This window comes from Chlamydotis macqueenii, chromosome 9 (genome assembly GCF_036417535.1).
Source record: "Chlamydotis macqueenii isolate bChlMac1 chromosome 9, bChlMac1.mat, whole genome shotgun sequence".
Lineage (NCBI taxonomy): Eukaryota > Metazoa > Chordata > Aves > Otidiformes > Otididae > Chlamydotis > Chlamydotis macqueenii.
In genome coordinates, this window is record NC_141564.1 from 19,544,479 (window position 1) to 19,664,044 (window position 119,566).

General features: G+C 37.5%; 1 protein-coding gene across 3 annotated transcripts; it reads left to right on the plus strand.

Annotated features, from left to right (window-relative positions):
* Positions 1-2,892: 2,892 nt before the first annotated feature.
* PEX5L (peroxisomal biogenesis factor 5 like) lies at positions 2,893-113,326 on the plus strand. 3 transcript variants are annotated; one of them, XM_086754318.1, is made up of 14 exons: positions 2,893-3,084; positions 73,902-74,006; positions 88,906-89,017; positions 90,885-91,094; positions 92,186-92,312; positions 93,408-93,504; positions 99,631-99,726; positions 105,381-105,497; positions 106,434-106,577; positions 107,436-107,506; positions 108,702-108,899; positions 110,647-110,812; positions 111,182-111,339; positions 112,064-113,326. In XM_086754318.1, exons 1-14 carry the CDS (start codon positions 3,064-3,066, stop codon positions 112,266-112,268), a joined length of 1,827 nt encoding a protein of 608 aa, XP_086610444.1. In that variant the 5' UTR covers positions 2,893-3,063; the 3' UTR covers positions 112,269-113,326. The 3 variants fall into 3 exon arrangements, with proteins under 3 accessions (XP_086610444.1, XP_086610446.1, XP_086610445.1); XM_086754319.1 differs by lacking the exon at positions 2,893-3,084 and adding an exon at positions 73,678-73,709; XM_086754320.1 differs by lacking the exon at positions 73,902-74,006.
* Positions 113,327-119,566: the final 6,240 nt, after the last annotated feature.

The window sequence follows — 119,566 nt, forward strand, 5'->3', positions numbered from 1 at the left end:
TGCTATAACTGAGCAATAAGTATCGTGCATTGATTCCAGGTTAGAACTAGACAGAGAAGCAATCTGGCTGAAGCTTCTTCTAGTGAAGAGCTAGAGGAAAGGCAGAGTTTACACTTGTGGAAGCACAGCACTGCGTGTGGCTTGCACTGAAAGATATTTAAAGAACAGCTCCTTAAGAAGAAATCACCTCCACCCATCTATCTATGCAAACAACTCCCTCTGTCTCTCCACTGCAATGACTGTGTTTTGCCAGCCTTCTTACTGACGGGTGCCAAGTGATTTAGCCCCCTGCTAAGGAAAAAGGTAAAAGCTGTATCTACCTGGCTTTACTGGATCTGCAGATCCTGGCCAAATACAGCATCAGTAAGCCATTTCATCAACAAACTGTGGAATGAATGCACCTACTTCTGATACAGTAAGAAAAATGCCTATTCCGACAAACACTATATTATAAAATCTCAAACCTAGCATTTGGATCTTGCCAAATTCTACCAACACTTGTCCCTCACCCACAAATAAAATGGCATTAATAATCGTTCCTGAATTAACAATTCTGCTATTATAAGCATACATTTTCCTACCTTGTAGGAAAAATTTAAATCATGATAGATATACTTAGATTTGAAAAAAATAGATATTGCTACATACCGGCATTGACAAATTTACCCCAGCTTCCCCCCAATAAAAACAAAAGAGCCCCATACTTAAAACAACAACAAAGAAACATTCACATGACTTAAAAACATTCAGCTACTGTAAAAAATGTGCACACTAACGAAAGAAAGGATCATCTGGATCTAGTGTAGCCAGAATAAAAAAGTGCAATCTATGAATCAAGATTACTCAAATCTTAAGTCTAATACATCTCTGTTCAACAAACAGCGATACCAAGGCTCAGAGTTTAAGTAAGACTTGCTTTTCATCATCTAGACCTAAACTTTCTGCTAAACTGAGCACAAATGCAGCCAGATATTTATATCTGAAAAATCCACACTCCATAATTTAAAGTGAAACCACAGTAATTCAAATCTGATATTTTTATCTACGCAAGTGCAGTCACCTTTTGTATTACACAGAGAAGCTTTACAGTAAGATGTGTCTAACATGTATGGACAATCCCAAAGAAGTATTTGAAGCTCATCAGCTCTTAAATTGAGGTTTTCAAAGCAGCTTAAGGGATTTAGACAAGAAATATTCATTCCTTATTTCCTTTTATCACCAATGCATGGCTAAACTCCTAGGCTGTTCTGAAAATCTCAGCAAGTTGGATGCATATTCATTGGATGTAAGAGAACTGTCACTTTTGTTATCTGTCTAAAAGACAAAACTCTCAAGCTTAAGTAAAAAAAAAAAATAATTAGCTAGATTTTGCTTGTGCTATCACTGACGACTTTACGAACTCATGTTCTGCAAAACCCCATTTTTTTAGCTGAATAGGAACACTTCAGAGAGGCGTATTTAGTCAGCTGAAGTGAGAGCTGTGATGATACAAATGTGCTGGTTTCAGGAATGAGAAATCTATTTTGCTTTACTCTACTACGGGAACGCGCTTAAGGTTGGATTGCTCTGGTTAATCAAAAGCATCATAAAGTTTTGTGTAGTTTAACAGAAAGACTTGAGAACTCAGAGGCAAGAAATTATCCAGTCTAACAAATTCCAGGCACTAGATGTTTTCTGTGCCACTGAATATACATGCACTGGGTGGGACAGAAATTTGCAACGAAATCGAAGCGGCTGCTCTTTTGAGCAGATTAGAAGTTTAAGGTTTGAGGTGGGAGAGAAGAGAAAAAAGCTGGATCCAAGATGATGCAGATGTCGCTTGCAGGATTTAGCAGGCCCATTGTGCTAGTTTTCAGGGTCAGAATTTTGCATGTACAGGCTATTACTTGATTTTTTTTCTACATGATGATATCTTTGGTAAGTGCTAGAAAACATCACCAATCAACACCACCAAGGCAGAACAAGAGTCTCCCGATATTTTCCATGAATCACGACGGAACACGTTTGCTCTTCACACACAGAGGACAAGGCAGGGCCTGCCCCAAGCACGCTACTACGATTCAGTTCCATTACGCCCGCAGCCTGTGTATTCCCGCAACGCCAAACTTTCCCGGTGCCGCAGGCAGGCAGCAGCCAGCAGCCCGCTTCCAGCTGCAGCCTCGGCGGGGAAGGGCTGCGAGCGGGGCGCAGCCGGCCCCAGATTTGGGGGCAGCCGGTCCGCGGGATGCGCCCGCGCTCGGGCCCGTGTCCCTGCGCACCCCCTCCCCTTCCACGCGAGGAGGCAAAACTCGCGGCCATCCGGGCGGCTCCATGTGCCAGATCCAGGTTTGCCGCGTTCTGGCTCTGGGACACTCCGATTTTTTTTGTTATTGTGCTTACAATTTTTTTTTTTTTTCCCTATTGCTGCAGGGCCCCGGTGGGGCGGCGGGACCGCGCTTTCCCCGGGACCCCTGCGGGGCTCCGCCCGGTGGCCGCGGGGCTCCGCGCGTTCCCCGGATGCCGCGCGCTCCCTCTGCGGACAGAGGGAGGGAAAGAGGGAGGAGAGAAGGAAGGAGGGAGGAGGGAAGGCGGGGGGGGGCATGCCTCCGGGAGGCGGGGGAGGGCCGCCGGGACCAGGGCGGGCAGGCCGGGCCGGCTGGCAGCGGGACGAAGCGCGGTGCGGTGCGGCGGGCAGGGCCCGGCAGCGGGCGGCCCCGCTCCGCCCCGCGGCGCTCCCCGCCCGGCGGCCCCGCAGCCGCCGCCGCCTGGGTCCGGCCCGCCCCCCCCAGCACCCCGCGAGGAACAGCTCCCGTGCAGTTGGCGGCACCGCATTAAAAAGGGGGAGGGAGGCAGAGGGAGGCAGAAAGGAAAAGAGAGGAGGGCAGAAAGCAGCCCACATCACTGGCTTACTGAAAGCAGTTCAGCAGCTTCTAGGACAAACTGAGTCTTTTGCAAAAAATAGCTCTTTCAGGGTTAGGCTTTTTTTTTTTTTTTCTTTTCTTTTAGTCGAGTGCACAGGAGAAGTGCCCCCACCCCAGCGTACACCCCAGCTCTCGGCCTGAGGGGCACCTGAACCAAAGCAGAATGTACCAGGGACACATGCAGGTAAGAAGCTGCAAGCAGGCTGGAAAGGAGAAGCCCTTTGAAGGGGCTCCACCAAAACGCGATTCTGTGAAGTTTGTGTGGGTTGAGTGGAGGGGAGATGGCACCTTGGCACTGTGCAACAAGTGAACTGGTGCAATATGATCGTGGCACTCCAGCTCAGGGCTGAAGGGAAGAGCTTGCCTGGGCTCGCTCAGCTCAAGGGGGAGGACGGAAAAGGGGTGCTATCAACTTTATAACTAGGTGAAGTTTTCTGTATATGTGTTCGTTTATTATGCCTGCTTGTTGAAACAGATTCAGGGGAGCATTCCAGAGCAAATGTTGTTATGGCATGCTTTAAGTGACACATGTCTCCTGCCATCCTCTTGATGCATCTCTTCCTGTATGTCAAGTGAAGGACAAACAATAAGGGAAAAGACAGAGCTCTCGCTTTGCAAAATCTGCAAAGATTTCATGCCACACTAGAGCTGTCGATTTGCAGAATGTGTTGTGTTTAAAGGTGATGGATTTCTATTCTTCCCTCCCAGCACGGGATGGGGATTGATTTTGCTAAGCCCCAGAATGACTTTGTAGAATGAATTCAAACACGTCTAAGTGACTTAAACATTTTAGGCAGAAACCTTGTCTCATGATCCTATTGATCCACATCTCTGTAACAGAAATGCCTCCCCCTGATAAAAACATCCTGGTGCCTTGGACGTGATGACTTTAACCTTGACTCCCGCCCTCCTTCACGTGGCTCTTCCTTGGAAAGCCAAGTCTATTTTGAAGGAGGAGGAAATGCCAAAAGTGGAGTAAAGGTTTACACTGATCTCCCAAATTAATTTCTTTGCTTTTGGACCCAGTCTGGCTTTGTGTTCATTGCCAGGAATGATCAAATGCTTTTATCACGTACAGTGGCACCAGCCTTGCCTGTAGTGTTGTTAGTACTAAGGCTGTTCACAGAGAAACTGCAGCCTTAGTGCAAGTGTAAGCTGAACACTTCTGTTTGGTATGATTCTGCACAGCATCTAAAAAAAAAATCCGCTGAATGGTCATCAGGGACATTAAACTTAAGTCAATGTCAAGCACAGGGTTGTGTACGATATATGTGAGTTAAGTGAGGACTCTGATTCAGCACTGTCTGCTTTCCAGAACTGAATGATACCAGGTATTCTGTCATGTTTGTGTTATCTGATCTCAACAATGATAAATAACATGTCATAATATTGCTTGTGACAGGAGAGCAAACAGGTTTTAACAAGAAATGTGATCAATGGAAAGAGTATACGTATTACTATTTGTTTCTGATAATAAGGTTGAAGTACGCATCGTTCTATGGTAACACAAAAATAATCTTACAACTAATGATACTGAATTGGAAATTGCCAAACAGGTATTTATACCCTTAAGAAAACAGAAGTTCTTTGCTATGAGTAACATATTGCAAGGTTTCAACAAACGGACAACACTTTTTAAAAGGAAATGTAATGGAATATTGAGGTGTCTGGCAGCATTGTAAATTTTCTGAGTTATTAAAAGGTTGAAATCAAATTTGCAATAGAAAAATCAGGTCAAAACATACAAATATGTTGTGACTGATGTCCTTTAAATCTTTAATTTCAAAATATTTTTATTTTTCTAGCCCACATGTAATAAAATTCTAACCAAATTATCTTTAAAAGTTTGCTGAATTGAAAATACTATTCATATTAAGTATCCTTGTCATTGTTAAAAATAAAAACCCACCTGAGTTCCTCAACCAAACTTTTAAATATATTTCTGTCCTAACAGAAAGCATTGATGTTCTTCAGTTAACACCTAAAAAAGCCTAAAGCATTACGGGAAATTTTCATGTTTATCCTTAATAAGAGCCTTTAAGTGAGTCAGACAAAGACAATAAAGAGCTAATTTCTTTGCAATGCACTGATCTGCTGTAATATTTATTAAACCATGTTGGAACACAAACTCTCAAAATTACCATACCAAGTACAGTATCAAACCACATGCTAACAGCAATGTAGGCACATCCTAAGCATTACAGGTCCTTTCTTAATATCTCCAAGACTTCTTTGGGATAAGACTTTTACTAATTTAAGGAAAACTATTTGCAATTACCTGCCAATCTAAAATAAAATGAATCATAAAACCCTACAAACTTGGGTGGTTTAAGTCAGGCACCTAAGTCGGTACTTGGACTTCTAAACAGAAACAATCTTGTTTTTAAAGACTCTAAGCATTCACAGAGCTTCCATGTCTTGACGTGAAACTGGAGTGTTTAGCTGGACCATACCTAGATACTTCAGCATCTAACTTTATACAGCCAAATACAAAATGATGCGCCAATACGTAAACCCTGATCCTACATTCTTTAAGGCAAAAGCTCTTCTGAAGTTTTTGTGATCAAATGTAGGATCTGATTTAGAATGACAGTTGTAATTTCCCTTTTTCCTAGTGTTTTGTTCTCAGATGTAAGAGTAAAATCTGCATAAATAATTCCTTAGTCTAATTACTTTAAAAGATGTTTAGAGAGTCAATGTTTTACTAATAACTTGCTGTAACTCAGCTAATTCTTGGAAGACTTCTGAAAGGTGAGAACGTTAACAACTGTAACAAAGTAATAGGCATAATTATAGAGATTGAGAATTTACCTCTCTTGAGTAGGCATCAAACATTATCAGCTTCAGTGGGAAATTTCTAACTAAGGTCGGTAAATTCTGCAAGTGTAGATGAAATATACTTTGTATTTAAGCACTGCTGAAGTCCAGCAAGCATCTAAAGTACTTTACTACATCAGGTCATAATATGCATATCTCTTCTTAATTTTAAGTTTATACGACAGATTGGTTAGCTTTTTTTTTTTTCTGAATCCCAGAAAATAATTTAGTTTATTCCAAAGATCTAGGTTTAGATTTCCCTCTTACTGTTTCATATGTGAATCCTCACAACACAGAAATACTAGAGAGGTACTAAGCTAAAATTCCAAACACAGTAAAAAAAAAAAAAGAAAAAAAATCTAAAAAGAATGTATGTTACTTGTTCAACCACTGTCTCTACATTTCCCAGTACCTTTCTATAGAGCTAGCTTTTGTGTTACTCATGCACCACACTCTTTCACATAACATACTAGGAGAAAGGTGAAGTGGCCTTCCACAGGGCCAGCACCACAAACAGAAACTGGATGCAGAGAAGTACAGTGCCACGGGAGCTCCTTCACAGCTATTTCACTATCACAATAAGCGTAAGCATTTCATTTCGCCATATTTACCAGCCTGTTTGGTTTACACAGTAACTGCCTAAAACATAACACGGACTGGCACAGGTTCTAGGGCACATAGCTACCTCCTGAAGCCTGAGCCTTTAAGGTGGGGCTTCTGCATGACACAGAACTTCAGATAAGATGCACAGACTATTTGTCTACAAACAAACTTCAGTTATGTAAGAAATCATGTTTAATTCAGTAAACATAGGGCCGATGGGATAAAAACTGATGGTTACAGGAGCACACCCTGGGATTACACAGATATGGCACAAGAACTGAGTCCAAATGCTCAACTGTACAGGTGTAAGAGCATTTCCCTCTTAAGACAACGTGTGCAACCCAATGTGTGCTGTTTTCCATCTTCTTCAAGGAAACAGTAGCAGGCCAGATGGAAGCAGAACATAAGCTGAGTTCATCCCACAGTCAGTGTTCTAAAATGTCTATCATTTTAACAACCAACAAGAAGATGTTTCAAGTTTTTACAGTATATAATCTACCTGGTACCAGTCCCTCCCCTTGGCCTTTATGAGAGTTCTATAAATGGATGGAGAGTAAATTACAATCATAGAATGGGATTTTCGGCAGCGTTTGGCTTCCCAGGCAATTCAAAATAAATGTGTTCAAAACTGTTTGCCTTGATGCTGTATATAGTCAGCTTTCTCCAGCACAAATGCTTGAACAGAACTAGTGCTTTGCCAAATGTTGGCATGGGATTTTATGTATGTCAGTGTTATGTTTCGAGATGGCTTAATTTAGACAAAGCAGAAATCTTGACCACACGTGGCTATCAGAGTTCCTCTGGCACTTTGTCGCAAGAACAGGCTTATTAGTCACGATGCCTTGGCCAAGTTCCAGATCAGATAGTCTCCTAAACTTTTAATTGCATGGGCAATCAACTTCATGCCCTGAATTGTTGTGTTCTGTAATATTAACGATATTTAACATTCTGCCACTGGCATTTCATACTTACATGAAATGATCCACATTAATCATTCAAATTTTAGTAAGATTTCAGTCGTCAAACACATACCTATATGATCATAGTGGATCTACAGAAAAAGAAATATATACGTATGAAAATTCTTGCAAGATGAAACCTCAAGGGCTATAAATGTTTTACTGGGCCTGAAAAGTGTTTCTAAATATTTTAGAAGGTATAAAAACATTTTTTAACGGATTTCGCAACACTTAAGACACAGCTAATTCATTGGGAGCAGTGAAGCAGAACTGTCTTAAGATTAGCTGCAGATGCAAGTCCCATCTTTACTTATTTGATAACCTATTAAAAATACTGTAATAGCATTGGTTACACTGCCACCTAAAATAAATAAAACCCAAGCTATTAATCAATTATGAATGAAAAAAATGTAACCTCTCAGCTAGGCATCTTGTACATGAATAAAACAGCCCACAAAGAATATGCTCAAAATAAAATGGAATTCAATGCTTAATTGATTTTTTTTTTCAGCTGCTAAGATCAACATAAACTAAATAACTTTAACCTACAAAATTCTAAAAACCCGGGCACATAGCTGGAATGCTAACTGATCTCCAGAGATGTCGATGAATCGTAACTCCTAGCCTAGCTGAAATTCCATTATGATAAACTGATAATTGTTCATTATTACAAGCCTTTTCTAAAAATACTTACAATACTAGGGCAGCGTTTATGGCGGTATGTTTTCCATTTTGTATTTATATTTCCCAGTTATTCACTAGCAGCTTTTAAAGTTTTGAACAGGAGATTATGAACTGCTTATAAATGAAACAAGCTAAAAATAATGAGCTCACTTTCATTGAAAGAAGTTCATTCAAAGAAAGTAGGTGATATACTGCTTTTGGCTAAGACTCATACTGAAACCATACAAATTGTGAGTATTTGTAATGCTGGTAGAGAGAAGCGTTCCTTGAAGCTGTTAGGCAGTCTTACAAGAACCTAGCACAAAATTTTGCAAAGGCTCAAACTCTTGGCACATAGTGTATTTTTGCTGGATGCAAATTAAGAGGAACTCTTACAAACTAAATAAGGATTCATCCCTCTATTCTGGAATTAAATTCATTCAAAATATAGAAAAACAACAGTCCCTACCATTGCCATTTATTTATTTAAATATGTTGTTCTAATTCCAGTATATGTTTCACAGAAGAGGCACTTTACTCAAGAAATCATGCTGTGTATTTTAAAATTCTGCCATTACTGTCACAATTTGTGACAGCATGATACAGTTGCTAGTTGTTTAAACTACACATCTAGAAACCTGGATTTTACCTCTAGCTTCATCATATAGCTTCAGCAAGCCCAGTCACCATTCCACGCATCCATCTTACCCTACCTACGTTGTCTACTCTGATTACTTAGCATGTATGCTAAGCTTGAATAGCAGTTGCTTTTTTTTCAATCATGTTTTCAAATATCCTAAAATGCACCTGCACGACTACTAAAACCAAGGATTAATGATCAATAGCAAAACACTCAGCTGCATGAAGACCTACAGAGAGAAAGTCAGTCTATTTTGATTACTTAGCTTATACTTATTTGAAAGTTTAGGCTTACACATGCTCGAAAACTAATTAGTTTAATGGGACAGACTGTTAATGTATCAGAGAGAGAGGAAGGCAGGCCAGTAGTCTCAGAGTGGAAGAATGGGGATGAAACTGCTATGCAAAGAAGGAAGAAAAAAGTTGAAAAAAGTCCACAAGATGGATATTTCATCCTGATCTAAGTAGGATAATGTGCATGGAAGGATAGGAAAGGTAAGATAACCACATACAGAAATTTAGAGTTCCCTTTAGGAAATGCAGTCTCATAAACATTCACCTGTAGAAAATAATACCTAATTTATAATAATCTTGGTTCTAAGTAAGCTGATTCTCCAGAAAGTCTTTAAAAGGGGGTTTGATGTTTAAACCAAGTCTGTTTAAAACCATCTATCTAGTTTAATTTGGTACCATTTTTGCAATAGTTAGAAATGAAATAGCAAAATCATTGGAATATTACTTCGAATGAATCTGACCAGCTTGTTTTTCTTACATAGCCAGCACAGAAATTATCTACTAGTTGTTTGTATCACTGCATGTGAGTTTGCACAGTCTATTTCAGACATAGCTGATACTGCAAAACCGAGAGAAGTCATTTTCTTCCAAATCAGGTGTCACGACATATAAACTAGGAGGTGACTTTCTGTAGCTATGCGTTTTCATCATTGTCCAGTAACATTACTAACAAAATGCCTAAGGATCACAAAGGCCATATTCAGCAAATTCTTCTGCCAGGTTACAATTATTATGAACAGTATGATATTTCATTGCTTTCTTTCTCAGGGTTTTGAAATTCTGAGTCATCAGTATATAAGTTTAACTTCCAATGGTTTATTTGCATATAAATAAATTAAGGAAAACTCTAAAATATCAAGTTATTGAAACATATTATACTGAATGGAAAAAAACATGTCTCACCAGATTACATATCCCCATGAACAGAAAACACAAATCAAAGTTTGCAAGATTAGTCACGTCTCAGTATTACTGCAGTTCTCCCAACCATTTTTCATTAAACTTCTATCGGATTGGCATAACAGATGTAAACCCCAGGTTTCCTTCCTCCACGGCCTACCAAGACACTCAGATTTGCCAGTGTTTCTTCTCTCACTTTGTCCTGTTCATTTTCTCCTCCTTGTCAGAGTTCAAAGGCTTTCTCGAAATGTTTTGCCTCCTACCATATTTGCACTGCGGTTTCATTTCTGCAGCCAAGCTCACCCATGCCATGACTGCATGCTGCCTGCAGTGGGTTCTGGGTCACCTCTCAGCAGCACTTGGTCACAAGGCAAAAATGTTCCACAGTGAAATTCACTGCCACGAGTAGAAAGAAGTAAACTGATGGCTGAGGATTTTCCTGCCCACAGATCTCACCGCTCACAAACTAAATGTAGATTACAAGACTATAGGGGACCACCAACAGAAGGAAAGTAGCCGGCTTTAGAAGAGCAACCTAACTTTTTGCCTACAGCCACTACAACACATTTGTAGGGTAAATCAATGTCCATGAACTCTCTTTTCTCACACGCTTATCTATTTTGGCAATCCCTAGAGAAAAATAATCACACTACAGTCTTTGTAACTTTCTCTGTAAAATGTGGGAACACTCTACTGCCTCATGTTCACTTGTCTTAGAGCAGTCTAATATCTTCTGGTAACTTGACACTGTTAATTTCCTATCAATCCCTCAAAACACCTCTTGTCCTAATATGGATGTTGGATATAATTCAAGTTACATGAATACAGACGTCTTTGGACAGTATTTTTCAACAAAATAGCAGCTATGCATTTAAAATCTGTCAGTATAATAAAAAAGCATATGTGATAAGGCAAGTACTGTGCAGTGAATTCAGACAAACAATCTTTCTTTATTACATTAAGACTTTGTTTTCTGTTATGAAATACATAAAAGAAATTAAAATACTCTTATTCACTGACATTTAGAAATGGCAACTTCAGAATGATTTTGACATGCATTTATTTTACGACCAGTCAAATTTTTCTTTTTTTTTTTTTTCCTTTCTTAGATCAATCATTTGGCTTTATAGAGTAGTTTTCAAAAGCTGAAGAAACAAATTTTCAAATTTGCCATACCAACGTTCAAGTCAGCTGTATCTATACATAAATTAATGTAAGTGGAAATTATACTGATGTAAATAAGAAAGCAATTGGCTTCCAATTCATTTTCACGTTAATCTATGTCTTCCTAATGTCACCACTTGGGTTCCAAAGGTACAGTGTCAAGTAGAGACTAGAGCATGCTGAATAGCTGCAGAAAAGCTGTTACGAATTGTATTTTCTAATTTAGCATTTTCTAACTGGTCCTTGTATCACCAAAAAAGGTTCAGAAACTCACTGTTCATTAAAAGTCAATTGAGAGGTAATACTTTCCTGTTTAAGCCTGCCGTGGAATACAGAGATGTGTTTCTCAGTAAGTAACACTAAATATTAGAGTTTGAGTTCACAGAGTTTACTAAGGTCAAGTTTGCTAATATTAATGTGAGAATAAGCAAAGACTATAATAAATAGAAGCTTTGAGTATTTTTTGAGTATTATGTAAAACTGAGAGAAAACATCACATTTTGATGCAATGGTAATCTGTCAGAGCTTTTTAAAATCCAAAGGAGTATCCCCTAATAGGAAGATCTGAAGAAAAAAAAAAAAAAAAAACCAACAACAAAAATCAGTATCTGGTATTTTACACAGAATAACAGATTAATATTATTTATGTAAAGTAGAAGGATGGCTTTAGTCTTCACTAAGGCCTTGGATGCTATTGTTACAGAAAATAATGATAGAAATGTCATAGAATAGATTAATGAAATAATAGCAACTGTAGCTCGACACGTGTCTTATCAAAGTGACAAGTTATTTCTGCTGTCATTCACTGAAGTTTAACAAGGAAGATAGTTTTCCAGTTACAGGCTTCAGATGTAGATGAGGTCTTTAATCTTTTGCTATTTGTCATCTAACACTCCTTTCAAGAATCAGAACAATTTTAAGAAGGTTTTGAAAAAGGAGTACAAGTAAAAATGACCAGCAGTAGTAAGTAATGAAAAAAAAAAAAAAGACCCACAACAAAAAAAAACACCCAACCAACCAACCAAGAACCCCACAACATAAAAAAACTTTGCAAAATAAGAATGATGAGAAGTTTTGATGAGAATTGTATTATCTCTAGTTTGTTGGAGAAAAGAAAGCAGGAAAATGATGATGCACAACAGAAAAAAATAAGGCAAAAGAATGGAAACTAGGAAGGAAGGAGGTGCTGTTATTGTTCTGAACAGTAGAAAACATTGTTAATATTACTGCTGTACTTAACCCAGGTAATGCATGCCATGTGGCAAGGTATGTAAAAATGGAAAGGATGCATAAGTTTGCCTGAACCTGTGCAACAAGACAAAGGAATCTGAATTATTAGCAAACAGCTGAACACTACATGGAAACAGTCAAAGAACCCTTATCCCTGGGGTGCTCACAATAAAAGATTATGGGCTGTTCAGGAAAGACAGAAAACCAAAGGTGTTGGTCACATTAGAAACCCCTATCCAAGAAAGTGGGGGAAAATTTTTTAAGGAGCTTCAGGACTAATATTTTCATTTGTTAAAGTGTTAAGACTTAACCAAGAACACACAAGGAATGGAGATAAAGTGCTCCTCAAAGGCCGAAGGAAAAAGTAGAAATTGCCTAAAGTAAAGCTTACTTAGACCTTGAAAGTACATTAAAACAACTGTTGAAAGTTTTTCACTTATGTGATTAAGGAGAAGGGAGAGTAAAACACACAAAAAAAAGAAAAAGTGACATTCATATTATGGATAACCTAATTTATGGTGCATACGGGGGTATGAATCCTGCATTATTACAAATGTGTGAAGCTAAAGCTCATGCAGAGGTACACAATATGATCTCTGTCTAAAACTGCTGATGGAACTGGTATATGAAATGGAAGATTTGGTAGCAAATATTTAGCAGTCTAGTTACGAATCCAGACGTAGTGTCATATGACAGAACAACAGAAAAATATGTCAAGATTTAAGATAAGAGAAAAATGGTAAGACAACTAACAGCCCAGATTCCCACATGGCTATCTGTAATCTGCAAGGTTTTAGGGGACAGACTTTAAGGAAAATTAAACAAATAAACATGCACAGAAAAATGGAAAAAAAATGCTATTTGAATTTATCAAGAGAAGATAATGCCAGGCTAACTTGACAACATTTTCTGTCATCTGCACTGAATTTTTAGGCAAGGGAGATGTAACTGACTTGATCTATATGCCTTTGGTAAGCATTTGTTATGGTGCCACAAAATAAATTATTAGTGAAACTAGAGAAAATAAGGAAAAGTAGAAAATCTGTAAAGAGGGCAAGAAACTCATTAATGGGGAAATGAAAAATACAACATTAAAAGAAGGACTGTCAGGCTTAGGAAAGTTTAATAAGGAAGGTCTTTGTGGATGGAGTGTTGGAACTGATGTCTGATGTTTCATCCATAAACCTGCTAGAAACTGGAAGATGTTGACTGCATTTGTTGATTACTCAATTGCTGGGAAACATCATCAGTATTGGGAAACACCATCAGTACTGATGAGTTCCAGATCATTACACAGAGTGAACTGTGTGAACTTCAACAATACAAATACAATTAAATTTAAAAGCACAATATGCTGTTGAATATCAATAACAAAAATTGCCTAGCCTAAGCTGTAAACTGTCATTTAGAAATGATTAAGAAAGACTTGCACATACAAGATGACTATAAACAATTAATATGATATATCCATTAAAAAGACAGTTACAGTTCTAGTTTTAGAAAGAGGGTTTTTTTCCAGAATAGTCAGAAAAATATCAATGCCAATTTACAATGCCACTAGTAAATTTACACTTGAGAATCTTGTACAGATCTGGTCAAGAAGAGAGACATGGAAGCAGGTCCAAAGAAGGATGATCAAGGAGAAGAGAAAGTCTATCTTATGAGAAGAGACCAAAAGATTTTGGCTTATTTTGTTGAGCAAAATGACGTCTCAGCAGGAACATAATCACAGCATGTAAATGCATCAGGGAGATAAACACCAGATACGGAAAAACCTAAATTAGCTAAGGACAAAACTGGCATGGGAACAAATGGATATTAATCAGCTGTGAATAAATTTAGGTTGGAAATTAGAAGGAGGTTTCTGATCATTAGAGCAATCAAGATTTCCAATAGCCTTCCAACTGGAATAATGGAGACAAAAAAACCTAATTACTTTAAAGATGAAACACAATCAATTTATGAAAGACCTTGTATGACATACTGACTATGAAAGCAGAAGACTGAACCTCAATAACCAAGCAAATCCTTCTTGTCCTCTGAAATTTCTCTGACTTCAGCAGAAACAAACCCTGACTTTTGTTCAGTAAGACCAAAATCCTCAATGTCAAGAACTCAGAAGTCTTCCTATTATGGCTGTGGAGGGCTTGATTGTCTTCACAGCTTCAGTAACGTCCTGCTGGTAGAGCCATACAGGAACTGACAAATTAGTCTTACCTCTCCTCCCGCTGCCTAGTCCAAAACATCCTTTCGACTAGTTGCAGAGCTGAGCTCTACGGTTGGAATACTCTCTGCCAGCTTCCTTACTGAGTCCCCCACTCAGCTGAACTGATAGTTTTGCTACATATAAATTCTTAATAATCAGAGGAAACTTATTTCCCCCATACAGCTAAATTCAATGGTTCATGCTAGAAACACTGATGCCTTTCCCCATCTTATATTCATGTTCCCACAAGCAGTGACTGAGAGTTTGAAATTGCCAGCTGTGTTAACACTGTGTAACAGTAAGCCTAAATTTATTTTAATAACAGCCAAAGTGTGTGTGCATGAGGATCTAAACTAGAACCCCTAAGAACCAGTAGGGATATTTTCCCAGACCTCAGCAGAGCTAGGACAAAGCTTTTTCTCCATACTATCACCACTTTTCTCTCCTGAGCTCCAAAACCAAATGTGATGGTCATTATTTAGAGCATATGCTAATAAATAAGAGAACTCAGTGCTCTGTTTTGTAGTCTTAGTCAGGAAAAACTACTGAAATCACTCTGGTCTGTTCTCCTTGAAGGGATCATAAAACCACGTCTTATAGTCAGTCCCATGTCCCTTCTGAGTCAGAAAATTATTTCTCGGTTAATTCAGGCTCATAAAACTACTTCAGGATCTCATTGTTTGGGTTCCTATCCCATTGCAGGTCATGTTGGCTATCATTTGCATTCCTCAACATATCAGACAGACGTTCATGAACACTTCATCACAACTTGATAACATCATTACAGCCTTGCAGCTCTTGGTTGCTAGCAGCTGCTGCGCTGCAGTTTACTGAGCATCACTCTGCTACTCCCATTTCAAAATTTCAGGAGTCATGCCAGCAAAGAGTTTCCAAGTAGGTGAGATCACTGGATAATGGCTAGTCAAAGATACGCAAAAGCATATTGCTAAATTTACTGAGCAAGGAAATAGGATGGTTATTTGATAAGAAATTTTTCCTGCCAGTAAACAAAAAATGAACACTTACTTCCAAAGTGTTTTATAGTTGTCAAAGAGTAACAGAATTTCACTGCCCTTTTCTCAAGTAGTCACTGACAAATATCAGAAATGTTTCAAACAAAATTCAATGTAATTAACTTAGACTCATTAATCATCACAGAAAAAAAATTGTACATTCAGTTTGTTGCATATATATTTAGTATTTGATAAGCAGCAAGCAAAGTAATTTTACGCGAATTTACAAGTCCTTCTTGCTCTCCTGTTTACTACTCCTTACACACAAACTTGCTGAAGTTCCAGCCTGTATAAGCATCATCTGCAGAATTAGGCAGCAGAAGGATTACGTTACTGAAGTGGCCAACCAAACAAGATAGATACAGATGAGAAAGACTTCACATATCAAGACAAAGTTTGTCAGATGGCTAAAACCTATGTACATGGTGTACCCACTGAACAATTTGAACTGGCTGAAGAATTGCAAATAGAAAATATAGAGATAATACAATTTTTACTGACTTTTGCACAGCTCTTCACAAGGAAATGGAGTGCTTGGCTGACACTAATACACAATAAGCAATCAACATTTTTTTTTTCAACTGTGATAAGTGGAATGCCTGCATGGTGCTTTCGATATATCACTGCTAACAGGTGTTCTTTGATTTCTAGTCTTTCTTACTAAATCACCAGTTCTAAATATTAAAATCCTATCTAACATTTCAGCAGACAAGAAAGTAGTTGCTTCAACTGCATTCTCTTTTGAACAGGGGTTAAAGGAGTGGAAAAGAAATACATATACAGTTGTCTGCAAGTGGAAACTTAGCACTCTTTATAACATTCTGGTTTATGTTTTCTTTCTAAACCCCCGAGATGATGACTGGACTATCGTTCCCACTTCAACTGACAATTAAATACATATCTATCAAGGATCTGCTAATACTTTACAGAATACTCTTGAGTTTACTAGCCAGAGACAACTATGAGTCCGTATTTTTCACTTTTTAAAAATTCTTTATAATTGACACTTCTTGAAAAGCAATAGAATCACTAATTAAGAGTTAATCTACACTCGTCATTTATTTCTCCTCAAATAATTAAATCATTTTCAAAAAGGAACAAATAAATATATTACAGGCATTAAACAAATTTTGCTTGACTTATATTTACAGATTCTCACTAAATAACAGGAGAAACAGTTATTTAGTGTATCTGGTTACCACTTGTTGCCCTCCAGTTTTAGTTTGGGGAAGTCCATCAGACTTTGTGTTTATGGCCAGTAAATTAATTTCTGAAATATGAGAAGCATAATTTCAGAACAGGAAATTCATCACAGATTTCTGTCTTATATAATCTTCTTATTAATACTTATTACTGGCAGAGGATCATGGCATCATGTACTGCAAGATTGATTTTAAAAGATGCTACTTTTCCCCATCCAGTGAAATCCTGGTTCCAGTAAAATCAATGACAAAGATACCATTCATTTCAGTGCAATCAGGATTTTGTTTAGAATCTTTCACAGTAGGAAGCATCGTTCCTTGCCTCAAAGTAGTCTTAAAAGGGATATCTTCATTCTGTGAACACAGAGAAATAATTAGTATAGAAGCAGGCTAAATTCTACTTTGTACCTGTTTACACTCCATTTGTATGTGGTACATTATCTACTTTCTGCAGAAATACCTGAAGGATTAAAATACCTATTGTGCAATTTGAAGGGTTTTAAGTATCATCTACTCTGTCTCTAAGAAAGGCAGATTCCATTATTTTTAGATAATTTCTTCCAATAGATTAGATGAGAAGAGCACTCCACCTACTTTGCAATTTTTGTGAAACTGTTGTTTACTGACTGGATTTGAAAAAGGCAACACTTGGCTCAGATCTGGGGAGACAGAGAGAAGTTTGAAGACCTAGCATAATCAGCTGTGCGTGGGAACAAAGGGCCTTCCTTACCTGACAGTTCAGTATGTGGGAATGGTACTGGTCGGATAGTTACAGCAACTGAAGTCTGTTTCCTCAAAAATTAAATTCCTCAGACAGTAAATTATCCCAAGCGTGCATGCGCCAGGTCTTAAGTTCTTCACTGGAGCTGCACAGGATTTTATCTGCTGGCTACAAATCATTTACACTGGGACCAACCCCAAATGGACTGTATTTTTATTTAAATGCAAGTTCTGTGCAATAATTTTCTGGATCCACCTGCATAATGAAGTAACCTCCAATGGTTATGGCAGGACTATAGGGGGTTAAGTTCTGGCTTTGTCATTGCCACAGATTTTTCTATATGAACTTGGACAAGGTGCTTATTGTTTATGTGCCTCTGTTCTCCATCCATAAGACAGAAATAAAAGCACTTCCATCCTCACAGGGTGTTATCCAGATGTATTAAAACATATAGAAGCACACGTTCATACAGTTATGGAGACCACTTTTGTTTCTAATTCCTAAGCTGATTTTTTAATTTTGATAAAAATTAAAAGTAATCTTAAAAATAACCTTTAGATTTGAGTCCAAGCTTTTTGCCAGATTTCACACATAAATTATAGCGCAACAGCATGCTACAGGATTCAGTGCTCTCCATATAACTGAATTGGTAGGGGAGCTGGAAGATTTATACAGATAATGGAGGGCTCTCTTCAAAACATGGAAACCTGGCCAAGTAAATTTAACTCTTCCTTCTGGGATACTGCTAATAAGACATGGATATAACAGTGATTCATGTAAGAGAAGAAAAGCAGATAAGTGTGACGATAACAGAGAATCATAAATGGATAAGAAAAACTAAAAATAACAAAAGAACTCTGAAGCAAAGTCCCATCAGGAGCACCCTGCCCAGTAACAGCACGCAGCACTGGGCATACCAGTCACACCATGAAGCGGGGGCAGGATGGCAGGGTCGAACCCCCAGTCACAGGGGGTGAGGAGGAGGAAGATCTCATTCTGAACCAGGCTCAGTACCTGAGCAAGGGGTTAGAGTTTTAAGAGTGGAGCTGGTTGAACATGTGTTTAGCAGATAGTGCAGGAACTCCCTGGGATTTTATCAGTTGCATCTATAAAACTAGAACAGATTTTTTTTTTTGCACCACAGTGTCCCAGTCTAATCCCAGCTACATCCAGCTAATAAACTGTAATGCAATTCATTCAATGTATTACTTCATAGCTGTTGTATCCTCAAAATCTCTAATAAAAGGTAATAAAAGTAATACAACAAATGGAATAACACTGTGAGCCCAGTCTTGATTTCCATAAGCCAGTTTGCTGCACAGCAGCACACTATCAAATCACATGATCTTCAGTAGCAAGCCAACATTACTTGCTTTGGTTAGACAGCCTTGTTTACCTGTCACTTACAGTGAAAGATCATTCTGTTTTTTCCATTTTTCACATATAATGCAGAAAAATAACAATGTAGTGCACCTAGTATTTTTCTAAAACAAGATGATTTGGTTTCAGAGTGGCTTTCTAAGGCTAATAACACATACTAGGATAGTTATAAGAGGACAAGGAACAGATTGGTGCTGAACAATGGGATGCCAAAAAAAAAAAAAAAAAAAACACAACTACTGGACTGATACATTTTCAAAGTGGCTTTTCAGAGCTGTGAAAAGATATGAAGTGAAAGTGAAGTGAAAGAGTTTAGTCAAAGCAGTAGAAGTTTGAATAATTCTGAGAAAAGGGCCATAGAGTGGGTGTACTGTTAGAAACAACAGAGCACACCACTTGAAGCATGAAAGGGTTCCTAACACAGTAATTAGCACACACACCAAGCTGAAATTTTGAAGAACATCATGAGCTAATGTCTCAAAGACTGTATGATACCTGACAAAAGAGTTAAAGGCATCAGAAAGAAACCCCTTTTCTAGACAATTAAGATGTTTTAGTCTCCATAACTAAGTTGAGATGAAATATTTTAGAGAACACTGGAATTTAACACCTTTAAATTACCTGGAGCGCATCCTTGGCCACGTCAATCTTAGTTTGTTACAGTGTCAACAAGCAGCTGTGAGAGCGGGCCAGTCAGTTAAGAGACACACAGCCCCAGTCATTCGAGCACTTCTACGGGAGAAGGAAAATGCCAAATGTCCTAAATATCACTGTAGTCAGCAGCTGCTTTAAAGTTCTGTCTCTATGGAAAGAGACTGCAACTTAGTAACTAGTATACACCTCAGCCTGCCCCATCCGTAGGGGAGGATATGCACATTCCCTTCCACCCCCATTTCATAAGCTATGCTAGGAAAGACAGTTTCAACAAAACCTACTGTTAAGGGCTGTAGCTTTTGCTTTAAGTCATTCTCAGTTTTGAAAGCACTTCTGTCGTTAGACTATGTGCGCTGTAGGCTACTGCTTGTAGAATCCCAGACCAGCTCTCCAGGGAAGATCACCAACCTCTCAAAAACGTTAATACGGAAAGATAAGATAATTGGATCTCAATTCCCTAGGGATTCTTGTTTAGAAGGAGGAAGATGTCCTGAGTCCTTTTCCTTCTATACACCGCACTGCCTTTAGAGCTATTACTACTAATGATCATACCAAAAATTATCTGTAGAGGATCTTAGAGATTGAAAATAGAGTACAATCAGACAGATCTTGAGTTGAATGGAACAGATGACTGCAAGTTGCTGAGCTGTACCCCACCTCTGACATCTGCAGAGACCCTTAAAGTTCAAGGGATGATACAGATGTAATTAGAAGATAACCTGATGCAAGATATTAGAAAAATAACAGCTAAATAACATAATGTCATGGATTAACATCGGGAAGCTACTTAGCAATAAAAGAAAAATTTATTTTTCACCAAATGCTGAAATACAGAAACCATTAAATGAAATCATTTTAAAAGAAAGCTACATAGTTTTTTTAGAAAAAAAGAGAACAAACAGAGGGCACTGCCGCTGGCTAGGTATTTGTTAATTTTTCATGTGAATTTATTGCATATGTAAGTGATTGAATTAGTAGCACTGACAGGAACCCAGGCACAGTAAAAGCTTCCTGATACTGACACAGCACTGCTCAGGCTGTATAGTCCTGACCATTAGCAATACCGCTGTTGAAGCCCTGAGCCTTTCTCTCAAGCAGAGTCTGCAGAGCACGCTGGAACTGGACTGAGCAAGGTATTGTTTCTGTGATGTGAATTTGCAGACATCCATAACAAAGACTAGGATGAGACCACTACACTTTTTTAGATTAATGACCTCATTTGGACTCTGATGCCAGGCTCCAGGGAAGAAAGTCCAGTGCAAGCTAATATCATGCTACCAAAATACTACAAGGTAAGTTGGGGGGGAAATATGTTAAGAGGATTTTGTATTTTGTGGTAAAGAGACTGAATGCAAAAGGGAGGTGGAAAAAGCAAGCTTGCAGAAGAGACTGTAAGGTACAGATATCAGAATGATTTCCCACCTTTGAGAAAAGAGGGTCATTTCCAGACACTGAGAGGCTGAGCAGTGAAATTTGGATCTTCTATCACAGAGCGACAGATCGCTTCAGAACAGTGAGGCTTTGAGAGCAAACTAGAGGGATGTAAATTGCATATCTACTAATTTAAGCGTGCAAGTCTGTTGCCAAATATTACCATCTAAAAGGAATATAGGTATCACGGCTGCTATGAAGTCCTTCGGGAGGCTTATAACCTTTTGAAAACCCTTTCCTCCTTCCCTGCATCATAATAACCTTTTGACCACGTCACTTCTTGGATTTGTGTAAAGAAGTTGTACACACAGACAGTAATAGTTGGGGAGCAGCAGAAACAAAACTGTGCAAAACATCAGGGACGCAGGATGTTGTGTGAATTTTGTATGAAAACCTCATATCCAAGAATAGATACAGATTTAAAAAAAAAAAAAAGTATTTTAGATGCATTATGAATGTGCAGATGAGCAGCCACTGGGAAAATTTCATTGCTGTCTTATAAACTGTATTTGTGTAGTGTCAGATTGTGTCAACTTATAAGAATGTAATATGAGCTTTTTCTAAGAGTAACTGCTGGATTTAATGGTACTACTAATGGAGTAACATTTTTCTTGGAGTAAGGGTGCCATAAGCCCGCCCTCAGTTACCGCTTCCTGTTTACTTCTTGTGGTTTATCCTTTAGAGCAATCGTCTATTTCTCTCACTTGAAACACCTGCTTGTTACCAAAAAAAAATCATTGCTTAATATTTTCCTTTTCACAGTATTCATCCTCATGGAAGGGATTTCTTTTTAAGTGAATCATTTTCCATGTAGAAGAGCAAAAGTATTACTGTTCTCTGATTAGCAGAGTGGTAGAGCATCGCTTAACGCATTATTGTTCCATAGGTCTAGACAGTCTCTTCTAAAATTTCATTTAGATATCATTTGTAATTAATTTGAACAATTTTAGTCACTTAGTAAAGTTACTTCAAATATTTTCATTTTTATTGAAAGGTATTGCACTGCTACAAGCAAGGTATTTTGTTTGATCAATTTCCAGACGGTTGATCCCAAAGGAGAGAGGACAAAACACAAGAGACCTCCAAATTAAATTCTAATCCAATTTCAATTTAACAATAGCTGTAAGGGAAATGAGGAAACATTAGTTACTCTAGAACCTCAGTCTGATGGTAACATTGACAATGAAGGTGATCATGCAGAATTTTTAACTAGTTTAAGTTTTCATCTATGCCACCTGTATATTCAAATGTTCTGTGAGCAACTGCAGACAAAACCAGGCAGAAGCTCCAATTGAATGATGACGTTGCACCAATGACAGGATTCATGAGCTAGGATTGAGGTATACGTTATAAACCAACATACATTGAGGTGTACAACTAATAGTAAAACTAGCAAATGTTTTTAACATTTGGACCACACTTGAAATTGCAAAAATATCTAATACATTGACAGACTTTGAGGCTAGAAGGATCCATTTATTGTAATCTCCTATGAACTGTAACATCATACAGGCTGATGAACTTTACCACTAATTTGATCTTAAGAGCACAGTTTGAATGAGAATAGCATACACTCTCAAAAAGCACCTCATTTGCATTTACAGACTTAATGCAATGGGAAACCTACTATCACTTGCTCAAGATATTCCAGTAAAGATTCTCCACATTGTTCTAAGTATTCCTAGTGACTATTAGCAATATATTATAACATTTCTTTCATACACATACAGAATGCATTAGAAACTATCTTACAATAATGTAATAAAACAGAAAATAGTTCTAGAATTCTCAGGGAAGCTGAATGATAATGAGAAGGTTTGAAGTTATATTTATAGACATGGAGACTGTACCTAACTCAGTCAGGACCTGTGTAAATAAGGACATTGAGGAATCAGTTAAAAGTCTCTATCTTCTTGTTCCCAACCCAGCATTTCAGTTCACTTACAGTGGACTGAAGTGGCAGTTGGAGGAGTTAGAGGGATAACGCTCAAGGCAGCAGCAGCCTCTTGCTATATATGGCATAAAATGATTTTACAGTATAAAACTTTCCATTGCCTTTGGAGGAACCAGGATTTCGCCTCTAGTCTTGTGGGAGGGAATTGTGATGAACTTGTAGAAAATGGCTGAGTCAAGAAATGGGAAGGCTGCTTTGCAGACTGAACTTTAAATCTATTCATGTGTATATGTCAGGAGTGTGTATTGCTGTGTATTATAGTAAGAAAAATGTAGTCTACCTACTCTGAGGTAGTTTAATCGTACATCTATTTTAGAATTTTCTCAGAAAGTTCCTGGCAACGAGAGTTTTTACAGTCCAGTTAACAGAATAGGGAGTGACAGTCTCTAAGCCTGAAAAAATTCCCCCTAACAATAATCTAGACAAGGCTACAGATAAAGAACAACTGCCTTCTTTATACATGAAAGGAAACAAGATTATTCAACCTCTTGCAAAAAGTGGAAAAAGCATTTTTACCCACACTCAGAATGAAAACAAAAGAGAAAGGTGTTTGAACTTGTCAATAATAGCAATAGGCTAGTGTATGTCCTGATTTGGGAAGCAGAATAACAAATATTTAAAGACGCTAAACAGACTATAGTTGGAGATGTTCCTCTCATCAAGAGAATGCTAGAAGCCAAGAAGACACCAGACAAAAGCTGAAAGAGGAAATGGCATTGTGCTGGTAAATCAAAGTAACAATAAACACAGGTCAGAATAGAAAATGTGTTGACTCTACTGCTAACCTCTTGTTTCTCTGTTCGGTGGAAAGGAGAAATATTACAGGCAATACTGCTCACCCCCACTCCTTATTTATGATAACCAAGCCAATACCACCAGCACTTACACAACTAACCATTCTATGCTTTCCAGTTACAGCCGTTGGATTCATTTCTGTCCTGTTAACTCCATGAAGACACTAATTTTTTGTATTACTTCCCTTCTCCACTTCTGTTAATGTAAACAGTAGTCATGTCTATGCAACCAATACCAAAATGAAGTGCACTGATGTAGAAATATACTGTGAAACAGAAATGAAGTGACTTTTCCTGCAAAATACATTACTAATTGTTTGAACATTTACCTGAACTAGTCAGGAAATACTAAATTCTAGAAGCTTGACAGTATGATATTCAATTTCTTTCACAGAAATTATTCAGTATCATTAATTCAAACCAAAATAAATCTACCATATATTTTTTAATGCTGGATTAGGAATGAAGGGATGTTTTCACTATTCCCTTATGACAACACAAAGGGGAAAAAATCCCTCTGCAGGGACTTGGTAGTTGAACCAACTTGTTTATGAAGCAAAGCCTACTTGTTTTATATAGAACAGTCTCAGCAGACCCCAGGTAGTGCAATGAATCTCTACCTGGATGCTGTCAGCCTTAGCTAAAGCAGCTCCTTACCTTGAATTTCTAACATTTTGGCCAATTATTTGTTCTCTCTCCAAAGTACTTTAATTGTATTTATCCAGCAGCAAAAGTTGATTCTTAATAACTCAGTGACAAGATTATATGTCTGTACCTTTCCCTTGCAGCTGTATTTACTCAAAACAAAGCTATTCAAATAAGCCTTAATCAAGACACATCATTTTACCACACTGTGCTTGCACAAATCTACTTGGATCCCTTTAGCTGGGAACACCAGCAGAGGAGGCCCAGACTAGCAGAGCAACTGGCAGGCAAACCAGGTTTATTGTGATGGAGCATCAGTGTCACATTTGGCTGATTTAAGTGTCACCTGTGTTCCCTAAGTACTCAGGAAAAGATGCATTATTCCTTCGGTGCCTGTCGAGTCATTGCTTGGAAGCTAATGGAGGAACTCCTGACAGCCCTGGTCTCCATGTTCCTTCTCACACAGCATTTCCCGCCTTTTTTTTAAGATGGCTCTTTAGCAGCGCCACAGACCCCTCTGATTGGTCCAGAGGGGCCAGAAACGTCCCTGATTGGCTCAGCTGTTGGCAGGGCTACTGGGGAACCAGCCGGAACTGGCTGTGACTGCCATGGGGCAGCCCCTGGCCTCCTCCCACAGCGGCCAGAGCCTGGCCAGTTACACCCAACCTGTGGAGATGGACACTTGACCATTTATTTTGGCAGTACAGCTCTCCCTACTCTAATGTGCTGCTGAACAAACGATGCAGGTGTCAGTCTTTGTCCTGCACTGTGAGCGTTTAGGGCTGGTGACCGTGACTGCAGGTCATGGTGAGCGGTTCCCTGGCAGGAGTGCCGTATAGAGAACAGTCTTAAGTTGTCAGCTGGAAATTCACAGGGAAAGAGATTTCTTTTCTTTTTTAAAGCTTACTTTGTTACAATTAGGGGTTAAATTACAGTTAAAACTATTGGAAATAGAATTACTAAAAGATAAAATAATTAAAAGCTTTATCAATAGCTGCAGAGTGCTATGAGTCTTGCTTAACTGAGACTTATCTCCTGAATACCACCTATCAGTATTATTTAAATAACATTTTGACAATCCAACATATGAAGTTATACTTAAGAGTTTTCACAGAAACGGAATGTGATACGTTAATAACAGACAGCAGCTAAGGTACTTGTGATTCCCCTGTATTTGCTGGATTCTGCCGCACTACCCCACGTAACCCAATTAAAGCTAACTTCATACAGGTGCGTTAACAAGCTGCAGCCATATTTTGGAAAAAGGAGATCACTTTACTAAGTAATGGCACATGTTCTTTTAATTACTTTTACTCTCCTTTCACTCCATCACCTCCCACAAAAAAAAATAGCATTTATTTTAAGTGCTTTCTGCCTGAAGAGTGACTATGAGCTGAAGTTAATTCAGTGCCTAAGACTTACCAATACATCAGAGTGGCAGCACAGGGGAAGGAAACAACAAACTTCCAATGGCTCCAAGAAAATAGATTGAACATCCTACCATGAGACAGGATCTTTTATCTTTTGACTTGCAATTGCAGATCTTGTATAATTTGTGCTCTAAGCACTGAAAAAAAAAATTTAAAAAAAACCCCCATTTTTTAAAACATGTAGACACTTAACAGTAAACTCTCTTTGCCGATACGCAGTTGTAGTAACTCTGGTAGTCATCATCCATCTGCACATCCGAGGCTGTGACAATGAGCGGGCAAGGCAGCAACTGCTGCAGTTCATGCTGCAGAGGCTGCACTGTTCTGTACCTTCTTAAAATAAAGCTCTGTGTATTTTTTTTTCAGTACAATCTTAAGTTCAAGCATCTGGAACAATTTCTCGCTTTATCTAAAATGTGAAATGTATTTAAAAATAAAGTTTTCCTGTAAAACTAGCATTTATGGTCCAATTACTGCAGAAGATAATGGGAGCCTTGTGGCAAATAAAGCTATTTGTGTAAGATTATGAGGAACTTTTTCCAAACAGTACACTTTTGAACATATCCAGCTCTATAACCATATTTACTTGGAAAAGCTGGTTTTAACTATGTGACTACTACTCACAAATGGCACATTTAAGAAAGAACTATGCAAAGCAATCAAAATCTGATTCCACCTGAGTTTTAGATCATTTGTATATACAAGAAATACAGAATTGAACTTTTCTAAATAAGCAACTTGTATAACTAGTGCCTCAGGCAGAGAAACACAGGATTAAATAGAATCTTTTGGAAGGTCACAGAAAGAGACTACAAAAAATTTTCCAGTCTGACTTTCTACCAGACTTATAATGAACCAATATTTCGTGATATTGTGAAAATGGGTAGAACTGTAACCTCTACATAAGAGCACTCTTGTCCCCAGAAAAATCAATAGCTGTGTCTTCATTAGATCTAATCACTAAGGCTAAAATTCTAAATGCATTTTGGCAAAACAAGATTTTATTTATATATGTATTTCTATATAGATAACCAGAAAAATAAAATTAAAGAGACCTATGACATTAATGCAAAGCTGCCAGTAAACACCAGAGTATCATCTGCAAAGGAATTCTAACAATTCTTGCTCTGTGTGTATGGACTTTACTATTTTCTTATTAGCCCCTCTGTCTTGAATATGAACCTTAGTGCCATGCTGTAAATAGAATAGGATAGACAATTTCTCTTGGAAGGGACCTACAACAATCATCTTGTCCAGCTGCCTGACCAGTTCAGGGCTGACCAAAAGTTAAAAGCATTATCCAAATGCCTCTTAAAAACTGACAGGCTTGGGGCATGAATTACCAGGTCAGTGTAGAATCATACTCAGAATACTGTTCAGACCTGCCATCACACATTTTTTCCATCATTGTCCTATTGTGATTATGTAATCCTTTTCGCATTGCATTTAAATACCATGGGATTTTAACGTACAGTGAAGTTTACTACTGCTTCATACCAGGTTTTTGTTTGATATAATCTGGATCTTGAAATAGTGGGAATTATTAACTATTATAATATAGCAAGTTATTTATTTTTTGAGGCATAGGACAAGAAATACTAAATCCTGCACCATGGAAAATTATTCTGTACTTACATAGTTTAAGCCCAAGCAGAACATATATACATACAGTAAGGAAAATCTATTGTTTCAGCACATCCACAGAGTTGTGTGGGAAAACAGCTCAACCTGTTAAGAAGCAGCTCACATCAGCACTTTCTGCAGTATGACCTAGCTACTTCATCTTATTGAGCTTCAGTGTGTTTTGCTGGCTGGCAGCAGTGAGCCAAGAGATACTGAGAGAGAAAAACAAAATGAAAGTTGGGGTGAGACATTAGCTTGAGAAAGCTGCAAAGGGAATCTCTTTATCTAACTCGCTATTTCTCCCAGACTTGCAGGCACCCACCAGTGAACTGCACAAGCCTGCTCATTTTCCACACATATACACAAGAAAAATTAAGTTGCATAAGATTTAGTGTCTTTTTTTAAAAAAAAAAAAAACAAAACTTATTGGAAGTCTCAATCTAGATTCTAACTAATATGAAAATTATTGCAAAACTTCACCATAGCTGATAAGATTTATAGACAGGCAACCTGGATACACTAACGTGGTCTCTCCAAATTTTTTTTTGGGACTCAGGCCCTTCAATAATAAGAAAGTCCTTGCTGGCTGTTCTGTCTGTATGTTATAAATATGAATTTTCAGTGCCTTTAATCCTTCTGTTTTTACCAGTATCCTCATAATGACTTAGAAAAAGTGTGACAAACACACACCAAATACACATACCATCTCATTCATATACAGGCAGAGGAGTGCAGGTGAAACCGTGGACAAAGAGCTCTGCCTTAAAAGACTCATTGAAGTAAGGGGTGAATGGCAGAAGTGTGAGCCCAGCTCTGGTTAGAGGCTGGTATGCAATCACCCAACTACACTGAGGTTGCAGCAGAGAAGTGTTGTACCTACTGTCTTTCTTACATATGTAGTGGCTTTATCAGTATCTTAAACAATTCCCACTTACCTCCAGAATGTCATTGAAAATTGGGGCAGTAGTTTTATCTCCATATTGTAAACAGTAAAATGTAAACAAAAAAAGTAACTTTTCAGTGGTCTGTGGCAGACTGGAAGTTACAACAAAGCAGAATTTGTGTACCTAAATTAGCTCCCTAGGCGCCTTTGAAATTGGCAGGCTCCCCTGGGGAGCAATGCAGGCTGTCCCCTGTACTGAATCAGTGACAAATCCCTAAAGCTGTTTTTTTGCTAATAATGTTATATGAATAGCCATCCACTGACTCCAGAATCCCACTCAATAATGCCACCTTTTTTCTTCATTCAGTTCCTTCCCTCTTCCAAGAGTCAGTGCCTGAAGGAAACTGCATTTGAAATTCCAGTAAGCCGATGCCATGTGTCTATGAGGCTGATCTACAGAAAGCTCCTCCTTCTGCAGTCCCCAATGAAGCAACAACAATTTGTCTGACACAAATTCATGCTTTTAGAGCACAACTAAAACACAAACAAATTTGCAGTCAGCAATTTTAATCAGAAGAACAGGTTACATTTTTCTATTGTAAATGTTAACATTGACACCGCTTCATTCTGATGCTCCATTAGAATATAGTTGTACCAGAAATCTTAGAATCATAGAATGGTTAGGGTTGGAAGGGACCTTCAAAGGTCATCCAGTCCAACCGCCCTGCAAGGAGCAGGGACATCCCCCACCAGATCAGGTTGCTCAGAGCCTCACCCAGCCTGGCCTTGAATGTTTCCAGGGATGGGGCCTCCACCACCTCTCTGGGCAACCTGTGCCAGTGTTCTATAACTTGCATTGTAAAATATTTTTTCCTAATTTCCAATCTAAATCTACCCCCCACTATTTTAAAACCATTACTCCTTGAAACACAATCTTTATGAAACATGTGGTCTATCTACTTGAAAATTGGTTCACACACACACGAAAGAGTCGTGGAGAATAATCCTGAGCTCTGAGCAGAGAAAGTAAGATAACATGCAGCTTTTTCCACCTCTCTCATGTAGGAAGCAGTAATCAGTAGCCTGAAAGAGCTTTCAAGTTTCATTTTTCAAAGTGTAGCTTGTTTTTAAAATAACTCATATATTGCTAACAGCATACAGGCAGCTATCCCAAGCACAGAGTCTGAGAAGTTAAGCTAAATGCTGTTACCCTAGAGATTACATTTATGCTAGTAGATGATCAGGGAAAGTTCCTGGGCACTGGACTGCAATCGTCTACTGTTAGACTGCCATAGCTGTCCCTGACTTGCTTTTGGCCCATGTTAACTTGCAGTCTTCCAAACATTTCCCAGGTGTGATTCAGGAGGTGTCAGAGCACACTGATCACTTCTGGTTGCGGTGTACCTTCATGGGAGGGTAAGAGTTTGGTAGTATGGAGGTCAGTTTTTCTATGCCAAGTGCATAGAACAGTGCATTTAACTTCTTAGTATAGACATAGCCAGAGGAACTAAGGAACCCTCAATTTCTTCCTCTGCAGAGTAAGTCCAAACAACACGTACTCCATGAGAGAAATAACTTTTGGCTACAATTACTCACAACTCCCTCCCACTTCAAACGGCTCTTCTGCTCTCAGCAGAAACACAGGCTTCACATGCAGGGTTTGTATGGGCTGATTCCAGCAATGTGGCACATACAGCTTTTAACTGTGAAAGAGAGCACTGTGATCACCTAGTCTGATCTCTAGTAGTGCAAACCAAACAATATGACTCTGATTCCTCAGTCGAGCCCAAGAGACTAGGTTCAGAATACATCTTTTAGAAAGCCAAGTAATCTTGACAGAAAGACAAGCAACAGACAAGCTACTGCATTCCTCGGTGCATTCACAGTTAAACAGAATGCAGCAGTTCTCTTCAAATGCACACAGCTGGTGTATTTTCAGCTCTGTTACCTGCTTTGTCTAATTAGTATTTCCTAATTGTATATCCCAGCACTACCTGCATGGTCATAATGACTTAGGGAAAAGCTTGTGAGAGCCAAGAGAGAAGGTATTTTGCTGTAAAAATCTCCAAGTTGCATTAACAGAAATTATAGCATGCCCAGTATGCAAAAAAAAAAAAAAAAAAAAAAAAAAAAAAAAAAAGGAGAATTATCTGAAAATGAGCAGTCAGCAAAGGGCTGATGTCTCTGGATGATATGCACATTTTGCTGTCTTAGCCATTCTCAGTTTCTTTTGTCAAAAAAAAATAAATGATGCTTTCTGAAAAAAATCATAGGCAATCTAATGCTTGCTGCAGATTTGCAACTACGAATTTGTTTGACACACACTTTTTCTTCAGGCCAGGATACACTGAGGGTTTATTCCCTACATAATTCTCATCTGGAAAGCACTGATATTACGCGAAGATTGGAGAGTTAAGACAATGAATGTTGACAAAAAGTCTATCTGTAATAGACTATGTTTATTAAGAGTGATTGTATGTCTCTAAATACCTGCATAGATCATATCAGGCAGCTAAAGCCACTTCTTATTCTTTCTAGTCAGCGTTAGCTTATCCTTTCTGTGCCTAAGTCCTGTTCTAAAGGCTTATGACAGACAAACACTTTCACATTACTTCCTTGCAAGACTAAATCTCACTCTTGACTAATATATAATCCTAACATCAACCCAGTCTTCTAAAAACAAACAGACAAACAACAAAACAAACAGCTGTCCAAGGGGTCCAATCTAATTTAACGTTGTAGGGAACATCACTATTCCCAAAGCTATTCTTGCCAAACTATCTTCCCTGCTGATAGAAGCGTTTGGGTTCTTTCTGTGCCAGCATCATGAAATAATACAACTACTCTAGCGTGGAGCATGACATCAGATCTGTCATTGCAAGCCGCAAAATCCATCAAATTGAAACTTTGTTCCCTCAAACAGCCATTTACTACAGATCATTGAGCTGCTTATTTAATACTTATGCAAACTCTTCATGGTATTGTACTGGGCCATGTATAAGAGAGAATCTGTGCAAAGATAACTTATCTTCTGAGTCCTAAATTCATAAAGGAACACTTGTACGTACTTTGGTCATAAGAACAACTTCAGTATACAGTGCTTTTGAGAGCCCCACGAATGATATTTTTGAAAGCCTGCACGAACCCAAGGGGCTACCACTCTTGTTACTGTCTAGACTAGAATATAGTGCTCCAGACCTTAGGATTCAGAATCAGTGATCTGCCTGAGGTCCTGAGGAGTGAGAGTCCAATACTAGGACACCAGCAGTTGTGTAGTCCTAAAACTAGAGCCATCTTTGCACACCAAGAGGGAATTTGCATGGTTCATTACAGGGAGCGCTGCCGTGCAGCAAAGGTATGAGCACATACAAAGTGTTTGAAATAGGTGGGTGCCATAAGCTAAGCTCAGGATTTTTCCATTGATCAAAAGTATGTATGAACAGTATGTTCAGACATACTTACAGAGGACAAGAAAAAACAAAGGGCAGTGCTTTCCCTTTGCGTTCTCCCGAGTCCCCTTAAGGAAGGTTGTCTAGATCTATCCAAACACAGGTATATCACCTAACTGCAGTTTCTCAATTATTGTTTCCTCTCCAGCACAATTTACTAGCAGATTTCTAAATTGGAAGTCCAGTACAAACCCAATTGCCTTCCAAATTGGTCAGTTTGGCACAGCAATTAAAAAAAAAAAAAAATTAAAAAAAAAAATCTCAGATGCCACATTGTTAATCAACCTAGGCTTTACACAGATATTTCCACTGTGAGCTCCGCTCTTATGTAAAAGTCACAAAGGCCATAATTAGTATCAGCTCGTGCCATAGGTATGGATCAAAATTTGTGTTATTTGATCATTTGTTTTTGATCAGAACTCACTTTTAGGAAAGCAAAAAAAAAAAGAAAGATAAAAAAGAAAATTCACTTTGATCAGAACTTATTTTGCATAATGTTGATTACAGGACTTCATCGGTATTTGCAAACTGTAGCAGTGGTACCTGACTTACACTTCACCATCCTAAGTAATTCATAAAATAAAATAAGTACAGAATTAAACTGCCCTTAACTCTTGAAATTGTGAAAGTACTTGTGATATAGATAGTGCTTAACTAACATTTTCTCCCTTGGAGTCATTATATTGATTTTATTATTCCTGTCATGTTCTCTGTTTAATTGGATAATAACTGCAGTCATATCATTGCCTTGTAAGTATGTACAAGCACCTAACAGTGTTTATGCAAAGAACTCCTTATGCTTCACTAGTTAAATGGGAATATTCTATTTTGAATGTGCAGCAAAGGGTGGAGAGTTGCTTCAGGAGCGCTAATCACAGAGGAATGAGCAGAACAGAAGGTGAATCAATGAGAACTTTGATATCTGACCATTGAGTCATTGCTGCTAATAACACAAGCAAAGACTAATGTTTTAGTAGCACGAGGTTTCCTCCTGACTTCCCGTACAGTTGCTACCCATGCTCCGTCTTTTTCTGTCTTTCCTTCTTCTCATTGGATTAAAATAATAGGGAAAGGAGAGGAATGAGTTATTCTAGTATAAGCATCAATAGTTGGATTTCCTCTCCACACACTGTGCCTATATCTATTTCACAACACAACAGGTCTCCACATCACAAGCCAGGGAAGAAAAGGCAAACACAGCTTTTTGCTTCCTAATCTGGCAGAATTCACATAAAATAGGGCAGTAAAGTACAGCAACCTCAGACTTCAGTCCAGCTGTTTATTATAGGCCAGATTCAAATCTGAAATCGGTCAAAATTCTCTACTACTCCATTGATTTATGTAGCTTATTATTAACATCAAGAATAGATTATAAACATTTATTTATTGCCACATCCTAGACTCTGAAGACACCCGCGCAACCCAGGACAGCACTTTATTTACCATCAGTTATAATGAAGTTAAGCACAATCTGAGAGCAGTATCACTGAAAGCTCTCACAAAGGAGTTATCAGATGCTCATGTTGTATAACTCAGTATAAGCTTGATTTGCATCAATTTAATATTTGATTGTGGAAGAACCCTTTCCAGAGGGTTCCAAATTGTGCTTTCCAGAGAAACCAGGAGAGCTAGAAATTTCATTACAATATCCAAGTAAATACTCTTTTTCTCTTTTACATAGATATATTTAGGGAAAAGTTTCTCCTCCTACTGTACACCTAGGTAGATTTAAAAGAAGAAAAGGTGCAGTTGACACTATCTCGACTTATATTTTCCCCCAGTGAGCTCATTCTACTTCACAGAAGCGTTGAGCCCTGTCAGAGAAAACTGAAAACGTAGAGGATCAGTCTTCAAGCTCTAATGTAAATGACTGGGTCTGACACTAGTAAAGACATGTTGTTTTCCCTCCAGGTTGTCTGCTTTTCACATAGGCAAGCAAGATTAAAGACATAAGACTACTCTTCACATGAGGGGGTGATAACCTGCCTTCTCAGAGTGGTTTTATTGTCTCAGAACATGTGTACAGAAAAAAAAATGCACAAGCAACTTCCTGAAGCAGGTTGTTTCCTAAGAGCTTTTTGTCTTTTAGTTGGAATATTGTTCAGGGAAACAGTGTTTCAGTATATTTAAGAATAAAAGAAGGTATTTTAAGAATAAAAGAAGGTATATCTTTAAATTTATACCAATCAAGTGACTTCAATGGTCACCACAAAATTAAAATCAGAAGTCTTAATAATATCGTAATATTATAGGAGAGATGCTAAAAAAAAAAAATATCTTTCAACAGATATTTTGACAAATATCTGGCAGTGTCATTAGATGGGCGTCTCTCTCACTTCACAAAGCAATGTATTACTCCAAAGAAATGTCAGGTCTCAGTTCTATGAAGTACTTCACAGTTTCTGGGGATTAGGAATTATGGTAGTATTAGGATTATGGTACCCCAGTACCATACTGGTCTCATGTTTACTATGGTACCATAGAAGTACTTTGATTTCAAATAATGGAAACTAAATCAGCAGTGGGAGACAAAGCATTTCAATGACTGATATCACTTCTGACATTCCCTTCGAAGGTTCCACTTAAGAAGCTGAAGAGGAAAAAAAAAAAAAAAAAAATTAAAAAAATAAAAAAAGAGTGTGAACTCATGATTTCTTTTCCATATGAGCAATTAGAATCAGCAGTAATAGGTTAGTTTGCTGCAAGGAAGTCTTGCATTTGTAAGATTCTAACCACGTCTCAGAATCCTTAATCTGTTCGTGAAGTGTTAGATAAATATGAATATCTTCTTTACATTACATAAACAAATGGTCCCCTTACTAACTGCAGGAATACAGTTTAGTCAACACATCATTACGAGATATTTGCTTGAAACTCTCCAGCATATACTGAGGAAATGCACTTCTTATCTCTTTACCTGCTATGTATTTCATTTATTTACAGCAATAACAAAGTGTCCAGTTCAGATCAAGCACATAAGAAGGAAATATATCTGCACTATCAGGTGGTGTATGAAATTGTGCTGTTCTAAGCAGTTACGCTCTTAGGAGAGGAACCACTGAGAAGTAAACAATGTACCATGCCACTTTGCATGGCTGTAGAATGTAATGTCTGTACACAAGTCTTTTATGCAAAATTAGAAAAGTTACATTCTAAAAAACAATTTCTCGTCCTCTTAATTTTCATTCTAACAATTATCTCCCAGGAGAAATACTGCTGAGCAGATATATAGCCAGATTCTTATGGAGTTTTGCATGGTATGCTTGGAACCTTCCACAAAACCAGCCCACTTTATTTTTAGGTTCCCTTAACTTTATTTATTGATTTAAGAGGATATGAGGAATGGGTATAAGTGAAGAGAGCTTTTTTAAAAAATGGTATCTTTTATTAGATTAGCTGATACAGCTTGAAAAAGTAAGCATGCTTTTGGGCACAGGGCGCCTTCTTCAGCAAAATCTAACTCAATACAGGCAATTTCAGTTTAATCTTATTATATTGATGACAATGCCATTATGAAATAGCTATGGAACTGAGTAAGAAGAGGGGTATGTTTAAGGTTTATTTAATTTGAAATTTCAAACTTCCACATGAAGCCAAATGAAATGTCTTGGTGAAGATAATGGGGAAAAAGAAGCACAGGATTTCTTCTAGCCCCATCTTCCTTCCCTTCCCGTGCTCATCACGGCTCAGAAACCTGGCTCTGACTGTTGCTGCTAACCTTACCTCTTCCAAAAGCAATAGTTTTTCCTAAAACTTCCATACAACAGTAAAGATAATAGTATCAGTAACGTTCCTCACTTACTAAACACATAAAAGAAACGCTGAAATATCATTGTTTTTACACTGTCTTGGTCCTCTTCCAGTTCCTGTTAGGAAAAGACTATGAAAATAGAATGTGGGAGATACCCAACTATGGATTGCTAGTGTGACTGACTGAGCAACAAAGGGCAGTGAGTAAAAGGCCGTCACGTAGCTTCACTATTTAAAGGTCTAACAGTAACAGAGAACCTGCGCTAAAAACAAAGAGAGGGAGCCAAACATGACTGGGGGAAACTGCTGAGGCCAGTAGGGAAATGGTCAGGAGAGAAAAACAGGCAGACTGCCTGAATGCCAAAATGTGCAAGAAAGACTTATAAATTGATGAGAGTAGAGAAAATACCAGACAGCAATCCCATTAATAGGTGGAGACCAGCCTCCGCAGTGGTTCCACGCGATGCCACTGATAGCTTACAATTAGATTTTTCCACAGCAAAACCTAACTGCACAACTAAGCAAAAATATAGGATTTTTTTTATAAGTGGCAGAAAAACAAGTCAGCAGTGTCAGTCAAAATTATCCTAATTAATTTACAGCTAATTAAATGTGAAAGTTTTGAAGAACCAGGCATTTATTAGGCAAACTACAGCAAACAAGTCGAGTGCAGCAGTGGTTATTGCACCAGCACAATGTTTTCACTCTTAGCTTTCTTTTAATTCTTTCTGACTCTTGCTAGAAAATGCCTTCCTGAGAGCAGGACCATGAAAGCAGCATTCAGACAAAGGAGGGCTAGAGGCTTTGCAACCTATCTCAGAAAGATCACCCTACGCACACAAAGCTGCAAAAAAGAAAATTATGCAGTTGGAAGAAGAAATGGTCCAATGAGGCATCAAAGCTGAAACCTGTAGAACTACAGGAAGGATGTGGGGAGCATCACTGTGTACAGAGGATAACACTGTTCTCTTTTTCTTTCCATCCTGTCCAGGCTTCAGCTTCCATCAATGTTCATTAATAGAAAAAATTTATATTCAGTATTCATTAAGCAGAAGTTGAATAGGGAGAAGAGTTCTGGCTGGTTTTATTCTTATATCTGTATTAGTGAGCTGCAGAAACAGCAGGCAGGTTATTTATCACCTTGTAATAAGACACTGCCTAAAACACTGAGGTAGAAGGCAGTGTACTTCAACTGCCTCTGCCTAGACACTACTAAGGAAAAAAGAACAACACTGCCTGTAGATTGGAATATAGAGAGAGGTTCCCTCGGCCCCGACAGAACCAGACATATCTGGGATTACTATAAAACAGTATCGGAATGGATATAGCCACACTTCCCAGCTCTTCTCTGCCCTCATTGTCATACACGTACTGAGATTAATAGTATGGGGATTAAAGTTTGCCTGTGAGCTAAAAGAAGTAAAGTATATTTCTGTATCTCCTCTGCTTTTGTATTTTTACTTCTCTTTGCTTTGAATTATCCCATCTGTAATACAGGACCAAAATAGTTCTTTACTATACCTGCAAGTGATACTGTGGCTCTGCAGCTCAAGTACTGGAGAAGGTCATGTGAAGAGCTACTTAACAAGGCAGACAGAAGTCACCGCTCTTCATTCATTGCCTTTCATCCTACAGTACTGTGCTTTGCTAACATAGCTGGCATCATCTTCTTTAGTAAGCTGTTTCATTTGCGTTTTGACAGATGCTTTTCAAATTGCATCATTAAAAACACAGCTTGTCTTTTCCATATACTACTAGTAGTAAATTTTATCATTTGAGCAACCATTTTATTATTGCGAATATTTTGAAAATCCTTGTGGATTAAAAAAAATACTTTAAGCTGAAATAGAGAGAATCTTTGCAAAACACTTGCTTATTAGGATATGTATCCTTCCACCAAGGAAAGATGGGGCAACAGAAGTACAGAGGCACCATGGTGCCAAACAGGGCATCATCTAACTCAGGAATATTGCACTGTCTCCTGAAATCTGTAGCTCAAGCTGGGCCCCAGGCACCTGAGGGGACTGCGTGTCTAAAATCAGCATTCACAGTTGTTAGCAGCTGGAGCAGAAGCTGCTTAAGAAATCCAATACTCAGAAAAGGCTGATTCGGCTTATTTCTGGGCTACAGAAGCCCCTTCAATTAGACACCTTACCAGGAATCCGATACCCAGTGCTTTGCTGTTAAGAAACCAAGATGGCTTAAGGCTCCCCTCCCAAAATACAAAAAATGGAGGAGCAGCAGTGCCCTCTCCAGCACACAGCACTTACTCAGGCTCCAGAGACAGGTATCCCATTCCAGAATATGTCTGAGGAATCCAAAACAACATCTGCCATCTTCAAGGTGTCCCCAAACCAACAGATGTAGGACAATCTGCTATATTAATGGCATTTTCATTCCTTCCTGCTGAATTTGCTCCGCTGTGCATGGAATTGATTAAATATTCATAGCAACAGTCAGAAAAGGGATAAAAGCAAACTTGGATATAGCCCAGCAGCCAAAGTAGTTATTCTGGAAAGAAAAAAAAAAAAAAGTCTGAGCTTTAGGCTTTCTTTTGCTGATCACTTGAAAATAAATAATGAAATGTTCACTAGAGCAAGAGTCTGAAACTCTGGGTATTCCCCCTCAGTTCTCCCCACCTCTAGGCTTTCTCTGTATTGAGAAACATAGGCTTTCTCCAGCCAGCTGAAAAATATTTATTCCACACAAATTAGAGTTTCTTTTTTATTGAAGCAACAAGAATGGCTTCCAGCTACCCCAGGATATCCTACAGTTTTGGCATGTGAATACTCTGATGGGGTAAGAAACCTTAAAAAATTTGGGAAACAAGGACACAGGATGATTATTCTAACCATGGCATTACTGGGTGAAAGCAGAGAAGGACGCTGTGGTTGCGTGGACTTGGCATGCTCTGGGAAGGCCTGCCAGATTAAGCTGATCAGCCAGAATAGACATGAGAACACTTATTAGATGCAGGATGAGACAGTTCAGTACTATCAAGATGGAGATGTCCAGAGGCAAAACTTTAGGTAGCTGAGAAACTGCAAGATAATTCATTTTGATGTAAGGATCCCTTTTCCTTGACTAAAAATCCCACCAAACACACAGAGCTTCTACCTCATTTGGAAACACTTTGGGCAAGACAGCATTTGATTAGGCAAATTAAATTTAGGTCTTATGTGCCTAAAGTAGAAATTTTGTGTCTAAAATTTGCCTACCTAAAGGAAATCCTCACACCAAGAGAAAGGCAATGGATAGAAGAGGACATGTAATTAATATTTAACAAATTTGAAAAATAACCCATCCATTGACTCAATGTTTGAGACTATGTAAAGTGGTAAGGAATATGGACCACAAAGCCATGTAACAGGGGAGATGATCTCACAAGCACCTCAGAGTTCTCCTGTGCCTATTCCTCGCTTCTCAAGAATGGGAGTTTTTTTACTTTCAATTAACAATAAAATAATTCTGGAGCTTTCTAGCACAAACAGCATATGTCACACACACATGACACGTAGAATACTTATGGGCAAGCACAGAAACAACAAAAACATGGTAACATATCTATTCTTGGAGTCTAGGCTGAAATGGTAAGAGGTGGGTGCTAATGCCCAAGACTAATTGTGAAATACAGCTGTAGCAGGGAAGAGGAAATAACCTCCCCTCAGTGCTACGTGCTATGTGTTGTACACTCTGAACTTTACTACAGGATTAATTGCCCTCATTTGTCAGTGTTAACATACGAAGTGCAGAATAAAATCAGTCAGGCAATTCAGTCCAAGTAATTAGCTATTTTACATCCTTTCTATTGTAAAATAATCTGGTTTCTCATTTTATGACTTGGAAAACCATTCACTATCAATTTAGTGATAATATATTAATAGTTGTGCACCGTTCCAAACAGTTTCAATAGATGATGTCATGTCCACAGAAGAGAACAGATCTGTCAAGAGAACAGATCTAAGATGCAAATCAGTGAGAATTTAATTATGTTAAAGTAGACAGATGCTCTGCCATTCACTGAGCTCTCTATTGACAACAGTCAATAAAGCATAAATTGAACGCAAGTTGTTACACACAACCATCACTTCCTCAGTCATGTAATCTGCATAAGTTGTCCCTTCCCTGTACACACTCTCTTGGCTTAACAAACAAAATAATCACATGCAATGAATTCCAGTTAACATCAACCCAAGCAACTACGTACCAAAAAGAGGAGCTCCCTTCCATACATTTCTTTCTTACGGGTATTGCATCATTTTCCATTTTCACCAATTTGCTTTTCAGCCTCACTCCGATCTTTTTTACACAGCTAGCCCCTAGAGTTACACAATTACAGCTAAAGCTTTTTATTTCTGAAAAATGTTTCTTGATTTTATGGCTGTTGAGAGAAACTTTAAAACGTAAAGAAAGCCAGAAAGCAAATAAAAGAATCGCCAATTTTGGTTTTACTATCTCATTATTTTTAATGGATTGGCTCATATTTCCTAAAGGAATTCGGAATTTCTTGCTTTTCAGAGCCATATTAGGACAACACTGAATCTGAGACATAAATTTTCTCCTCAGAGGGCAAATTTTGAAAAGGCACGGACAAGTAGGACAAGTTCAAGAATTTGAGAGTATAAAATTCCACAGGTTGAAAATACTTGTGTATACAAAGTGAACTGTACACATACCCCTAGAATGCTCAAGTATAAAGAGGCTTTTTTTTATTTAAAAAAAAAAAAAAGTTCAGTCATTTTTAAGCTGATTTGACTTGACTGCACTTGGAACTACAGATAATATATTGAAAAAACAGAACATATTTTCTTTTAAAAACAAAAGGTACAAATATCTTTAAATTTGATGACTGACGAGTTCCTAAAGCAACCAAGTATTTTGATCATGAGAATATTTGTTAAAACCTGGCTGCTGCCATGTAAACTAAGTAAAAGAAGCTGAAAAAATCTCTTCTGATCTTTTTCACTTTAAGACGGCCTTTTCCCACATCCACATTTCTCTCAGTTGAAAATTGCCTCCATATAGGTCAATACAGTTACAGCAACCTGTTTTATTCTTGCCATGACACCGCAGGAAAGATTTATCAGGTTGCTTCTTCCCTCCCCAGAATTGCCCGGGTTCATTTTTTTCCTCTAATCTCTCTTAACCCCCAATTCCAACACTGAAAAGCATCTTGAAGTAAGCAGACCTTCTGTACTTAACTCAAAAGTAGTTGGATGTGAATCACTATTCTAGGCTTTTCTGCAGCTGCTCCAAGAGTATTTGGCTTTGAAAGATGTCTCAATATACATTAAGCTAGGGAAATGTCTAGGGGTTGATTATTATTAGCGCACTGTAGATGTTTTTTCCTATTCATACTGTTTAGTTGATCTTCATAACCTGAAAGACTGAGTAAAAGATTAGAGACACAAACTAATTAGCCATTACCGAATCTGCATTCTAAAGAGGGATCTGCTTCTTATTGAAAGCTGTAAGAAGCAGGTGACTTCTGGTTTCCTTGAGCATGATCATTTACACTGGGCTTTAATCTGGAAAATTCTTTTACATTCTCATCTCTTTCTTGTGATTGGTACATAAAGCAAAGCGCCCCTCGTGCAAGGGACAGGAACGCCAATAAACACGAATTACCATGCTGTGGAAAGCTATATCAGACTTATTGTAATACAGGAAGCATGGATGTTCAGATTTGTGTTTAAGATGTGGAACAACTTTGTCTCCATAACTTCACACCCAGTGTTTCTATTAGTATAAGCTTAGCACAGATAAGTTAGTACGGCTTTTAGATATTTCTCTTTACATATTTTTCAGCCTTTAAAGTGTCTTCTCATAATCACCTACTGACTTTCAGCTTCAATCTATGCTTTCCTGACCCTGCTGCTGCAACCAGAACCCAAAGCTTCCAGCCCCGACCCTGCTGAAGTCCTAACGAGCTGCAAACATGCACACACACAGCAGAAATCTCCTTTAGGAGGCCTTTTTTGTTCTGCTCTAGTATTTTCTGAAATCAATAGCCAGTCTTAACTTGAACGGAAAAGACAACATCTCAGTCAAGCTCATCTGCATCAATTTGAGGTCAACAGACAGCTTTAATTAGGATTGAAAAGACACACATTTTCTCTTTTGTCACCAAACTATTCTCTTAGATTCAGTGGAATAAATCCAGGAACTTAAGTCCTCATGGACAATCCTGTATGATAAAAGTTTGCTCTGTATGCATTAAGAGAATCCACATAATGACCAGTTAGCTGAAAATTAATGTAAATTAGAAAGGTTGGTGTTTTTTTGTTTTTTTTTTTTTTTTTTAGCAGAATGAATATATTTCAGTATGTAGACTTTAGTTGGCTTCGGAGAATAAATGCCACAACTATGGAAAATATGTATTCCTGCTATGCTTTCTCCAGTGTAATAATGTGGCGTCTGAGGAATTTCTTGTCCTCTTTGGGAAAAACTGCTCAGACTCAGTGTATTGTCATCTACTGTGAATTCAGTATCTGTTGATATTCTCAACAGGAAAAGTTGTTTCTTTTCATCATCTGCAGATGCAATTATAACAGCAAGGCCTGCAAAATGTTCAGATATGAGGTGTTTCAGACTAGGAAAAAAAAAAAACCCTAGAATGAAATGTTACTTTTGTCATAAAAAAAAAGATCCCCTGGGTTCTTCTGTTCAGAACCCTTTAGCTGGAGCTTAAATATCATGTAACTGTAATACTTGCACCTCTGTTTCACCTTCCATCTGAGCCTCTCGATTCACTTTGCAAACATAACTGGATTAAGCATTCCAACAGAGAGAAGCATTCTGCAAAATGCAGAAGCAAAAGACCCCAGAGGTCACACTTCCACATCGAGCTCTGCATGTCCACCAGTGTATACACACAAATATGCTAGCACTCTATATACAAAATAGAAATTTAAACATTTGAATGCTAACATGCACATTTTTAAAATAAGCATGAGAATATATTAAGATTTTTACCTGCTAATCACAATAAGACCTGAGAGTTTGAGGGGAACTTTCAGTGCACAGTTCAGGGAGGGGTGGGAGCCATATTCCCCAGGGAAGGGAGGGAAGAAGTCCCATGCTCAAAGACTCCAGCGAAATTTCTCAAAAGTACCTATGTAATTAAGGACACTATGGGTTTAAATACATGAAATTGTCACAAGTTAACCACCAGATGGTAAGGATTCATTCTCCTAGCCTGCACCAAATGCAAACCAGCTGAAGTTACTTTAGCCGTTCTTCATCAATTTCACAGAATCACATAATTGTTGATATTGGCAGGAACCTCTAGAGATCAAGTCCAACCCTTTGCTCAGAGAATAGTTATCTAAAGCAAGGACCATGTCCATTGGGATTTTGAATGTCTCCAAGGGTGGAGAGTCCACCACCTCTCTAGGCAATCTGTTCCAGTGTTCAATCACCCTTTTAGTAAAAGTATCCTTTCTTACGTTTAAATGGAATTTCCTGTATTTCAGTTTGTCTGACTGCCTCTTGTCCCTTCACTAAGAACAACTGAGAAGAGTCTGGCTTAGTCGTCTTTACTTCCTCTACCAAGGAACATTGACAAAATCCCAGGCTAAACAATCCCGGCTCTCTCAGACTGCCCCTCATATTTAAGATGCTTTAGTCTTATCATCATCTTCGTTGCCCTTCGCTGGACTGGCTCCAGTGCACTGATGTCTCTCTTGTACCAGATCACCCAGACCTGGATGCAGCTCTCCAGATGTGCTGCCACCAGGGCCGAGTAGAGGCAAAGTACCACCTTCTTCAGTCTGCCGGATGTGGTTTTCCTAATGCAGCACAGGAAGCTTTTGGACTTCTTTGGCATAAGTGCACATTGCTGGTTCATGTTCAATTTGGTGTCCACCAGGACCCCCAGGTGTCTGATGGCCCCCAGCCTGTACCAGTGCACAAATTCAGTCCTCCCCCCGTACACAACTTTGCAGTTCCCTCTGCTGAACTCATGAGATGCACATCAGTCCATTTTTCTAGCCTCTTAAGTCTCTCTGAATGGCAGCACAACCATTTGGCGAACCAGTCATTCCTTCCAATTTTGTGTCTGCAATCTTGCTGTGAGCACTGTGGCTCATCAACCAGGTCATTAATGGAGGTGTTTAACAGTACTGGGTCCAGTATAGATCCCTGGGTTGGACAAGTAGATACACAGTATTTTCCTACAGCTGAAGTAATTTATTTCTGTCTGATCCTTGGTGCCACTTCACTAAGTCCCTAAAGATGACACTTTGCAGGATTTACAGAACCACCTAACAGACGAGGTCCCCTACTTCCATTAGTATGAGCAATGTAATCTTTGTAGATACTTTGAAAATACCACTGGACCCCTATCTGCATTTTTGGCAACCAAAAACTTGACAAAAATTTAACAGGAATCATGTTTTAAATTAAACTCCAGCTCCTAAAAAAATTTGGCACATTTTAAATTTTTATTCTTACTTTGTAAAAGGGCAATTAGTCATCACTGTCCTCTTAGAGATGACAAATTGAAACAATAAAAATCTGAGAAAAGTTTCACAAAAAAATTTGTAGCTAAGCCAGGAGCTGAACCTGATCACATTGATTTCAGCATCATTCCTTCCAGAATTAAGTGGTGGTAGAATGGCTGAAGGTGTATGAAAGTTATGCAGAGGAGCATATGTATGTTGTATGTTCTCATCTCAGATAAAGGACAAGTTGGTTTTGACTGAAATAATGTTTGTGCTCTATCTTAGGACTCCTCCTTGCTGCTAATTTCCTCCAACTCTTCCCTTCTATCTTATGTTTCTCATACCAACATTTATGTCTGTTCACCAGTCTGCTAGAAGCCAGCAGCAGACTGACAGAGGGAGCAATCAGAAGAAGGTGGGCAGCAAAGCAGGAGACATTTGCTTTGTTTTTCACTTTTTTGGCCACAAGTTGATTTGGTTCCAGCTAGGAAGTCCAGACCAAGACATCTGAAACAGAGGGCAAGTAACTGCGGCCAGACTTTAAAGCAGTGAATTGGTGGAAATTCTTGTGTGCAAGACAGGCAAATGTTGCACACCTCCAGCTTACATAATCTGAGCAGATGCTAAGATAGATTTTTCTATCACTAATTAAACCTGCCCAAAATTCTACTGCCAGTTTTCAGTGGGATGATTTTGCAAAGATGAATAAGTGTGAAGTTACAGGAAGCAGTGTGGTTTCAGATCAGGTGGCAGCTCGTTACTCTCAAAGACAGAGTTACTGGAGGATACTTCATCTCATTTCTTGCCATACAGTAGTGGTCAAATTTAGATAACAAACTGCATAAAGGGATTGAATTTTACTGTAAGGGTAGTAAAGGCTAGGGCTTGGGTAACCATTTATTGCAAAGGAACAAATGAGTCGGCGTCAAAATCTGATGCAGAATTTCCAGCTGACTACAGAGTCACCCAGCCAGCAGCAGTGAAATACAAACCAGAGACAAAAATACCACCATTACAACTTTTTTTTTTTCTCTCCTGTCTGCTGCATTTGCATATTGTTGCTTTATACAATAACTCTTATCCCACACTAATGGTTTCCCACCTGTGGCCCACAGACAGGGAAAGTTAAAAATTAAGGAAAATTCATGGATAATATCTAGGGAGACTAGCAATGCAATTAATAAAAGCAGTGTCACAGTTGTTAGGCCTGATTCCCTCTGCGGAGGTTCATACCTCCACTGGAAACGTACAAGGGTCTACAAGTGAAAAAGATTCAAGAATAGTACTCAGGCTTCCCACCCAGGAGACAAAGAACAATTCATTAATTAGAAAGCAAGTTTATGAACTGGAGAAAAAGATTCAAATCCCTGCTCTGCCATGCACTTATGTGATCCTCAGCAAATCAGTCACTCTGTTCCTGAGTCTCTACCTACAAAACAGGGCATGCACATCCTTATCTCTTCAGAAAACAGCATTAAAGATGTGCACTTAAATGGATTACTGTCAATAGGTGTCACTAGATGGAGGAATAGCTGCCAATTGAATTATTTCAGAAATATTTGTAAAATAAGTTTGTCATTATCCATGGATTAACTGGCTTTACTGCACTGTGGAAGAAGAAATATTAGAAAAGCAGTCAGTCGACTGTGTAGTCATTTATGAGACAGTATAAATGTATATGTATAAATGAAATATTTTTGTGAAAAAAATATAAAACACAAAAGCCAAAAGTATCCTTCAGCTGTCATATATGAGATTAATTACAGGATAAAATCAGTCACTCTGCATTCCACTGCGGAAACTGTTCTATTAAACCAAAGAAAGTAAGAGAAAAATCAATCAGTAGCCTAAAATGATTTGGGATATGCTCAGTCACACCATAAAAGTGATTTCATTTTGCACTTGCAAATAAGAAAGTACTTATATAGGAATTTGTTGTTTCACTGATTCTAGATAGTGAAGAATGACATTAAAATGCCTCCAGTAACTATTTGTAAGTTCCAAGCCAGTCAAAGCTTCCAGTATTTAAACAATACTCCACGGTTGTTTCTGGGATACTATATATTTCCTCCTGCAGGAGAAATGCTGATTCACAAAGTATTAAAAGATCTATCTGCTTTGTGAATTTACTTGTCAGTATGGAAATACAGGCTCAAAAGGGGCATAAATTGCAAGATGTTGCCAGGGGAGTTATTACAGCTAGTAGCAACTAAGGATTTTGTCCTTCAAGTCCAAGATTAAACATACATCTACCAAGTGCACAATAATAACAACAAAAAAAAAAAATTAAAAAAAAATCAAGCCTGTAGAAGTAATGCTGAGTATTCTGAGGGCTTTGGTTGTTACGGATGCTTCAAAAAAGCACCTATTCATTGAGTCATTCTAGACTTACATATTTGTCTTAATCTTTTTATGCAAGATCTTCTTGACTCTTGGCTATACTGTGAAGTCAGAAATTCATGTCTGAACAGGCCACTCCAGATGCCAGAGAAGGCGTTACATAATACAGCCTAGACCATTAAAAAAAAGGCAAGTTTCATGATTCACAGTGCACAGGCAGGATGACTTCTAGTACCAGCTGAAACTGGCAGCGTTATTGCTGTCTCTGTCAGGGTTATGACAGATCTGGTAAGGTGCATGAAGATAAATATTTCTGAAGCATTCAGATACTGCATTGATAACTGTGAATAACAGAAAGGTGATGATAAAAGTAACCCAACTCCTAAAACATCTTCAGAAGCAATAAAAATCTCACTAGGGATTATCTTGATTTACTCAAAAATATGTTAGTGATATTACATAAAACATGCAAAATTTAAAAAAATTGTTGAAATCTGTAAAATAAAGGACTGCATTAGATCATCTTTAGTAAGCATCTTTTCTCTAAAGCCTTCTGTAACAATCTTATTTGGTCATTTGCTTGGTGGCCACATTTCTGAAGTGGAGTCACATGGCTCTTCGGGAGTTAAGGTTTTCTGAGGTTTGTCTTTGAAAACAGTATGCCCTGTCACTGATAAATTTCTCAGTAAATGGTCTCTTCATCTTGGGCAAAACTGTTAGTTTCCAGTTCCATTTCAAATCCCTTAATATATGCTATCTTCAGTAAGATGACAAGTCTTGGAATAACATAATTTTCTCAGTAGGAAAACAGGAAGAATAGAAAACATCTTTCAGCAGAAGGTAATAAAGAACTTCAAATGAAGCATCTGCAAATGCCCAAGGCTATTACAGACAATTTTGTTATTTTTGAAGGGAATGGTGCAACATTTTATCATTTAGGTTAGATAGCTGTCATTTTGCCTGGCAAAGTATGACTGCTTTTAACGTTACATATGCAAATGAAAACACACACCTAAAAGCTGCATATGTGGTCAATCAACACTCATATTCAAACCAACAGAAACATATGCCCATACATTTTCTAAAAACTTTAATGTATATGGAAATTTAAACATTTATTAGTTGCTTATAAGTTTATTGAAAATGTGTCTATATCTGATTTCCAAGACAAATGTTTTTAGCAGAATTCTGCTCAGTCTGGCTGTGGGCACAATAATAATCCTGAAAGTCTTCAAGGAAATAGGTGATCAATGCCCAAAATGTACAACTCCACCAAAATTTCAGTCTCCTACACCTTGGACAATGACAAATACTCAGTAACATTCTAAGCAGGTGGAAAAAAAAAAAAAAAAAAGACCCTTAGAAATTGAAAAAGGCGTGTTTTTTTTTAATTAAAAGAGCCCACGTGTTCACAGGCAAACAGTTTTCCGAGACCCACTTACCTTTTAAATACAGCTATCCTCAGCACCAATATAGGGAAGGAAAAAAAAAATGAAAGCTCAGTAGAAATTTGCATTAAGCAAATTAGTAAGCAAATTGTTTCAAAAAGTTATTAGGTAGATAAATTGAAGGAGAGAGTAGTAGTATACAAATCAGAGAATTAGTTTCTGAGAGTAAATTATATATTCCATCAAGTACATGCTAGCACATGCCTTTTTCTTAACCTTAGCCAAGTTCATCAGCTACATCTTATCCCTTTAACTATCTTTTCCCTTTTCCCTGTATTTTATCCCAAGACAAAATAAGGTAACATCCATACCCAAAGTGTTTGGGCAGAGACAGCACTAGAACAACGGCAATATCTCTGACACAATATGTGATGTATATCCATGGAGTTAAATTTATTTGCTTGGCAATGTCTTTCCTCGTTCATGGAGCTCCTTTAGCTTATAAAATTTGATGATGGTTAACAGAGCGCTGCAGAGACTAATGCTTAATGGATTTAACGGAAGGGCTTTAAGAAATGTCCACAATGCCTGAGGCTTATGTCCTGACACAGAAATGCATGCGCATACATATGCTTTAAGTTTCATCATATCAAATATTATACAGGATATTTTCTCCTTGTAACAACGCCTCTAGCAAGGTTCAGCTCAAGAAACCCAGAATAGAATATGTAAAGATCCCTTACTCAGCCAGTCTTCCTCTATCAGCTTTTAAAAAGTGTTTTTAGCCCTGATTATATTTCTAAAGCCTTTGCTAGAGCTACAGTCATCCAACCAAGAAACAGAGAGCGCCACATCCTGAAAGTAACAAATCACACAGAAGCTGAGTATTGAAAATACATCTGTAATCCTTCAGCAGACTGAAATATGTTCACAGTAGAATCCATTCAATAATTCTGAATAAAAAGCCTGCAACTGAGAATGAAGGACTGTTCACATGTGATTTCTTAACAAGAAGAAAGGATTGAATTCTCAACCCATCTCTAGAGCCATTTATAAAGTAGTATATGATCCATTATTTACATCAAATACTCACTGAAGAAAAAGCTGTTAACCTTTTAGACATGCTTGCTTTCTTTTGAAGATTTATTTTAGCTCAATGGTTACGTGGGTGACACACTATTGAGGGAAAAGATTATCCAAAATTTGCAGCCAAACACTGAAAACTGGTTGGTTTTACATCACGCTTACGGATTTGAAGTGAGAATGTAAACAGCGGCCAGTGCCTATATCACAGTTAATATGACTGGAAAGAACCTAATGTTCAGGAGAAGACAGAGCCTGTCTGCTTCAGGTACACAGGAACGGATTCGTTTCATACAATAGCAGGAAAAAATCAGTGAGTGTGGATCTGTCAAAGTATTTGTGTGATGACTTACACTGAATTATGTGCATCAACACTAAGAATTTCTGGTCTAAATCAACTACAACACAGGAAGAGATGAAAATAAAGAAGTGGAAGCATGGGGCCGTTTTTCTTGTTAGAATGTTACATGTGAAAAATCAAGTCGATGTAAACATCAGTACTCAAAGGGCTACTTGAAAACAGTGAGTCGAGACATTTTTGCTCTCATATCTGTAATAGAAATTAATTTCTTAGTTCAGTGATTCTGTAAGTACCAAGAATTTTCTAGAGGCATGAAAATGATGATGATCATTATCTCCTAGGAGACAATAATCTTCAGTAGCATCATCTTCCTGAACATACTTAGCCACTCTGTGGGGTTCAGTTGTTTTACAGGAAGAACTCAGAGTTCACCTGTACTTTTAAATGTTTCTGAAGGGTGAATAGCAATTGAAGCTTTTATATAGCTTTTCAAAGGCCAGTAAAGTTAAATTATTGGAGAGGGACCAATACCATTTACAATTATTTCTTGTTTATAGTCTCCTGACATAGCGTAGTAGCAATATGTATTTCTTCAGAAGCCACCTTATTTCCACAGCCAGATTTCATGCTTCAGTCTTTAGAGCCAGACTGTCCCATCAACTCCATTACAAAGCATGCAAGAATTTTTCTTTTCAAGACAAAGGTACACACTCAAAATTCCCAAAAGAAATCTAAAGGTCAAGCATTTACATTTTCACCAGTTAGTACCTCTCCAGCAAAAACGCCCCATATGTCTATTCAGCACATTCCTCATTATTCTAACATTTTTACCCTTTATAGAGCAGAGGGTGATATATCCTCTTTTAATAGGAATGTTGGTGGAAATCAGTTATTAAACAAAGTAATTTTCTCCTAATATTGAAACATATAATTTATATATGTTTCAGTTTATAATTTTAAAAATTATTGCCTTGCATAATAAACACAGAATGGAACATTTCCTTCCACCGGAAATGCCCTGATGAGCCACTGTCTTCTCTGCACAAGAGGACTGCTCATATATATCAACCTCGAAATGTGTCAGAGACTTCCGTTTCTTTGACCCAAGCTAATCTTAGATCATCAGCCTTGACTCTGGAGAACATCTTTACAAAAATTAATCAAAGTGATAGACACAGAAAAAAAGAGCAGATCAAACAGCAAAGTTACCATCAGCAATTAGAGAGCATTCTCTAAGGCCGCTGCCTGTTACTGGGGTACATGCTTTGTATGGTGTGCTGGAGATTAAATACTCCCACCATTTGTAAGAAAGTCTTTTGCCAGATGGCATCTACAGCACAGGAACCTTGGACAACTTCATAAACACTGTCCCTCAGTTCTTACCTGTGTACCGAATGATTCACAGGCAGAAGTGCACTGCGGTGGCTCTGTGTTCCCTCACCTTGGGTCTGCTATTAAAAATTTGAAACTTTTTTTCTTAAAAGGGAGTAAAGATTAAAATCAGGATAAGAGAATAGAATCACATAATAATTTAGCTTAGGGTAGGCCTTTGGAGATCATCTGGTGCAAACCCCTTTGGCCCACCAAAGTAGGGATAGTGATGTAACACAAAAAGAATCTATAAATCTGCAGAAGATAGTCTTATACAGAGTCCCAAACTATAATATCCTTCACAGGACATAGAAATTGATTGAATTTATAACAAGTGCAAACAGAATTGACAACCTTTGTTCTTCTGATACCCAGTGACTGACCTCATCACAGGCTTAACTGGGAAATGCATTCAGGCTCCCGTGATGAGCATTAACAACAGTCTTCCCAAATACAAGTGGTTTCCTGCCACACACGTGGTCCGAGTTCCAAATACCCCACAGACAGAAGGAATGAACAGTTACAGTAAAAGAACAAGTTTTTACTTGCTCTTCCTTCTTCCAGAAGGCAAAGAGGAAGCATAATTCAGTGCCACCATAGCACAGCTAAAGTAACCAAGAAGCTGTGTCATCCCACTTTTCCACACACAGCAGCAGCCAAGTGCAAAAAACATGTAATTAAAACTCTCAAGTTAGTTCTTTAAGTTTGGAGTGCTTCCACTGAAATAAATTCTTTCACAAGAAAACAAAATTATAATCAGTCAGTATTGTGAGACCCACTGACAATAGGAGCAACGGGCTTTCTGATGTGGCCTGCAGATTTTATTAGTAGTCTATAAAAATGTACTATTTAAAAATAATTTTAATGATAGTAATACAGCAAAGTCAAAATACAAAGCGATGAAGAAGCTGGTTTTGAAAAACCCGTAACTCCATCATCTACTGAGATAATTTTACTATAGCTAAGAAGATAGCCTGCCACATTTGTAATTATATGCAGTGAACCCAATAAGCATAATATAAAGATCAAATGTCAGATACAGTCCAGATAATCCATTCTTTCTATAGTGCAAACAAATCAAACAAGATTCAAAACAGAGACTAGGATCAGATTATTGCACTTGAGTTAACTGCAAATATTTTTTTTTGTCTTTTGTGCCCACAAACCATAGCTATTACACCACCAGCAATTCACAAAATTGGTTATAAATCATTTCAGAGGGAACCCTGTGGAAAGCTGCACCCTGGCTCAGGCTGTCCAGGTCACCTCTTCAGCTGCATTTGCTGCGGATACATGCCAAGTACAACATTTTAAAAAAGATGAAACTCTTTAGATGCATCCAGGGACCAAAGCTCTCTCTATGGCAAAGCAGATTTAATAACTCCTTTGATGAAAGCTCTTGAGGACGTTAGAGAAGCCACTAGTGTCTTATAAGTAGCACTTCCAGGGACTCAATTCCAGCACCGTGCTGTGATGCCCTTTACTTCCTCCATTTAACGCAAAGCCCGAGTCACAGTATTAGCAGGCAGATAATAGCTACATCAGGTGGGCTTAGACAGGAGGACAGTAAGAAGAAACAGATTATGCTTTGCATCAGTACCTGGAGCGTTCCTAACTCAGCTCCTCCAGGAAGAGCATACAGAAGACAAGGCTACTGTTGTACCCAAAATCCATACTGGGCAGCTGGTACCAGAGCGATGAGATGGCCTGGTGACAGCACAGAGCCATCTTTCAGCCTGACTCATGAACACAGGGGCTGCACACAGCTATAAGCAACTCCGACTTCGACCTTTCTATCAACAATTAGGCCCCAGTCCTGCTTCTGAATGAACGTAGAAGTCCACCTAGGTTTGCCAAAAGGAGAATATAGGCTCATACATACTTTGAACTGGTTTAAAAGATATTGCAGCAAAAATAAAACTGCATTTTCCTAGCAAAGGTATATCAGAAACCTGGGAACTACTACCTCAAAGAAGGGTGCATTAAAAATGACCAAGATAGAATTAGGGGGAACCTGGCCTTCCAGATCTAGCAGATTCCCAGGAGACAACCCTTCATACCCGAGTCTTTTAGAAGGAGCGTGTTGAATTTATAACATATTTGAGGCTAAAGAGCCACACAATATGATGTGCCTCAATTAGTTTAGGTACAATTAGGCACTCAGTTTCAGAAGGTGCATAGATATAAATGGGGGGGGGGGGGGGGGGCGGGGCGGGGAGAAAAATAGATACACTCTTTACACTTTAATATTTTTTTTTCCTCCAAAATTAACTTTAATCTTTGTCAATGAATTGTCCTCTAAGGGTGAGGTGTGGAAAGTTTCTAGAGTAGATTTTAAAACTTCAGATTTCTGGCATTCTCCTTCAGGTATTTTTCAGCTGCTAGGTACCATCATAAACAGCTGCTCCCAGTCACAGTACGTTTATCACTGCTAGAATGCAAACTGGGAGCTGGAAATCTACTATAAGAAGAGGATTGTGTAGAGTAGAACTCCACAGGCTACTTTTAAGGCTGATTTAGTACTCTAGAGCTTAATAATTTAATTCTAGTTTTTACTGGAATTTTACTGGAAGCTTTAAATCTATGTTAGATTGTGCGATAGACCATTAGTCTCAAAAAGAAAGGTTGCATGCTCTATACAACTTGTCAGTGTTTGGTATTTTACATACACAATGGGTAAAATAACATGGTAGAATGAATGCTACAAAATTTTGCAAGTAATGGGACTTTGCAGTTGAAAGTTTCATACTTATTTACACCCTTGTGTACATTTAGGAAAGCATGATGGATAATGTGATTAATTGCAAATGAGGGCGTGTTGAAAAATGAGCATCCATTGTTAGAAGCTTTAAAATTTCTATGCTCATGTTTCTGCAGTTGCTGAATCTTCTTCCTAACTGGTCTTTTAAAAAGACTTCACTCTAGAAAAATTAAATGTCTCACTTCACTGAATCTTTTCACTAACATAAGCAGTAAAAGAATTTCATTATACAAGGTCGATTGCACATGTTTAAAAGCTTAATGCTCTAGATTATGACTTTTAGTGTGATATATATAAATTCAGTTAACTTATCCCTGCAGAAAAGTGTTATGCCTCAGAATACAAAGCCTTTTGCAAGCAGCAGCTGGAGACAGCATTTTCTAACCATGTGCAGAAGTCCAGGTTCATTTGTAGCCCAGAAACTGCTGAAGACTGGACACAAGATGGTTTTGAGCTTTAGTAAATCACAGCAAAGCTCCTATTGAAAATGAGCTGATATGAGAACTTGCAAAGACACCTTTAACCATTACAATATCCGTGTGGTCCTGAACAGACGCCATCCTTCCTCCCTTGTGAAAAGCTCAAGAGAACTTGGTCCTGATGTGGCATGACTTCATATAGTTGCATCTGTCTCATAAGACTGTCAAACATAAGAGATCTACTTCTCTGAAGACTTAACAACACAACTAGAAAAAAATGTAAGAATGACTACAAAAGATAACACAAAGACTTGGAGATAAAATATAAATTGCACTAGCATATTTCAATCACCTGCCCACTTTAATAGAATTATTACTTATTAAAAATACATTATTACAAAACAAGTCATACCAGGGAAACAGAAGCAGTGTGCCAGCTACACATCTAATATCTCCAAAGCCAGCTGGCTCTATTTCACCTTCCCTCAAAGTAAGGACACAGGACAAGTTATGAGTGTAAGATGGTACAGTTAGAGCAACATGCTGTGTTGATATTCTGATTTCACAACTGCCATGAGACTGCTCTAGCTTGAGTGGAAATCTTCCAAAGTCCACAAATATTAACCATTACCTATAAACGCAAATAATAGTGGAAGTGCACTGCGATGATGAATTAATTATAACACAGACACAGTTCCCAAGCTTCACTTGCTGTAGCTCTCCATTGCTCCCATGCATTTCACACTCTGTGCTACAAGTTCTGTGGCAGACTTTCTGGAAAGATTAGGCTGTCAAAGTCCAAAGGAGAACTGTTTTTCGGTTGTTTTTTTTCCCTCTGAGCTTTTAATTGCAAACACACTCTTTAAAAAACAAGCGAACAAACAAAAAAAAAATCACTGCTACAGATATGAGTGTGAAAGTAGAGAAACTTTTAATGTATGGAGTATGCTTATAATCTCACTTCATCATGTCTAACACCTTTGCCTCTTATAAACCCTTGGCTGAGCTCATGCCATGGCATACTTCATGAGGGCTGATTATCTCATCAGTCTTTTCCTTCTCTTTACTTCTGACATTTTTCATTATCTTTTTTCTCTCTTCTCCTGTCTGACCTCAGCACTTTTCACCTCCACAGCTATCTCTATTCTCCTGAAATCAGTACTTCTCTATAAGGCTACTTAATCCTTGATGGTATTTGGAACAGAGAGAAGTAGTGAAACTAAAAATAGGATTGTGAATTTTGTCAACAACTTTTTTTTTTTTTTTTAATCTGTGCAAAGAATAACCGATAAGGAGTATTTACCATCCAGGAGTTGTGTATCTTGCCTGCAGTTGCGCACACTGACTGGGGCTATCTCCAGGCTCTCCCATTTCTAAATATTCAAGATGTTTCGTGATCATAATTCCCTATCATTCATACAATACAATTATCAGCTTCATCAGAAATTTCAAATCAGACATGGTTTTGTGCTGACTGAATATAAACTTTAGGCTGATTTTCAATATTTTTAATGGATTCTGAATGCTTCCACTAATTCAGGAACTCAACTGATTGCAGCAAGAGAAAGAGGACTTATTTTGCTAAATGTAATTCCTGCTTATGGGATTTACTGAGTACCCCTTATAGCTGGAGAAGGCAATGGGATTGTGAGCATTTAACATCTTACAGGGTCAGGCCGTAACCGCTGTCTAAATTCCCCCAGGTTAATGCTCTAAGGGCAGATAACAAAAGCTAGCCCGTGTCACATCCCTAACTACAGATAGGGCATTATATTTAGTATTTCAATGTGTGAGATTTAGTCTTTATACATGTTAAAACAGATTGTTATATTTGGATCCTAGACAAGCTTTTATCTTAATACAAGTGTCACACGTAGCTACAACTAGAATCCAGGATATAGTTGATGTTTTTATAACTGCACTACTCAGACCTTACTAAAAGTGGAGGGGACATGCAAAACTGCCCATTCCTGCTGTGAGCTACCAAAAGTCCGGCTTTAGGAAATATTTATAGAACACACTGTATTCATGTTCTCACGGGCTCATAATACAGCAATACCAGCATGGATGGGCAGCAGTATAAAACCTTACCGTAGGAGTATTTGTAACCATTTAAACTGGCTGCTAGCCATTTTGATAATTGCTAGGTTTACAGTACAAAAGCTAATAACTGTTCTGGATTTCTCTGAGCAAAACCAGTATTCTTTTTCAATAGCTTATTTTACAGCATAAATTCCCAGCAACCTAGATGGGACAAAGCACATGTATGATTACTGTTGCTCTTCATTCTTATTTCAATAGTTTCATATATGAAAGTAGTAGAAGACTACAGACATTACTGCGAGAAGTTTAAGTAGTCTTATCTTTGATTTCACATTAATAACTGAAACTAGTTTAGAAAACTCTACTATGGAAAAATATTTTCTCTTTAAAGCGCCGAGGGATAGCTGTGCTTATTCATTACCCTTTGTGCCATGTTCCCTTACTTTTTTCGATTTTCTTTCACACTGGTATCCTCTTAGCCAGTATGCTGCTATATGGCCTCTAGCCTTGGTTCATGATTCTGAACAATTTTTAAGAAGTTAATACTCCTTTATAGAAGTGTTTTCTCACATCCATCCACCCACCAGGACCCCAGGGAGAAAAACATCAAACTCTCAGAAGCTGTTCTGTTCTACTGTAGAGATGACAACCACATTGCAAAGATTTCCTGTTGAGCACTGAGCCTTGCCATAAAATTCATAAATTCCTTTACATCCCTTTAGTCCTGCTGATTTTATTCTACTTGCTGCTAACATTAGGTGGTTCTTACAAAACGAACAACTGAGAAAGGAGATATGAAATTATGAATTTTTTTTTCCCTTTGAAATTAATCCATGGAAATAGCAAGATCAACAAAGAAAAAAAAAAGATACGTCTAATGCATTAAGCTCTGGAGTAGCATTGTTACAAAAAAAAAAAAAAAATCAGTTGAACATATATAAGATGGTTTTAAATGTCCACATTTATTTTGACTGAGGGGGATTGACCGATATGACTGAGAGTTGCATGCAATTTTTATAAACATCCAAGGAACACAGATTTTTCACGAAAAATACAGCAGATATAGACTGGCTGGCTGTATCTGCAATACAGCAAATGCATGTGCACCAAAGGTAAAAGTTTGGATAGGGTGAAACCATCTTGTTTTCAGAGACCCCTATTCTGAATTCAGGTATACCTCAGCACCAAAGGCTGAGTTTCATAACTTGCATAGCTGAATCACAGGCTCGGGCATGAGGAATAATATAACATTTGCTTTCTGAATAAAAAAAAAAATCCCTCTCAAAGAGACTAGTGTAGCTTAGTTACTCCTGTGTCCAGGTTTTATAAAAAGGAGAGATAGTATTAGAGATGTCAGCACTGCATTTGAGGAATAGGTTGTCTCTCAGGGTGCACCTACCTGCTCTGATGAGCTTCACCGAGACACAAATACAATCACCTTTGACAGCTGTTGTATTAATTTGTCAAAAAAAGTTTTGTCACGATTAGTATGTGCCATAAAGCAAATGTCTGTATTTGTTTTAATATCAAAACTATGTCATGGAAATATTTAGAAGATGAAGCAGTAAGAGTCTTTTTATAGACTACTAAATGTATGAAGTCTGCTGGTTTTGCAACAGGCAAGTATCCTGCTGAGAGAGAATGAAACCAGAGAACTAAAATGGCACAGAATTTCTTAGCCAATATGTCATTCATTGGGGAAAAAAAAAAAAAAAAAAAAAAGAAGAGTCAATAAGGTATATTTACCCAACAAATAAGAAATCAGCTTCTTAGTTTGAAAATCTTTTGAGAATTTTGGATCCTCATTTTGAAATGGCATTTGTTCAAAACTGGCAGGCATTCACATCAAAAATAAAGCTAGAAACCCAAGAACATGGATTCACGTGAATGTCCAATCCCTTAGAATAATAGGTTGCTGTCCTTTCTGTATGCACAGATCCATTTAATTTTTTTTTCTCATTACTTCTTTTAGACAGCTTCAGAAACTTCATTTCCAGCCTAAATATAGTCACTATCCATCTTTTATTCTGCTAAAAAGGCAACTTTAAAATTTCTATTTTTTTTTTAATAAAAGCTTTCATCTCCCCAGTTGGCCCGTTTGTGCATCTTTTAGTGTCAATCAACCCTTCTCAAATGTGACTATGGTATTTAGATGAGAACCTAGAAGTATTTGTACAACAGAAACATTTCCTGTCTTGAACTGAAATACATGTGATCAGTTCACAGCTGCATAATGTTATTAGTTTGCAGTAGGCCTGTGACTGACTGGTGGTTTTTCTTACTGGTTATTTCCAAATGACAGTCTCCCAGATAACAGCAGAAGTTCCTTATTATTAGGAGGACCTTTCATCTTGGTTCTATTATTCTGATAAGCCTCTCTATTAATGATGCCTTCAAGTCTTGTATCATCCATACGTTTATTAGCATCCCCAGCTATTTCGTGAAAAATATTTGGAGATATCAGCCCCAGATATTCAGCTAGTGATTTCCTTCTGACCTATATTTTTTCTGTCACCTCAGTAACTATATAGAAGGCTTGGACTTAAAACATTCCATTTGATGCAAAGTTAAATATTTTCATAATTTTGCATTCTATTTAAACAACAAGAATTTTTAAATAGTGATTTTTCCAGTCAGCCAATGAACTGAAGACACATCAGAAGCAGCAGATGCAATCTGGATACGAACAGAACATTTACAAGGGTATCCCCGTAGCACGGGCACTGCTGCTGGTGCTAACTGAGCAGAGGTCCCAGCAGTTTTCCTGCTAAATCTAGGTTTGGACATGGCTTTATTCAGATCGTTTTGTAAGCTGCTCAGTATTCCAGACCATTCACACATCTTTTTTTCTAAATAATGATATTAAATCTGTATATAAACAAGTTAGGAGAAATGTCAACATTGTGCAATAGCTATTGCAATAAGATGTGTTCTTAAGAAGCCCCGGCTGCTTTATTGGTCCTCAGTGTCATTCTAACTTGGCAGTTTCACTAGACAATATTTCACATCCTGCTTTATGAACACTTCCTATTGTTTCTAGGTATGATATTCAGTATAACAAACAATAGTGGGCAACGTACACCAGGACAAACCTCCTGCTAGTCAAAAAGTGAAAGAGGAGTATCTAATTTTAGTTCTGTAACAGTATTTCTGACTCACTGAACATGTAATTCTCAGAGGATGACTTTCAAGTGCTGACGTATTTATTGTGAAGTAAAGTTAAGGGTCAAAAACTAGCCTACATTACTATTTTCTAAATTATTTTCTAGGAGGCTTTGTAGAAATCTTGAGACAGACAGCAAGTGATTATCCAAAATTCAACCATTACATACAATAGAATACTACTGTGATAGCAGGCGCTCTGCTAACTTTTGGGCTGTACTATAAGGAGTACGCAAGTAGCAGCAAAAAAAAAAAAAAAAAGAGGAAGGCCAGCAGAGAATCCTAAGGGCACAGAAGGGAGATGCAGAACAGAACTGAAAATTCATTAAATCCTCTTTGCACAACATCACACCTGACCTGAAGTGTGGACCCAGGAGAAGAAAGGAAGCATCTTTCCAAAATAAAGCATTCCCCTCCAGATCAAGTAATGCCACTTGAACAGGCTGCCGAAGTCACTGCCTGTGGGAGTGCTCTGTGCAGCTGCTCCCGCTGGAGAAGCGAGGCACTGACACGATGAAGCAAATAGCAGAATTGTTTTTGCGGATGCATCTCATGAGGCCGAAGTAGAGAGCAAGTCAGTCTCTCAGTCTGAGCTTGCTTTTTCTATGACCAGGGAGGTTGTACTTTAGAGCGGCACTAGAGAGCTTCACAAGTAGAATATTAAAAATTCCATTAATTTAGTTTTTTCATTATAAAAATATCTATTTTTAAGGATATTCCTTGTGAGAGACAGTGATATTCAAAACAAAAACATTTTGTGATATCAGTTATATATGAGGTCAATTAAGGTGAGTGCATGGAATATTATAACCCTAAGAGCTATGAATTACTAGGAATTACTACAACACATGGTCTCACACAGCCCAGGAATTTAAAGTTACTTTCTTGAAAGTAAAAAAACATCTTACTGCAAAACCTTGCAAAGAAAGTCCTCCCTTTCTTAGCTCCTGTAGTATTTGTAACAACTGAAAGTCATCTATAATTTGCTGATCTGGTGGTATCTGTAATACCTCTCATTAGACTTAAGTAGCTAACTTGAAATACTCACAAATAAGTCATGCTTAGTAATAGGAGATCTAAGTTAGGCAGCTACAAGACAAACAAAAGCCTGTATTTTGTTCTTGTGACGCCAATAGTGCACATAGCCTTTGATTCACAAATTAACAAGGAAACTTCAGACTCAAATTTCAAAATGCAGCACAAAATACAAGCACTTGCTTGTATTCACTGCATGTGTCTCTGATCTACACTTACTCTCAAAAATCCCACTTTTGCACAGAAGACAATGTCTCATTTTTACTAATGATTTCCAGCTACCTGTATGTATGGAAACTAACATGCGTATTTTTACATTTGCAAGCAGATCTTAGAGAGTTTCTAAAAACTGACGCGCAGACTCTGATATTATCAGATGGCAAGCATAAATAAAAATTAAAAAGCCTGTATGCAGAAATAATACACAGTTAATAAAATTGTTGAGTTCTCACTCTGGAAGGCTAAAATTTAAACTATATTTTCACAGAAAAGGTGAGCACTTGACAGAAAATGCCAACACCTAAAAAAAAAAACCTTTGGAGAAAATAGCAACAGCCTCAGCAGGCAGCCAAGGAGTTATTCCTCTGCTTGTGAGAGCACATGGGCATGAAAGAAATGCTGGGTTATTTTTCAACACTTTAAGGATAACAGTAACATTTGAAAGGAGATGGTCTTTCATGTACTAGGAAATAGGAACAAGTTCTCCATCAACCTTAGCCAAACTGTCTTCAATCATTGTCACTGTTACTGACCAAGGAACTTCTTAATAATGAGACAAAATGTGTGAAAAACTCAAGTGTAGTTGATGAGGGGATAGTACAATTTAGAAATGAGTGTGTGAAAATAGCTCCAGCTATCCTTTCCACTTCATTGGCCATGAATCAGTTGCTTGAATTTTTTTATTGGCTGCTAATGAATCTAAGGGCACTTTATGCTAAGGTGCATACAGGAGTGGAGAAAAGAAAATCCTGGCCATGCTGTGCACACCCTTAACTCAGCCTTCATAAATCAGCTGTAGCTTGGCAGGGTTTCAAACAAGGCAGCTTGTATGCGGCCCAGGTAACACCATTCTTTAGAGGCAAACACCAGTATTTTCCCATTCTACCAGGCATTTCACAGAATCATAGGTGATTCTTCCTTACTTGGACCATGCAGTAGCTACACTATGCCAACACCGCAGGCTGCCTCGCTCCTGGAAATCCTCATTCCCTCATCTCTGCCGGATGCTCTCTGGCACTGATCCCTTGGGACCAACACACACGTTTCTCAGTTCACTTTTCTACCCATCAACATCTCTCCATAGGAAGGAATGATTCGATTCACTCTCTTCACAAATATGCAAGTTTAATTAGTTACTAAGCGTGTTTCTTAGAGCCTGAGATTTTGGCAGTTGCTCTGATGTGTTATCCTACCTCAGTAACTCCTGTGTAGCAAACTTTGGGTTGAAGCCCATGTCTCTGGGCCTCTCACTGCTATCACCATCTGTGACAACTTCTTTTTTTCCTCAATTATGCTCATCCTACCTGGGCTGAAATAAATCTTCCAGTCCTTGCCAGTCTAAGCATATGCCTATGTATTTATTCAGGTAATTTTTATCGATCTATGTTGACAATGCCATCTTTCACATTATTTCACTGGTTTTTCATTAACATGAAGTGTTTGAAGCTTAGTGGGAAAGAGTCAAGTTTGGATCAAGACTTCCTTATTTACAAGTTTTTTCAGAGTGAAGTGGCACAGCAGTGTGTTTTGGTGAATACAAAATTCACAGTGTTCCCTGATAGACTGATTTCAGACAGTCGGAGCATTGTCACTAGAAGAGCTCTCTAAGGCCACTCTCCTCTCTTCCTAAACCCACCAGGAGACAATAGAGTGAATTCCTGCTGGACTACACCAACAGCAAACTAGTATTTCATTTCCTGTGGTGGTTTGGTTGTTCTCAGTGGATAGAAAAAGTCAAGATACATATAGATATATAGATTTGAAATTCCACTGCTTACTGTCTACAGTCAAGCCTAATACCTATTAGCATTCCATGCTGGAGTGCCAGAAATATCTGTACCGCCCTCCACGTGTTTGTCAGCTACATCCCTGGCTATTACTCAGTACAAACGGGAAACACGAGCAAGCTGCTGCACCCCTTTCCCTCAGATACCAGCTTGTTAATTCTCTGATAATAAGCATATTTATTGAGGCTGCCTGCAAACACTCCAGAAAGTGGTTAACTCATCCCTGCTTTTTTACTTGATCAAGATTTATTTTGATGTTCAAGAACAGTCCCTGCTAAATGAATGCGTTCTTGTGGATGGGGACACAAGCAGCTCATAGCGCTGGACTAAAAGACTAACACAGACTATTTTTTAATAGAACCTCTGAGGAAAAATATTTCTGACAATAGCTGTCATGCTATTGTCGGGCAACTTAACCTCCATAGCGTTAGATTACTGTGCCTTGAACTACGGGGAAGATTTAGTTTAGCTTTAACTGCATAGGACAGACTGATGCTAGATTTGATATCCCACCTGAAGAGGCAGAATCTATTAATTAGTGCGACAGTACATCCAAGGGATTTCCTATATACCAGAAGCCAATTTTGAAATACAAGCAGTATCATTTACATCCCAATAAAGTAAGTGCCAAAGAAGCTGCAAAGCAAGTATAATTGATGATTTAACAACTCTTTCCATATAAATTTATAATTAAGATGTTTTGAGAATCAAGAACCTCTCTGTAAGAGGCATTTACCATTACCAGCTGCTTTTTACTACATGGTCACAGATATCACACTGTAGATACCCACAGAGTTTTTATTAAACAAAATTACTGCCCTACCAGCCAAAGTAAGTTGGTTTAAATAGTTGCTATAAAAAGTGTAGGCTCACCACCATCCTCAAACTGATAGGAAGTAACTGAATTTTGAAATACTGTTAAATTACAGAAAAAAAAAACCAAACAGATCTTACTTCTCTAATGAGGAACCTGACAACATAAGCACATCTGGACTTCAAAACATAGTGTGCTTTATAAACATTCTTATGTAATGTTAAAGCATACATTTTAAAGCATGTGTAGAGCAAATAAGTACTTTTTTTTTCTTTTTTTTTTTCTTTAATAGATGCTTGTTACTTTATAAGTATGCAAAAATAAGTAAGGAGGTAAAGAAAATTATGAAAAGTAGTGCTTTTGATTGCATTACAGTAATTTGACATAGAAGAGGGTGAATGCCTGTTTAAACAGAACAATACAAAGCATATCTGGTATCAGTGATGTGCTGGCTATAAGAAATAGAGATATTGCTTTCAGCTCCTTGTAGAAAAGGCCAAATGCTAATCACTGTCACTGCTGTAAGATGAAATTAAATCCATGGCAGCCAAAAATAATACAGAATACTTGCAAACATATAAAAAAGGGACATCTGTAACTGATGTGGTCCATCATTCTAAAAAATTATCCTAAATAATAAAGATAGAAGAATGAATTTTTAATTGTTCAAGACAGCTGAACTTCTGATTAGGTCTCGAATTATCTACTAGTGCACCTTTTTCATTTTTGTAATTACAATATTTTTACAGTACTACAGTAGAAAAGTCCATTCTCCACACTAATAGTACATACCAAAGAATTAAGAGCATCTTTTAAGAGTACACTCATAATACCTCAATTTTAAGAACTTCCTTCCTGAAGGTTTCCAAACTGTGTGGATAAGCAAGGGGCTAAATGAAGGGACAGTAGCATAATCCTCTGTAAATGGGCTTATACGATGCCGTTAATGCTGCTTTTGCAGCATTAACATACTTCAGTACTTCGGATGAGATCATTCCAAAGCTGAAACTGTGAGCAGAGACCACCTCCAGGTCAGGGACATTAAGTTATTTTGCAGTCACACTCTTATTCGACTGCCTCATCTACTGTTGTTATTGTCTGATAAACAGCAACCGGCTATTTTTAAGGAATAAAAATAAGGGGGTAAACATATTCTACTATACTGTGTTAAAAATAGAGTTTTATTCTAGCAAGTACATACGCTAAAATTCAGAAACCTTTGTTACCCAGAACATACAGCACAAGAGAGACAGCATAAATTTTGGGTCAAGGATAGAGCATAAAGCCCCTTTATTAACAAAGGGCTATAACTGTTCTACTTTCGTCTCCATTCACTGTAGAAAGGACTCAAATCTTAAGGTTGTAGCAGAAAAATGACATAATAAATTCAAGGGTAGCAAATGTTTATATTATGGTGGGAATCAAATTATTTTGTTACAGAAATTGCTAAATCTATCCTGGCAGCATTCACAATGGTGGCTGCAGAGAACTCAAATAGGTCAAGAAAATAAGTCCTAAAATTATTTTTTAATAATAAACTATCCTGACCTGTTGTTTTCAAAGCTGCCATCTAGCATGACATGTTTTCATTATTTAACATGTACAGGTCTGATCACAGGCCTGATGAGAAAGAATCTATATGAAAGAATTAAACTGAAGGCATGGATTTTGATCACATAATGTTTACCGCAGATTTACAGAACTCAAATCCTGAGATTTTCATCCTAATCTTCAATAAGAGTTAATACTGATGAGAATTCATTACAAACTGTCTTCTGTGTCCGAGCTGTCGTCCTTTGTAAGCAAAATCAGAAAAACCAAAATAAGTCATTTTAGAAGTAATACAAGTTTTAAACGGTTCTGAAATTAGGCACTGAACAAGACACATATACCAGTTAATTTATTTGAATGCATTTCTTATTATTCAAAAGAGCATGCAGAATTTTATCTAACTCTGAAGTAACAGGGCATCCGAACAGTTGCCCTTATTCAACGTAATTCCACCTTTCCTAAATAATGCCACCTTCCTTAAGGGCTTTCCAAACAAAAGTAAAACAATCCCTACAGTGGCAATAAGCAACAGAGACTCTTTTATTCTCCTAATGTAAAAGCCAGAGAAATCAACAGACAACAGCTATGTGCATCCAGCATTTTTGATAAAAATTTCTGTAACAATCTCTACAGGTGTGCCAGTTCTTTTCTGCACAGAAAACCACAGTTAGAGGATTTAAATTATCTTAAGACTTTCATAGAATTCTAACTATAGAATATGATCAGATTAGCACGCATGCAGAGCCTTCTTTTAGCTCTGTAAGATTTTTTTTTGTGCTTTTAAATTATGTTTGTTTCCTTGCCTCTCTTTTTCTCAATGTCCGATGAGTCTCTGCCCAATCTAGAGAAAGTACCCACAAAAAAAGAAGGTAGGGCTAATGGGACTTAATTCCTTTTTTTTGGCTACACAGGTGTACAACTGTAAAGTGAATGGTTTTATGATTATATCTGGAACAAGAAAAACAAAGGACTTAAGCTTACAAACACTGGAAAAAAAGCCACACTACTGCTATGTTCCAGGGAGGAAGGGCACAGATGACACCATTTTAACATCAAAACCTGCATCACTTTCTTTTTTAAAAGAACTTGCCTCATATTCCAGGCACAGTTATACTTCTAGTTTTCTTTTATGCATGCTTGAAAGTATTGTCATATGCTTTTCAGAGGCTCATTGGTCCCAAGTGAAGAAGTACTAAAAGACAGAACAACCCACAGACTGATCTCTCTCCAGAGATCATCCACCTTTTTCTCTGCAAAATCTGGAGTCTGAGACTGAAGACAGACTGCTACTAGGTACCTGGAGATCACCTTTCACGTGAGGCCAAAATACTTCTGCGTTACCATTTCTAAGTGCATTTTTTAATTGAGAAACATTAATGATATTAAGATATAATAGCTAAGGCATGCCAGTTTCTGGGAACAGCTGGATCTGTCCTTATATTAAGAAAAAAAACAAACACACACTCCAGCAATATTTAAGCTATGCCATGACTCACTCCACATTTTGCTCTAGTCAACGCTGCCTTTGCTATATTAATAAATTAATGTTTTGACTCTCAGTACTCCACACCTTAGAGTACCGGAATCTCTCTCTAACAGCAACAGAGTTAAAGGCGGAGATAATGCAAAAGTAGATCCAAGCAAAACCATCAAAATCAAGATTCCCAACATATATAAACATTTGTGACAAGCATGTAAAAAGTTAAATGCTTGTCTCAAGCTGTGTAGCTCAAGCCATTGCCTGAGGTTAAATAAGAACAGTTATTAATTTCACTCAGAGTTACCCCGTCACTACACCTGCAAAACATTTTATATGACAGGCTCAGAAACAAGACAACCATCAATTTGCTCAGAACAATGTTCTGTATTCTGAATTTCCTATGAAGACTATTCTGTATTCCTACTCTTTGGTAAGCCTCCAATTTTTCCACATAAAAAATACAACCTCTTAGTTTGTTTTCATTGTTTTTCCTAAGCAATTATTTTTTAAAAGAACAAGTTATGTATATTTTTTTTAACTGTCTTGTTTACTCAACTTCGCACAAATTCCGTATTTAGTCTAGCTGTGGCATTACATCTTGAACAGTATTAGCATTAATAAAAAAATTCTTCATGTCCACAGATTACTTATAATCCAACTTGATTTCAGCTGTATTAAATGGTTTACTCATCATTTTGGATTAACACACTCTGTGTCTTGGAAGAGTGTAAAAGAATTTAAATATAATTTCAACTCTTACCCCCCAAAATAACAAATTACAGATTTTTTAAAGAGAAAACATTTAATAACATTTAATAAATAATTCTTAGATTTAAAATTAAATGCTGAAATCTTTACTGTCTGATTTAAATCAAAATTCTTAACAATTCTCCCTGACGATCAAACTTAAAGCCCTCAAATCACTCAGGAAATGAACTAAACTTTCCTAAAGCAGGGGGGCAAAGGACTGAGGTCAACGATTCCTGTCTACATACATCTGTAACTAATTCTTAAAACTAATATATTAAGAACAGCATGTAGAAGAAGGCATACTTCTGTATGCTGATTAGAAATCTTGTGGATTTATCAAATTCTTCCATTCAGTATTTATGGTCCATTGACCAACTTGTGTCAGCTGAAACATCTGGGTCTGGGAGCCAGCAGAGCACTATAAAGAAAATTTGCTGGAGCATGTCTCTTGGTTCTGTGGGATTCAGGAGGAGACAAGGACATGGAAGATTATTCAAAATTATCTTCTGCTCTGTTTTTTTATATGCTACAACATTGATGGTTATTAAACAGAATGCATGTGTACCAAATGTTTTAAGGCACAGATTGCACTGCTTTCTCACTGGTATGAATTTTTGACAATCTACCAGAGTTCCAGCCCAAGTACGTAACTCAGGCAGTATTGTTTCTTTATTAGGAAGTGGAATTTAAATTATCATTTAAAAAAACCAGATAAAGTGTAATGCCCAACTGTTCATATATGTGAATAAATGTGATTGGAATTAAATTATCTTCACTGCTGTGCCATGAAAGCAAGATCTACATTACACACACACATACATCATGGCAGATCCTGACTGCCAGGCAGCTGTTCCAGGAGCGCTCAGTGCTTCTGACTTTATCATTAGCGTTTGCCACTGCTGTAGCCCTTTGTTCAACATTAACTGCATCATGCTCCATTAACAATAACTGATGTGAAAAAGTGCACAAAACTGGCAGTCGTATCAGGAGAACTTGTTTCATCAGCAATACGTGTATCAAAGTAGCAAGTCAGATTTCCTGTATAGTCTTTAATCTTACTACATTTGCCATAGACTGTTTCTCTGAGTTCTCTGAACATTTTGTGAAACAAATCCATTAAAAATTGTGTGGCAGCTTTCAGAGGTGAGGGACCCCTAACACTTTAGAGAACAATACATTATGTGCTGGGAGAAAGTGAGTGAGTAAAATACATAGTTTATACATCGTGTGTGCAGTAAACACATTTAAACAATGGACAGAACATTAGCCACCAATCTGTTTATTTTGAGCTCCTTGAACTAGTACTAGAAGAATACTGTATTCTAATTCAGTACATGCATTACCATAGTAATAAATTCATTCTGTTGTTATTATGTGTATGTTATGATTGGGGTTCATGATACTGAAGTCAACATAAAATGAACCCCCACTGAGAGAGAGAGAGAGAGAATATTTTAGTATTAGTTCTCTGCTGAAGACTACCAAACAAATTTGAAATTGTCAGTTGCTAAATCCAATGATATCACAATGTTCCTTGATACAGACTAGGCAGAGATGAAATAAATTCCACAGCTATTCCCTGAAATTTTTTGAAGTCAAATACCGTTATGCAGTCAAAGATTCACCCCTTTGATAATGCAGTTCCAAATTATCAAGAAGTCAATCAAATAAGTGCTAAAAAATAGTTTCGACATATTTGCAATGGTCTTATTAAAAGATGATGCTTGCATAGAAAGAAAGGGCTGCAAAACATCTCACCCAAGCCTGCTATCACAAGCAGCTACATTATATAACTTGTTCATAAAAGGACCAGAACCTTAAACAACCTTTTAGTAGTTAGTTCTGTCCCAGACTTCGCTCTTCTTGCCAATCTTGCTGTATGTTCCAGGCTGACAGTTAGGTCAACATTATTGTTCCAACATTAGAAAGTGTTACCTTGCTCAAAAGACAAATTCCCTATATATATTCCAAATAATTTTTTTTTACTTAAGAGGGGAAAAAAAAAGTTTCACTGCATCTTCCTCCTATTAGCCTGCAGGAATCATACTACCTTTATAGAGAATGAGTTAGATTTGACAGAATTGTTTATTAATTTCTAGTCATAAGATGTGTTCAGATGCATTAAGTACAATAACTTTGCATAAGTTCTTGACAGCAAAATGGGTCTTGCAGAGCTTTCACCGGAGATACTTTGGAAACAATCCCACTTGTATTTCAGAATTAATCAATAGGCAGCAGAATGAGAACTTCTGAAGGAAGCACATGAAATACAACAGTTACTGGTGGTCAATAAACAGAAAGCCTAACAATGCTATTTCATGCAAATGCTTCTCAAACTGGAATGCAATTTAACCAGAGTTTTGACATTTAGATAGACGTAAGACACAACCCAATGAAAGTAAAAGGTAATCAGCACAAACCTTCACATTCATCAGCTATTATCTCTTTCTTTGCCAATTTTCTTGTATGCAGTAAAGGAAAAGTCTTCCCATATTAATATTGAAAGATGGGATTCCATCAACATAAAAATGAAAAAGGAAAGAAATTAAAGATGAGTAGTACACTCTGAACTCAGCCAACATGGATTTAGCTGCTTCACTGTCAATTACTTCTTAGGCAAGCCTTCCTCTACCCAATTCCTTCTCTGTAGCCAACATTATCTGTATTTCATCATAATCTCATAAGAATTTACTACTACAGGTCATGTCAAGAGAGGCTGGAGCATTACTAACAGAAAGCTTGATAAGAGGTTCTAAAGGATGCAAGTACAATATGGGAATACTAGCTCAGGTCCTGAAAGCTGGTCCTCATTGACAATACTGCTTCCAGTTCACAGCATAGAGCTTGTTCAGATGTTTCCACAGAGCACTGCCTAGAGCAATTGTGTTCCCATTTACCTTAGATATATACCTCACTTTGTTAAACTCATAAGAAAAAACTCCCAAGAGCTTTGCTGAAACAGAATTTTCTGGATTTACAATCCGTCTTGTATTGGTTCATAAAGCTGCCTCACCATATGGTTTCTCATTGGTTTTAATGGTACCCAGGATACAAGATATAACACTAGTAGAAAGGCATAGATAATGGAAGAAAGACAGAGAGAACACATGAACAGAAAAGCCTGAGAAGGGCAAAATACAAAGTAATAAACACAGATCTTAGGTGAAATCAACAGCTCAGAGTTGTTTTGTGGGCACTAGCAGTGTCACGGTACTATTGCATAGCTGTGCATGCTCATTTTTAGAGGTAAAAATATTAGCACTGCATAATTTTGAACAGTAAAGCCAAGTTTGTCCCTTCATTTTTATTTTTAAATTGCACAAAGCAAAAAAAGATTTGTGGTGCAGCAATCCATTTTGAATAGGCTGCTTAATTGATACCGTAAGTCCAATACATCAGCTGCCTGGGGATCCGGAGAGCAGCCAGGTGTCCCGAGTTCAACACCTACAGAAGCTCTGTCTGTTCATTCTCCTGACATAGGAAGACTACAGCTACTCTAACTTTAAGTTACCACTAATGCATCTTTCATAAAGTTTGCAGCAAGTTGTTATTCTGTTTCTCCTCAACTAGAAAGGAGGGATGCCATATGAAATCAGTAATCATATCACACATGTACTAGCACTGTCAGCATATCACTTTTTTTCTATCAAATTTCTTTATGAGGGAAGTTGTGTTAAAACTTCTATTTTACAAAAGCTTAAATTTAAACATGCCTGTGTTGAGATTTCCAGCGAAGAGCGATGCACTGTAGCGTGTCAAGTAAAGCTGAAACAGCTTGGTAGGTTCTTTGGAAAATAAATGCAACAGTACAGGTTGATATAAAGGCAAAATTTCTCTCTCTGTGTAAAAGTATTTAAAAGAAAAAGAAAAAAAAAAAAAAAAGGAATGTGATCATTCAATTTATCTGTTAACTTCCTCACAAGAACAACTGGCATAAATATTCTCAAAAGGTGAATTTGGGACTCAAGCACCTTAAATATTAGTCAAAAGCAAACTTCTAATTATGTTATGGTTTTAGATAAAATCCATTTTATTGCATAGAAGATGACAAAGAATGTCTGTCATTAATCATTATAGTTTAAATACTGTTGTCAAAATATTAAACATTTAAAAGGCATTGGCCATTGGCTTTTGATATACAAGAACAAATTTGCAAACAACTGTAATGAAGAATTACAGAATTATGTAGTATTTCACCAAACAGTAATGTTTCAGGTATGACCATGTATTCATGCTAACTGATTTGCCCATCGTGACTCGAAGGTTGTCCATTGGTCCCATGTATTAAAAGAAGAAAAGCTTTCTTGTACGTGAGCAAGGTTACAAAGCTATATGCATCACTGATTTAAAAAACCAAAACTGTATGCTGCACTAGAAATTTACATTAATATGCTCTTACAATAGCTTAATTAAATACTCACTACTAAGTACCACATGTAAATAGTGTGACTTGTACAAAACTTAATTTGGAACTATTCAGAAACACCAGCTGCAAAAACCAGGGTATTTCCTTACAAAATCCTGCCAAATCAGCATATTTCTTTGGAAATGTCTATTACTATCCATTATGTGATCCCAAAGGATAAACCTAGAGAAACCATTATTAAGTTTTGAACTCAATTCTATTATTAATATTTAGCCTCATGGGAACACTAAGGGCAAAATAAGGAGTAGGGCTCAGGAGACATACTCTAAAGGAACTGTTCTAAGTGTATCAAATGATGAAATACTGGCATGTTTCTTAGTTGTTCCTGAGCAGTATGGTCTGTGAAAACAAATAATATATTTTTCCTTCATCAATTTGTGTTTGTCATGATTTGTACATAGTTCATCATGCTCTGCATCACAATTGTTTCCATCTATATACTGCAGGCAAACATGGAATGATGAAATTAATTTACTAAATTATTAAACCGTTGTTTACATGAGAAAATAACTTACCTTGCAAACCTGCGCCATCAACAAACTATTCATTTTAAAGACCTGGCAAGTGTAAAATTAAGTGTTACAGAATTACAGAGTTGGAGCAGTAAGCAGATAAATACACACAGCAAGCCAAAACGCTAGGAAACAGTATTTCATATTGAAGGAGGCCAAGTAAATAGCAACTTTTTTTTTTTTTTAAAGAACTATCTTTCAGTAGTTATTGTAATAAATGTGCTAGACATTATCATTCCAGCTGCAGTTCACAACAGTAACAAGGCTGTCCTGGTCATAAACTGTTTTCTCCAGTTCTTCTGCCTAATCACTTCAGGGGCAAGGCCTGAATATTATAGTATTCACTACAGCGAATACAGGGATCAAATTTTTCAAGCTTGCATACCTTACATTAGACAACAAAATGCATTGTTAGTCATCAGAATAAAGCCTGGATTTTCCAATGACTTGGTCACCTGCATATCTCTCCACCAGAATCAGAGAATTTAAACTATTTCTTGGAGCGTTGCTCTTTGGTATCCAGGAAATTGCCTACTAACTTCTAGTTTCAGAATGATTTTTTTCATACCATAGGGTGAGTAGCCAGAAATATATCAACCTGACTTACACGCAGTCATTTAAGAAAGCTAAAAGAAAGACCTAATTAAAAAAGTAGTATTAAACCACTTGCTTTGACAAGCAAATACACAAATCTGCTCATAAAAAATAGCACAGAGGTATTCATCAGGTTACTGTTCTAAATTGTACTGCAGTCACTTTAAACTGATGATATAGATTATATATGGTGTCAACCACTCCCTGGGTTTTGCAGAGTTATGTTTATGAAAGGCTAACAGCAGGCACTAACACAAGTATCGTGACTCTTTTCAGGCAGTAGGTGAAACCTTGAAGAAAAAGTGGCTCTGCCTTCAAAAAAGTGACCTGACCTTTGCTTTGGTGGGTTTTTATTCTGCAAGAAATAAAAAGCACTGCATGCTTCCCAATGCATCCTTTCTAGCTGATAAACTATTTTGCTGTAGCACTCAGCACCAAAGGACTACATTTTATAAAGATCAAATAGCATGTTACTAGTGCTAGCTAACGATAGCTCCACGCATCATACTAGAAACAAGCTTCATAGACCTGGAATATGTCATATGAGTGGTGAACAGAGTAAATACGTAATTGGCCAAGAACCTTTGATATGCTTAACAATTAGAAGTAATTCTCATGGAATTAAATATATTTAATTCTACAATGACATTGCAGTTCTTTGGATATCAAAGGCATCACAAATCCAGCATGCTTATCATTTATGACACTTCTGCTCTGAGAATTTCTTGCAGCATGCAAAGAACTCTCTGTAGGGTAACTGTGATGTGTTGCACAAGCAATCTAACCTAACATTGACCTGATGATTAATAAAATTTGTTAAAAAAAACCCCTGCAATAGTTTGTAATGTTTTTATCTGCAATTGATGAAATGTTTTTGAAACTACCTGTAGTTCAGTATAAGCAATAGGTTGTTGGTTTTTTTTTATTGGATGCAAAATATAGTGCTAGTGAAAGTAATTCTAGAATATGATGTGGTAGTAACGAACCCCTCTTCTTAATAGACTTTTACGTATTTGCATATATTTAAGTCTAGTGTAAAATGCTGCTTTTATTGAGCCAGATTCTGCGGTCCTTGCACAGCTGAAACTTCCACAGAAATCAAAGGGAGCTTTATAAGTGTAACACTAAGGATGTGACCAGGGTCACTAGTGTAACACAGTTCTGCTGCCATGCTTTTTGTGCACGCTCCGATTTTCTGTCACTTGCAAGAGTAAGAGATAAAAAGACAGAAATCCATGTGAATTCAAGAAAATAAATACCCTTTAAAAATAAAGAGCATGGCTTCAAAGACAGTATGACACATGATGTTAGTGCATTTTTTGTTTGGCTAAAGTATTAAGTATTGTTAAAATATTTTAATGTTTTCTTGAATATTTACAAGACATTAAGTGACTTTTAAGAAAAGTGAAGTTTAAAAAAAAATAATCCTTACAGTAAATTCAACAGCAATGACTTTTTTTTTGGGAGAACTGTAGCAATGTCTATGACAGCAGAATTTGGCTCTATATATTCTGTTAGCAAAAACCACTTTATAGGATGTAGATTGTTTAAAAAAAAAAAAAAAAAAAAAAGTGTCTAGAGCTATAAACACTGCGGGCCCAGCCCTACAGGTTATACTTTCAAACTTCAGGCAGAGTTTGCCTCAGTAAACTACAAGGATCTCTTCTTTCTTTGCAGAATCAGCTTGATGCTATTTTTAAGTGAAAAAAACCCAAGTATTTCAGTTATAAACTTTCGGGTAATCGGCTGATCCTGCAGATCTTACACCCACGGAGATCCTATCCTGCAGAAGGTCCAAATCCTTCAGTTTGCACTGGAGTATTTCCAGCCAGCCTTGCCCCAGCAAGGCAGTGCCGTATTCCTGTTGACTTCAATGGGGCAACTCTAACGAGTCACGAGACTACGGCTAGACCTCAACCGCGCTGGTAACTCATGGGTTCACAAATTATTTCTTATTATTTTTAAACAGTGTTTGTGTATTCTACTTTCAACCAAGCTTTGCTTCCAGCTGTAAAAGCCGTCAGTTTAATGACTGGATGGTTCTGGGGTGTGTTTTTGGGAAGTGGTTGTTGTGCGGCTCGCTGCTGACTGCGCCATTGTTGCTTTCGCTGTTGTAGGGGAAAGGCTCTAGGGCGGCAGATAAGGCTGTTGCCATGGTGATGAAGGAGATTCCGAGGGAGGAGTCTGCAGAAGAAAAGCCCCTCCTTACTATGACATCACAGGTGGGCGGAGCGCGGGGCTTTGAGGAGGCCGTGGACATAGCGGGAGTCAACAGCCATGGCTGGGAGTTACCAGGCCCACGGGAGATGCAAAAGCCCCACCCAAAATGCGGCACATGCAGACTGAGGGGAACCTCACCCGCTCCTTAGCTTCCCCTTGGGGCAATTTCAGCTTTAGTGGTGCTGGTTGAACTCATCTGCTAGAGGATGTCACACCAGTGTCATCACATTTCCACACTGACACAGGAAAAAATAGCGTTGGGTAAATAATATAATCGCTTGGGGGTTTAGATGTTTTGACATGAAAGTTTTAAAAAAAAAAAAAAAAAAAAACACACACAAAAAACCCACAAAAAACTATTTTTCCCCAAAATAAAAGGATTTGTAGAAAGTACGGTATATGTCAGTTACCAGAAAGTTATTTAAAACTTCAGTTATAATTCATGCCATCAATATTCACGCCACAAATATTTATTTGCAATGCATATATAAAATACTTAATGCCTATATAAAATAGGATACAACCACTTTATAGTAGTATCACTTCCAATATCTCAGATCTTGTCCCTAAGCTCTCACTGGAATTGTATTCCTGGTCCAAGTCAGAATGTGTTATTTTGCACATCCCATTACTTCCATTTCTACAATTTCAGTCAAAGGAAAGATGTAATGTCATCATACTAAACCTTACACCTTGGAGTACCCATTGAACCTCAGGTGGTTTCATTAGTGTATTGAAGACAGTGACTGAACACTACTATTAGACACAACACTTCTATCTTGCTACAAGAGTGGATTTTACTCCCTCTTGTTGCTCACACACATTAATTTGTTCCCCACACAAGTGTATTTAGTTTACTGATAATATTCAGCACACACAAGTTACTCCTGCTCAACCGAAGGTTTAATGGAAGTAATCGTACTACATAGTCGTTCTTATGTGAGAGCCTTCAACAAAATCCACAATCCTGTTTTATTCCTTTCACATTTTAGGCTAACAGCTACTGTACTTTTTGAAACTATTCAGGATATACATGAGGCCAGCATATACTTCTCTTAGAGTGCATCACAGATGCACCGCACTAATATATACATGTTGTAGAAATATCATCATCTACTTTGGAAACCAGGTCTGGCAATCTCCTCCTGAGCCCCTGTTGAAAGCCATATTTTGCCTGTGGTGAACTCTGACGTCTGTGAAGTAACTACACAAAGGAAAAGGATGCTCTCCTTAAGGCATCATTTCTAATTTTCTACTAAATGATTAACAAACAGTAAGAAGCCAGTATAAAATGCTGACCTCTTCCCATGCCCTCAGCCCTCCCAATAAAGTGCAAAAGTTCCACTGGCTTCAACAGGGCCAGGAGTTCAGCCTGGGTTCATTAAATGTTTAATGCACCATTTGTAGTGGTTGTCTGTCAGTCTACTCAGCAATAGTCTATGATAAATCTATGAGTAAAATGCTTGTGTCTGTTAGTTAGTGTAATTTCTTCCACTAAACACAAATACCTACTTCCCTGCTATGCACCAAAGGGGTGCAGAAACCAAAAGGAAGCAGAATCAAGTGAAAAAGTGAGTATTTTCCATAGCCATCTCTGCATCATGTATGTGTGATGTGCAGTTATACAACCATATTGCATACATCATTTGTATCCTAATTGTCTGGCTGTAATGTTGTTTTGAGATGCTTCCTCCGTAGCGTGTCTGTGTAAACCTCTCATTCAGACCATTTCATTCAGAGTAACGCACTGCTATATTGTGATACCCATTTAGCCATCACCATCAAAGTGTTGGTCTCTGCTCTTTACATGATGAAATAGATGGATGTGGTTGCTGCTCACAGGGTGAAACACACAAGTTCCAAATTGGCTGCAAACAAGTTTCCCAGGCCAGATTAAATCAGGTCGTGAGAATAAGGCCTGGTCCTTCCAATGTTATCAGCACCACTGAAGGCAGCATGGGCACGTATGTGTCTTAGGAAGCAATTACATACATCAGGTATCTATGTTGCTCCATCCCTACCACTAACTGAGCAAGAAACCAGCAAGTAAAAGGCAAGGATCAAGCCCAGACAGAGGAGTACTGGCTTTTCTAAAAGTAAAGAGTAAAAGTAAAGAGAAAAGTAAAAGTAAAGAGAAATCTCCCATTTTTAAAATCTTTGATGAATGGAGGATTAACCACGTCTGACTGTGGAAGCACACTCCACAGGAAGCACAAGTACAATCTGACACACAAAGAAGAGACTCTAAATCCTTGTTTTGAAATTAGTTAGTGACGTATGGAGGCCCCTGAATGTACATTTTAAGAGATGCCTCTTTGCTCTCTTCCTCTGGAAAATGTTAAAAACATGTCCAACACAGAACACATCACATAAATATTCCCAGTGTATTGTTATGCTCCTAGCAAAGCTCTGCTTGTAAAATATAACACTTGTTGACATAAATATTGTGAATTAAATTGTGATGAAGCTTCCAGTTCACAGATTATTTTATATCATCAGGTATTATTTCATGTTATCCAAACTGGAGGCAAGTCTTCAAATAACATGAACCAAAAAAGTATGGCAGACTCCAGGGGGGCTATGCCAATATATGGCAACTGGGAATCTTTACTATCATTCCAGCAGTAGTGAGTACACTACTATAAGCAGAGAGGTATCCTTGGTAATCAAGCAGGCCATTCAGTATCTATTTTCTGTGATTCTATCTCAATTATTTTCAATGAAAGTCACTTTACTGGTATGAGAAAGCATTCAGTGGTTGCCAAATTTAATACTTCAAGCTTCAACAGAGAGTGAGCTTCCAGTACTAATGGGATTTTGTAAAATGTAACTCGATGCTATGCTTCTGTCTCCTTTTCTCTTTTTAAAGATTATTCAGAAGAGACAGGAACAAATGAAAAAAGGTATTTTTTTATATGAACAGAATCTAGAAGAAGTGAAAGTTTGCTGAAGTTTCAAAGATTAACTGGAAGATAAGCTATGAGCAAATACACTGCTAACTGAGGCAGAGAAATAAATGAGAAAAACGTGCATACAGCTTCTTCACATTTGTCAAGAGAAAAAAAGCTCAGTTCAGAATTACTTCCTAATGAGAAATTTAAACCTAAATATCCCCTGGAGTCAAAGTTTAAGTGTATAGTCAGCTATGAAATTCCGAGTTTACTACAGGTCAGTGAACTTCAAAGGATCCAATTCAATAAACTACTTTGATCCACACTCATACTTAAAAATATTATTAAGTGCTTTATTGAGCAGTAAAAAAAAGTGCATGCTTAAATACCTTGCCAACCTGACTTTAAACAAACCAACCTCACAGTGTCACAAGAGTTATCTGTCCCACATACATCACACCTAACTTAGATTCTTCATTAGAGTATAGAAACTGGAAACCTAGTGATGGTAGGATCCCTACAAGACAGTAGAAAGAAATAAGACCTGCAGGAGGTGTTTCATGTCCAAGATGATCCTGTGGCAAATATACTCTGGTATTATATGGAACAGAAATGGAAGTCCATGAAAAATACACCAGTAAGAAAAAGAAATGCAAAGTATATATTGAAAGCTATCCCACGTCTGTCTGTAACTGAAAAATACGGTAGCTGCCTACTTATACAAACTACACAGACATTGCTCAGAGTATAATTTTAATATTAACTGCTTATAATTTAAAAAGTTAACCTACAGAGTACTCAGGTTTTAGAATTTGAGCTGGAAATAAGTTTAAAAAGTTGAAATTATAATATAAGAAACATGCTGAAATTCATCCTGTCCCACAAAAAATGCAGGCTGCAACACACAAGAAGAAAAAAAAACAAAAAACAAAAAAAAAACCCAACCAAAAAAACCCACCACAACCAACAACAAAAAAAACCCCAAAAAACCCTGTTTCATGACTACACCCCACTTAATTCCACCAGATGCTTAAGACCTATTAATAGTGTCTCTATGACGTATTAGCTAATATTCAGGGTAGGATAAAAAAAAAAAAAATTTTTTTTTTTAAGTGAACTTAATTTGCATGCCATTAATTGATCAAAGCATATTTATATTTGCTCAAGGACAAATTTCAGCATTTCCACTGCCAAAATTCCACTGGTTTTGTTTTTTGGTTGGTTGGTTGGGATTTGGTGTTTTGTGGGGTATTTTTTTTGATTTTTTTTTTGCTTGGTTGGTTGGGCTTTTTGTTTTGTTCTGAGGTTTTGGTTGGTTAGGTTTTTTAAACTCTAGTAGAAGATCTTTCAAATACTTCCATTCAATTTTATAAAGAAAACAGAGAAGAGAGAGCTAATATTCTCAGCTTCCAATGTTGTTAGTAGATTTTCTTATGTGTGTATCAAGGACACGCTACATCTGATTGCATAATCACAGTTTTCCATATAAAAGTTAACAGTCCCATTCCAATCAATCACGTTCATTCTAAGCTGCTTAGCCTCGTGTTGTCTTACAGCCCACTCTGTGAATATTTACTAAATAACATTATAACAGAATGGTGGAACGTTAAAGAGAATGTTATTAGCTTGTGTTCTCTTTTACACCAATCTAAATCAGAATTAACTCCATTTTAACCAATTGATGTGCATTAATGTAAAAAGGCAAAAATCATGCCAGTTTTAGATAATAAGAGTAATTAAGTTTGGACTACAATCATTCACTGTGCAGTCCAATCTGCCCTCTGAGAACAGTAGCAATTTCCTCACTGATCTTAGGAGGACTGGACCTGAGATCATATTTTTATATTATTTTTAGAAGATTCATGATAAATTAATTAGCAGTATTTTCCATACATCTCAAATGTGTCTCATTTGATTTATTATAAACGTTTTGAGTAATTTAGTGAGGGACACTTCTTAAGTCCTATTGATAATTCTTTTTCATCTATTATTAAAACAGGGTAAATAGAAGAAGAGTAAAAGATAAAATACAAAATGCATAAATGCATGCTTAGCAGTACAAATATTAATTGGTTCTTTACCTCTAAGTTAAATACTGCTCAACACTATTATTGCTGTTAGGGCAGTATGCATAATTTCAGCAGAAATATTCCCATGAGTGTAATAAAGTTGTCTTGACAATATGCTTAAAAGTCATAAATTGGCTGCTTGCCTAAAGTTATACAGATTTCTCTGTCACATAAATTAAACACATTTTTCCATGAAAAAAACAGTTTTAATTTAAAATTACCATGGGAATTGATAATGGAATTTTTTTCATAAGAGAAAAAATTAACTATACTGTTTCATTCATTTTAAAATTCCTTGCCATTCCACAAGTGCAGAAAGATTTGGACAAACATTTTTTGTAAATAATATATTATGCCAGTTTAACCCTAGTTTTTAAATATTAATTATTTATGAATAGAAATTAATTTTCAGAAATTTGTTGGTTCTTCATTCGTGACTACTATAAGTAAAAATGTACTATCCTGTTAAAGAATTGCAAGTCATGTACTACAGATGTTCTAGATTCAATGAACTTGCTGTTTATACACTATAACTATTTTACTGAACCGCAAGTCCAAGAAATTCACAAACAACTTTCGAGTTTCAAGCTTTTTAATCTGCAAAAAGCATTTCAAAGCAAACACATGCACCATGACAGATTCCCTACAGAGAAAAACTATAACTTCACAATAAATTATTACTTGTTTCCTATGACTGCCCTCAATAATGCATCCAAAACCACAGCCTTAGTCTAGATATGCCACAGTGCTCTGTTTTAAATGAAAAATCCCCAGAAAGGACAAGAAAAATGTGTGATTTCAAAGTAATTACAGCTTATATGCAAAGATAGAGCAAGAGTATAGTAAAAGATTAACTTTTTTTCCATTGGAAATTAACAAAGGGCATTTTCAACACAGATGAAGTTCAGTAGAATCAGCTTTACAAAAATTAAATTCTATAATAAGCCACAATATATTTGATATTGTTAATTCTCTCATCTTCATCTTTACAGTCTTTATGCTGCTATAGCATGAAGATTAGGTCTTAAAAAAAGCAGTAGTTGTGCATCTTTCATCTAAATTGACATTTGATTACGTACCACACTCAGAATAGTGCATGAGGCTGTATACAGTCCAGTGCTACGAACTTCTCTATGGATCACTGATGATTCACGAAGAATTTGTACATGCAGCTCAGTTCCATATACTGTCAGTCATCTTTACTTTCAGCTAATGAAAAACATTAAATAATTTTCTAATATTTTGTAAGCAATCATCATAGTCACCCCCAAAGGTGCTGCAAGAGTACAAATGTAATACCCGCGCTGTAAGTGAAACAGGACTCTTCTAGTTTCTGTCCTCTGCACCTTATTGAAAACATTTGAGAACTGCAGTTCTCAAATTCAGACTCTCTCTTCAGCTGGAGTTGTCACAAAAAAAAAAAAAGTCACTTCAAAACCCCAGAATGTAGCATCACGAGTTATCATCTGTTCCCTGTAGATACTGTCATGACACTTGTGCCTCCTCCCACAGTACAGGTTTCTTGAGGGCTTTCTCAACAGGTAACTGGATTCTGTAGCCTTCCTGTTCTACAAGACTTTCCCAAGCTGCATTTACTCAGCTTACATGTCAAATTTGTTAATCTCTCAATTAACTAGCAGGCCATTTTAGGAGTACAGACTAGTTATTTCCATAAACTAACATCACAGAAATAATTTCTTTAAAGGAACATTTTGTAATTTCTTAGTGATTATGTTACTTCAAGGATCTCTAAGCATCTATGATGATGAGTTAATTTTGTCTTTGATCCCTGTTCTAGATTAGGTCTCCAGTTCAGATAGTGATATGAGGAAGGGGAGAGGCTAAAACACAAATCGCAGGGTAAAACCACAAAGCCAACGCATAGCCAAGTGATGGGAAAATAAATAAATAAAGTCATCTACCTTGCAGGAAAGAGAGGCATTTCATTTTACCAAACAGCTTCCTTTACTTAAAAGGTGCATAGAGCATGCAGATATTAATACAACAGACAGATTTACAGTAAGTCTCCTTTTTATGATTAGTAAATGCCAAATTGTCAGTCACAGTCAGAATATGACAAGAGCAACTTTCCTCCTGTTCCCCATGGCTCTGATCCAGCAAGAGACTGTTAAGTGCACGCTTAACCTTGAGTTTTGCAGGACACGCTCAAGTGCTTTGCTGGAGCAAGGCCAAAATGCAGGAGCCAGGTACAACTACAATTCCTGTGTTTAGTTTCCTTTAGCCTGACCAAGAGGAACAGAGAGAAGGGAACAGTGAACTGCAAGATATTTAGCCCTACCTTTCAACAATACGCTGTAACTTGTATAGGTCAGCATTTACAGATAGGATGCTGCTGTGACACAGCTATCACAGCAAGAGTTCTCACCAAGTAATGCAACTGCTGCTTGTGAAGACACAACATAAGCATGTTACCATTTAGCGATTCGGACACCAAGCATAGGTTTTAAACAATGCAGCTGGCATGTGAATTTAAATATCATATGGCATCTACAGTAATCCTCCCACAGCTTCTCTGACTTCACACAAGCCTCTGTCAGTTGTTCGCATTAAGCCCCAGGGAGTTACGTGGCTTGTGCCATTTCAGGTAAGATATTGTCACCCCTGATTCACAGGTCACTCCACACACTTCCTGCTACTTAGCAACAGAGTACTGGCGACCACCGCCAAGACTAGTCTTCAGAGAGGCAGCAACACCAAACCGCTCTTTGCAGGAGAGTGAAATGAGTTTGTCTCAGTTTTAGAGGTTCCTGCAATTCACCTTAGGTGGAAGTCAGTTATACTGTGTGCCTTGTGGATTGATTCTTTGTTCTTATGAAAACCAAGTATTTGGCTGGCATGTCAGTTTTGCTGGGACATAAATTCACGCTATAGTGACACAAGGATGATGCAAGAATTCAAATAGTGAGCACACTTACTACACAACAGTAAATAAAGCGTGTGAGGTGGTGATTTTGATTACAAAATATTTATAAACATGCTAGAAAAGTAGGTGAAGAAAAACATAATGCAAGCAATTTGAACTTTTAGTATGAGACTAATGATGATCTCAGGAGCTCTGCTTCCAAACCTCCCTCAGCAAGCAGAAGAGGAGGTCTTCCAGTTTTTATCCTACCAAGATAATGATCAGCAGACACAATTGTCAGGCCAGTACTTCTGGCCTGCTCTCCTGCTCTGGAGAACAATAACTTCAATTTCTACTTGTGATTCCTGTTTATCAAGTTTTTGGAAATAACTAGTTAGTGAAAATTAATTCATTTGTTTCCTCTTATCCTAGTGAGTGCCACCAAAGATCACGATGTGCCAGATATGTGCAGAGAACCTATCTATCAAGAAACCATTTCTATGTATCATACAAACAATTAGTGATTGAAGTTAGTTGATGCCTTAGTAGATGTTTCTGTTTAAGGTAAAAGAATAGTGAAATACTCACAACTACTCAAATTAATCTAACTCATTCACCTATTTGTCCAGTCTCTCCCAAGCAGAAAGAAGTTTCTCAGAGTAAAGTTCAAAAATACAATTTCTCCAACAGAAAAATCTGAGTTCAAAGGGTCCTGCTTTCTCCCATACTCATTACCATTACTTCCCATACCCTGAGCTTTCTAGGTCAGACCATTTCACTGATGCAGCCAGCAGCCCAACCGCATCTCACCAGCACACTGAGCAGGTAGGACAGCAAAAGGTATAAGTGCCCAGAAGCAGCTTTTCTGCTGAAGCGTACAGGGGATTACCCACCAGTAGTTTGGGGCTTCCTAAATTAGTGCCTTGAGTAATTCAGTCAGCCTCAAGAGACAAAATGCGTAGAATCCAATCCAACTAAATTGGGTAGCTAATTACATCTAAATTTTAGGGGTCTGTTGAACCAGTCCTTCTAAAATACATTCCATATATAGGCAGTGGGAAAGCTAGGTGCCTTTGAGAGCCTCCTGAAGGACAGCCTAAATTAGGCAAGCAAGATCTCCCTCCAGAGTTGTTTTTCTAGGCATTTATCTCTTCCTATCAAACATGGAGGGAATTTAGGCACTTAATTTAAGAGAACTAGTTCACTATGTGCTCAAAACATAGGTGCTAATTAGCTGCCTATGCCTGATTGGAACCCTCCAATTTAGATTCCAAAATAATTTATCTTAAAGACTAGCATTATTTTATGCACTACTAACACCAAAAAAAAAAAAAAAAAAAGAAAGAAAAAGAAACAAACCAGTATGCATTGTGCACTGCAAACAGATTAAGATCAAGAAAGCAGTAAGAAAGTATATAAAACGTGATGTCAGGACCATACCTTACTGACAGCCTTGGTGCACTCCAGCACTCCCACAGCATAAGCCCAGCACTCTGAGAAGAGAAAGCAGACAAAGCACTTTTAGCTATGAGCAAGTCAGGTTGTGCAGGTGAACATTATCAACTGTGAATGTGATATTAGGTAAGAAGTTGGTCTTCTCAGCTGTTCCCCTGAGCACCAGGTGGGCTCCAGCTCCCTCTGGCTTAAGGCCAAACTAAGCTGCCCTGTGGAAACTTTTCCTGTCAACTACCCACTTTTTAAAAAAAAAAAAAAATCAAGGTACTCCCTAGGTGTTTCATAACTCTTCTACTACAACATAAGATGTAGACTGGGAGTAAAGCAAAGCCAAAGCAGACGCTGTATACATACAGCATCGTCTCTGGCACAGTAAAACACACCACCACTGACACCAGCATCGTAAGAGACACCTGCATTAAAACCACAAGCCAAAGGCCCTGAAGATGAGCAGAAAACAAGTTTTTACAGGAGAGCAGAGCTGCCACCATGGTAGCAGCCAGGCACTTGCTGGGCCCATGTAGAGTCCCCAGGGCAGCACCAGGCCTGAGGAGAGGCCCTGGGGCCGAGGTTGCAGGAAGGTGTTTTACCAGGCAGGGTACTCCTGTGGGGACAAGGGGATAAAACAAGGTCTGGGACCTTCCAGAGGTGGCTGCAGGGCAGAGGAGGAGGTGCTGGGTGACTGAGAGAAGCTGAGAGCAGGCTGGATATTAGCTGGAGGGAAGTAATCCCTCTCACAGCCACCAGTCCCTTTCAGGGGACCAGTGATTTGCCTCTGCCACAGCAACATCTCCCCTCCCACCTCAGCACACCCATACCCAGGCCCACCTAGAGTTTGATTTTTTTGACCTCAAACTAGTTGCTCCAACACAATTCATTGGGCTCCCACCTACCCTCATGCCTGAGGAGCACCCAGAGAGAGACCTGCCATGAGCTACCTCCACCTCCACCTTTCCTCACAGCAGCTCTGGGAGAGCTGGTCTCTGAGAGACCACTAGCCAAACCAGAGCACTGGGGAAAGGAAAATTCAGCAGCAAAGGCAGCTGCAGGTAATAAAGTGCACCAGCTGAATAAATGCAGACAGCTGGGGATGGAGTGGGTGACAGGGTATGGAAAATGGAGGCCAGGTGATTCCCTTCAGCAGCCCAGTCTGTGCTGAGGGGAAATATGGCAGACATGGCCTGCCGCACAGCAACTGCCACCACCTGACTCAGCCTCTGCCTCTTGTCTCAGATCTCTGCTAAATAATCCTCTTTTTTTTTTGAGCATATTTAAGCAGTAGGGCTGATATCAGCCATCAGATGACACTTTTAGCTCTCCCAGTATCTCTACCAAAGCACAAAAAACCCCCACATCTAAGCTTTTTGTAACAAAAAAGTCTAGTAGCAGCACTGGGGTGAGAAAAAGCACCTTTTTGTGTAGTGCTGTCCAACACCCACCATAATCCAGTCACAGAAAATTCATTTGAATTTAGGAGTATTTTATACTCTGGATGAGTCTCTTCAGATGAATTAGTAATAGGGAGTGTCACTCTCCACAGATTTTAGATATCCTTCAGTTAAAGGAGTGTGTGGGTTTTTTCTTTAATTAAAATGGATTTTATAAAGAAAAATTAAGTTCTTAGAGACATTATGAGAATTTACAGCAGTCACTGGCTAAATTAGTACTCAGAAATCAACAGTTTCACAGGCTGTTTATACCGCTTGCACACATAAATACTGCGCAGTGCCAGCCACCTGGCTCCTGCTCCCAGCACCGCTTCCTCCAGCACAGAGTGATGCTGGGCAGCTTGCTTAATTTTGCTTTGCTTCTCTCGTCTGCAACATACAGATAATACTTCTCAGCTCTGCAGTGGTGCCAGGCTTGATTCATGAATGTTTTAAAGCATTCTGTGATACTCACCCTGAAAGGTGCTTGAGAACCATAAATTATTACTTTAATATAGATAATAGTTTTCCTCTCATGAATGTTTTATAGCACTACTCCAAATTCATGCCTGATATAACTCTAATAACTTGAACAGAGTTAAACTAGGGATAAATTTGGTACAATACATGAGGCAGCAAAATGAAATTCAAAGTGTGAGACCAAGGACTTACCAAGTAGCACTGCATACACCATAATGTCAGAAACCTGCCCCACTGGCCCCTTACCTACAGCGAAAGTATCAACTCACTCTTTAACGTTAAGTATTGATTCATCATTAAATGTCTGCTTCACGACAAAAACATATTTTTCTAATATGTTCTATGGCTATACATATGTAGTTTGTATTTATTGGGATTTAGCAGACTTGATCATGTATTTGCTATCTGTTTTGACCCAGATATTTCAGTTGAAAGCAGATTCTTTTTCACAGGAACAATCCTTTTAATAAGATACTCCTACAGCTTCCAGTCCTTAGTCATGGGAGTGTAGGACACAGGACTGGGAAGGATCCGTTGGGCCACAGTCCCCTTCTCAAAAGCAATCACATCATAAACACACATGTAGAAAGCTTGTCAAAAGCCATTTTAAATAGTTAGGCTTTTTGTCCCCCTACCTACAAAGAAAGTACTGTTCATACACTTTACTGCTGTGATAGTTAGAAAGATTCTTTTAATTCCCAGATGAGATCTATTCATGGTCAGTTTAGATCTCTTTGTTGTCGTGCCAGCCTTTCTCAATAACTGAAATAACTTTTCTCCTCCAGTATCATCTAAGCACTCTCCCTTTATGTATACACGTAGAATAGTTATATTCATACTCAATCTTAACTTTGTTAGCCTAAGCAAGTCAAACTCTTTTAGTCTTCCTGTAAAATGTGTTCTTTATTCCTCTCATCGTTTGGGTGGCCCACCTCTGGTGAATTTAGTGTATGGTTCACAAAGTAAGAGAGTCAGAGAAGAGGAACCTATTTGTTTTCTAATTAAACAAAAATGCTGCAAATGCAGCAGAAAGAAGACATAACTTGGTAAAAAAATAAATAGCTAGCAAAATTCATAAAGTAGCTATTATGAGCAATCTTCTTTCAGTTTGATGATAGAATTTTATCGAGGGACTTTGAACAATGCACCGCTGGTATCAATCTAATGAAGGCCTGTTGCTGAGCAGGTCTTCCTTACATAAACAACATAATAAAGAAATCTCTAGGAATGTCATGACCAGTTTTGAAAAAAAAAAATATTTGCCAGACATTTGCTACTTCGTAATTCACTTGAACCCTGGAGAAATTCAGATCTTGGTGATTCTAGTCTCCTTCCCCTCCACAATCCTAATTTTCAGGAGGAGTTTATCCTCTTACCCCTGCAACAGTTTGGGCAATAAATTGCCTTTCCAGTTGGTCTTGAGATTTTCTGTTCTTCCCTGTCTCCAGTGAGTGATCTTGGCTGTCTTGGTTCTCATAATCCGTCTTCATTCCCTCCTTCTCCCATTCTTTCCTATGAAAGAAAATTTCCATGGAATGTAATGGGAAACCTGATAAGCATCCAAATCTTATGCAATAATGTACCCTATTGATACACTCTTGTAGATACAGAAACAGAGTATTTTCTATGAAGTTTTTACATTTACAGTGATTCCTATAGAACCTCCTGCCCCTCTCCAAATGGTGGAGGACTTTTCTTTAAGCTGTTAGTATATCACAGAATAGATAATAAGATCCAGCTGATCCAGAGGCTTTGACAATCTTTCCGCTGGATGCTATGTTCGCCAGAATATGCAACTTGTTGCAAAAGTGCAGTAGCTGTTACTGATGCTAGTTCCTAGAATGAGATGTGTAAATGCAAAAAGAAAAAGATATTCAAGCAATTTTTGCTAATATCTGTATTTTATTATAAATAAACTTTTTAAATATTAAAAGTAATTTGAACAAGAATTAAGGAGGCATCCACCTTCATTTTTTTCACCAATAGAAATGAGTAAGGACTATCACCAAGCCATAAACAGAAAAATAAGGTCCTCTTAAGTCTTAAATATCAGTATTAGGTAAAAGTATAGACCTGGAGATAATGTGGGTACTGTAGAACCACCCTTAGTGGAAATCAAAGGTGTGCAGCTGGTATAGATACAACTTCCAATCAAGTGTTAAGATTTACCAAATTAGGCAAGTAAATTCTGTGCATTGAATAAGACAGCAGCCTGGACAATCAATTCAGAGAGTTAAAAAACCACGATTAAGTCACCTGTAAGGTGCATGTGCAGTCTGGGTTTAGCATATGCAGAATTAGAATTTTGGACAGTTTCATTGCCAGATTTCTAAATTAAGTGCCCACATTTGCACATTCTGCTACACACAGTTGGGCAGGCAATCATTCATCTGTCTTCCATGTTACTCATGTAAATTGGTATTTCAGTGCAAAACTGTAAGCTCCTGTGGAAAGGGATAAGTGCACATATTATACAGTCAGTCAGCATTAAGTACCAGCTTAACTGTATGATCCATCAAAATAATGGACTTTTTATTTCAATAGCTCCGGTATTGTCTTGCAACTTTGTAATACAGAAATGAAGTATTGAACAACAGTGAATCTAAGGTAATAACTTTAGAGGCAGTCCTGCTACAGGTGTAGCTAAATGCCAGGAATTAACAAATATAAAATGAGGATGAGCAAATACCTTTTGTTGACAGTTTTAGTCCACATTAGCATCCTAAATTTCAAAGTTCAAACATATCTGAGAGGAGATTTTGAAAATTCAACAATAGAAAAAGAGTGAGAACAGAATGCAGAGAAGGAGAGCAGAGAGGATAAAAGTAAAGCTGAAATAGCTCCAGATAAAAGCAACAGACAGAGGGAAAACATGTTTTCACATCATTAAAAATAAAGTACATGCAGGCCACACCATCAGACATCCATCCAGCTCAGCTTAGGTCTTGATCTTCCAATCAGAGATAGATTGCAGAGAGGAGACTTTTATTTATGAGACTGTTTTACTGTTTTGACTTTTTAATCCCTAATACATGAAATAGCCTGTAATAGGGAGTTTTCTTTTAGGTAGCAGAAAACCAATGCATTCATGCAATTACAACAAAAAGGGAGAACTGCTCATAAATAAAAACAGTATTATGAGGCTTTACACAGTCAAAACTCATGCAGGAAGTTCATACATTCACCAGGCTCCATCCACTGTCATTCATTTGTCTTTGTATTGCAGAGAAGTGTTTTCTGTCTCAGCAGGTTATTGTTTACTGGGCTACTGCGTATTTGATAGATGACATGGAATTGTGCAAGTTCTGTGGGGAGGCATGTTACTGGTGAAAAAAACGACGACTTCCAAACACTAAAAAAGCCCTGCTTAGTCTCCTGGTGCAGAGAAGGCCAGCTTCACCCATTAATTTGAAGGGAGTTACATCAGGCCTTGGATACCTTAGCCCTATAAGCAATAGTATGCAATAACTGCGATGGAAAAATCATCTTGCTGCTTTATTTTTGTGCTATTTCTAAAACTGGAATATAATTTTGCTCCAAAAGAGTGACTAAAGTTTTTTATTTTAAGCCCAGAGCTATTTGTACATCTTCTAATTACAATATCTTACTCTGTCACAAGCAAAAATAAAGCACATGATACTGTAAGAATATGTTTTATTTCCTTTGAATTCTGCATCCCGGCAACACTCTGTGACCCTGGGTTTTTTTGTTGCTAGCTGGTGAATGAGCAACAAGAAAGCAGACCCCTTCTGAGCCCCTCCATTGATGACTTTCTCTGTGAAACTAAACCAGAAGCTGTTGCAAGGCCTGTAACATCAAATACTGCAGGTAAACAAAATTCTTTATTAACCCTCACTAGAGAGAAATAATTTTAGTTTTATCTTAATTATGGTACATTTTTGTCAAGTGATTTCTTGATTTTTTACTATTTGCACAAAATTACAAGCTGGTATTAAATTATAATTGCCTGATCTATTAGTAGAAAAAGCTTTGTTCATTACATTTGAGGGCAAATCTGATGTGATCCAAATCACATGTATTCTAGCAGATCTCTGGGGTTGAATTAAAGGGAACTTGTTTAGGTTCAACAGGAAGTACATAACAGTTTCACTGATTCTCAATCTTTGGTTTTACAAAATGTTAACCTATAGGTCAGCCACATTTAGTCTGGTTTTAACCAAATCCATTCCTAACTCTAGAAAGATTTTCTTTAATAAAAACTTGGATGGGATGTCAGAGAAAAGGGAAGAGATATCAAAACAGTTTATCCAGGCTGAGTTCAGACACTTTATTAGTGAAAGGATCTAACATATTTCTTAGCGCCTTTGTGTTGCGTGAGATGGTAGAGATAATAAAAAGTAAGTGAATGCTCAAAGCCTTTTGAATTATATTGAATTATATTTGAAGTTATTGTCCTCTGGAAATGTTTTTAGAAATTGGCCTCCTCGTATTCAGTATTTGTCCAAAGGTAATCAAAGGAGTTGAGCAGATCAACTGAGATACAATAAAATCAGCATAGCACTACTGTATTCTATTGCTATCTCATAAAATGACTTGGCTTGTTAGAAGTCATTTAATTAAAATCTATATACATGCAAATTATTAAAATGAATAATTGACAGCTGGGTGATTATCTTCATATCTAATTAATTTGTGTCTGAAGCAATATGCAAGTTCCAATAACAAAAATTGGAACACTGAATTAAATAACAATTGAAAATAATTTTTTTCCTTTTATATATAGCTAAAGATATTACAGGGATGAATAGAAATATTTCAGGTTGTTTAAGAGTGGTGTTTGTTGTAAAACAGTAAGTATCTGTAGATCCTATATCTGCCTTGAATATCTATCAGATTTGGGGGGGAGTTAATTAGATTTATTTAATAACAAAATAAAAATTTATTGTTCTATGAAGATTGATGACATTCAGTGATTTACCAGGAACACAGATAAAGCACTGCTAGAGATAATACTAATGGATCTGTTAAAAACACATGCTCTATAAAATAGTGATAAAGAGGGAGGTTTTCTATCTTTTATGTGCAAAAGAATTTTAAATGTTATTCTTCAACAACTTTAAAATGAAGAACTCAAACTGAACATGTCTTTTATACTGCTGTAGTCCTTAACAGAAATAGCAGTAGAAGTTGTCATTATGTTCAATATTTATCCCCCAAAAGACAAACAGCAACAACAGTAGAAACCATTACTAAACATACCGTTATTCCTTTATGACCCAAGAAGTCAACCCAAGAAGCTGCGTGCTCTTCAGCTTTTTCCGTAATGGCATGTGGCACAACAGTAGTGCCCTGAGCAGCTGTTACCGGTACTTGATAAATCATAAGATTAAACCAAATCTTATCTAAAAGCTCAATTGTACAGGGAACCATCACAACATAAGAAAATCTGTGGAGTAAGGCCACAGATTAGCCTTAAGTCCTAAGATGTCTTTAAGATTTTCAGAGGAAAAACCTTTTATGCAAATCAAGCTTTTTTAAACTGCATCCAGTTAAGCACCTGAAAATCCTTAGTCATACTTGAATATGCTGGTCATCATCTTTAGCGAGGAAATATACATCTACTGTAGCCAAATGCAAACACATCAGTCATTTTTTTTTTCCCAATTAAAATACATTTTTAAAAAGGAAGCTATTTTAATTAAAACAACATTGAATCTAACATTTTGTCTCTAAGTATTATCAACAGGTCTGGATCTCTTGGATCTTAGTGAACCTGTCTTACAAACCCAAAACAAAGCAAAGAAATCAGAGACTCCATCAAGAAGTGAAGGCTTAAAAACTTCAACCCACAGAAAGAAGACAGACAATTCTGACCTTATCAGTGTGGATACTGAGCAGAAAGCCCAGACTGTCAGAGTTTCAGACAAGTCTTCACTAGATTTAGGTAAGAGTGTAGCTATTTTATCAGTGCTACATAGACTTGTTTAGCACAGGTTTCTCCTTGCTACTATCACAAAATAATGGGCAACACCAGAATTTTTCTTGGACCACATTTTAGCAGGGATTGTAACCTTTGTTCTATATTATAAACTACTTGAAACACTTTAAGCTTGAAACACTGTGAACACATTTTGCCTTTGTCATTATACCTATGAAGTTGTTACTAAATGTGCAAATAAAGTTTGAAAGGATTCTTTCAAAAAATAATTTAGTCAGGGTTAGTATAATGGTAGAAAAATATATTGGGGTATCATGAGAAATTAGTAAAGGACACAAATCAGAGGCAGCCCATTCTGGATGTACTTTTCAGAACTGCAGATGTCATAAATATACATTATATTTGTAAATACTGCTTTATCTGTGCATACGGGAAAAAAGAATCCATTCTTGACAAAAGAGCTATATTTATACAGACTGAAAAAAAAATCTATAGATGAGCTTGGGAAAAGGTGAATTTAATTTAGTTCCATCCAAACTAAATTACTCACACTGCAACTGAGAAATTTGCAAGGTAAATGTAATTTATACCAAGGTAACAAATTTCCCATTCATCAGCACAGAAATTCTTTTAGAGACCTTTATGTTCAAATAGGAGGTAAACATCTGATTTTTGCAAAGCAATCCAACTGAATAATATCAGTTGCCTACACAGATATTTTTAAATGGTAGTCAATAAAAGAAGTATTATTTTTCCAATTCAACTACAATTAGGAAATTAAAAATATCCAAAACAATAAAATAGTTAGTATAATTTTATCAATAGATCTAAATTACATACAAGTCATTGGTTTTAAATCGAGTTCCACTGACATTCTGACCATAAATGCTAATAGATTGAGAAGAATGTTGTGAATTCCCAAATATTTCCACAGAATATCAGCTTGAAAGGCGCACAACATTTCTGTGTATTGAACCTTAACTAAAATACAGTCTTTGGTGGCACTATTTTCTCTATAACCTACATTTAACAGAGGAGATAAAATTTTCTGCAGTAACTTCTTTAAATGATTCATATTTTCTTTTCTTATTTTTCAGTTGATATTCAGACACAGCTAGAGAAATGGGATGATGTCAATTTTCATGGAGACAGGAATAGCAAGGTCCACCCTTCTACAGACCGAACATCATCATCATCTAGAGCTCCATCAAAAGAGCTTTTATGGTACAAGTTTTTGCTTTCTTTACAGAAATATTTCCAGTCCATTTCTTAAATCACTGAAATGCTTGCTTGATAACAAGTCATATTATTAAATCTGTTATGATTACATTAAATGTGTTCAAGCAGACATTTCGGACAATGTCTCATAGCAAGTATACTGTATAATGACATTAGGCCAGCAATTTTTAATGTTGCAAAAAGTAGCAGGTGCAATTACTAAATAAATGGTGGTGAGAGTTCTACAGAAGCATGCAGTGATCCAAAATCAACTACAAACATGTGAGTAAAATGAGTAAAAAAGGCTACTTTGCAGTGATTTGACAGTCACTGGATATCCAGTGTATTTTGGTTTTGCTTCCAAGAGGGCAGAATTTCTGTGTATAACTAGAAGAGGCAAGATAAAATATCAAAGCAAGTACTACCTCTTTCACGCAATTCAACTAAAATTGCAGGGGATGTAGATGAGGGAAGAATTGGACTTTGCCTTTGGGAAGAGTTCATGTAGATTAATTCTGCTGCCTTCCTGATATGTAAGCAACACTCATTCATGACATTATGCATGACCATAATTAGCATTTCCATACACTAGAAGCTGTTTTCTGACCAAATGATGCTTATCCTGTATCTTAACCTGCCCTTTATCTGGGTGTTTAATTAATTTAGAGCTTTACACAAGTTTTGCTCAATTAACTCAATTTTGGTCTACAAGATTTCATTTTCTAGGAAGAAAGAATATTAGGGTATTGTGCACGAAAGTGCACATATGCCAGGGTGAAGACCTGTAACGTGGTGGTTGATTGTTAGACACTGACCGCAGACACAGTCTTGTGTCGTTGCCTAACCAGATTTTGCCTGCCTATAGAGGCTCTACTGGTGAATCAGGCCTGACTCTGTTCTGTTGTATGGTCTGCATGTGACTGAAAAGCATAAGAGTGGTAACACTGAGAAGGGTCCAGGCATTTTTGATAACTGCATGTTAAACAATTCAGTTAAAAGAAATAACCTAATAATCAGTATATGCTTATGAACCTGAAAGACTTAAGGCAGCATGAGGACATGCAACGTGCAGTGATGAGTGTGTAAATGCATTATTTCTAGGTCCACAGAAAACAGATCACAGTCTGAGCTGACTAATGTCAAGAGTGCCTTGGACTCTGATTCAACGTCAGAATTAGAACTTGCACCTGCAACACAGGTAAGAGGATTTGGTAGATTTAGTAACAATAAAAAGGCAAGTAGGAATTGTCCCCCTGGCTAACTGTTCACATTCTGGAAGAACTATTTAAGAGATATTTTCAGGATCATCACTTAAAAGTTTCATAGAGCTTAATCTTCACACAGCTTCCAAATTAATATGTTACGAAAATAACTGCATCAGCATCTCAAACATTCAGAGTTTAATACTGCAGTGAACTGTGACCTTCCTGTACAGAGAGAAAGACTTCAAACTACAATTCACAGCATCATCTTTTTTCCCTTCCTCCAATTTCAAAAATCAAGTTTTTAATGGTTCCCTTTCCCTGTAATATATATATTCTCAAGGAATCCCCAGAATTGGGAAATGGCTAAGGAACAGAGGAAGGACTCATTAGACCAATGCTCATTAGCAGTCTAGCTTCACAGGTGGGAGAGCAGTGTGGTCAAAGGACTTATTCTTGCTGGAAAAGGAACTCTAATACAGAGGGCTGTGGGTCAAAGGTTTGTAGATTTGCCCAATTCCACTGTCATATTGTATACTGGACAGGACCTTGCGGAAATAATTACTTAGAGTTGTATGGTTTTAGATGTGTATGTATGCCTATATAGGTACAAACATCTATTTATATTTGCATTCACATAGACCAAGTTGCTTATACACTCTCTTTCCTGCTGCTTATTTTTTAATGGAAAGATATCAAGTTCAGTCAATGCTACTGGCATGGGGAAGAGAGTTGTTTGGTGGAATAACTTTTAGTTGAAAATAATTTTATCCTCTTCCATAGCTATTTTTAGGCCTGGACTTCAAAACCTTTCTGTCAGATGGAAAGTCTGCAAATTAACAGAAAATATTAGCCTCCTTTGAAAATGGAAAAATGAGACACTAAAATGCCAAATGTCTTTCCTGAGATTATGCACTGTTTTTTTTTTTTTTCAGAAAATAAAAACAGAACCTAGCTATCAGGATCCATTCCTGTGTTTTGGTTAGGAAAAAAAGTCTCCTTTACTTCCCTGCCATCTGTACATTACAAACAGGATCTTTTTTCCCTTTGGAAAGCCCAACACTAGTTGTAAGGCATGGTATCTTTCCTTTCTGTGCAGTATAATTACACATCTTAGTAATGGAAAAGATCTATTGCATAATATCATCCACTTGAGATGGACAGTGTGTTTTCACATGCTTTGTCCAGCTTATCTTTTAGTACCTCTAACCCCCTTTTAGGAGGCTGCTCCTCAGCCTAATAGATCTAAATCCCAGGAAGTCTGTGCTCAATTGAGATGGTGTAAATCAAGTAGATAGTCACAGAATTTAAGCGCTGTGGTTCTCTGTAAAAGCAGTTACAAAGTTACTATGTAACATTTCTACTTTATATGGTCTATTTCCTGTTTATCTTCCACTAGAATAAATGCAGAATCAAAAATCCACATTTTTAATTCATTATAACTTCAGTCACTTGAGGCTCCATACTATTTTGTAAAATGACCTGTATTTCAAAATTTTTAAAAGTGAAGTTTAATCAGCCAGCTTGAAAAAGAAGCAGAGTATAAAATTCTTACCTGTTGTTCTGGTATATTTAATGTTTTGTTTTATTTTATCATTTTCAAACATGTGATCCATTCAAGTAATGAAATGTTGTTAAAACTGGTAATTAGGAGTGCAGAGAAATGACCTGAAGTGAGATTGTGTTCTTATTCTAAGTAGTTTACTTAGAAATTTAGTATTTTCATTCACTGCCTGCTTCATCTTACTTACACGTGGACTGTCAAAGTTGTCAGTTCTCAACAAACAGGCTCATCTGTCTTGACTGAGTTCTTAATCTGCTTGTAAAAGAAATCACATTAGAGCTTTTATCAAAGCGTATGTTTTCCTTACTTTGCCCTCTGCAGATCTTGTCTATCTCATTTAAGGGTAACCTTTGCACATGCAACATATTCTGCCATAACCTAAAGATTTCATCTTGTCAAACTTGCTGCAGTTTTCCATCAGCAGTTTCTCAATCACCTTCATCACTCATCTTTGACATGTTAGATTTAGTTCCTTGAAGTTAAATACTAAGTAACTAGGTCATATTTTCATTAAAATTATGCAATCTTATTAACAAAATCCTGTATTTACCAGCACTTATGCCAATACAGAAATCACAAAGGCAAGCTTTGCATTAATAAGAAAGAAATGTTTTTGAAGGCTGGAACGGATAATAGTGTGGTGGCTGTTATAGGATGTGGCCGTCTTGCTTCTCAGTATTCTGCTCACATCATACGTTACCTATTGTTAACTCTTAAACTGCATTGGCCCAAAGTATCTTTGTTCTTTCTTTTATCTGCCATTCTGGAAAGTTACTTGTTATGCTTTTATTAGTATTGAGATATCCTACAGCGTTTGGTTGTTTTTTTTTTTTTTTTAAGGTTTATTTTTTCTCTTATAACTACAAAATGCAGAGAGAGAGAATATGTTCAATTGTATATATATAAAGTCTGCTCATGTTTTAACTCTCCAAATGCCTCCCTGGGCATTTTAGATATTTTATTGCTCACCCAGAATGCGTACACAAAAACCCTGACATGCTAAAAAACTGTACCTAATTCTGATGTGTCAGCAACTCTTAGACAAAGGCATAGCGCAAGCCTGCAGTTTGGGGCAACAAAATTTAGAATGCAAAATGTATTCCCCACTTCTCCCAAATAGCTACAGTAAGACTAATGGCCCTAGCTCTCCTTAGATGTGCCAGTTACTCTTACGAAATAATGAGTTGCAGGGGACGGATTTAGCTCATTATTGGAAGACCTGCTCAAAAGTGAAGACTATAATTTAAGCCTCTCACCAACAGTTAAGGTCCAACAGCACATAAGCAGACTACAAGCGCAGGAAAGTGTGTACAAATGCATTGGAATGGAAGATTTTGTCCCTGAAGACAGCAGCCAGTGATCAGCTACAGCACCTCCATTGTAGAGTGGTGAGCATATCAAACCACAGCATATGCAGAGTGTCCATGCCTCAGACATACCCATTCCACCCTGACCCATATCCCACCTTGGGCTCCCCTTAAGCGAGGCGGCTGCAGAGTCCCACCCCATCACCAGCTGGAGATGAGAAGTTCTCCAGCGCTGGCACTCCATTCCCATCCCCTCTCTTCCTGCACTAGTGAAAGGCAGCATGTTTGTTATATGTGGGGTCTTTTGTTTCTGGGTGTCACAACTCAGAATATGACTCTGCATTGTCCACATTTAAATGTAGCTTTTGTGGGTTTTGTTAATTACTTCTTTTTTTCCTCTAGTTGAGGGCAGGTCTGCCTTTAATGGAGGAGGTGTATTTCTTTGGGGATTATGTGGGGACAATGTGTATACTCTGACACGTGGCAGAAGAGGACACTTCTGTGCTTCTTTTCCTCATCCCGCTCACCTCTCTAATGCCCCAACAAGCTCACTCTCCCCTTCTGCAGTACTACTTAGTCTGAACATCGTGATTTATTGTTTTGTCCTTGACCTAAGGAAATTGCAGTCACTGGAAACACAAGATTAAAAAGCGGAAGTAATCAAACAATTTGCAAGAGCCAACTCGTAAATAATGAAAAGGCTAGGAGCATAATTAATGTCTATCAACAGAGTTTTGTGTCAAGAAAACCAAATGTAATTCTTTGATCAGATTACAGGTTGAGTTGATAAATGTTACTGTGTGATATTCTGCAAGACATTTGAACTGACATACCATATTCTGATTTTAAAATTAGCACCGTACAATATGAATACAGCAGCTGTTAAATAGATTAAAACTGACTAACAAGTTCTCAAGAACAGTAGTTTTTCACTAGGAATTGTAATCGCATCAAGGTTCTTCTGTGATTCCAAAGAGAAACAGAGAATTATTGATCTGAAAATAAATATGCAAGCCACTCCTGATAAAATTTGCATATGATGCAGCAGTGGAATGAAAAAAATGTAAATAAAAGAGTCATAAAAATAAGCTGGTGACCAAGACATCTGTATAAATATGTATTTCAATACAGTTGCTTGAAAAATCATACATTTGAGAACAAAAATGCAGGCTCTACTTACAACACTAGGCTGGAAGGCAACTGGAAAAGAATCTATAGCTCAGAGTGTACAAGGATGTCAACATGAGTGCTCCCTGTGCAGTACTGTGGCACGAAGAGCATGTAGAAGCAGACACAATTAGTGGGAGATAAGAGATCACCTGATTTCTGTACAGAGAAACAGCAAGAGAGGTATTGGAATATAGGGTTCACTTTGGTTGTTTGTATGGCTATAAATTAAAGCTATAAAAACATAAAGAGGGAGAGTAAAAGAGACAAAAAAAAAAAGGTTGAAACCTGAATAAAATGCTTCACAATGAGATAATTTAAGATCTCAATCTCTTTATATCATTTAAAAGACAATTAAAACCTGATTAGAGTCATCAGTATCTTTCCACAGAGAAAATAAAGGCTATTTAAAAGTGCTTTAAACTACTGGAAAAAGAATAAGAAGTGATAGCTGGAAACTGAAATTAAAATTAATAAGAGAAACAAGGAGGGCGATTAAACAAATTTGCAAACAAAGTGATAAGATTAAGGTCTCTTGATAACTTAAAATTAAATTCAAGCACCTTCCTCAAAGACATGTATTCCATACAACCTCAGTTTATTCTCTGTGGAACGTCAGTTTCATCCTTCAGATGTTGAGTGGCAAATACTGTCATGTGATACAGAGACCAATGGACAATTTGAACCAGCTAACTCTTCTGCCCTAAATTGTATTAATCAGTAAAGTAACTGGCTTGTGTATAGGATTGGGTTTTGGTATGTTTTCAACGACAACCTGACATCTCTTCCTAGCTTCACCAAAGAAAAAAAATATTGTCTAAACAATATGGACCAGAGGTTGTAGATGAGAAAACAGAAACAAGAGATCCTCGGTGTAGACCTTCCCTCACACTCTGTGCTTCCTCACACTTGCAGGGAAGTCCAGAAGCCAACACAGAAGAATGCACATGTATCGTTCTTTTCCAACCATGTGTACCATCAACTGAACGTACATTTCACTCATCAATCTCTCACTCATCAATCTCTACCTGAGAGACCAAAGACTCAGGAACAGAACAGATACTTTAGGGCTAGACTGACAAATGAATATCATCTTTCTAGGTAAAACACCATGTGTGTACACACGCAGACATACACATTTGACCACGCAGTGCACAGTACTTGTATGAACTCCCAGGAATGTTTTGGGTGTTTCATCCCAGCAGCACACTTCCAACAATTACAGCCCAATGAGGCAAAGTGAGCAAAATTAGTCTTTCAGCAATGTGGCTCATTGAAATTGAATATTACAAGTACAGTCATCAGAAATATAATAACAGAAATTAATGCAATTGGGACCATGGTCAGGCAAACAGCTAATGAGTTTAACCTCTAACAAACACGAGGGAATGGATTACCAGTCAGAGCGCTCTTTAGCAAGATTAGGCCACTTTGTGCTTTTCTATGCCATCATTGAATACTGTTTGGTTTTGTACTGTGCCTTTTGTGCAAAAAAAAAAGAACATGTTTTTAATAAAAGAACAGGGAGAAACTTGTTATGTACTTCCAATGAGATTGATTGATAGTAAGGCTTATGAGGAGAGAAGAGAGAGCTGATGACTGCAAAAAGGATTTGTCCTCCCAGTGAAATTCATAGCAAACCTGGCTCTCCAATATGATCCCAAAACAGAACCTGAAAGAAAAACACAAAATGTACAGGGAAAATGAGATGCTTTCTTTCTGGAGCATAATGAGTGGAATGCATTGCCACAGTCATAACACAGAAGGAACAATTAAGGTAAAGTCTTATACAAAATAGTCAGCTTTTCCCTTTGTAGCTCAACTCTTACATTGTCTTTTCTTGGATGTCTCTATCTTTCACACATCTTGAGTGAAAAGAAAAGTCTGGAAAAGATAAATTACTCTGCTTCCCATGAGGAATGATCTCTGCTACAGTGTAAGAGAATTCAGGGGAATTCATGCAGGGACACAACTAGTTTTGCCCAAGAAAAAGGCCATTTGAGGCTCTAGGCAATTAAGGAAATAACTCAGGAATGCGGCAGGGAGTATATCATCCCTTTCTGACTTATTCTGTTATTTTTTAGGCACGATCAACTAAGGAGCAGCGTTGGGGAGCGCCTCTTCTCTCCAGAAATCACTCCTTGGAGGAGGAATTTGAAAGAGCAAAGGCAGCTGTTGAGGTATTACTTCATTCACTGTTTTCTTTTTCAGCCAATGTTCTACGGATTTCTTATTCATGTTGCAGCACAAATACAAGAGAAAGTTGGAACAAAATTATTTAAAGAAGATAAAAGATACATTTCCTGGAGTTACTAATTTAAAATAGCAGTTTCTCCCCTAAAAAAAAAAAAAAAAAGTAACCTCAGCTATTAATGAAGATTAGACAGAACCAAATTTTCAAACCTGCTATAGCAAGCGGGTCAAGAAAAATTCTCCATAAATTAAGTGCTTCCAAACTGAAAGGGTAAGAATGAAGCATATTTTTCCCCAACAACTGAATATGTGCAATTGTTTTTTCCTGATCAAATAGATTCTTTATAAACAACTGCTGGTGATGGACAACAGATTTTTTTAATATCACACATCATACACATTTGCTCTTGGCAGGAAAGAAGAGGCTTTTTTTTTCAAATTGCCATTGCTTAAAATGCTCTGGATGTTCCTAATTGCACTGCAGACTGATCCTTAAGGTGGGACACGTTGTGCTGTAATCTGTGATTGCGACAGATTGCAAATCTGATGAACATCTCTGCATTATGGTTCGTGGTTAAGCAAGTGATGGTCAGTACTCTTGCAACTGCCAGAAACCATGTGTGATGGGGAGTTCCCAGACAGTCAGCAGAAAGTAAAATTAGTTGAGGCCAACAACAGATTAGAGGACATTATTGAATTACTTTACAAAGAAAAGTAAGGAGGAGAATATATTGTAAAAAAAACCCCTGCATATTAAAAGGTCAGCCTGAGGCAACAAAGACAGGTTATTAAAATGCTTTAATGTAGTCTCAAAAACAGCTATTAAAAAGAATCTAATTAAATGTTTCCCTAACTGTGTAGCTCACAGTCTTAAGTTATTCTTTCTGCTTAAAATAGGAAATTGGACCAGGTTGTTAAAATGCAAAGGAAAGTATTCTTCAAGACCTTATAAAGCAGTTATTTCTATTTGCATATGAAAATAATTGGATTTTCATCCTAGCTAAAATGAAGTGGTAAGAAAGCTAGAGCGAATGAAATAAATTGCAAGCCATCTCAGAAAGATTAGTGCTTTCTTAAGTGGAGAATAGATACAGCTCAAGAATTCATCTTTTAGGCTTTGGATGTTTCTGTAATATTCTTCAACTGGGAAAGCTCCAAGTGGTAAGATTAGCCAGGAAACTGATCAAGAAAAGGAAGCAAATCTCAGGTTCTTTGTGGCCTAGTTTGAAAGGAATTAATTAACAGTTCAGTAAATGAAGACACCAAACTTTATCCTCCACCCAGTATTAACTTTAGAGCTTTGGGAATGGTTTTAAGATGTCAAACTTTGAGATTAATGAAGATGTGTGAGGTAATTCTTTCTTAAGAAGGTTTAAAGATGTCTATGCCATTGGGGAATCTTTCAGGAATAAAGAGGTAAGTAAATTAGCTTTTTTACTAGAGAAGATCCAGATTCACTTGATTGGGTGCTTGCAGACTTGGCTTTTCTGTTATTCTGGAAACTGGATTTGATTTTTGCCTCATCCCTTTGTTATACACGTGAGAGAAGGACAAATAGCTGAAAGTCTTAATCATGTCCAAGTGCCGTACCAAATATGTTTTAACAGAATCTTTCTAATAATTAGCTAATTTTTTTTTACCAAAAATTGGTACTTTTGAATTTTTTTAAAGTGCCAGCATGGGGATTCAGATCCATCCTATACCTATATTCTGTTAGAATAGTTATAATCCACCGTCCTATTGGTAATGAGTTAGAAGAAATAAAAACAAAATCAAGAAAGTGCAACAACTTCCAACTGAGAAATGTCTGAGATGGAAAAAAAATTGATATTTTCTTATTCCACATTTCCCTGGTGTGGGGATTAAACTGCAGATGCCGTAACATTTCGTGAGTTTACATGAAAGAAATTTTTAGCTGTCCTTCTCAGCATCATTTTATTTACAATACCATGTCACATGAACCGTCTGCTGTATAGTACACTCTCATGAAGCACCAGAACATATTACAGCTACATTGTGTGACAATAGTAGGAAGAAGATGGGATTAAATTCTTCTGGCCTAGGAAAACATAGTCCAGAATCATCAGCTTTGTGGTTCCCATGAATACCAGTTAGAATCCTTTCTGTACCTATAATATGCCTGTCTCATTGTCTCAGCAGCCCTTTTGGATGTGCCTAAGATGCCTAAATCACATTCTAAATTGGGATCTAGGAGCTTCAGTCATTAAGATGCATTTTATTTGGTACTCTCTCAAATCACAACGGGAATATTTGCCTCAATATACTTCTTTTATCTCTAAACTTTACTCAAAAGGCATACTTCAAATTTTGTTTTGGGAAGATATCAGCTAAGGAAATCTTATGCCGTTAACACTTAAGTTTAACTTACTGTGTCTTTCACATTGAAGAGTATGTTGATGCAGTAATTCAAAGAAAGAACAACCACAGAACCTTTGTTTCTTATACATTGGTCAAGAAAGAACATTGCAAATAAAATTTTTCATAGTACAGGACAGGCAAAATTTTATTCTTAAAGTTATGAAAATAGTTAAGTTTAGAAATTAGCCAGCAATATTCAGAAAGTACACCCCACTTTACTGTATCGTAGGAAGTAACGAGCCTGGAAATACTTTGCCTCCCATTTGTTTAACTGCTTCGGCATATTTTTAAAGACTAAAAGTAAAAATAGCCTCTCTGACAAAATGCAGACTATTCTGCTTGGAAGTAGTCAGATGGTACTAACATTTTTCCTGGTTGTCATTCCACTTACCTGCTGCAGATGATCTGAGAATGTGTTAAATATGTTCAACTGGTCCAAAAACTTTTGGTATGTCCAAAGTAATTTGCCAGCATGAAGATAGCAAAAACATTGAAATGAAGTAACTGGCACTGCTCACATAGCAAATAGAGTTAAAAGCAGATCTGAAAGTCTTGATCCAAAGCCAGGTATTTTCAGAAACACTCAATATTAATTTAACCCTCCTGCCACTGAAGTCAATGAAAATAATGCGACTAAGGACAGCTGAAATAGACTTAGCCCCTTAACAAGGACTGTGTGATATTTATGGTCCTCTTCCTCAAAGACATTAAACTGCTCTGGTATTGACCTTGTTATTTGTCATAGCAATATTGCAGCATTTTATCAGTTGCCATAATTGTGCACTACATGATGCCATTATAGCCTAGTGAAAATGAGACTACAAGCCACAGTTATTTCCTTCCAGTTGCTCAGTGCAGCTTTGCCATACCAGTTTCAGAAACCCCACAAGCTGGATGTGCTTAGAAAGCTGTAGCTGGGACTTAAGCCCATTTGGCCCAAACAAGCAAATCTTTGCTTACAATTGCAAAATAACAGCTGGGTCCTGGCCCGTGTCCAAGTAGCATATGAGGAGTTGAGACTTTATAGCAAAGTAGGTTTTCTCCCCCTTCCATTTTTCCTCCACCTTTGACTCACTATAGATAGACATTAAGCATGGCTATTTGAATGCACAGTAACTAATTAGCTTTTTAAGTGGAGTATGCACACAGTGAACTTCTGTGTGAGTTATAAATATGTAATTAAGTAGCAGAATTTGAACTTAAGACGTAAACTGGCTTATGATCTGCAGAAATGTGATTTGATATGTTTCCAAACCATTGATTCATAAGGGATTCTTGTGGGAAAAATACAAGCAAAAATTGTAATATAAACTCATATATATATATGTATGTATCTATATATAATTAGTTCTACAGGTTAATCTGTTTAAAAAGGCATTACTAATTGCTTTTCAGTAGTTGTATTAGTATTAATCTATAGGAAAGGGAAATTTCCATTCATTTACCTCATGCTGAATCTCAGAATCACTGCTAGTAAAAACATGGTCAAGTAATTTTTTCTTCAGTGCAGTGCAGATTCGCACTGAATGTAAAAGAGCTGATGGAGATAGCTGTTGAACGGGATAGTTTAAGGGATTCGAGTGCCTCTGGGCATGGCTGACAAGAGTAAAAGTGGGAGTGATCTGATTCATTATCCCAGCCTTTCCAAACCTTAAATGGACATTTCAGAACAATCTCACAACTATTTAAAAGACACTATTTCCTTCAAATTTGGAATGAAAGCAAGTTCTGAAACCTCAGAAATAGTGTAACAGCATTGTCATGTTCTGTTCGCTTCTCTTACAAAGAAGGAAATCTCTCCAGCAGTGAATGATTCACGTGTTTCCTAGTCCACAGAGGAAGATAGGCGGTACCTTCACAGGCCCAATAACTGCAAAATTCAGACAATTATGAGTCTCCTGGAAGAAATTGTTGGATACCAGGAGGCACATGCTACAGTAAGAGCCAAAGAGAAATGCCTGTTTGATTTCTAGACAGGGAATGCACCTCGCCATTTGTAAAGAGCCTTATGATTTACAGCAACCACACCTATACTATTAGCCAGTACAAGTCCTCCTAATCCTTCACACCTATTCTCAAACGTTCTCATTGCTGGCTCATTCCAGATATGCTAATAATCTCTGCTTTCCTTTTCCCAAGTGCCTAAGAAGGCGGGTTGTAGCAAGTCATGCAATCGCAGAATAAGCTCTATTTTTGCAAATCATGCCTGGCTGTGGAGCAGTAGCAAAGCGGTCAGTCTTGTAATGAAGAATCAGACAAAACTATCTGGACTAGTTTATAATACCTTCAATTAATTTTGATTAGCACCTCACTCTCAAACGGTTTTGTTTAAACCTCAACAGAATTATTTGAGCTGTTGTCTTACATAAACAAGCTGAGAAGCTGTGCCCTCAGTAGTGTCAGTTCACTGAAGTTCTGGCCATGACCTTGGCTATGGAATTGCTTTTCAGGGCTTATGACTAATGTGGAGCTTGAAAAATACTGCACCTTAACTTGTATTCTCCCTCTTTTTTTTTTTTTTAATACCGTTTCTGTTTCTTGGAGTAATTTTCTAGTAGCCACAGTGGTTCCCTCATTCTGGTCATCACACATCCTAAATCTTATTCATTTTTTGTCATTTTTGTTTCTCTTGTATATGCTTTTTCCCCTCTTGTCTTTGAGCTGAATGTTAATCTTTCTGTACAATTTTATAACCTCTTATAGATTCCTCTCACCAGCACAGTATATGATGCAATATTAGGATTTCTCCACTATATCAAAAAGCCTCATTTGTATTAATTCTCTTGTGCAAAGACGCTCTCTCTAAGCTTTGCCATTACTCTTTTATATAGTTGAAAATGATGCTGTATATACCCAAGTGGGATGCTTGTTCTCTTTTAAACTGTTTTATCTATTGTTATTCTTCAGCTTAGTTGTTTGTTTTGTTTTGTTTTGCCGTGGACTAGCAGCATTCATTTCCTTCAAATTTTATGTAGCAATTTTCTGCCAGCATCAATAAGATGCAGTGTAATCTGCTGCAAATCCTGCTTCAAATAGAAGATAAATAGTTTTCTGTTGATAAAATACATTCCAATATAAGAGATTAAATGTAATTATGTGGAATTCCAAATTTGTGCTGTAGTATTGCAATCAGTATGATTATTAATGGAATTAATACTGCTTAGCAAAATTGCTAGACTCAGACTACTGGCAGAAAGAAATTAAAACGCTACCATTTTATTTTAAAGTTTTGTTGTTACTTTTCTTCCTCCTTTTCTTCTAGTCAGACACAGAGTTTTGGGATAAAATGCAAGCAGAATGGGAAGAAATGGCTCGAAGAAACTGGATTTCAGAGAACCAGGAAGCACCAGGGCAAGTCACCATCTCAACCATTGAGAAGGTAACAGAAAGTTTTTTAATACAGTACATCCTTCCTATGAAACTTTGAGATGAGCCTCAGCTATTCAAGGGAACCCAAGAAAACTCTTTGGACATGGAAGCTAATTTGTCCCAAAAGAGCTCATCCGCTTTTAAGTGTCTGTGAGCGGGGTAGTTTTAAAAGATGTTACCATAGTGAGAATACCTTTAGACTTGCACACTGCCTAAATTCAGCTGAATTCATGAAGCAAACTGCTGGATTATGGGCACTTTTGAAGATGGGCACTTAAGGAAGAGCACAAAATTAAAAAATCTGGGCTAGCACATTCAAACACTGTTGTGGATAGAAATAACAGAGGTTCTGTCTTCATTCTCTCCATGGTATGTTTTAACTTGATTTATATTATGTAGGTTATATTAGCATACACCCTTTACACTGCACTGGCAGGAAGAGAAAAAGGCAAAAATTTAAAGACATTCTAAAATAAACTCAGATGCTTGCAACACTGTTCTGTATCTTTAAGGTTAATTGAAGATTTCAGGGTATTAATGGAACAGACACCGGTTTACAAGCACTGCAGGGAGTCAATTGCTTGGTGTGTGCTCTTTACCATCAAATTGGATGTACTGGGCTCATGCTAGGTTCAGTTCTGCTGTTACTGCAGTCAGTGTGAGTTGTTGCCATTATCTTTGATGGGAGCAGGAGAGCCCAATATGAGTACCAGTAAGGATAACTTCAGAGCTAAACTAAAAATAAAGACAGCATAAACGTAAATGCCCAGTGATGCTGAATTTTTTTACACTTTTTGTCATTGAAATTTCATGGGGGAGCTCATACTGTTTTCATAAAACAAAGGATGTTTACATGCAGTTGGAAAACAGTGAGTCATTTAATTTTATAGAGTTGCCATTCCTTGATACATTGCTTCATCATGTGTCCATTATCTCTCTTCTCCAGGGTTATTATTTCCATACGGAGAATCCCTTCAAAGACTGGCCTGGTGCTTTTGAGGAAGGATTGAAAAAAATGAAAGAAGGTGACCTGCCAGTTACAATCTTATACCTGGAGGCTGCTATTCTACAAGAACCCAATGATGCAGAGGTATTCACTCATGTGCCCTTTACTGATAAAGGAAAGGGGGACTCCCTTTAGTACGCAATGATGGAATGATTTTGGGGCCCAAACCTTTGCTAGTCATGACTGACTGAAACAGATTGAACGCTAATGGTAGTTTTGGAATAGTTTATGCCTTGAAATAGATAAAGGTGAGCTCTTCATAAGATAAGAATCTGGTTTTGAAATGATAACATTTCCAAGTTGTCATTTAAAAGCATTCAAAAGAGACAATATTTCAAACCTTTCCTTCTTTTCCTGATGTTTTCAAACCATCTTTTCAACACTGCTATTGAAAAGATGAACATTGATTTAACAAGAATGATGACAAATTTTTAAAAGTTATATAAATTTCTGCAATATTGATGTTTTCAATAAGTATATATTTAAAGTTTGTTTTCTATAAAACATGAAAAATACTTACAGTCTAAATATCTAGGTCTCTTTGAATCTATTGCTACATTAAATTAAGCAGCAGTGTTTCAAAAAGCAGAGAATCTCTAGAATCCTTTAAACCTGTACAACTTAATAATTGTTCTTCACTGTTTCCCATAAATTTCTAGTAACATTTTAAATGTATAGTAACTTAAATTTAAGAAATCAGCATGTGATCATACACTAACAGAACGTCTTTGCATTCATTGATTATCATCAGGCAGGCCCAAAGATATTCAAAATGGCATTGATTAGTACTGTTGGTATGCACACCGCAGAAAAATTCTGCAGTTAGTGCTGGACAGATCTGCTATTTTTATTCACCCTGATGCTTAACAGTGATGTTAGTTGTAACTCTGCTCGCAGTTGGGTTTATATAACAAAATAACACAGTGATGATTATTTTTGCAGGCCTGGCAGTTCCTGGGCATAACACAGGCAGAGAATGAAAATGAGCAGGCAGCCATTGTCGCCCTCCAAAGGTAGATGAAGTTAATTGCTAAATACTGATGAGTATTGGGTAACAGTGGCCTAGGTATATTTAACATCATACTTACCTTGTAATATGAAGCATTTATTTAACTAAGTTCAGCATTGACACAGAAATCTTCCCAGTGACTTCAGAGGAATGACTAATGATTAATATTTCTGTTTTATTAAATAAGTGCAATATTTAATCCAGTAATTAAAGTAGTTGCATAAAAGAAAAGTTACGTGGCCTGATAAACATGAATTAGGCATAATGCAAACAAAGTGCCTTTTTGATATTCTAGCTACTCAGTATGTTTTCCATAGCCTGTCCTTTAAGGAAGAGGTTTTCTTAATTGGAGTGAGCTTCCTTCAGCTGTTGAACACTAAACAGACAACATTTTTAGATTGATAGCGAAGTGAAGATCACGGTATGCTTGTATGTAAAATGTCAGTTCCAAAATACCAGCATTATTATTATTTTTTTGTAGTGGGTTTACATGTTTCTGTTTGAAGCAAGTAGCCTCTCCATATTCAATTGCATTGGCAATGTTAACCATCAAGTCATTCCACCTAAGGATGCTCTGGCTTATTTATATGCAACTTCTTAGCTTACCTGGATAGAAATCCAAGGGGTTGCCTGATTTAGGGCTTACTCATGCCCACAGTTTTGAAACAAGCAACAGTGATGTTCACAAAATAGACCAGATTCTGTTTTCAGTGAATGGTATATAACTGTAAAAAGACTGCTTGAGTTAATTGTCTCCAGCTTTATCAAAGAAAAATTGAGAATTCAGGATGGCTGAGAGGATTCATAGGGATGGAAGAAATTTTGTTTTCAAAATACTTTTTTGTATAGCCTCAAACCTCATTAAATTGTTTGCTTGAATTTACAGAAGGCTTATCTTTGTTTACTAGACAGATGCTATAAAAATGAATCTACCAGAAGGTTGAAAACAAAACTTGTATACATACCTGTATGTACATATGTGTGTATGCACAGCAACATGCATGCATATGTGTATATACACATATGCATAATGCACTTACCACGGAAAATGAGACAAAGTCCCTTCTTTAAAAGGGACAAATCTTCTACTGGGCAGATCTTACTTATGTGAATGATTTTTTTACACAGATTATTTTGGAAGAATTCAAGAATTGTGTTTGGCTAAAAAAATACCTGAATATATTTTTATTTCTGCCTAGGTGCTTGGAACTACAGCCAAACAACTTGAAAGCTCTGATGGCCCTGGCTGTAAGTTATACTAACACTGGCCATCAACAAGAAGCATATCAAGCTCTAAGAAACTGGATAAAGCAAAATCCAAAATACAAGTATATAGTGAAAAGCAAAAAAGGGTCTCCAGCACTTACCAGGAGAATGTCTAAGACATCAGATGAAAGGTAAATGCAGTGTAAATCCTGATGGTGGAAATTTTAATGACATCACTAGAAATGATGGTACATGCTGTGCTCCCCTACTCTGCACAAGTCCAGCCTGTTCCCTGTGATGTCTCAATGTCTCTAGTGGCTGGAGTGGGAAGCCAACACAGGACATTTGGTTTAGCGACTGAAGGTTATATCATATGGCATCTCTGGAAGTTAAAAAAAACAACCCAAAAACCAGCTAAAAAAGGGATGCTTCCTCTCAACTCTCATCACTTTCCTCTGACCCTGCCTGCTGCCTCCATATTCCCACATCCTGCATCCTCATTCTTCAGCTGCTTCCAAATCCATACCAGGCCTGTATCCTGCTCTACACGTGTGTGTACTTCCTACTTCATCACATTTCCTGTATCCCAGCCAAGCCACTAGAATCTAGGAATGACAGCCATTTTGCAGTGGGACATGGCTTCAGTTCACTGAAAATATTGGGAGGTAGCATCTGCTTGTTTAAAAGCCATTCTGATTCTAACCAAAGAGACAGTGTAGCCAGTTTATCTGACTTCAGCCTAGCATAATGTAATGGGAATTGGCAGCCATTTTAAGTAACAAAAAAATCCATGAATTGGAAGCCCTTCATCATGATTTCATGAGGTCAATAAATAATTCTCTCTGAATTGTGAGATGCATGCTAAAGTCATTAAAGGCATAAACATGATTTACAGAACTAAAATGCTAGGGCTATCTCACTGCTTGTCATTTTGAAGACGAGCCTTATGTTTACCTTTATCACTAACAAGCCCCGGGTTGACAAGATAATTTAGCATAAGCAAAAATAAAATATGCAAGTTCTGCTTAATTGCTAAGTGTGTTATTCTATGTTGGCCTCATCCCACTGACATCTGCTGTTGTCAGTGCAAAGGTTTCATGAAGCCTACAGTGGGTACAGAAGCCTTACATTTTGGCATTTTTCTTCAGAGGTCTTGGCTAGTCACATGGTCTGTTCCTCTTAAGAATGACTACTATTTTTGCCAGTAAAGAACTCTTTTACATCTGAGAAGCTCATCCAATTGTAATAGTTTTAATAAGCCTTCATGTTATCTCACTTGGGTTCACAGCTGCACTTTGACTGCAGAGAATCATAGGTATTTAGGTTGGAAAAGACCTTTAAGATCAAGTCTAACTGTAAAGCTAACACTGCCAAGTCCACCACTAAACCACGTCCCTAACCATGTCTCATACATATCTTTAAAACATCTCCAGGGACAGTGACTCAACCACTTCTCTGGGCAGCCTGTTCCAATGCTTGATAACCTTTTCAGAAGAAATATTCCCTAATGTCCAATCTAAACCTCCCCTGGCTGGAGGCTGTTTCCTCTCATCCTATCACTTGTTACTTGAGAAAAGAGACCAGTACTCACCTCGCTACAACCTCCTTTCAGGTAGTTATAATAAAGTCTCCCCTCAGCCTCCTCTTCTCCAGGCTAAGCAACTCCAGTTCCCTCAGCTGCTCCTTACAGGACTTGTTTTCTTTGTTATATAGGTGAACTTCACTATACAGGTAAACTTTTTTTATTCCAGAGAGGAGTTTACAACAGCACCTGGAAGTAAATCTTTGCCATGATGAAGTTGAAGAAGGTTACTTTCAAATATTAGGAGTATATTACTTCTGATACATCTACTACAAGGATTTTAATCTCTGGTTAAGCAATCAGTATTGCAATATTTGTAAAGACTGAACTTTAAGTTATTTTTCACCCTTGTCTAGCTCATTACTTGAAGAAGTAAAGGATTTGTACCTGGAGGCTGCTCACCAGAATGGTGATATGATAGACCCTGACTTGCAGACGGGACTTGGAGTTCTTTTCCACCTGAATGGAGAATTTAACAGAGCAATAGATGCATTTAGTGCTGCTTTAACTGTTCGACCAGAGGTACATTTTATGCTTGTACATTTTTAAGAATTTAGCTTTACAGGCCATTTTCTTTCTCCTCTCTTGATCAAGCTGATATTAATGAGATGTCACTTCAGCCATTAAAATTTTAATACCTGAAATAGAAATGTTAATTACAAGACAGTCTCATTTAGAAGCAGATTTATACATGTCCAATTTCTAGTTGCGTGCTGATTAATTGTACTAGTTATATAAAGTTGCCTATAATCATGACTCAGAATCTCACATTCTATGTCAATTAAGAGAAAACATGATACTGTTGTTTTCTGCAGTCCTCCTTACTTTGCAAGCAAAAATGAGCTATTATCTCCCCTTTTGACACCAGTAGAAAACTCATTTTCTCACCAGGACTATACATTATGGAACCGCCTTGGAGCAACCTTGGCAAATGGGGATCGAAGTGAAGAAGCTGTCGAGGCCTACACACGTGCTTTAGAAATACAACCCGGCTTCATTAGGTCCAGATACAATTTAGGGATAAGCTGCATAAACCTAGGGGCATACAGGTAAGTTACAAAATGTGTAAACAAAAACATCGGGGATCATAAATACCAAGTGAAATTTCATTTTCTATCTGGAGCTAAGAAAAAAAAACCAAACAGAATATAGCTACATAATCTCAGCTGTTGTAAAATTTTGTAATTACTTTTTACAAAGTACTAACAAAGCAATGATATTTTTCCTTATTCCGCAAATTCTATGTAACAGAACTACTCAATGTCTATGAAAAGAAATGAAATCCTTCATTCAGCAAGCTGCTTAAGCATTTTTTTTAACTGTTAGTGCAAGTACTCTTCTTATACAGTGTGATTGTTCTCACACTTAAACTTAGTCCTGTGCTTAAGAGCTTTTCAAAAAGAAACTATAGGAGCCTGTCTTCAGAAAAGAAACTTCAGTTAAACTGCTTCAAGTAGATAATGCTGTCAAAAACACTTTCGGTACATCCTTCAGGAATCAAGGGTGATACTCCAGGGCCCCTACTGTCAGCTTGAGAGAGTTAAGATGAAGTGGAGCAACGAAGACAATATCCCCAGATGTATGAATAGACAGAGCTCTGAATTACTACAAGCCAAGTCTACTTTGTTTAAAGAAAATCAAGCAAAAATAACACAAAGAAACTGATGAACTGCATTGTAAAAGAATATACTTGAGTCTAGCACAGAACTTTAGAAAGTTTTACTTTAGTTGTTAAGCAAATTATATTGCTTGTTTCTTTCTTCTCCCTTACAGAGAGGCTGTCAGCAATTTTCTCACTGCTCTCAGTTTGCAAAGAAAGAGCAGGAATCAACAACAGGTTCCCCATCCTGCTCTATCAGGCAATATTTGGGCAGCACTTCGAATTGCTCTGTCTATGATGGACCAGCCAGAACTATTTCAAGCTGCCAATGTGGGTGACCTAGACATTCTGTTAAGAGCTTTCAATCTAGAACCGTAACAAGAAGTATCCACAAATTGATTAAATTGTATTAGGAAACAGCGAACTCTTTTATTACTCATCTCAAAATGACCACATTGTCCAAAAGATCACGGCTGTAGGGGAATTCTCTCGGACATTATTCAAAAAGGAAAAGTTCAAAAGCACAAAATATTGTAAATAAATTCCAACTCAAAGGATTGAAAAGAGCTGCAGCTAATCTGACAAAGCCCTGAACAAGATGAAATAGCCATTTCTGAAGAATCTTCATCCCATGCAAGCTATTTCTCTATATACATAGTTATACAAAGAAAAATATATTAAGAACAAACCTAGATAATTGTTATTGCACATTAGAATGGCAAGCAATGCATCCAAGGAACCTGCTTAGTAGCTCATCGCACTATGCTGACATCATTTTGCCCTGCAACATGAATTCCCTATCCTTCGATTTCTTTGTTGAAAAGTTTTCTCAAGGTCCATTTTTAACATAGCTCTGAAAATAGATGCATGTAAAATGGATGTATTTTGTTTTGAGTATACTTATTAGTTGGCAGTCAATAAAACTTTTGCTTCCAAATGTACCTTGATTAATTTGGACCCAATTCTGCAGGCTCACAGAGTTGTAAACCATGTGCAATGTTAAGAGGAACATTGTGCATGGAGGTCTATGGGACTAGACCATGTACATACAGGAATGCCAAGTGTGCCAGCAGAAGTGGTAATTTGCACTAGAATTTTGCTGTTTAAACCAGGTATCCCTGATCTTGGACAGAGTATGTCTGCTTCAAAGGAGCTCACAGCAGAATCTGCACCTATGTACTTACGCACTTTAATCTTCGTTTTTGTAAAATAGTGCTATGCTTTTATTTCAGTCACTAACAACAGAATGTACAGGAGAGCCTTGTTGGCAGAAGGACCAAATATCATTTCCTGGAATGTGATGAGAGGGTCTTCAGTATTCTTATGTTTAAAAAATGCAAATACAGTATAAACTGCAGTATCTATAAGAAAGATAATTCTGTTATGCATCCATCAGGTACTACAGACATCATGCATGTGCATGCACATACATGTTGTATGTGAATTATGTAATTTCAGAATATAATAAGCCACAGATCTTTATTGCAAATAAAGAAAAGTCTTCATAGGAGTCAATGCCTGCAGACTGTGCTCAAGGGAGAATTTTCCCTGAAAAAAAATGGTGTATATGCTGCTTGTAGGATTGAGACTAAAATTTGATCCTGCTGTTACAGGAAGCAGTAGCAAAAGTCTCAGTGACCTCCATGATAGCAGACTAAATCCTTAGATAACGTCAGTTTTTGTAGCTGCTTTAAAATGCATATATATACACACTATCTTAATTTTCTCTGATTGGATGAATGGGGAACAGTATTGGGGGCAGCAGACTGCCACATGATGAATAGATTGATTTGGCTACAGCCAAACACATTTAGCTCAAGGTGAGTGTGTCAATCAAAGACAGGAATAGAAATTTTTAAGGAGGTAATTTTCAGTTGCTGATATTTTTAATATTTTTCCTAAATAGTGAAAGATAAAAAAGTGTAATTAGATGGCTACTGTATTGATCTTTGGTCAGGAATTCCATGTACAGTGTAGCTATTACAATGTGTTAAAGTGGGACAAATAGCACATTTCCTCTAAACAGCATTAAAAGAAAAATGCAGCTTAATTAGCTGGACTGAAAAAAAATCCAACTGTACAGATCACAGAGAAAGAAACTCTGTGGAAACTGGACAGTTTCACCAGTACAAACCTAAAGTTTCTTGCAGCTGTCTGTTATTCTGAGCAACCACTTAAAGGAAAATTCCATGTAAGACAGTGTAATCATTGCATCTAATCACCAACTCTAGTTTGTTAAATAAAAATAAATTCTCATTAAAAAATAAAAGCCTTACCCCTCACTCTCTCTTACAGAAAAGAGATGCTGAAACAGCTACAGGAATATTTTTAATAGTGCTTTATTAATTCATTGTTTACATTTATACTCCTGTTTATCTATCAAGAATTTAATAACTGATTCCTGCAATTTTCTCTAAGGATTAGTTATCAGGGACTGACTGGGAATGTCATTTTAGTTAAGTGGGCTGCTGTATGCATATCTGCTGACAACAGTTTGCTCTTTTGCTTTGACAGAGATGTGTGATGACAGCTCTTTATTGATAAGGCAGAGCAGAAGGTGCAGTGCAATTGAATCTGGAAAGTGATAAGAGAGAAGGGAGGCAGCTTTGAGAAGAGGCTGTAAAAAAAAGGCATATGTGCTTAGATTGTGCTTGATGCCCTGCCATCACACAAGTTCTTCCAGATATCCTCTATGCTATGGTGTAGGATAATCAGTGCTTATCCAGAGGAATTAGCTGTTTGGGAGCTTTAATTTTATACCTGTCAAATAAAAATTAAAAAGTAACTGCTTGACTTCTCAGAATGACACCAGGCATTTGACACTGATGGCAATTCACCAAACCTCTTCTCCTCTAGCATATGGACGAGTAACACCAATCCTACTAGGAAAACCTAATGCAACACTTAGCCTTCCCAAAAAGGAACAAAGTACATAGTGTTTGATTTATCCTGGAGTGCACTGCTCAAAACTGCATTCATCTGCTGATACATGTCCAACCCATGCAACTGATATAAGGAAAGCTGTCTGAGTAAACCCAGAGACAAAACACTGGGGCTGAATTCTGCCTCCCAGGGCATACTCAGGCTCCCAGCTGATCACAAGCACTGCAGTTCTGCTATTGGATGCAGGCTACAAAGCCTATCCAAGGAGATTGTGCACACTCTCAAAGATTATCCCAACTGTTCTCTCCTGGTTTAGATAGCCTATGGCCAAGACACTGCGTGAGGGAAAGACTAAAGCAGATGATGGTGGCACATATCCTCATACTAGACACCAGTTGTGGCTTGGTCTGTGTGGGAGAGTAGCTGGTAACAGAGCTCACCTCGCTCTTAACAGGTCAGGCTCAGCAGCTCTTGGTTCTTCTGGGGACGACTTCAATATCCTGGCCTTTATCATCCTCCTTTAGCCTCCACTGCCAAGCACTGTCAGTGTAGAAGACAGGACTAGATAGAGCTTTGATCTGACCTCCTCATCATGTTTCTTAAATATTCAGTGGCAAGTATGTTTATTTGCCTGAAACAGTAAGAGGAAATGTGTGAGGAAGCTGCAGCATATTAAGACCCTGAAGAGGAAATTCATCTACTCATACTTCTAACCAAGCATGAGGAAGGATAAATAAGGCAGCTGCTGAACAGGCAGCAGGGAGAGATAGGAAATCTGGGTCCTGTTCTCATTGCTCCCTGTGAGCTCAACCAAGTCAAAACCTCCTGTCATCCCTGACTTGCTCAGGTGTGCAAGGAAGGAAGACGGGCAAGTAACAGCCATTGTCTGTGATGGCACTGCCTGAGAGCAGGGGAGCACTGCAGTCTCACAGACTGCATAAGTGAGGTCACCACTTGCATAAATTGAAAGGTAACAGACAAACACAAGGTTGTTCAGGTCTAAGCAGGCAAGCAGTTTTATGTAGACACTAACAATTTCATCAAAGAGGCTCAGAGACATTCAGAATTACAGCTGCACAGCATCTATGGGGTAATACCAAATTAGAGCGCTGCAACAGTTTATCATCATCTCCCACCCTGTTTCCCCTTCTCGTTACTCTCCTCTTTCTCCAGAGGTGATTTATCACTGCCAGGTAATTGGTTCCAAGTTTTTGAGTCTTTCTTCTTTTTTCTACTTCATTCAATTAAAATATGCTTTCCCAACCTCAGCTTGCGACTGTCCTGCAAAGCTTTTTGAATACGTATGACCTGTAAGTCTGATCCATGAAGCTGCTGAACACTGAAAGTCTGTAGTCTTCACAGGAGTGCTCAGCACACCATCAGCTCGTGTGGATGTATTCAGTTACTGGATGAGGGTTGGCCTCTGATATCACTGCACATGCTGAACAGGTACTGAAATCAAAAAGATTATTTATGGAGCAAGGCTTTGCGATGAAAGCAATAGGCTCATTTCTTGCTGATCTCTTTAAACCATAATGACTCTAGAAACCTTGTTGGAATAGACTGGTTTATGTCAGTTTAAACAATCAATTTGATCTCTAGGTAAAACACATATACATATCTGTACCTAAGGGGTTTTTTTTATGATGTGATACATCACAGCACTTATAAAAATATTGAGGAGGTTCAAATGACACAAAACCTCATGACGACACTGCATGCAACTACATTAACAAATAACCACACTTAAATATTAACACAAAGCATGCAGCAATGCTACTTCAGTATATATTTACAGAATGCATGCAGAAGGCCCACACATAGAGTATTTTTAAACTATTGCCTAGTATCTTCTATGGGATATTTTAAAAGTGTTTTGCATTTGCCAAACTCAGAAACTGATTTGTTCATGTTATTTGGAACAGGTTAAACAAAACGCAGAGCCCTTCTTAAATGCCAGCCTTAAAAATCACTTTGTGTTGTGGATTTCATGTTTGCTTCCAGTGTTTAATTAATGACAGACATCTGTAGTAAGAGCTTTTGCAAACATGTTTTCGTATCCTCTTAAGAATTAAAAAGCTAAGTGTGCGCAGCTTTCACAGTGAAGCTGGGTGTTTGGATTTTCACATTCTCTTCTCTCGTCTAAACCAGAGAAAAAGATTCTCAGAACCAGTGAAACAACAATTGTCTCTCTCTACACTTACCACGGGCCAGGCTTTTCAAATCTGCGTGCTAGCTCTGAATGCAACTCACTGTCTGACTGTCCTGTCTGAAATATGGACATGTAAAACTTCACAGGACATAAGTATCTGCTGCATCCACTGATTTCAGCTGCAGACACTTAACTCAGCTGAAACCTTAACTCAGCTGAAACCTCAGAACATCAAGTTAAGCCTGAAGAGCTAATGAGCCAATTTAGAAAATTTGGGCTTGTCTGTCAGATGAAAAGGAGGACCCTGACAACACCAACACCTCAGCCACGTGATCCTATGAACATCCATAGATAGAGCACAGGCCTCCATAACACAAAAGTGACCATGACAGAAATAATTACAGATAACATTACTGTCAGCCGCAGAGGCAAAGCCTGAGGCTTAAATCATTGCCTGTTGGAGCCAGTGAGAATTGGAGTGAAACATAAATTGGTTGTAGATCTCCTTTGCCCAAACCTGCATTTGCAAAATGAGACTTATTAGTTACTTCGCATGAATAACCTGCACAGCTGAAAAACTCAGATTTCTGGTCACTAGTGTTGTCAGCTTAGCAGTCTGTATGGTCAATTTATGTAATAAATGTTTATAAAATACTGAGTATTCACAGATAGAAGTGATAGGCAAAATTCACTGCACATTGTGGAAAAAAAAAAAGGCAGGTATGCAATACAGTATTATCTACTATTCAAACCTCATCTAGGCTAGAAATCAGATTCCTTCATTGTAGTTCTAGAATTTCTGGACTGGTGAAATAAATCAGAGAACAAGAGTGCCATGCACGAAGAGATCACTGATGCTTTGAACAAACCTAGGCAAAATGAAAAACGAGCATGTCACAGAATTCACAGAAAGTTCAGAGCCTCAGCCCACAAAGCAATAGGTATTAGGCATGGGAAAGAGACAGAAGGAATCTAAAGTTTCCTAAAATAAGCTGTAACTTTACAAATGCTTGCACATGTGAAAGCCCATTGAGCAAGCTTGCATGGTCAAGACTTAATGTGCTTTGATCTTTTTTTCCCCTTCCACATTTACAGAATGCCATCAACACTGGCCAAAACATTAATTTAAATAGCCTTTTTAATATCAGTAATCTATTGTAAATTCAGAAAAATCAAAACATTTATAAATATATTTTATATATCGGAGTATAACATATCTAGAGTAAAATAAAACTACATAGTTTTGAGAGGCATTCTGTGCGGCTTCTTCTATATGCTGTAAACTGTTTGAAAACCTTTGCAATCTTGCATCAGTTTTTTTGGCTTTATTTTTAAGCCAACATACAAGAAAGAGGAGATTATAGGGTTGGCAGATACTTTCACCTGGGCCATCCGACGAGCCCTGCTGCTGTGAAGACTTACATTGCTCACTTAACTTTTTGTGTTGATAGTTAAGTGTAGGTGCAAGGCTTAGCAGTGCGATGGGCGGAGGATGTGGAGGTGGGAGTTCAGCCCTACACCTGAATGTTTACATTCCGTTACAAATATTCCTACTGACCCAGACTGAGAATCTGAGTCTCTAAGTACATACGGAATAAAAGATTAGTTTCTTACTACAGGTAACTTTGCCTCTGTATACTTAGTGCATTATCAGCTGTGTATAATATTAAACACAGATCTGTAGTTTACTGATGCTTTAATTCGATGTTTTCTTGCACTGCTCTTGAAAATAATCTATTTCCTCAAAAATGAACGATGTGCATATTGGATGTGTTAAATTTATTAAGGTTACAGATGCCTATTTGCAAAGCACCACATTCAATGTAGTATTTTTGTACTGTAATGGAAGCATGCCTTCCTTGGGTTCTTTTCCACATATAAAATTGTATTTATTTACCTGTATTTATAACTGTGCAATTTTTAAATATGTTTTAAAAATAAACTTTGTCTGTGGCTTCAAATATTTCAAAATCTCTTTTCAATTTGAAAATAGTCTTGACTATAGTTAGTAGGAGGGACCTACTTCTCCAAGTGAAATAAAGGATTTTTTCTTTTTTTTTCCATGAGGTCTTCTATCCTATTGTTTATAATGTGAACATGTTTTTCTGCTTAAAAATTAAGGCCTGAAGAGGCTTTTTTTTTCATTACCAAACAGTCTTCATAAATTCATCGTTACTCTGAGGTAGAGTTATTTTTATAATTTATTTTTATTTCAATATGTTGATCAATTATACTTACAACTGGAATTTATACTAGTTGAGGTCTGGCCCAAAGGATTTTGCACATACACTCCATATGAGGAAAAAGGGAAAAATGTAGATCAGAATTTTTCCTGAAGATCACGCAACTGCGCACCTTAAAGTTACAACAGAAGTAATACTATGACTATGCAAGCTTTCTGAAAAAAACAAAGCCAACTTTCAATGACTGAAATCATTACTCGAGCAACTTCTCCTAAACCACAGGAGGAGTTGGCTAATGGTGTTTTTCAGTTTTGTCTGTCATGTGATGAGGTGAAAGAGCTGACAGAGTAGAAATGACATCTTCCTCATGTTTCTGCTACAGGACACTAACATAAGCACAGATATGAAAGGGATGTAAAATCCCTGTACGCAGCTGCGGACAGGAAAGATGACTACCA

Bases quoted from the DNA above. Each gene is read 5' to 3' on its own strand.
- PEX5L (XM_086754318.1), top strand. From the start codon at position 3,064: ATGTACCAGGGACACATGCAG. The intron at 93,505-99,630 runs GTAAGAGGATTT...GTTATTTTTTAG, and splicing joins AACTTGCACCTGCAACACAG to GCACGATCAACTAAGGAGCA. The intron at 107,507-108,701 runs GTAGATGAAGTT...ATTTCTGCCTAG, and splicing joins GCCATTGTCGCCCTCCAAAG to GTGCTTGGAACTACAGCCAA.